Here is a 144,179-nt window from a genome sequence, read left to right as displayed (position 1 = left end):
TATTCTGAGACAGAGTTTCTCTGTGTACCCCTGGCTGTCCTGGAACATACTCTGTAGAGCAGGCTGACCTTGAACTCAGAGATCCAAATGCCTCTGCCTCCTGAGTGCTGGGATTAAAGATGTGGGCCATCACCATCCTGCTCTGATCAGCTTTTTATTAGTAGCATATATGGCATAAAACCCAAGAGCCCAGGATGGAATCTCTGTTTCCTGGTCATCAAGAGAATGAATGATTGTAGACTGACTTCCTTCTCAACTCACAGTAATACCTAGGAACACAGGCATGATGGCCAGTAGTGGCCCCGTCATAAAGCTGAGTCACATGTTGACATTTTTTGTTTCAGGAGTATTGTGCAACAGCATTTAGGGGCAACGAGGTCTGGTCAGACAATAGCCATTGCCTGGCATTTGTTGTCAGTGGGGGGAGGGTGTGACTAAGAAGGTCAGGCCATCCAGGCCCAGCCTGCTATAATTTTTTTTTGTCTTAAATGAACGATTCACATACTTCCTGCAGTGCATAGACTTCTTCATCACTGATGGAGAAACAGAAGCCCAGTAAAGAAACAATATCATATTACCCAAGGGTGAAAGACCACCAGTCTTTAGCTTGTGACACTGTATCATCCATTGATTAACCAAAGTGTAAAAGTTCATTCTGGAACTCTCGGGGAGAGGAGAAAGCCAGCAATGAATTCCACTCAGCTCCTTTCCCTAAAGGGAGCTTTGATAAAGCCCTACAGTGATCCTTCCCCTGTTACTATAAGTAATGATGTATTTTCTTATGTGTTGCCCATTAGAATCCAAAAAAGTCAAGATGGCCTTTTGCAAGAGAGGAGTGGTGTCACATATTGTCAGTTTGTTTTTAATTAAACATCTTGTAACTAAGAAAGTAAGAGCAAGGGAGCCTCTTCACTCCTTTGTATGAAGGCAGATGGCAGGGGAAATAGAGATGAGATCATTCTATCCATAGCATCAGCTCCAGAACAGGATGGATAATGCCATTTCACGAAGCAAAACAGGGCTAATTGCCAGTGGGTGATGAGTTCTGAAAAAAAAAAAAAAAAAGAAGAAGAAGAAGAAGCAATTTTAACAGAGTGACATTTTGCAACGTGAATTTTATAACTTGATTTTTAAAAGGCTTAGAAAGAGCTCACTTGACCTGAATTTGCACAAGTGTATACAGCCCAGGTTGCAATCAGCCCCATGCATGTTGTGAACATTAAAAAATTAATGAGGTATTACAAAAGCAGGTTCCACAAGTGCATGTCTATCTCTCAGACCATCAGATCGGTCCTGGTGGATGTTCTGATTCTTTCATGCTGCTGTCATTTATTGAAGAGTAATCAACCTACATCATCGTAGGCCCCAGGTCTTTATGACTTAAGACAAGGAGGTCCTCAGACAAGCCAAACATTTCCTTCTTGTCTGCTGTGGGCAGAGAAAGGGAGCTGGACTCCACCCTATTGTTTTCTGGAGACAAGAGAAGGGCTGGTGCTGCATTCCCCTGCAAGTAGCATTTGCAGTACATACACAGTAGGGCCTTATAGGAAGGTACTGTACCCCATTTTGTTAATTAATTCAAAAGAAGAAATAAACATTTGTTGTAGCAAAAAAGGGGGGGCTAAAGTTTATTATTAAACGTTTATAATTATTATAGCAGTATTATTAAACCCACTATCAAATCAATAAAAAATATAGACAGACACCTGATAGAATTTTAGATAAGCCATATTTTACCTGGGGCTGGGCAGATATTTCCACCTAAGCTATCTTGTTATCTCTCTCAGTCCTCACCCCATGCCATCTGCTTTAGTCATTTCTGTCTGTGCTGCTTCCCATCCATAATCTCCAAATACTTGCTTCTGTTCTACATCTGGGCCACTACTGTCCATGCAGAACTTCAGGGTTCCTCCTCCCAGCGAACTAGGTTGTTTACCTATCCCATGGCAACTCTGTTTCTCCTTTCCCCTCCCCCAGTCTCTTTCCCATGAGCCTTCTGTCCTCCAAGCCGGAGAACCTTAGCTCTGCCCCTCACTCTGTCTTGCCCCTCATGTCTCTCCTGCCCAGGGTATGTGGGTGTCGGCAACATAGTTAACAATCAAATACAAAGCACCAGAACAAGCTGCTACAAACACCTGGGGTTCTGTGCCCAGCTGCTTTACCCCTTGTTCCAGGACCTTGGCCACCCAAACTCCCAGCTTCCCAACTCCCAGCTTCCAGCCTTTTCCTCCGAAGCGGGGTGAAGTCATCATGTCTAATCTACACTGTCTGTGATAAGGGAGCTGTTCCCAGAGCTGGGTGCTTGCAACAATTTATCAGTATTAGTCATATTGATACCAATAATGGTAGTTTTGATTAGAACTTGGAAAACTGCTTGTTCTTTTAGCCAGGAGTATGAATGACTTTCTCCTCTTCTTCTCCTCCTCCTCCTCCTTCTTCTTCTCCTTCAGCATGTATGGGACAGGGTCTATTACTATGAGCTACAAATGTAAAGTGATGATAATATGGCAACTCCATGGTCACTGGGGCTGCTGTTCATCACTCATTCACAGACACGTGATTTTTTTTCCTGCCAGCTCTGACATAGGGTGGTCTCTCCCAGTGTCTTCTCATATAAAAACAGGATGAGCATAAAGAGGAGGTCATTTCTACCCCAGACATCCTGAGGCTTCTCCAGAGCAGCAAGCTCTCAGGGATGCATTGAGCTAGATGCATTGAGCTTCCTGTGTTATCAGGAAGAAAGGACCTTTACTAAGAAAAATGGCACCCTGCTAATTGTTGGGGTTGATTGCTCCCTTCCATCAAGCCCATACAAAGTGTGTGCTGAATACTGTATGTAGGAGCGCTGGGCTTTATCACGGTGCTGAGTGAAAAGGTCAGACTGGTGTGTAAATGGCAGGGAGGATGCTAAGTTGTTTGTATTCTAGGGTGAAGGTGTAGTGATACACAAAGGAAGAAAGATGAAATCCCTTACATAAAATGGTATCAAGCACACACAGAGGGCTGACTGTAATAAAACTGTCAAGTGTTCTGAGCAAAGAAGAAAACATCATGTCTTGGTGCTTCCATTTTTAAATATTAAGGTGTACTTCCTTTCTTTGTCTAAATTATTTATTTAAATTATTTAAACAATTTCTATTTATCTAAGTGATAATCTCATCAATTCCCATATATCTAATAATATATATAGTATACTCCATTATACATTTTTATTTTTTCCTTTCTTTCCAATATCAATAATAATATTAGTAATAAAATTAATATTATGCTATTATACAAATAGGAAATTGCTGTAGGTGCTATTTCTTAACTCCATTTTATTTGGGGTTCCTTAATGCCTCTACCTCCCTTCCAATTCCCTGACCCTAGGTAGGAGTGAAAGAAAGTTAAAAGGGACAGGGGAGGTAGATCTCTTTAGACTTAGCTCCTGCTGATTAGGGTCGTGAGGTTCTTTGGATCAAAACAGTCTCATAGTCAGGATATCTAGCAGTCTTGGTAACCAGCAAACCAGCAAATTCAGCAGCTTCTCTTCTCAGAGAAGCATTGTCCTCTCTCTCTGAGTTCTGGAGTTTATATCCTCTCAGAGTCCTCAGGATTAAACTAACCGCAGCTGGCAAAGACCATACTCCCCTCTGAGCCACATGAGGAGATTATCAGCTGTGGACAAACTAAGGCAGTTCCATATCCCACACTTGGGATTAAAACATAAATCTGCTTACATAACATAACTGAGTTTTTTAAGGAACCAAAACTTCCACTGCACATTGCTTCTGGTCACACGTGTCCTTACTTATGTATGTCATAATTTAAGTGCATGGACTCATAAATTCTCACCATAGTTTTTCAATCACCACAGAAGTTCACATTCAGCCTTCATCTTCTGGTTCACTCCACTTTTGTGTCACCACTGCCTACTGCAAGGTCAATACCACCTTACTCTTAGATGTTGAACTCAAACCCCAGAATCAACGTTCCTTCTTCCTCTGTGTCTTTGCAAATGTCCAGCAAATTCTTCCCATTACCTCTCCTAACTAAAACCATCACTGTGGAAGCAACAGGCACTAGTTGGGTCTGTGACTTTAAAAGTTAATGTGATCCCTGGGGACATCTATCCCTCTTCTTCCTGGAACATCCACCTTTCAGATGAGGAGGTTGATCAACCAGCAGAGGCCACAGTGGGCACACTTCAGGTTGCAAATTTGGCACACATTTTTCTCCCAAACTTCTGCGCTGCCTCCACTGCTTTATTCTCTTCTGCAGCTGGCTGCTGATTATTTTCCTCACAGTATGCAGTCGCTGTGATTTCAGTCATAAACAAAAGGCCTAAGTCCCAATTTCTGTAGGAGGTCCCCAACTGGCTCCAAGATTCCTTTGTTATTGTGAAAGCTGCTGTCAACAATAGGCTTCCTCTGTGAGTCCTTCAATCCCACCAGGGAGGCCCACAACAACCCCTCTGTACACTGGAGACTGTTAAAGGATCCTCTCCTCAGAGGACCCCTTACCCGTGACAGAAGATGGTCTGGGAATTTCTGTTTATCTTCACAACAATGATTAACTTGCTCCAAACCATTCAGATCTATGTCAGCGTCGTGTGTCCTGAAAACAACAGAACAAGTTGGGCTATTATGATAAACATTCAACTGAAATACTGCCAAGGTAATTTGCAAAGCTTTCCACACTGTTATTTGATGGCTCCTTCCTGGTACAGTTGGTAATATGTACTCTTTAAGTGGGTAGTTCAGACTGTTGGAATAGAATACTAAATACATTTGTAAACTACTAACAATATGTTGTTTAAAGAGCAAATTACAGAAGGCCATGTAAACATAGCATTTAAAAATTATGAATTATGTCACAAAAATGTGTCAATGATTAAATGGCTGGGATATTTAAGTTTTGCTGTATTTCTTTCTTGCTTCTCACATTTTCTGCAATATTTTCCGGCAATCAGATATCTTAAAGATTTTTTTAAAAAGATATGCTACGGGTTTATGTATATGTGTGTGGATACATATTTGTGAGTACAAGTACTCACAGGCCAGAGACATCTGGTCACCTGGGAATCACAGGTGGTTGTGAACTATTTGGCATTCAATGCTGGATTAAACTCAGGTTCTCTGCAAGAGCAGTACATAATGTTAACTGTTGAGTCATCTCTCTAGCCCCAAATAAAAAGCCTTAAACAAGTATTATTAATAATATTACAACAACAATAAGTGGTGGTCCTATACTTGGTTTTCTTTCATGAGTAAAATGGAAGATTCACAGTACACATTTTCACCAGCTTCTGCCTTTCAGCTATCGCACTTTGAGGTTCTACGTGTGAGACTATAGCTTCAGAGATGGCTGGGAACTGTTTGTGGCTTCAAGTGCCAGGTCTGTTAGAAGTTCAGTTCATTCTGGTGGAAGCCAGAGATGAACATAAGATGAACGCTCCAGAGTCCATGTCTGAAAATCCTGCTTCGAACAGTCTTTAAGCAGAGCAAAGACAGACAGAACCAGCCCATGTCTGGCCTGGAGAGTGGCCTGTTTTCCCTGATGATTACAGGCTAGGTATGAACTCTAGAGCCTTGAGTTACTTTATTTTTTCTACCTCTACTTTACTTAATTAACAACAACAAAATAAAAAACAGTGTGTGTGTGTGTGTGTGTGTGTGTGTGTGTGTGTGTGTATGGGTTGGTGGGTGCTGAAGAGATGGCTCAGTGGTTAAAAGCACTGGCTATTCTTCCAGAGGACCTGGATTCAATTCCCAACACCCACATGGCAGCTTACAACTGTCTGTAACTTCAGTTCCAGAGATTCTGACTCCTTGTAAATACATACATGCACACAAATACACACACACACACAGGCAAAAAAACAGCAATGAACATAAAATTTAAAAAATAATAAAAAATGTAAAATGTGGTCATTGTTGTTAGATTCTTGCTTCGCTGATTATGATAGCCAAGAGCAGGAAGGAGCCCAGGCCTGGCAGGACACAGGGGTCTGGGGAAAGGTGCCCTGTCTGAAGTGTGGTTCTCCTTCTTCCGGGGGGGTTGTTGGCCACTAGCCCACAAAGGCAGGAGGAGCAGAAGTTGAGGCTCAGAGCTTAGAAGGCCAAGAGTACAATGGAAAGGAACCACTTCAAGGAGCTAGTTCAACTTTAATTCCAGAGAACAAAGGCTATATTCCCCTTTGGGAGTCGGAGGTGTGTGTGCCCAGGATATGTACATAATTGGTTAGAACTACAAGGATGTTTGATTTGCATTAAATAGCAAGTTTCTCTCACATGAACCAGAGCACAGTACCTAATTTTCCTATAGGTGTAGGGAAGGGAGAGCTGACAGGGAGTTGTGTCAAATGTGGTTAGGGGTATCTGTGTCTAAAGACACTATTCAGATGAAGTCATGCAGAGAGTAGGAGGCCTTGCTGGGGCGAGGAAGTCCCGCACCTTAATGCCAACCTCAGAATGGCTGTCCGGACTATGAAGACTGCAACCTCAAACAGCAGGGTCCTTCCAACACTGAAGAGCTACAGACATGTCAGGTCACAGGATGGCATTTTGCTTAATCACAGAGCACATCTATGGCGGCTCAGAAGATGAGACGGTCTGGTGACAACAAAGTCATTTATCTTTCTGTAAATCCCTTTCTCAGAGCTTACTGCATCGCTAATCAATGAATGACTGTGTCTGTTACTGCTGTTTCCTCTCTGGGCCTTGATCCTTAGTTTGAAAAGTAAACTGTTAGGAGCAAGAAGACTTTGACATTTTTCTTCAAGTTCTACATGTCTATCATGGTTTTTGAGCAGTTAATTTCAACAAGCCTTTGCCAGTGAGATCAGATCTCTTGCTAGGTTTAAGTTCTTTAAAGCTTGAAACAAACTGTAGAGCACTCACAAAATCTATAAGCACAATTCCAAACATCAGCCCAAGTTTCTTTTCCTGATACACTCAAAGGCTTTGCATCAGTAAGGAGTAGCTGTCATCCTCCAACCTCAGGGAGAAGCTATGGGTGTGGATAACATGAGGAGGTCCTGCCTACAGGGACTAGAAACCTGCAGAAGGACTCACTGCACTGTCAGCCAAAGCCAACAGCAGATAGGACAACTGCCCTGTGCGGGGCAAGACCTGGAGGAAGTGAAGTCATGGAAATCCAGCAGCAACCACCCCCCTACCCCCGATCAAAAGGCATTGAGAAAGCAGCAAGAAACCATGTGGAAAATTTTCACTAGTGAACGCACTGCACTTATTTTTGGGCAGCTTATGGGTTCTTAAAGTGGTAGTGTTGTTTTTAATTTAATTGTAGTTTATGGAGAATATGAATAGAGTTCCTTAGGACCTTGATTTTTCTCTTCCATGCAAACAAAAGGAAATTGAGAGACCTATGCTTGTTCAAAGCTTTTGGAGGAAATTTAGTGATTATTTTTATTTAGGCAACAAACTCTGTTGTTTATTTGCCTGTCTGTCTGAGGCAGGGCTTCACTCTGTAGGATTGGTTGGCCTTTAACTCTGGAGCCTCAGGCCTCAGACTCCTGAGTGCTAAGATTACTCATGCCCAGTTCCCAGTTCTCTTCCTTAAACAGCCTCCCAGAATTGGCTAGAACCCTCAGCTTCCTGGCTGCTATGTGCTTCTCTTCTCTCCCATTCTCTCCTGCAGTGACACATTCCTGGACCAAGAAGCTCACAGCCACCATCATGGAAATACAACATCCTTCCTCTGATTCCTCTATGCTTTTGCTTCTGTATGAATAGTACTTCAGCTATAGGGTCTCAGGCACAGATTTCTGGCACAATGTCACATACTGTATGGAGTGATCAGATGACACGGGACAGGCACAATGTTGTGTAGAAATAAGGCTTGGGGGTTTGGCCAGGGCTACAAACTCTGGAGAGGAGGAAATGAACTTCTCAGAAGATGCATACAGCAACAGAGAGAAGGGAGCCACTTCCTCAGGACTACACTGTTGTGGAATATGGATATTAGACTCTAGAGGGCTTCTCTCCCCCAACTATTTCCTAAATAATTGACACGGAGAGACTATGATTTATTTATAAGTTTTAAAGCACCATAACTGGGCAGATATCAACCCTCTAAGCTATTTTGCTATTTCCCAGCTACATGCCCCAAGTTACTTGCCATAATTGTTCCGGCCTTTGCTGCTTCCGTTCAGTCAGGCCAGACCTCATGGTCACGTGCTCATGGTCCATCCTGCTCCATGACAACTTCCTTCTCTCTGGTTTCCTCTTCTCCTGATATATCTTCTGCTTCCCTCTCTCTCTCTCTCCTTGAGATCCCAAGGTTCCTTTGAGACTCCAAGCCCAGCACCTGAACTCTGCCTACTTCTTTTCTGCCCAACTATAGACTGTCAGGTACTTTATTTAACCAGTCAGAGAATGTTGGAGAGCAAAGTTTACACAACATCACTTTGTGCTCATCTGGATGGCAACCATATCTTGGAGATCAGTATTTAGCATTAGAATACAAAACGCCAGACCAATTGCCAATACTCCAGAGTAGTCTGGGCCACGTGGTATCCTCATTTCCCTCTGTCTGTAGTGCTTTTAAACTCCGAAGACTTCCAGGATTTAAAATATAATTAAAAAAAAAAATCAGTTAGGTAAACCTCTGTTCAAGCCCTGTAGCTAACTCTGACTTAAGGAACTTACAGGCCTCCGTGTTTAAAGTTGGTTTTAAAAAGTATTTTTTTTTTTTTTTTGTAATGGTCTTTGTCTCTTTCATGCTGCTATAATGGGATATCACAATGAGTATGTATAAAGGAAATAAATTTATTTGGCTTATGATTCTGGAGGCTGAGAAGTCCAAGATAGAGGGTCTTCATCAGGCAAGCATCTTCTTGATATATTCCAACAAAGCAGGTGGTATTTCATGGAGAGGTCAGATAAATCAAGAGAGAAGCAATTTCATTTTTTGTTTTAGATTTATTTTTTAAATGTATATACCACATGTGTGCATGTCCTGTGAAGTATAGAAGAGGGTGTCAGAGTCCCTGAAATTAAAGATACAGGTGATTGTGAGCCTGCTGGTAACTGAACCCAGGTCCTTTGCAAGAGCAGCAAATGCTCTTAAACTGCTGAGCCATCCCTCCAGCCTTCAATCTTGCTTTTCTAATCTCACCTTTGTTGTTGTTGTTTGTTTTCTCTTGCTGTTTGTTTTGAGACAATGTCTTATTATATAACACTGCCTTACCCAGTACCCCCTATGTAAACCAGTCTGGCCTCAAACTTAGAAAAAATTGAATTTATTTCCATATGTTCTAGTTGATTTAAGTCCATGTCTTAGTTTGGGTTTTATTGCTGTGAAGAGACACCATGACTAGGACAACTCTTATAAAAGAAAACATTTAATTGGAGCTGTTTTATAGTTTCAGGGGTGTGGTCGATTATCATCATGGTGGGAAGCATGGCAGCATGCAGGCAGACATGGTCTTGGAGAAGGAGCTGAGAGTTCTACATCTTGATCCCCAGATAGCAGGAAGAAATAGTGATGTACACTGAGCCCTGGAGACCACAAAGCCAGGCCCCACGGTGATACACTTCTTCCAACAAGGCCACACCTCCTAATAGTGCCACTTCCAGTGGGCCAAGCATTCAAACACATGAGTCTATGGGGGCCATGCCTAGTCACACTACCACAGCACATATGTACTTCTGTTTTGGTCCCAGGTGTGGGATGTGGGACTGACTCAGATGGTTCACAGCAGCAGACTATTTGCCTTATGCCAGCTCTGACAGGAGCTCCTTGCCAGCTGCAGATAGTTTAAATCTGAGGACTCTGGAAAAAGAATAAATGCCAGAGCCCAGAGAGTGTGGGAACCAGTGAGAGAAAAAACAAGGCTGCTCCTACTTCCTGTTGTGAGACAGGAAGTTGAGATCTCCCTAAAATGAGGACTGGACTGGCTCCAAGGAATCTGATGACCCTGACCAGCAGGAAGCAGCCAAGAAAGAACTGTGTCCTCTCTCCCATTAAGCCTTTCTCTCTTCTACCTGGTGTTGGGGTATTGGAAGGGGTTGGGGTGGAGTAGGGAGAAAAAGACAAAAGAAACATAAACAAGAGTTTCAAAAACTAACACCAACATACTTCCCTTTGCACAAACAATGTGAGTTTTCTAGAGTTGCTTGTGAATTGAAAACTCAATTCAAATTGTAAAATAACTATGCTGGAGAACTTGGTATCTTTAAAAATGGCAAATATTTCTATAAAGGAAGACAGTTATGGTGATAAGAGTATCTATTCTAAATTGTTGCAGGGGAGTTGTAATCACGAGCCTCCCGGGTTTGCTGCTTTGTTTTACTGTTGCTCTTTTGTCTGTGGTCACTGCTGTTGTTTTACAACAAGCTGTTTGATGTGTTTGGATACTATAGATTCCTGCACACCAGTGCTAGCTCCCAGCTTTGGGAAGCTCCGAGGCAGTAGTTCTCAGCACAGGGCCTTTAGAGCAGCTGCATCTGAACCTCTGGGAACTTCTAAGACTGGCATCCCAGACCCCATCCTGGACCTACTGAAAGTGCAGCTCCAGGGTGGGGGTTGGTAGACTCCAGTTTAACAAGCCTCCAGGCAATCTGAGGCCTGTTCAAGGCCTGTCTGCTCTGTGCACTCAGTCCATTCTGTGGGGATGGGAAGAGGAGAAAGCTTGACTCTTGAAGTCCAGTCTTTTCACACCTTGACTTCTAGGAGGAGTCGGCCTCCTTGTCCGTTTTTCACAGTTGGTTAATACTCTCTTCAGTTCATAGATTGAGGAGCAGGAGGCCCAGTGAGATGGTAGTTTTCTTAATTCACAGTCTAGCTCCCGTGATGTGTGAAAGCAATGACACCAAGCCCAACAGCCAAGACTCCCTTCTGCCTTCATGACTTGTGAACACCTTTACACACAACACAACACATGAGCACTTATAAGTTATTAACTTACTAACTCTTTGTTTGAAACTCTCTAGAGGTAAAGGGCTCGGGGGATCCTGGCAGAGGAAGGCAGAAATGAGAACACAGCATGAGTGCTATTTTGTTCTCAAGTTAGTGCAGTTGGCAGACAAGAACCGTTGGGATTTCTCTGGCACCTGGAAGCACAGAAGTCACATTTAGAAGGAATATTTGAGAAAAATGCTGTTAGGATTCACATAAGCGGCAGCCACCTCATGCTGAGGAGTTCATTTCCAGTGTGTGTTATGAAGCTTAAATGTCACAAATATAATAAGTAAGATGCTTAAACCCCGGGAATGCTGATTCCTATGTTGTCTGGTAAAATTATTCCCAGAAGGTTTATGTTTAATATTTTTGCAAAGGGCAAGCTTCAATATTTAAAACCAAAACTAATGTGCATTTGTTATGTTTTTTTAAAAAATATTTTTATAAATACACTAAAATACCTGTAAATTCATGACATTGGATGTGAATTTTTGGAGGCTGTTTGCAAACCTTGAGGAGTTTTAATTCAGGTAAGCCAAAGTCAGCTGATACAACAGTAATGTGTCAAAAAGTCATTAGGCAAGCACAGACCTTCATGGGGTTGGAAACTAGCCTAGTTTACATAGCATGACTCATCTTAAAATAAAGTAAAATAAAACAATAACTAAAAACAAAACAAAAACTGAGCTGGGCGTGGTGGCCCATGCCTTTAATCCCAGCACTTGGGAAGCAGAGGCAGGTGGATCTCTGTGAGGTTGGCCTGATCTACAAAGTGAGTCCAAAACAGTCAAGGCTACAGAAAAACCCTGTCTTGAAACATCAAAAACAAAACAAAACAAGCAACCAACCAACCAACCAACCAAACAAACAAACCAAAAGCTGGGCTGGGCTAACTGGTAGGCCACTTTCCTAATATGCATGAGGCCTTAGGATGGACCTCAGACAGCATTAAAAAAGAAGAAAAATCATTCTTTTGTGGTGGGGGAGAGCTTAGAAAAAATTAACATTAGAGAGGAAGTAAAACATCTTTGTATTCTACTTGGAGATAGATTTGAAATAAGAACCTTCTGCTGGAGGCAGGTTTGCAGCTTATCTCATCACTTTCAGCTCTTTATAGTCCAGACAATAGCATTGTCATTATCAGAAAGCCTCTTCTGTCTCAGTGCTATGTAAAATTGTTCTCCATCACTTCTGGTTGGTTAATAAAGAGCAGAACAGCCAGTAGCTGGGTAGAAGAGGATAAAGCCCAGGGGAGGGGGTACCAGGGAGTCACCATGAGAGTCACCATGAGGACATGGATGAACAAGGAGGTGCCAGAGTGAGACTAAGATAATCGCAAATAATGGACCACATGGCTGGGGAGTAGGCCAGGCCAGCATAGTTGGTTTAGGATACATCAATATTTGCCCAGCTATAGTGCCTGAAGCAATTAATAAATATAATGGGTGTTATATGTGAGGAATTGCACGCCATGCAACAGGTCTGGTACGAGGTTTATTTGGGGGGGGGGGGAGAAGGAAAGAGCAAGGAGTGAGCCATGAAGGCAGAGAGAGAAAAGGCAGAAAGATGGAGAGACAGACAGACAGACAGACAGAGACAGGGGAGTGAGGTGACTGGGGGGATCATTTTTTACTGGAATTGCCAGGCTCCTGAAGGCAGGCCAGCTCAGTCACCTGTTACACTAACTTTAGGTCTCCGTGTCATTGTTAGGGAGCTAGGACGGGAACAGGAAAAAACCCTAATTTTACAACCTCTGGATTGGGTATGGCTACTTGACTTCCTTTGTTACTCTGATTCCGGGGAAGTTTCTGCTCTCACCTTCTCATACAGAAATCACATCTTTCCCTGCTAATCAATGTTTTCAAGAATAACCTGCAAATTCTGTTACCCTGTTGTTGCATCTCCCGTACTTTTAAAACTTACATTTTTACTTCCTTATTTGGGAGAAGATGTCCACATTCCATGGTCCTGTGTGTGGAGGCCAAAGGACAATTTTCAGGAGTCATTTCTCTCTCTCCACATGTGGACCCTGGGATTGGATTCCTGTCATCTGGGGGTTGGTGACAGGTTGGACTCCGGTCATCGGGTTTGGCAACAGTTGTGATTATGCTCTAAGGCGTCACAGGCTTCGGGTTTTTATTAACACAAAGCCCTGCATTTGTGGAGAAATCATTTCCAAGTCTGTTTTCGATTTCAAGCAGTTTTTGTAGTTTCAAGTGTGCCAATTACATGGTTCAGTGCTTCTTTTAGAAAAAGGTGCAGGCTCAGAAAGACTCAAAACTTTCAAACCCACCAACACTCTTGACAATACCTCTGCAGATAGAATGAAGAGAAAAGGAGGAAAATGTGCAGCCCTGGTTTATGAACACTATTTATTCTCGGGGAGCTATCGGCACCTCCTCCCTCATTGCCTTTACTGTGATCTTTATAACCCAGTCTCTATCTGTTCTCATTTGACAGTGAATTAAAACACACATACACACACACACACACACACACACACACACACACACACACACACATTTTGAGCTTTCCTGAGCACTTACTAAGTGCTACACGTGAGGATGATACACAACGTACAAACTTAGGCCAGACCCCTCCCTTGAGGAATACAGCCTTTCCTGTGGAGTCTGCAGACTGAGACTAATGATTATATGATCAAATTGAGATAGGATCTTCAGGTAAAACAGGAATGAAGATACCATGACATCTTAAAACAGAACCTTTCTCTGTGGGGTGGGAGGAGGCACACTGACTGCTGGCATACGCTTTCTGGTAAAATGATTGGGACCGGAAGGTATGAAGAAGAGGAGGCACTTACAAGGCCCACCTATGAAGAAAACCAGGAAGAAAATGGCGAGGTTCCATGCTGTCACAGATGTACAAAGATAATTTATGAAAACTTCCCCAAGATTTAAGCGGTTCTGCAACATTTCTTACTGCACGTCAAAATATGGGTAGGACAGAAATTAATGTTTATGTTCTTTTGCAAACTTAAAATCAAAACAGCCACTCACTTGAGGGGATTATTTTCTCTTTTCCAGTTTCTAATTAAAATTTCAAAATGATCTGAGAACTTGTGATTGACTTTTATCATTTTAATAAAAAAACAAATTTAATTAAACTTTTAGAAATGCAATAAAGTTGATTGTTATTGTTCATTTGGTCAGGTGTGAGGGGCAGATAAAAGAGAGTTCTCAGGAGACTGCTCAATGAAAGATCCCCATTGCTGAAGGGTAAGCTCTGGGTGGCCTACTTTAAGTCCATGGTCTTAAAGGGAACTGACTCATTGTGAAGGCTTCCATTGCCCATGGGATTCTACAGATTGATGGTTTACACCTGTGTTTTCCTGAATCAAACCTCAAAGCAACATTCTCTTAGAAAGTTTTGGGAAAATTACTGGAAAGTTTGAGTTCTTGCCAAAAAAGAGCTCATCACCTTCATCATAAAGGGAATGAGTCTTCAAGGCTAGGAAAGAATGTCGTATTTGTCTCTCTTAGTCCATTTTTTAAAAATTCCGCCTTACAGCTGTTTGTGTTGTGGAATATAAAGACACCAATAAAGTGCTATTGGTATCACTTTTCTCCAAAGAAGCTGGTTTTACCTCAGTAAGTTTCCTAAGAAATGTAAGCAACAAGCTAATGAACTTAAATTATGGTTTGTCTCTGGGGGCAGGCAGTACTTCTAAATAATGACTGTGCATGTGTGTTAAAATTTATGTTCTGATGTTACATGCATTTAAAATATACATTGGGTATGTCTTGTCCTTCGGGGGATCTTGAAAGAAAAATGAAGTGGCTTAACTGTTGGCATTATTTTTTTTTTTTAACACTACTTCATTTGGTTACTTACATGTGCTCCCTTCTTTACCCCAATCCCTTCCAATACCCCAAAACCAGGTAGGAGCAACAGAAGGTTAGTGGGGAGAGGTGGCATCTAGACCTTTTTAGACGACTTCCTGTTGAGTTCCTTAGGGCAAGTCCAATCTTCGGGTATCTCCAATTTTTTCTTATTGTCTGGTTTCTCACTTGCAAATCAGAAACAGCAGAAGCAGAAAACTGCAGGAACAATCATGCTTCCTCCCTTGGGGCTCTGTTTTTTTTTATCCCTTCTCTGGAGTCCCCAAAATTAAACTCTCTTCAGCTGGCAGAATTACACCCCTGCCAGAACACTCATGAGGCAAAGAGTCTGCTGCTGTGGACAATTCTGAAGCGGCCCCATATCTCACACTTGCGATTAAAACAAAAACATGTTTACATGACATAACTGGGTTTTTTTAAACCACCAAAATTCTTACTACACTTGAAAATTTCCAAAAATTTAGACATCTACAGGAGATTATAGTATGAGCTCCACTTTGGGACAAGGATAAAAGGTTTTTCATTCCAGAGGTACAGAAAGGATCAGTTTCCTGTCCTTCTTCCAAAGTCTGTCATCTAGGGGGGAATATAATAGGCTTTGAAAGTCCTCAGCTGTCTACCTGAAGAACAGTTGGGTTTAACCAAAGTTAACGTCTAGAGGTATTAGATGTAGAGACAGTGATGTCATCATGCAGTTCTTGGGAGGGACCTTCTGAGAGGTTCCCATTCTTCCCCATTCCCATGTCCACCTACCAGAATATCCAAGTATATTGGACCTTCTTAGTAAATTCCAGTGTAGAGTTCACTGGCCCAGCTCTTGAACATGTTCATTTCCTTTGAAAGCAATCTGAGCAATCTCATTTTCTAAATATGCATTTCCTGAAAACAAACAAACAAACAACTTTTATTTTCTCCCTTGTTTTGCCAGGGGTTGAAGCACATTATTAAAGAATACCCAACAGAAAACCTCTTGTCATTAACCAATGGGCACCTTATCTATGAAGAAAAATTAACTCTCCCAAGTAAATAAATGGCTTTATTTGTTTGTTTTTCAAGACAGAGTTTCTTTGTGTAGCCTTGCCTGTCCTGAACTTGATTTGTAGACCAGGCTGGCCTCGAACTCACAGAGATCTGCCTGCCTCTGCCTCCCCGGGTGCTAGGATGGTGTGTGCCACTGCACCTGGCTATACACATGGCTTATTTTAAAACCCACCATCTTTTAGCTTAGGCTGTAAGTTAGTGGGCAAGAGAAATTGCACCTACACCTGTTCCAAAGCGATAGAGGGCATGAATCAGACAGAATCCAGATGGAAAAGACTTCTCACTGTAGTAGCAAAGTAGCACACTCTACTTTGCCCTGTAAAGCAAGACCGTTATATTTAGTTTGTTAAATCATTGCCGAAAGAAAATGACGTTCATAAAGAACTCACCTCAAGGTGTGACTTGTAGTAAGTGACACAGACAATCACGCCACTGAGGGTTTGTTGAGGGTCCATTAAATACCACACACTGGACTGAGTAAAAACCTTGAAAAATATAAAATAATGAGTCTATGTGATCCTTTTCCACTAGTAGGGAAGCCAGTCCTAATTATCAGACCGCAGTCTGAGTTCACTAGTCTTTACTCTAGAATGCCTGGCAAAGGCTTCAAGCTAAAACATGGGCTGAGGTGAATTTTGAGTACTAGAAAGCATGGGGATAGTAGAAAGAAAAAAAAAAAAAAAGAAGACAGGGATATGAGGAATGCAGCAGGAGATGCTAGGCAGATGGAAACTAAGAACTATGGACGGACTATCGACATGCCAGCTGCTCAAGTAATGACATGGGACCCTTTTATTAGTACATGAAACCTTAGGCTTGTTTCCAACCAGCTCATATAACTTAAATTAACCTGTTTATACCGATCTCCATTCTGCCAAGTGGCTCATTAACTCTCCTCAGTACGGGCACATATTTCTTCCACCACCTCCAGCTAGCAATTTCCGTCTCAGAGTTTTCCCCAGAGTTCTTATGTCTGCCCGGAAGTCCCTACTATCCTCTCATGCCTAGCTATTGGCCATTCGGCTCTTTATTAAACCAATAAGAAAGTGCCTTAGGCAGGCAAGGAAGGACAGAGACACTTCTTCACAGTGTACGATAAAATTATCCCAATAAAGAGCAGACTCTTAACAGAGGGCCTTAAACAGGAATCCGCAGTTCATGCCCAGCCCACTCACACCTCAGCCTTTCTTCCGGCCTAACCTTGTGCCCGTTACAGGGCCCATCCCCACTTCAGTGGTCTCTCTTGGTTGTGAGGATGAACAATTTCATACAAGTATAAACACTTCAAAGAATTCTGCACATGAAGTTTGTGTTCCATAACTAGAATGATGATGACAGTGGGCTGCCTGTCAGAAACACACACAGTTTCTATTTCTTCATCTGTACACAATCTTGATTGGGCACCTGCTGTGTCTGTGAAGCCCCTGGGGACACAATCGTGCCTGTTGTCTGTGATGTCCAATGAGAAGACTCTAGGAGTAATTCCTTCTTCCGTGTTGTACTTTGGGGAGAGAGAGCCTAAGTTAGTGTCAGGACTTACAAGGAGTCAAATACGAAGGACAGATAGGTTCAGTGTCTTATATCAAAGAAGTTTCTATACCTTGTCTCCCTCCTGGGAGGTGCAGGTGTAGAACTTTAGCTTCAGGAGACTTCATTTCATGTTCAAAGTCACCTGGCAGGTGACAGCAGAGTTCTGGCTCAAACACGAGACTTAGGTCATGATTCCAACTTTGTTTCAGTCTTTTTAAAAAAGTAATAGTGCGGGTTTTGTGCCTAGAAGACTGGCCTAGCAGGCTGTACTGGTCAATCGCCACTGAGTTTCCCTCTTTCCCCGTGTTTTGTTGTTGTTTGTTTGTTTGTTTTCGGCTTCACTCCCCAGCTCAGGAGCTAACCGGATTTATTACTTCTCTGCCAATGTGCACCAGGCTCCAATGTTGGGATTTGTAAGGTTTGGTATTTCTGATTTCTAAGAAAGTTGATACTTTGAGGAGAGAGGCAAGAAGACAACTTATAGTCTTTTTTTTTTATTTTAAAAGATTTTATTTATTTTATGTATGTGTTGTATCTGCATGTGAATTTCCATACCAGAACAGGGCATCAGAGTCCAGAATAGATGATTATAAGCTATCATGTGGTTGCTGGGACTTGAACTCGGGACCTCTGGAGGAGCACATTGCTCTTACCTGCTATGCCATCTCTCCAGCCCCCCATATTACAATGTTAAGTGCTGGAAGATTGCTGCCCCATATAGCTTTGACAAATAAAGCAGAAAGGCATTTTAGAGAGAGAGAGAAAAGTAATATTGCCCTCAAATATGGTTTCCCTAACTTTTGGAACGTGATCACGTACAGGTCACATGTACTGCTCCCGACAGAATGACTGGGATTCAGCAGAGGTTAAGTGCAGACACACTCAATAGCTGTAGCACCTGGGGAGGCCCCGCCATTCAGGCTGCTCCAGAGCCAGAATAGAAGAAGGGTGCTCCAGGAGCACAGCCCTCACTGGGACTCTGCGGGCCAGTGCTTGGCTCGGGAATTGCTCAGCCTCCAGAACTGTGGGAAATAAGTTTCTGTTGTTTGAATTTAGGACATTTCATTATGTCAGCCCAAACTAAGACAAATATTTAGTGCTGCCTAGAGTCAGCCACCAGAGACAGACATAATCATTTAAAGTGGTGGTTCTCAAACTTCCTAATGCTCTGACCCTTTAATAGAGTTCCTCATGCTGTGGTGACCCCCGGCAGTAAAATTACTCTGTTGCTACTTTGTAACTGTAATTTTGCTACTGTTATGAATCATAATATAAATATCTGATATGCAGGATATCTGATTTGGGACCCTCAGAGGGGTCATGACTCACAGGTTGAGAACCACTAACTTAAAGGTTAGGAGTATTTTTTTCCCCTTGGGTTAAATTCTAAGCCAAATGTTTGATCCATTTTATGAAGTGGACCAAGATTTCCTTTGCTTTGTTGCATCTTCTGTGTGGTCCAAGATGACTAAATTTTATGTCTACAGTCAACCCAGGAAGAAGGAAAGAAATGATAGAAGCACTTAGCCCAGTGTTTCAGGAAGATGACAGAAGTTAAGGACATTTTGTTCACATCCCATTGGTCAGAATTTAGCTGCAAGGGAAGCTGGCATATGTTCTCCATGAATATGTGCCCACAAAAACTCAAAAATGTCACTACTATCAAGGGGAGAATGGTTTTTGAGGAGTGATCAGTAGTTTTTGCCATCATCTGATTTATGAAAAGGGAAGTATCTAATAATGATAATGAAATAAAATTCTTTTTTTAAATTCTAGGATGTTTTAAGTCTAAATAAAACATCTGTTTCCTAGTAACTAGGCTTTCCTCTAATCTGAAAGGGATATAACTGAGTCCCAAATGTCTGTATATTATTAGTTTAACCGTTGTCTTTTCATTTCTGGGAATAAGGCATTTAAACCCTCACTTCTAGAATAACACATTCACATATAACAAGTATAATAAAAATTTCCCTATATTTTCTCTGATTATTTCACATCCTGCTTCTAATCAGAATATTCTTCCTGTTAAATCACCCAAGTTTATGCAGTTTCCTTCCCAATTCCTACTAGTTTACAATAGCCAACTCCTCTTCTCCCACTGTTTCAGTCTTTGGGAAAAGTACAAAGGCCTATCTGCCTTCAGTGACTACCAAAAGTAGTATCAGAAGATGAAAAAAGTAAATAAATAAAATTAAGCGGACTGGAGAATATTTAGATATTCAAAAGACACTGTAGAACACGAGACCTAGTCATGTAGTCAGTGAGGGCTATTGTACAAACCAGCAGAAGACAGTACTTTAAAGACAGATTTTTCTGGCAATTTGGAGGCAAGTCTGGGCACCTGCTCCTCTCACTGGTGGCTCATGGGGAGGGCATTCTTCCTGGCTTGCAGGCATCTCCATCTTCCTGTGTCCTTACAAGGGACAGGGAGCTCTCCAGTGACTCCCCGTGAAGACACTAATCAGTGGGATCAAGCCCCTCCCCTGTGTGACCCATTTTACCATGACTATTTCCTTACTCCAAATACAGCTATACTGAGGGAAGGAGCTTCAAGATACAAATGGAGATACAAGTCTGGTACATAGAAATGACAAACAAACAAACAGAAAACACTTGCTTTTGTTGTTGTTGTTGGTGGTGGTGGTGGTGGTGGTGGTGGTGTGTGTGTGTGTGTGCGCGCGCAATGACTCCCAGACAGACACTTAAAGAGGCTAAATGCTGCCAGGTTCATTCTGCTGATGGATTTGTCCTGAGCTTAGTGAAAGCCACTTCAAAAACTATCTAAGCTATCTTAGACCCACTAGAAATGCGCCAGATATATAGCATCTTTCAAGTTGAAAGCTGTGCTTTAGGAAGAAATCAATTCAAAATTGACAGGCTGTTTTCTGCCAACAGGAACCTCACTGAGCCTCTAGCCTTCCCTGTCTTGTTTTATGAAAGATTCTTTAATTAAAAAAAAAAATGAGTTCTGTCTACTGTTTCAAGCCTCATTTTCTTTTTTCTTTCTTCAGAAGGCATAAGATTCCTCAATGTCTATCTGTTCCTCTTTGATGATTTCTTAATTACAAAAATTGAGCACAACAAAAAGTTACGTGGTGTGACTCCTAAATAAGCTTCTGACTGAGGCCAGAGATAGTTCCACATGGGTTCTGTCAAAGCTGCATGGTATTCTCACACATCAAGTTTGATTCCGTGCAATACAAAACAAGTACTAAATAGCAAGTTACATTTCTCAAGCATAGCAAGGTGTAGGTACATCTTGAGAACAACTTAGTTCGTATACTTTTAAAGGTAAGTCCCTTAAACCCTGGGACTTCATGCCTGGCCTGCCAATGCAGAGGAACCTGTGGGGCACGTGGACCTTGCCACCAGGGGATCTGGTATGGGACTGGTGAGGAGGAGCATGTTCAAGCCCCAGAAATCTCAAACTTGAGATTTAAAATCTCACCCTGAGGCGGCAGGAGTGGGACAAGCTTCCTCCCTGTTTCTCTGCCTGCCTCTGGGCATGTAGCATGGAGACTCCCAAGACAGTCAGCTAGTCACATGGCTGGTACCTAGATGCAAATAGATCATTGCCAGCATCTTAGCCACCACCAATTAAATGCATTTGCCCCCAAATTCCTCCCTACTGCCCAAGGCTCATATAACATTGAGACACATGTACACATTGGCTCTCTCTCTCTCTCTTTCTCTCTCTCTCTCTCTCACACACACACACACACACACACACACACGGGAACTGGAGCTCTTTCACCAATAAAGGTGCTTATAAGCGTTTTCTCTAAATATCTAGGAGTTGCCGGTTTACTCACAAAGGAAGTCTAGCCATTACTGTCCCTGTCCCAGCGTCATGTCTCCGGCACCGCCAGCTGGCCTGGAATCCCACAGAGCCCACCCCCTCCAGACGCTGAGCACTCCCTCCCTGCTGGGACCCCCAGGCACCCATGGTATCTCTGTCCATATTGGCCACTGCAGGAAGCCTACCAGAGTAGGGATAAGGCTGTAAGCCTCGAGCAGGACATGGAGCACCCAGCGCTCACAGCATTTTTGAGAAATGATGATTTCGAGCAGGACGCTGGGATGGCAGGGAGCCTTTATGTCTTGGTGCCTACTTTCATGAGAAATGCAGAAGCCATCCTGGTGCACTGCTGGGCCATGGACAAAATGCATCACAGACAAAACTAGGAACTAGAGTCATAAAACGTGTGGAGAGTGAGCATTTGTTTCCTGTTTCTCAATGTCAGTGTTAGGATTACTGTGATGATACAATTGCTTTTGCTGTTCCTTAAGCCAGCAGTCCGATGTTCTGAGTCGCTATCACCTCGTTTCGCAGTCTGCTTCCCAAGTGCTGTGTGTGAATAGCATCAGGAGCGGCAGCTGCTCTCCAGTGCTCAGACACGCGCCCTGAAGAGGTCGGAGGAACTGCACTAGTCTTCAGCTCTCAGGGATAGCTCATGCTTAGGCCACTTATTTCATGACAGGCTATAGACACTAGTATCACTAAGTATCTCATAACTTTTAATAAACTAAGCCTGAAGATGGCATGCTGGTTAGATGAACAGAATCTTTAACCATAAGTCAATCTAGTACTAAGTGATGGGTTAGAGCTGGAAAATACTGAAAAGTGATGTTGGGCATTTATATGGCTTCCTGTGTTGCTTATTTTTGTTGTCTGTTTGACTTTTGAATCAGGGTCTCACTATGTAGCCTTGGTTGCCCTGGAACTTACTATGTAGAGCAAGCTAGCCTTGAACTCAGAGATCCACCTGGCTCTGCCTCCTGAGTACTGGGACTGAAGGTGTGCGCCATCAAGCCCAGCTGGCCTCCTATTTCGTGTGACTCTGACTTGCATGACTGAGCAATCCAAGTTCGGGAAAGTCTGTTCACCCCCTTCAGAAACCTTGATGTCAGCACAGCCTTCACTCAGAGTGGCACAGATCAGAGCACACGAGTTGGCGGCAGTGCACTGGCCACACCCCCAGATAATGTGCTCAGCTGACAGCAGCTCTTCGCAACAAACCTTCAAAATAAGGAACGCTATCCATCCTATCCCTCTTGGCTATTTGTGTTCAACAGATGTCACGCAAAACACAATCTTCATACCTTGTTAAAAATTAGTATTGTATGTATTCAAGACTCCTTGAATTACTTAAAATCTCTAGGGCATGAAGTCTACTTATAATCTCATTATTAGATCCATACATATGTATAGGAGATTCCTCTACCTCATTCCTCTGAGGCAGATTAAAGTCCTGGAAATAAAAACCATATAAATGATGTGATGCCAAAGACAGTGTTTCTCAGCTCTGCATGCCAATCATTATTTAGGCAAGTAAATAACCTAGATGTTGGAAGCACTTTGCTTTAAATCTCCAAGCGTTGAGAAAGTTCTTTTCAAGATCTAGTAAGAATACTAAGCTAGATGTCAACGGATTTGCTTCTCAGCATCAAGTGCTGTGCGTAAATCTTAGGCTTTGGCGCTGATATTTGTTCCTGATACGTTGCACTCTTTTCCTTTTGATTTTTAGAAACTCAGAGGCTTGGACACAAGATTAACATGTCCTTCACTGACTCAGAGCTGCAAGCCATAATAAAAGAGGGTGGGTTGTGTACAAGGCTGGATCAGTCCATCAGCCCATCCCACTAGACAGACTGGTAGGCAAAAGCATTGTCCCTACCCACACCAGGTATGTGTGCATTCCCATTATCCAGCAACGTTTGCCACTAATCTCATATTAAGTGGTTTTGTTGTTGTTGTTTTGTTTTTAGCAGGAGGGCATGAATTCCTGACCATGAGAAGGAAGCAAAAATCCATCAATTTTCACTCTTGTGGCCAAGTACAGAACATCAATCAGCAGCAGTGAACTAGCCCGGGTATAGCAGAGCAGCCTTGAACAGTGAATGAATGACTGCTCAAATACATAGCAAGCACATTTAGTTATGGTCTGTACCTGGGCAGTATGGTCAAATGTCCCCCATATGCTAATTCCTGACGGGACGCCACCTCTCCAACCTCTCTACCCCAGAGAGGGTCCACAACAGGAAGCTCATAGCCTGTGGCATGCTTCCAATAGGACAGAAAGAAAGGCGACACTAAGGGGCATAAGACCATTTGTGTTTGATTGGTCTGAAACCAATGATGGTCAACTAGACTAGTTAGCTTTCCAGACATGTGGTGGGGCAGACACCATGGCCAGAGCATGCGGCAATGAAAAACCATTCACCTCATGGAAGGAGGAGAGGAGACTAAATTATGCATTAATCAGGGTCCCACAATCCCCTTCCAGCAAACCTCAATCTAAAGACCTTGCACCAAGCCCCACCTCTTAAAGGGTCAACTGCCCCCCCCCAGTATTGTCATTCTGGGGACCACGTCTTCGACATGTGAGCAATGTCACATGTCAAAGGGGGCAGCCAGCATCCAAATACAGTACAGGACACAGCCACGGCATTTTAGAAGCAGTGTTGGAAAGGATGTTGCTTGATGTGTGCCCCCTTGGGCAAGCTGTGTCCCTACTCAAGGGGTCAGGATGTATAGGACACCAGATAATTCTCACCACAGCACCTATCATGAACAATTCTGGAGTAACCACCAATGGGAAGCTTCTTGGCTGAGTGTCCAATTCAGTCACAGCCTTGCCAGGGTTAAGAACTAAACTTTAGGAGAAATTTTCCATCAGTGGGTTATCCTGGGAGATGTTTTTCCTCACCTTACTTTTATAAAACTTACTGATAATACGAAAAGAACCACAGTCACCTGTTTTAGTGTGCATGTCTTGGTCCTTTTAAAATTCTGATGTATTACTGTGATTGTTCGAATGAGGCAGAGTAGCTTTAGAGTGGGAAAGAATATGGGCGCTGGAGGGACAGACAGCTGATTCCAAACTACAATTGTATCACATATAAGATTGTGACTTGGGAAAAAGTAGCCAACATTTCCATTTCCAGTTGCTCATTTCTAAGGAGAAATTAGGTGATCCACGATTGTTCCTTTAAATGACACACTCAGTAGATGTCTAAAAATCGATCTAGTTCTGATGTTAAAATGTTAGAAAGTAGCTTCTGTCCATATTAAAACTACCTCATTACTGAACCTTGTAAAAGTGCCTAGACCAGGTCCTATTGCTTATGAAGTCTCCTATGTCCATATTATCCCCAAACATGAGTGTCAACTGGAACTGCAGTTTTCAGTTTTTGAGGTTGGTAGATTCCAAACACCAGCCAAGAGCAACATGATGTCTGAAGGTCCACTTGCCGCAAGGGGCTCTTGAGTAAAACACAGCCAGACTGTTCCCCCCCCCCCGCCCCCAGGAAGCCATTTAATATGTTCAAATCATCTCATCAGGCCATTTCCCACCCCCACCCCCCAGAAGCCATTTAATATGTTCAAATCGTCTCATCCTAGGGAAACTGGACTTCTGACCTGACATCAGCAGACTTTGTTGCAGACTGAGGCAGTTGTGAGATTTGGAACACTGCCAGTGTGTGATGCTGGAATGGTTCCTACTAGTAAGAAAAGTCATTTTGGTGCAGAAACAAAGCCCAATCTACCTCAGTAGATCTGAGGTAAATTTACAAACGTAAGGCAGTCCTGCCCCTGAAGAGAGCCAACAATGTGTCATTTGCTGTTTCTTGCTATGACCAAGAAACAGCCCTGCTGTGGTTTTTTGAATCTCGGTAAATATGTATAAAGAATGTAGAAGCTGCAGGATTTTACCTCTTGTGTCTTAATAATAATTCAAGGACCAGACTTCCACCACTTTTGGGAGACGCTGCTTTAAAGGGAAGGTTCTGTTCTGCTGTCTCCGTACCCTCTGTCTTCTCGAGATCACTTAGAGAATGTCAGACCCAACTGCCTTTGAAACACAAAACTGCTTTTCTTTTCATTTTCACATTTCATGTAATTTTATAGATAATACATTTCACTTGAATCAAGTGATTTTGTATTTATTTTGTTTTGTTTTTCTTGACTCATTGGGAAGCATCTGGGTGGTTTTATGTTTTGTTGTTTTTTTTTCCAGCATCGTATTCATAAACCTTGTTTGAGTATGATTTCTCTTTAAAGAATAACATTTGGGGACAGGGATAAGAAATCACACTTCTTATGTTTTTATTATATAAATTTACACATGCAAACAGGAAATTCCCTGATCATGCTTGGCTTGTTCTGAGACCATTTTCCATCACTGAATTCAGCTGCATTGCTTTATCAACTATTATTCTCATTAAAGCAAACACCAAACCTCATCATATCCTACATAAGCCTCCTGCTCTCAAAACAGACCCAAATAAAAGGGAAACCCCAGGTTCCTGTACTAAGAAACTGTTTAGAGCTCACAGTAAATGATTTGCTTGCCTTTGTTAATACCTTGCTCTAGTCTTTGGGCTGAGGAATGCTTTTCTTATACAACATGAAAATAGATTCTGACAATGTATAGCAGCATTCTCATTACAAGCCCAAGCAGAAAACAGCCAAGTATGTATCTTCATTTTGCAAGTTTTTGATTCTTAAAGGTGAACTGGGATATCTTGTGTTTCTGCCCCAGCTCTGGAGAGGGCAGATGTTGGGAGGGGCAGAGAAAGAAATGTGGTCCATATTCTCATCAGAAACTTCACTTGCAAGTCAGTACTGAGGCCTTGCTGCTCTTGCTGCTCTTTCTCTCCCAGCCGGAAATAAAGCTTTTTTTCCTTTACTTTATAAAAAAAAACGAAAGAAAAGAAAGAAAGAAGCCTCACCCTCACTTGAAGAGCATGCAAGCCTCTTTACCTTCTCCTGCCACACAACCTAAATGCTTTGGATCACATAATTCACCTTTTAGGTGCTACAATCTATTGCTAAATGAAAACAGTGTGAGGCTCCAAGGCAGCAATGAGCTGGGCTAAGACTGTTCTTCAGTCTTGAAACTAGACTATTGTTTTTACAGCTATGGAGAAAAATGAGCTCTTGCCTGACCCTGACATGGGGTTCCTGTCATTGTCGTTCTTGTTAAATTTTCCATAAAGGCAACAATATGGCCAGATAATAAGAGCAAATTATTATTATTATTATATTATTATTATTATTAGTTGTTTTTTTTTTTTAAGACCTAGTCTCACCAAGTAGCCCAGGTAATCTGAAACTTGCTATATTGCCTAAGCTGGCATCAAATCATGACCCTCCAGCCTCAGACTCCCAAGTGCTAAAATTACAGATGTGCCCTACCATTCCCCGCATGTATTATTCCTAAGAACTCAATCTACTAGTTCACCATTTGTAACATTAATTAACAAACTATCTTCTCATTGGCATTCAAGAAATTCAGCTTTCCAATGATTTATGTTCTCAGTGCCAATTTTTCTACTGACTCATCTCTGAATGCTGCAGCTCCTATCTTATTGCCCAAGTCTATCCAACTTGAACACTAAACTAGTTTACTCCATTTGCAATTTCCTGTCTACTCAGAAGTGTGTATAGTAGATGTCAGAAAGAAAGCCAACAATTACAAGGAGACTATTAACACAAATATGTGAGAATTTTTCAGTTAAAATGCAAATCTGTGTTTATACACTTTTTCCCACTTTTCTACAGAAAACACAATGGCACAAGAACAGGAGCAACCTCTGGGTGTACCAAGAGTCAGGAAGCCATGGAAACCTCCTTCTTTATATCACTTTCAGAATCCCTGAAATTTAGGTCCTGAAATATGTGCTGACTTTCTTATAGGCTAGGGATTAAGGTATTTGTTCATTTAAACGTGAAAAAAAAATGTTATCTCACGATGACAATAAAAAGCATGCACTCTAAATACACTCCACAATTTCAGAGTTTGAGCCAGGAGAGTCCTAAGTCTAGAGGAATAAGAACTGCAACAGAACTCTGCAGTGAGTCTCTTAACAAAGGCATATTGGTACCCAGCCTGTCCAAAGCTTCAGTCTGTTTTGGCTTAAGAGGCAAGAGTGGAGTGGTGCTACAACAGGCAAAGGTGAACAATGAATAAAGTAGCAGAAAGACACCTGTGCCCACTGTGTGTCCACTGCAGACTCCAGCATCTTCCTCGGCAGATGGATTCTAACAATGTCAGTTTTCCTGCATCACTTGTAAATTGCTTGCTTTATAACTCTGCCACAAACAATGGTGATGTTTGGTACAATGTTTCATTTCTTTTAATATATCAAGAAATAAATGTATAGAGTTTAATATCAACCTTTAAATTTCTATTCTCCAGGTCAGTTTAATTATCTTAGGTATATTTAAAATGTTCTAACTTGGAAGTAGAGAACAGCAAGGGAAAACTAAACTGCTTTAAGAAAGAAAATAAGTATTTGTTTTCCATTTACCAGTTAGCACTTTCCCATGAGAGTTGAAACAGTGAGGTAATGTTATACCTTCATGATTATGTTTGTTAGAAAGTTATTTTCTGGATTTGAGTGGCATGTGTGTTAGTATTTAGACGGCCAGCTTCTGGGTTGCCTAGCAACCTATGATGTCATCATGTGTCGCCTGCCAGGTAGTCACTTGGTTCAGTTGCTCCATAAAAGGACCAACCTGCCACTTTGTCTCTCTCTTGCCTTCTTGCTCTCTCTCTCTGTCAGGGCACTCTTTCCCCCTACCATGTCTCTCTCCTGCCCTCTCTCCATCTCTACCCAATAAATCTCATTGGATTTAAGATTGGTTGTGTGCATGATATTTTTATATGAATATGAATATTAACACTGCAGTCACTTAATTGCATCTGAAAGGGTTTACAATGTCACTAGAATTATCAAGAAAAACAACTTGAACTAATACATTTACCATGACAGAATATACTACTAATTTCATTCAACAGAGTAGGGTCAGAATATACCAATAAAAGTCTAAATTTCAATTGCAGGCATGGTAACTTCTGTAATTTACAGAGTGGAAATAACAAATGTATCAAATTTGCCTACAGACAGCCAAAGCCTTAGTTGATTTCCTTAATTAAGCTGAAGTGAAGGATAGAGTGGTTTTGCTAGAGGAAGCTGTATGCAGTTATTCACTAGATCAAGTGCAGCAGAAAGGCCACTGTGCAAGGGCCAGGCACTATTACAGTGGAGAACGTGTCTCTACAGGGGTGCAACACAGTCCTGAGGAGTCCATGAAAAAGGAACACAAAGAAACAGTAATTTGTTAGAGTGAGTAAGGAGAGGGGAGTGAAAGGGATGGGTAAGAACAAAGTGTAATGAGTGTGTATGAAAACACCATCATGAAACCCATTAATTTCCATGCTAGCTTAGAAGAATCAAAAAGAAAAAAAATGAGGGGAGGAAAGGGAAAGAGGAAAATATACATCTAGTAAGTTCCTAGAGATGGCATCTGGATGGAACTGAAGTAATCATGTCCAAAAACAAACAAACAAAAAAAAAAGCTAAACAGATTTTTGTAAGTTAAGATTTATAAAGAAATTTCTGGCTATATAAATTGTTTTTAGGAAGGAAGTTTGATATTTACTTTTCAGGAAGTTTTAACAATAAACTAGATGAGGTAACCTCATGGATTCCTTTAGTCCAAAAACTACACACTTATATATGTAAGAACTAGTTTTTTCTGTAAATATCCTTAGGGGAAAGGTTAGCATAAAAGTTAAGAGAAAAGATACAAAAAAGATTTAGAATAGGTTACATGGAACTATGAATTCAATACAGCCCATAAAATAATATCTAACATGATATATCACATGCTTTAGAATGTGCATTTTAAATTACTCATTTTAATGAATATTTGAATTAAATAGGGAAATAAATAATTCATTCTAGAACAGTAGGATGTAGAAGAAAAGGTAACAAAAACCAACTGGGTATTGTATCTTCACAAAAGTATCTTTAAATAGCCATATGGGTATTAAATATACATGTATATATGTGTGTATACACACACACAATGAAAGGAGGGATTGATTACATTTTTTAATATTTCTTTTTAGCTTTCATTTTCCACAAACTTATTCTGAAGAATGAAGAGGGAACATCTCAGTCAAAATGGCATGAATGAATTCTCTTGAGATCAGGAACTTAATTATTATCTTAAGTTATACAATATGGCCACTATCTGTATCTAAGTGAAAAGTCCTAATATTTGGTGAACTTGTAAAGAACAACTAATAGCATGTTCTCTTTTAAAGGAAGCAAAGCAACCAGTCACAGAATAACATCTACTAGAAAGAAATGGTCTTTAATATCATCTTTAACATTTAAAAAAAAAAAACAGAAGTGGCAATTCAATAAGGATCCTTCCATTGTTCCTTATACAGATTTATATGCTGTCTTGTATTTATCAGTTATATTTATAATCAGTAACTTTCTAATCACTGGGACTAGAAATTACAGTATTTACTGAGCTAAACTCTTTCACAAAATAAGGCACAAATACATGATCACAAGTAGTAAACACAATATAAATAATGAACCCAAAAACTAAAGGAGAAAATGTTCATGCAAAATTCTGTACAGAGGCTATGGATATATGATCCAATTCAGAGAAGCATAGAATGTCAGACTTGTGGCTGGACCATGTTACAGTAAGTTCATTACTTCTTACAGAAAGAACACAAGTGGTTTCTCAATTCTATTTTATACAATGTTACATAAATGCAGGAATTTTAAACACAGTATTCACATGTGCAACAATAACAACTTGATCATTAAAATTCAGGCAAAGGGCAATTAAGACATGGCAATATGTGGCACATTATAATCAGAAGATCATTCATCAAGCTTATATCTAGGAGTACTAAATTGATGGCACATTTAAATCTTATAGATCAAGTTCTCCATGGTTTTTATAGCCAAAGTGCATTAAAAAAAAAAAAACTGCTATAGTTAAACAGGTCACAAATATCAAAATATACGACTGTCATTTGCCTTCCACTTAGAGGCTAAACATCTTATGCAAATGCAAGAGTAAAAAAGTAGCCATAAAGACCTCAAAACTATATAAAATAATCATAAAGACTTTTTAAGAGGGATGGGAACATAAATTTGGCAGTTGCTATTTAATATTACAATAAGGTAACTATTAAACTAGTTAAATTCCACTTTAAGAGGTAGTTGAACAAAATGTTTATTTGTACACTGCACTGAGGTTTTTGTGTTTTGTTTCCTTCTTTTCTTTCCTCAGAAGGAGTAAGTCCTATATCAGCAGCTTTGCCTGCTGTGTATTACAATTCTGTACATAGTTTACTGTTCACAAACCCAGTACAACTTGATTTTAACTCACATTTCTGTGCCGGGGTTTGCAGCTTGCCAACACCTGATGCCAGTATATTTGGAACTCTGTATGTGCCAGCTCTAACCCACGGACAGCACACCACTTCTAGCAAACGTCTAAAATGTACAGCCGAAAAGAACTCAGAAGAGGGCTTTTTAATTGAACTACAAAAGCATCTTAAATTTTGTTTCCAATACACACTAGAGTGGTAATATTTACGAAGTAAAAACGGTTTGGCTTCCTTTGTGTCAGCAGTATAATCGCATGTGGGAGGGAAATTATTGGAACCTATGACATAGGATTAGTTGGGGAGAACAAGAAAACTACCTAAAAACATATGGTTTTGTTTGTTGCCACCCCCTATTTTTTGCAGAGTGGAGGTGAACAAAGGGACTGTGTTCAGTGTCTTCAATTGAAGGATGAAATGAACAAGCATTTTAACCCAAATGGTCATGACGTGGTGCTGTGAATACCTGCATTTTTCTAACATCCTTCACAGTATTTATATGCAAAACCAAAAAGTGTAGAATTAGGACTACTGGAAAGGATTCACAATGATAGAAAATGCTTGAATAGCTCAGTTTATAGTACCCAACTATTATTTTTAATATAGAGCCATTATATCACTTCATTCATATAAGCTCAAGGATAAATATTTATCCAAGTCCTGGAACTTAATCAGTGTCCTTAGTAATTACTGACAGCAGGGTTTAATTTTGCTTAATAATTAAAAAATACATGTCAGTCTCTTGTTTGTGTATGTTTTAAGTATGTCGTAAACATAAAGACTACAGCATAATTCTGACAGCAAGTGTGTTGTAAATTCTTTCTTGAAAATGAAATATGCGCTCTTATTTCTCTGCTATTATTATTAAATTACTGCAATGATTCAATGTGTAACTGTATACTTTTCTTCAGAGACAGTTAAAAACTAATATACAGCAAGCTCAATCTTCAGATGCTTTCCTAATTCGCAGCTTACAGGACTGTGGGAACTTAACGCTCAGTCCTATCACTTGGCAGACAAATGACCCTGAAGGGATCTAGCAGCCATGTTTCCATTTTTATCATAATTTAGGAGTTCCTAAGTATATTTTGGGGGAGCTACACCACTCTATTTTTTTTTAGCTGTTATGTAATTTCATAGCACTATTTTTGCAAAGTTAAAAGATTTCCCAGTTAACATGGACCCCTCATCAGAAACATGAAGTCAACTTTCAAACTTTCAAAGCATTCTTTCTTACTAGGTTAGAGAAATTATGAAGTAGAATTTTATTATTTTCTTACCATTTTATATTGTCTTCACAGATAGGACAATAGCAGTATCAGTTCCTAGCTTTAAAATGACTAAGCTGCAAGCACAATTACAGTGAAGCTGAGCTATGTTTACAAAGAATGAGCCAGATAAGGGACAGAAGATTCATTTAGAAAGCAAACTTCCTTAAGATGATGGAAGGACAAAGTAAGGCTATAGTGTGAGCTAATTGCAGAAGATTTTCTACCAGCCAAAAAACAAGACCAGGCCACCACACAGTTCTGTTACTCACCCTCCAGCTTAGGGTGAGAAGTTTCATATAATTTTTAAGGGGAACAGTATGTGAGTGTCTGAAATATGATAGAGAAAAACAAATTAACTCTACTTTTATAAATACAATCTCAAAGTACCATAAAGTAAACCCTTAATTTTATGTAAGAGTTCATCAACTCTACTTTAGAATTTAATTGATACTGCCCAAACAAAAACCATGCTTGAATTCATGATTAACACATGATTTTAGCATAGACTGCATTTATAATACTCAAGTAAGAACTGTATAACATAACAACATAACTGAGCTACAGAATTATATAGGAGAAAGTCAGAAAGTTACATTCCTGTGCATGACTCCACCAAGATAACACGTAACACAGTCACTGTTACTGTGCAACAGAAACCGCAACAAGTGATAACATCCATCCATACATTTTCACATAGAACTTGTGAGAAAGAAGCTAAAGAATTATATTCATCATTTGTGAATAATTAAATTATATTTAAAAAAATACATTGCTATTTTCTGTCCAAAGATTATTTACATTTCATTGGCTAATTCTGACCTTGGCATGAAAGTTTTTTTAGGGGTTAAATGGAAAAAAGTAATCAAAGATGAACCCAAGTCTCACAAAAATAGAAGAGTTTTACTTGATACTGGTAACATTCCAAAATATACGAATTCCAATTTGGCCTAGTATGCAACCAGAGTCCAAATCAAATTTATTAAAAGTCTAATGTTAGTGTGATACTACTCTGCAGTTGTGACAACCCGTTATCCTTGCAAATCATTGAAACATGCATCACAGACACGAACAGGCTTCTTTGAAGAAGGAGTTAAGGCGTTTTTGGCTGAACACTCTGCACAGAAGATATTTCCACACTGTCGGCAATGATGCTGGCAAGACAAAAGTTAAACAGTTTCAAGCACCAAACCTATAGCAAGAGCTTTATAAAACTAACAACTGTTACAACCACACCATGACGGTGGGATGTTATCTCAACATGTGAATTTATTCCCTATGTAATTTCACTCCTTACACTGATCCAGCATCATGGTAACATTTTAGATGGCCTTTGCCTTTATTTGAAAATGCTAAAGTGCTCCTATCAAATGAAGTACTATTCCTGCTCACCAAAAGCCTCAGGAACACTATCTTCACTTGGAATTTAAATGTAGCAGAATTACCTATTTCTTTAAGTCTCTCTACTTTTACATCTTTTAAAAGAACTCAAATATAACTGACACACACAAGTTAAATATCTACACAGTACTTCAGAAAACAACTGTCTCAGAGAATAGCTGGTAGAAAAAGTGATTGACTTTAAAACTAAAATTTAAGCACATATGATAACCAGAAACTCACATGTGTGGATTGATGCTTAAAACACCTGTCACCCAGAAATCCACAAATGTAGCTCCATAAAGAAACCACTCACCCGTCTCACTGTGACTGAAAAGCATTTTCCACAGGCCATACAGTTCTGCACTTCATTGTCTTCTGCCCACTTTCTGTTCAAGGCTTGCGTATGTTTGATCTGTTTTTAATAAGTTATGGTAAATTAGATGATATAACATTCTACAGAATGATTAATTATTTCTTATTTGTTGCCATAAATTTACAAAATTTTGATTTTATGCCATATGAAACAAAATGTTAAAAGTTAGAAATACTTTAGTCAATTTATACTTGCCAGAATATACCTTCATATATCTGAATGACAAAACAAAATTAAGTAGATTTTTATTCTTCAGAGGCACTGGCAATTATAAAGTTCTAGAAATTTCATGTTCATTACATTACAACAATCAATTTTTCCTCATGATTGTGACAGCATACCTAACTCACTTCTTTTTCTGTTCACTGTTGCTTTTGCTTTTCTTCCACATAAGACAAGGTCTTGATAACGTCATCCAGGCTGACTTCAACTTGAAGTGATCTCCCTGCCTCTTTCTTCCTAGTGCTAGATTTAAAAGTCAGAACCGCCATGCCTGGCTTAAGATCATTTGTTTATTTAAACCATGTATTTATTCCTCTGTATTCATGAATTTTAAAAATTTGTCTCTGTGACAATCCTAGAATGATGTCACTCTCAAGTGAGAGGTCTTTGAAACAACTACCTTTTTATCTTTTGCGCAATTACTCATAAAATCTATAAAATATCTCTACATGGACAGTAGTTATCTGAAAACATTTGTTAAACATGGGTCTTATTGTCATTTTGGTTTTCTCTGTGTTGTAGAGTACTGGAATTGAACCCAGGTCCTTGCATATGATATGCAAGTTTTCTACCAGTGAGCTTCATTCTCATCCCTGCAGGCATCTTCTAAAGGTGGCAAGCTGCTGTTCACTAAGAGAGAACCTGGAGAGTACGGAAGTACCAACATCCCAAGGCGCCGTACCTGAAGGGTCTGGTTCTCCCTGCCCAGCTCCTGCACAGCCGCAGTGGTGTTGTCCAGCTTCCTTTGCAGCTCTAGTACTTTGGTCTGAAGCTTTTCTATCTCACCTTCGCCTTTAAGACACCTTATGGAATAGATGGCCAAGAAAAAATTAATATTAAAAAAATCATTAAGGAGCTTTCTGGAATAGAGGCAATAGAATACTTTGGTAATTTTAAATATAATACATTAATTTCGCTATTTAATTTCTTTTAAAGTCTGATTTTCTTTTTTCATTTTTTATTATACTTTATTCACTTTGTATCCCACCTGTAGCACCCTCCCCCTTCTCCACGAATGCCCCTCCCCAAGTCCACTGATAGGGGAGGTCCTCCTCTCCTTTCTGATTCTAGTCTATCAGGTCTCATCAGGAATGGCTGCATTGTCTTTCTCTGTGGCCTGGTAAGGCTGCTCCCCCCTCATGGGGAGGTGATCAAAGAGCACGCCAATCAGTGTATGTCAGAGGCAGTCCCTGTTCCCATTACTATGGAACCCACTTGGACACTGAGCTGCATGAGCTATATCTGTGCAGGGGTTCTAGGTTATCTCCATGAATGGCTCTTGGTTGGAATATGAGTCTCAGAAAAGACCCCTGTGCCCAGTTTTTTTGGTTCTATTGCTCTCCTTGTGGAGCTCCTATCCCCTCCAGGTCTTTCTATCTCCCCCTTCTTTCATAAGATTCTCTGCACTCTGCCCAAAGGTTTGCCATAAGTCTCAGCATCTGCTTTGATACCCTGCAGGGTAGAGCTTTTCAGAGGCCCTCTGTGGCAGGCTCCTGTCCTGTCCCCTGTTTTCTCCTTCTTCTCATGTCCATCCTCTTTGCCTTTCTGAATGGGGATTGAGCATTTTAGCCAGAGTCCTCCTTCTTGATTAGTTTCTTTAGGTGTATAGATTTTAGTAGTTTTATCCTATATTACATGTTTAACATCCACTTATGAGTGAGTATATACCCTGTATGTCTTTCTGCTTCTGGGATACCTCACTCAGGAAGGTCTGATTTTCTTAATGGCTGCTTACATACCAGCAGGAGTTACACACTTTCCTCAATTCTTTGTCTAGTGAAAAAATATGGAATATGACAACATTTCTATTACTTGTAATAGCTACAAACCATTTTTTTGTCTTTTATTTTTATTTATTTATTTTTTTGAGACAAGGTTTCCGTGTGTAGCCCCGGCTGTCCTGGAACTCACTCTGTAGACCAGGCTGGCCTCCAACTCAGACACCTGCCTCTGCCTCCCGAGTGCTGGCATGCACTGTTGCCAACACCACATCCAGCAAGTACAAACTAATTTCTTCAGACATCAATCACCTTTCTAGCAGTGCTCTTCTTTCATCTTGGTTATTTTGAACCGTTGCTTCTAAGACAGCAATTTCACCCCGCAAATCATCCGTTTGCTTCTCAAGCTCACTAACTCTCCGTTGACTAGACTGCCACTCCTTTTTCACAGTACCCAAGTTTTCATTTAATGTTGTGACCTGCATGGTAAGCTTAGCTTCATTTTCTTCATGTTTCTTCATTTCTGCTTCCTTTTCTTTTATTTCAGAATGCTGAGAAAAAAATAGGGAAGGGGGAAGATATTACATAAGTAGTACAAAATAAACTTTCCACTTATTGAAATTAAAATACCCAAGATATAAATCATATTGCTTCTCCTGGAAAGATTTTCTCCTGGAAAGAAGGCAAGAGAACATATTTTATTTTACACTAAAATCCTGATTCTGCACACATGTATAATTTAAATAGACTTGCTTAAAGGATAATACAGAAATGCTGGTCAGCAACATTCTCAGTAGAGACAGAGTGATGCACTTTGAGACTCTACTGTGTACCAGGACAGGGAAGATGCTCATGGTAAGAGGATGAGGACATCCTGTCAACAAAGCTAGACCCTCTCCCTGCCTCTTATCATCACACCAAAGCTGTAATGCAAACTTCCAAATTGATGAGGACATTTGGCAAAGCTTTCTGGTGAGATCTTGGGAGTCAGTTCAATAAAGAATAGCCAGATGTTTCCTATGAGGTAAATACAGTGCAGGAAAAGAAAAGCGGACTTCAGTTATCATAATTCCAACCCAATGTTTCTGTTCCCAGTTTTCAAAATTCACCTTGGCCAAATGAATGTGTTTAATATGGCTAGTTTCATTCACCATACACTTTTATGTGTTTGGTTGTGTGTTCACTTATTTGTTTCTACACTAAAAAATATTTTACTATAACACCTAGTTGGATTTTCATTTATCTAAACTAAAATGTGATTGCAGAATAAGATATTTCCTATTCACCAGTTATTTAGGTAATTTGATGTCTTTTCTAATTTTAATATAAAAAAAAAACACTTCAATCATACTCTCTAGGTAGAAAATCTTCCTGAACTGATTCAAAGCTCTACTTTAAGCACGTTTTTTGCTATGATGTTAATTTCACTGACCAGCTTCGCCTCCTTCTCAGAAAACTCCTCCTTCTGCTTCTCTTCCTCCTTCTTCGCCTGCTCTCGCAGCAGCTGCTGACCTTCCCTCTCCTGCTCAAGAGTTGCCTTCAGTGAGTCCACTTTGCCTTGAAGTTCTAATTTCTGCTGAATCAAAAGTTGTTTGGCATCCTTGAGATTTGTTACTTCCTGTTGAAAAAAAGCCAGAAACAAATCACCCCTATTTATAGCCTAATTTTCAGTTAATTCAACACAAGCTAAAATTATGTGTGAAGAAGAAATCTCAAGGGAGAAAATGCCACCACCAGATGGCCTGTAGGAAACCTGTAAAGTATCTTCCTGATGGATGTGGATGTGGGTGGGCCCAGCTGCCTGGTAGCACCCCTTGGCTAGTGGTCCTGGGTGCTGTAAGAAGACGAGTCTTTGAGTTCAACCTTTCAAGCCGCTGACTTAAAGTACAAGGTATTTACTTCCTAGTCATTAATCATTTCATTCAGGTGATACTCTACAGACATGTGTTTAACTACCCTATCAAACAAAGATCTCTACACATTTCTTTCAGTTGGTTCACTTACCATGTGTTTACTGAGTAACCAGTTAGTCATCATACATAGTATTATGTTCTGAGTACACACTCAATTACAAAGTCACATACATATCGGAAGGCCTCAGAGAGAACACCTAAGCTTTCTCATGAATATGCACAACACTTTACAAAGCAAATGGTAGAGTTTCTACAACCAACAGAAACTCTATCTATGCTTCTAAGGCATAAAATGTTAAACCATAAGATTATAAAGGGATTTAAAGAAGAAGAATAATTGAAAAACCAAACTCCCTTAAATTCAAAATCTTACATGTTTGTAAATTTATTACTTATAAACAAATTTATTTAATTTTCTACTTCATCATTTCAAATCTAAGCTTATCCTGTAGCTGCTTTGCTTTATTCCATAATTAGAGAATAAAGTATATTTAATATGGATATCATGCAATAAATATGGACAAAATTCATGCCCTCTGTCCCCGGTATTCACCAAAAACAGTAAAATAGTTTGTCTAGCACATGGTAGGCTCTTTCTCAGCTTCTCTAATCTAGTGCACATGAATGTCAAGGGCAAAAATACAATGGTCGAGAGGGAAGCGTATTATCTTAACTTACCTTTAGGCTTTCTTGTTTGTGAGACTTGAGTTCTTCACTGAGTTTAGTAATTTCTTTTTCTTGTCTACACTTAATTTCCTCCATCTCTGCCAGTTTAGACTTTTCATTTGCTAGTTCTTTTTCCTTCACCGACTGTGAAGAAATCATAGATAAATTTGAAGAGTCTACTTTGTTGAAAATTAGTAAGCTAAAATTTTTGTATTTATGACCCTGCTTATACCTCTTTACTGAGGCTAACTGGAGCAGATTATGCACCTTCCCTTCCTGTTTAACTTGATAATGTCACCAATGAGATTAAATAGTTACAGTGAATATTAAAAGGTAATGGTACCTAGGCAGAGTAAAATACAGCAGTACTATTCATTCTTACAAGTTCTAGTATTATCACTGCTTTAAATAAGGTTTTTCTGGGTAGACTTTTCAATCAATAGCTTATAAATAAATAAATATTTTTAAAAAATTAAAAATTCTCTACTAGGGATAGTTAACACTAAAAGATGTGTCTGAGCTAAAATCATTACAGTTAAGCACCAATTAAATACCATCTGTCAAACCTATCTAAACTTGACATTTAAATCATGAATGCCATTCCAGCTTTACAACCCTCCTTCCTAAAAACACTCAATTTTTATAATTAAAGGGAATTTCTATTTCAAATATACCAAAAATTTCTATTGTGTGAAAAACATGCTTATAAAACCACAAAAAGTATAAGAAAACTGAGTTGACATCACAAGGAAGTGGTGAGGAAACACGTCATAGCACAGAGCCTCCAGCGACTGTGTACTCTCACACACTCTCAGGTCCTGTGAGAGCCACTGAGTTGGACCGGGGGTTGGCCTGCAGGTCTTCAAGACTTGTGCAAGTCTAGAGTCTGGGTTAAGCAGAGAAGCAGGTACCTTTTCTCTCTGAGCATCCTGCAGTGCTCTACTCTGCTCCTTTAATAGCTGTTCTTTCTTCGCCGAGTCCTGCTCCAAAGTAGCTTTGGCAGCCTGCAGTTCTTGAATTGATTTATTTTGGTTTCCAATTTGATTTCTGTTTGAAATCAAGTCTTCTTGTGCCAGAGAGAGCTTCTCTTCTACAGACTTATAAAAAATTATTTTCTCAAGTTATTATGATTAATAAATTTCAACAAGCATAACAGTTAATAAAAGCAAATAGTAGATAATCACACATCAATGATGAGAACATGTTCTGGACATCTTTGTTACAAGATCTGTACATGAACAGATTTACACAAACCTACATGGTAGCCTACTCCATACCTGGGCTATCTGGAATAACCTAATGCTCTCAAGCTACAAACCTGTACAGTAAATTAAAGCAGTAAATACTGTAAGCAGGTATAACACTAGGAAGAGTAAACTTAGATAAACTAAGTACATAAACTTAGATAATTGTAGAAATAATCAGAAAAGATACTAGGCAATAGGACTTTTCAGCACCATTAGGATCTTAAGAGGCCAAAGCTGGGCCTGGTGGCTTAAACTGTTAGTCCCTGCACTTTTGAGCCAGAGGCATGTGGCTCTCTGTGAGTTGGATGTCAGCCTGGTCTACATAACACATTCCAAACCAGCCAAAGCTGCTTAGTGAAACCTTGTATCAGGAGAGGGAGGCAGGGGAGAAAAGAAAAGAGAAAAGAGGAAGGGGGAGAGGGAGGGAAGACAAAAGTGAAGGTTTATTCTGAAACCCCTACAAATAATCTAAAACCATTTACTGAATACTTATAATAGGAAGGAATATTGGATGAGAAACAACCATATCAAATACATTAGAGAACATATATATGGTTGGATAAAAGACCAGTGGAAATATGAAAGAGAACAATTTAAAAAGAAATACAGCCAGGTGGTGGTGGCACACACTTTTAATCCCAGGACTTGGGAGGCAGAGCCAGTCGGATCTTTGTGAATTCAAGGCCAGCATGGTCTACAAAGCAAGTCCAGAGCAGCCAAGGCTACACAGAGGAACCCTGTCTTGAAAAACCACCCCCCCAAAAAAAAAGGAAAGAAATACAGTTGAATGCTAAATATGGATACACATACAAATACATTTTCTAGGATCTACACCCCCTGACCTGGTAAACACTAATAAACAGGACAAAATTTTATGATAGGGGGACATTTCACAGCTATCAATCTGATTCAACAAATTTAGCTTTATATTTAACACTGTATTCTAGTCAGCCATCAGTCCATTATCTGAGTGCCTGTCTCAGTGGTACAGCAAGTGATGTCGCTAATATCATAGTTCCTGACACCTCATGTGGGCATGAATACTGTCCTGCTAATAGACTTTGAATCACTATGGAAACCAACCTTTGAGTATATTGTGAAGGAGCTGCTAGACTAGGTTAATTAAGCAGAGAGACCCACCCTAAGTGGGGCAGTGTCATTCCTTGGTCTGGGGTCCTGGCTGAATGAAGAGAAAAGAAGGAAGGCAGGGCAGCAGCACTCATCTCTGTCCCTACAGATACAATGTGACCTCTTGTTGCCTTGAGCTCCTGCTTCCATGACTTCCCATCATGGTGGACACTGTATTCAAACTGTGAATCAAAAAAATCCTTCTTCTTCAAGTTGGTTTTGTCAGATTTTTGTCACGATAATGAAGAAAATAACTAATACAAAGTGAGGTGAGTTATTATCACAGTTACTGACTACTCTAAGGCTCACCAGTTTTGGGAAACTGAAGTGGAAAAAAGAGCTGCGTTTCTGCCTGTTAGGTTACAGTTGAGGGATATGGTCCTAGCTAAAGGAACTGCCATTCTCAGCTACTCTTGCTAAGGGTCTGCAGGGAGTGAGGACTAGCTAACACTCTTCACCAGACCTCATAGAAGCACATGATTCTGACCAGAGAGGCACTTGCCCTGAAAATGAGGCAGATAATGCAACTCAACAAAGGACCTCTGCCAGCCAAGAGTGCACAGAAAACATATTTAATAAAAGAGAAGCTAGGCATAAATGCCTATAATCTCAGTGCCTGAAAGGCTAAGGCAGGAGGATTGCGCATGAGTTTGAGTGCAGCCTAGAAAACAAAAGTGAAACACTGCCTCAAAAATAAATAATGAGGGCTGGAGAGATGGCTCAGCGGTTAAGAGCACTTGGCTACTCTTCCAGAGGTCCTGAGTTCAATTCCCAGCAACCACATGGTGGCTCACAACCATCTATATTGAGATCTGATGCCCTCTTCTGGCATGTATGTGTACATGAAGATAGAGCATTCATATACATAAAATAAATAAAAAAATATTCAAAAAAATAAATAATGAAACAAACAAATATGATTTAATTTTAAGATTATGCTTCCTGAAAAAGGAAGGTTTCCACTTCCCAGTAACTCACTCGGTTCAGAATCTTTTAGATATAAAGCTCAAATTTTAAATTCTAAACCCTTTCAGACTTTTTTGTCAGTTATACCCAGAGTGACCTTGTTTTCTACTAGTCAGGCTTCCATTATTAACTGAGTACCCTGCATAAAATGATCCTCATTACAGAAGAGCAGTGTGTAAGCAGAAACTTCACAGGGAAGCCAAGTAAATGGTTACCACCAAGTACCCAGGAAAACAGTGTGAGATCCTTGGAAAATGAGGCATGTGCTAACTGGCCCAGATATCATCAAGGAAAAACTGACTTTTCAAATAATAAAATACCTGGGCTGGGGTGGGGAGTGTGTAGGTCAGTGTGGAGTACTGGCTGGCTTGCATAACAGCATGGATTTGTGTTCAGCGCTGAAACGGCTGAATTTCAAAGCCTATTATATAAATCTACTATAATTGGATAATGGAGATTCTGGTTCAACAGGCTTACTAATAAAATCAAGAAAGCAGTAGTACCTCTAAGAATTTCTGTAAGAATTTCAAAATGCCCACAAAACCTCCAACTATCATTGGTTTATAAGATTTTTACATGCATGGACGCTAAGAATTTAAACGTTTGAAGCCCTTTAATTAGCTCTTTAAAGGCAAGAAATCTTTTTAAAGATGCCAAGGGCTACTGCTCTACCCTGTCTTTGAACATGCAGTGCTATACTCCTACAAAGCATGGCATGGTAAGTTCCCACACGGTTCTGCCATGCATGTTTCATTTGCTCAGCACTGCTTACCTCAGGATGCTCCTCCCAGTCCATTTCTTTGCTCTTTAACTATCTTTACCCTACTCTCACCCATGGCAACAGGCAAATCACTGAGTAGATCACCCTCCAACCTTGACAGTGATTACAATGATTATAGCATCCTAGTGAAAAAAAAATTGCTATGGTCCCTTGTGTTTCCAATGTTGTTTTTTTAAATTAAGCCTGCCTTCCCATACTTCTTTCAAATAAAACCTTGATGTTAGTTCTTACTTTTTCTGATGTCTGGTAAAATGGCATGAGAAAGTACTGAAATAAGATTTAGGTTTAATTCTGTATAACCCTATAATTTTCATTTCACATGGGCATAAATTTATATTATGAATTTATATTGTATAATGAATTCCATTTCTATTCTTCCTGGACAAATAAAAGCACTGATGATAGCCAATAGAAATACCCAGTAAGCAAACTGTTTCATAAACGATCCAGCAGATGGGGCTAACAACACAGATAAGACCAGGCTTGTTCGCCCCTACTGGTGTCCAAGCACATACTGTTAGCCTGAGGTATACACTGAGCTACGACAGAAAGCCTTCCCACAGCTAAATGTCATGACACAGAATGTTCTCTCTTCTCCCTTCTCTCTCACATGTGAGATTGGCTCACTAAAGCAAAAAGAAAAAGTGGTTGACAACCATCTCTCTTCCTGATCTACTAATACTTGTGCTTCCTTAGAAACTTGTTCATTAAAAAGGTAGTTTATACACATCTCATTTTAGAATCATTAAAACAGATTTTACAAACTTTTATAAAAAAAATCTAGTGAATTGGTGGTAAAAGGGGGCTTTGAGTAAAGCAAACAGCTCCAACTACCTTCTGTCCTGTTGCATTACTAGTCTTGCCTTCCCTGCAAAAGAAACTTCAAAAGAGTCTCCATCGTACCTTGTAAAACCTCTTGGGCCTGCCCTTCTGCTTTCTTTTATTCAGATTACATGCAAGTCCCCCAGTGGAGCCTCACTGCCTTTAGGTTAAATCCAAACTTCTCCTCAAACTTTCTCTACCTTTCAATATATTGTAAAACAAACACAACAATTTAACAGTAATAAAATGACCAGCTCTAATTTTTCTTTTTTTAAAGATTTAATTTTATTTTTTATATGTATGTATGTTTTGCCTGTATGTATATCTGTGCATCAAATGTTCGAGTTGCCCACAGATGTCAGAGCATCAGATCCTCTGGAAGAGTAAGTATTCTTAACTACTAAGCCAGCCCTCCCTTGCCTTCAGTGTGTGTGGTGGGGGAGGGAAGAGGGCTAACTCTCCTTTACCCTTCTTTCTTTCTTTCCCCACTTTCCTGTTTCTGTGTCAAGTCCTTATGACTGATCCCTTGCCCTCCACTTGGCTTGCTATGAACTCTGTCCTTTATCCTTTCTATTCTCTTAACTCTAATCCCAATTCTGACTAACTCACATCTTTATACCAGACTTCATGAAGAAAGATTTTTAAAATTTATTTTTATTTATGTGTGTGTGAATGTGCCTGCTTGAATAAATAGGCATCACATTCGTACATCAGATCCCCTGAAGGACAGAAAAATCTTAACTGATCTCCCCACTAGGTGACCCATGCTCCTCACTTGACTCCTTGTTTTTCTTTCTTTTTTCACTCAAGTAAAAAATTAAATTGTTTTCTGCTAAGCATTTAATATACTTTACAATGAGAAGCCTACTTTTTAAACCTAAAAATATAAATCCCAAACATAAATCAGCACTCCAGGTTGCTCTGCTCACTTTCTCCATCTTTGTCAAGACTGTATTTCCAAGTGCTACCTGTAATTCAGGACCTGCTCATATATCTAAGTGGCTTAGTTCTCCTCATGAACTCTTCCCTACAAGAGCCCATGAATAAAACACAAAATATATACAATATGTATAAATAAAATGTTTTAATGTTTGGTGATTCTCAACAAAATTTTACACTAGTGCACTTTAAACAAAAGAAAGATTTACTATTATAAAAGGAAAAAGAAGGACAAGAAACAAACAGGGACAGAGACCGTATCTGAGGGAAGGAGCAAGGGTGCTGGCTCAAGGTCCTGTGTGTAAGAGCAAACTTTCCTTCATAGAGGTACCATGCTGCATAAAATTTGATTACCTTTTTATTTATACTTTTCATATTAATAAACATGACGCTTTATTTAATCATATAGTATTATTAATTAAGGCTATATTTAATTGGCCTAATTTTAATCATTAGGCATTCCTGTAAGCTTAGAAAATTGACAAATACATAACACTAAAAGTCAGTTTTGCTTGATAACAATAGAACCATTTGTATTTTTTTTACAACGGGCGTATAGCCAGCCAATCTCTGTAGTTATTCTCAGATAAGGCTTCAAAATCAGAAAAGCTAACAGTGTAATAACATATGCCCAAAATATTTTTCTATAACTCATTTAAAAATAAGTTTTTATTTTTTAATTATGTATATTATGATTTTTGTCATAAAATAAGTTGATTCAAAAAACATTAAAGGAGTAGTTGAATAAAAAAAATGTGGTACTTTGCAAATATTAATTTCCCTTGCCCATTAGGCAACTGTTTACTGGGCTTTGTAACATACTGTAGTTTACTATACCTTTAGGTCTTGCCGTGTGGCTAGAAGTTCAGACTCTTTGCCGTAGAGATCAGACTGAAGCTGCTTCAGGTTTGCCTGGCACTTTTCATAGGTGCTCTGCAGCGCTGACAGTTTCTCTCTCTCTGCTGCACGTTCCTGGGCTGCCTGTGATGACTGCTGCTGCAATGTAGTCTCCAGCTCTGTCTGAAACATGCAGGAGCGATTTCAAAAAGAATGCAGTTAAAAGCCCGTCAAATAGAAAACAGAATTTATACAAGTAAATCCTGTGATAACCAGCTAAAGTGCATTTTGCTCTAAGCTCATATTTGAATAAAGAACAACCTACTTTAAATGTAAAGTCAGAGAACTACAGAACGAGCAAGTCCCTATTTAAGTGCAAACATCATCAGAGGGAAAGAGAGACCATCTACTATAAAGTAGTAGGCACTTGCTCTCAGGAGCCAAGCAACACTGGTGCTATGAGAAGGCACAGTCCTGGATTTCTTGAATGACATTTTAAAGCTAAACTAAGAAAAAATACTACATGAAAAAATTAAGAAGCCATTACTGTGCTGAACAGAATATGTAGTTCCTACTCTTGAAAACTCAAGAGTAACTCTGGGAACTTCTGTAAATCATCTTTATTAATATCAAGACAGAAAATGATTTCATGAAGTTCAAATTACTCTAAAACCAAGACTATTTGGGAGAGATATAAACATATGACATATTTAAAATTTGTCTGCATGATGGTAAATAAAATATGCTTGGCTTTTAAAATAAGTAACTACCTCTCATTGAGTGAAACAGTTCTGGCAGAGGCTTAGAAGGACAAAGTCATTGAAAGAATAAAGAGACTGAAGAGTAGGTACTGAGTAGTACTTACTAGGAGAATTAGGCTCCTTGGACTGTGACTTATGGTGATTTATTGTATGTTTTACAAAGAACTAGAAGATAAGAAAGAGTCTGAGGGTTCTCAACAGGAAGAAATGATTAAAAGAAAGAGAAATGCTAATTCCTCTAATTTTATCATTAAAAATTATACACAAGTTTTCATCTTATTATACTACTATTCCTTAGAAGACTATTTGTTTTGAGAAGCAGAAAGGGGTGGATCCTGATGGGAGGAGAGGTGGGGAGGAACTGGGAAGAGTAGAGGGCAGGGAAACCATAGTCAGGATATATTATGTGGGAAAAAAAAACACAACTCTTTCAATAAAACAAAAAGTAAACAAGTATAACAAGTATAGAATTATCCCTACATCTATTCTATGAATATATATAGTCATGATGGTCAGTTAAACTTTCATAAAGATAAAATGATATATTAGTTTAGTGAATCTGAGGCTGATGCCATCCGTATCCCTCATGTTTCAAAACCATCACTTAGAGCCACTTGATACTTAACTGTGTTTCCTAACGCATTTTCCTGCCCTGGTTTCCAAAACATTCATTCATGTTTCAGGCTCTCTTGCAATTTTGCTGGTCATTTCTCCTCAGATTATTTTACTGGTTTCTTTTCTTCAACTATAGCTCTCAATACTGTAGAACTCCAAACTTCTGGCGTTGCCCCACTTTTATTTTATGGATTTTTTTTAAAAAGATCTCTTCTAAAACTATAGTTTTAAACACCCTTCTTAAACAAGTATTTTTATCCTCTCCACCTGAACTTTGAGCTCTTATTATCTAGGAACCTTCATGATGTCTCTTGAACAATCCACAGATAACTTTCTCAACCTGAACTCTGGATTTTGCCCATCAAAAACAAACAAAAAAACAAACAAAAAAAACTTTACTACGTCACTCAAATAAATACCCATGTGCACAAATTCAAAGTTATCCTTGATTCTCCCAATATCTCTCAACTTGTAGTGTATCATAAAGGCTCAATAACTATACTTCCAAGCCACACTTTGTAGCCCATTCTCCATACTTTGTGCCTCCACAGAACTGCCTCGTCACTGCAGCATCTTCTGGGTGCCTTTCCTTCTTGCTCCTTCATTTCTAGTTAGTCATATATTATAACTGGGTGTGTCAAATCTGATGAAAATAAATCCCTCAAGAGACTAAAAATATCCATAGGTCAAAAACTATCATTCTGTAATCTTGTAAGTCCAACAATTTGCCTGTAAATGATGGAGTACCTGTCTATTTCTCTTTTGTTACTCTTCCTCAAGCTTGCTCTAAGATATCTGTATTAATTAGCCCCAAATCATGGCATGGATAGAGTTTTTGTTGTTACTGTTTTATTTTTATTTTTATTTCTGAGACAAGGTGTCACTATGTAGCCATGCCCACCCCAGAATTCACAAGCTGCCCTCAAATTACAGATATCTGCTTGGTTCTGCCTCCTGATTGCTGAAATAAAGGTATGTGTCACCAGTCCCAGACTTGTCACTGGTGGCTTTTATAATTCATGTGCAACATACATCTCTCCAGGAAGGCTTTTATAATCATTTAGGTTTTAGTAAGACTCTGCCCCATCATTCTTTCAAACCACTCGGCTGGTGTGTTTGGCCCTAAAGTATAACCTCCACAAGCACAGGCACTTGTCTGTTTTGTTAATAGCTGTATCTCTAGCACCCAGAATTATAACATGGCATTAAACATCAAGAAGATTTCATGAGTTCTAATGGATACGAGATGCAAAAGCCTGAGACATCTGTTGCTTATCTATCAAAATGATCCAGATAAGAAAAACATATTACACTGGACAAGGCTATTGACAGTGGAACATGAGAAGAGAAAGGCAGAGCTAGGAGGTGGACTGACAGGAATTGATGTTAACTGCCTGAGGACTGAGAGAGAGAGTTAACTATTCTCTACTACACACTATCCACCCAATTCCCTTTCACAGAGTTCTTAGAATTAATGGTTGGGAATCAAGACATCCGTTACATCATAGGTCATACATTACTATATATGTTCTTCTCTAGAAGCTCACTTCTTTTCTTCGATGTTTTTACCACAATCTAATTTTAGGTATCATCTAGTGAAGCTGTACAAATCATATGAAATAGATATTAATCTAAAACCTTTAAAAATCATAATAATTTAATGAAAACAAAACATGTAAAATTTATTTTCAACTCACTAAATTATAGTGATATAAAAATAAAGTTTCAGAAATACCTGGATTTGATACTGAATTCTGGGAGTTGGGGAGAGGGAGGCTCAAATATCAATATGTATAAATTAGGAATGATGACATATAGCTATAATTCCAGATATTTGAAGGGCTGCGATAGGAAGATGGAGACTTCCTGCCCAAACTTGTTATCACAGCAAAATTCGCCTCAAAAATAAATCACACACACACACACAAAAAAAGACATTAAAATGTGTAACTAACAAGGCCTATACAAGATGGAGTTCTTCAACGTACCGTCACAGATAGGAGAGGCTCATGAGGTCCTGGTCCTAGCTGAAGAGCCACTAGCAGATAACGGCTGCTAGAGGAGCCATTTGTTTTCAGTGGAATAGCCACTGGTGTGTTGTTTATATTCTAGTAAGTAATGCCACGCTAATGTTTGTACCAGGAACCCAATTATAACTCAGTGGCCACTTTTTTAAAAAGGACATAGTTTCTCTTTTCATTAATTGTTATTACACATTTAGATATGTATAATGAAAATAAGAAGCCTTTAATTTGAAAAAGAGCAAGGAGGTATGGGAGGGTTTAGGGGAGGAAATAGAGGGAATAGATGACGTAGTTATAATCTCAAAAATAAAAGAAATAATTTAAAAAAGGAAAGAGAGTTAAGTGGTGCAGGAGCTTCTTAGGATGAAGTAGTCCAGAGGTGAGAGGGAGGAAAAAAAATGAGAGCAATAAGCATGGTATATAGCATAAACTACATACAGGGACTTATTGAAGACTAAAAAGGATTTTGAAAAAATGTGCAACAAATTCACTACGACAACTATAATCCAGTTTCTGATTACATATGAAAGCACAAAAAGACAAATGTTTCTATACTGCCTATATTTTTAGAAAATTACTTTTATGTTATGTGGCATAACCGAAAACTGTTAAATATCAGCTTCATATGCATTATCTCTGGTTTTTACTCTAGTAGCACAGCAGCCAACTCTTAATGACATGGCCATTTTGTTTACCTACAGACTAAGGACTGTACCCTCTTCTTTAAAGACCAACTCTTTTTTATTTTAAAATTGATTTATTATTTTTAGTTTTCAAATTTAAATATAATCACATCATTTTCTATTTCCCTTTCTTCCTTCCAACCCCTCAAGTAAAGAGTTTTTTCTAAAGATTGACATTTTCTTTTTTTTAATTAAATTTTTATTTTTTATATTAATTAGTTTATTCACTTTGTATCCCAGCTGTAGACCCCTCTCTCATCCCCTCCCAATCCCACCTTCCCTCCTTCATCTCCTCTTAGGCCCCACTCCAAGTTCACTGTTGGGGAGGTACTCCTCCCCTTCTATCTGACCCTCCTTTGTCAGGTCTCATCAGAACTGGCTGCATTGTCCTCCTCTGTGGCCTGGTAAGGCTGCTCCCCCTTCAGGGGGAGGCGGTCAAAGAGCCAGCCACTGAGTTCATGTCAGAGACAGTCCCTGTTCCCCTTACTACAGAACCCACTTGGACACTGAGCTGCCATGGGCTACATCTGAGATATTCTAGGTTATCTCCATGAATGGTCCTTGGTTGGAGTATCAGTCTCAGAAAAGACCCCTGTGCCCAGATTTTTTGGTTCTGTTGCTCTCCTTGTGGAGCTCCTGTCCTTTCCAGGTCTTTCTATCTCCCCATTCTTTCCTAAGATTCCCTGAACTCTACCTAAAGTTTGTTTGTGACACATGGCCATTTCGGTTACCCTACAGAGTAAGGACTATACCCTCTTCTCTAAAGACCAGCTAACATACAAAACTAACAGTAAGAACGACCTTCCTTTGCTCTACGTGTTTAATACTGAATCCATCTTCTTTCACTAGCTCATTTTGGACAAGATGAGAACAGATTTAAGAATGAAACTGGTTAACAATAAATTGTTGCTTTCTTCTTGAAAATAAAAACATCTGCTATAATATAAAAATGTCAAGAAAATCTGACATTGCTGAGTTTTTAAATATATTACACTTTATGATTTTTGTCATTTTTCCATTGTAAGAATGATTTATTATAAATTTATTTAAACTTTTCTAAGACAATAGAAATGCTACATAAGTAATTGCCCCAATGTCAAACATTACTTCTATGTATTTTCATGATTATTAGACAAAGGATTATAAAAAATTTAAATAATAAATTATCTGACATTACAATGAACACTCAGACTTAAATCAGATATCAAATATAACCTATATTTTACAAAATTTTAAATATATATATCTATAACGAAACTCTCATTTTATCTTAACTTCCGCTTTTTTCTTCCTATAAAAAGTAATTCTTTTATCAGTACCTTTTGTGAAACAGCGTTTTTAACTTCTCCTTTAAGTACTTCAATTTGTTTTCTCTTTTCTTCAGCTGCTTGCTTTAGCTGATTGATGCTTCCCTGAAGCTGCTGTTCTTCTTTTTCCTTTTGTTTTAATGTATTTTGAGCCTGTGCGACTTCTCCCTTGACTGAACTGAGTTCTACCTTCAACTGTTGAGAAGTCTAAAAGAAATTGAAACTTGTTTGACTCATTTATTCATTCAGAACACATTTCCTGTGTATCTGCTGCAAGCAACACACTACTTTTGGCAGAGATTCGAACCTGCTGGCCACTTTGTAAATATGACTTATTTCAGAGACATTAATGATGTGAAATATTTGGTTACTGTGTAGTAGTCCAGAAACATCTTTTTGTCACTATACAGTCATCATCAAATATTATCACTAGGTGGTGGTGAAGGTTTGTCAATTTGACCGAAACTGGAGTCATGTGGGAAGAGTTTCAGCTGAGGAACTGTCTCCAGACTGAACTGTGAGCAAATCTGTGGGGCACTGTCTTGATTGTTGATGGACATGAGTGGGCCCAGCCCACAGCAGGTGCTGCTACCTCTGGACAGGTGGACATGGATAGATAAGAAACTAAGTGAGCAAACTTTGGGGAACAAACTAGTAAAGAGCATTTCTCCACAGTCTCTTGGTCTCTTCTGGAGTCCCCGCCTTGCTGGAGTCCCTGCCTTGGCTTCCCTGAATGATGGGCTGTGATCTGATTATGTAAGCCAAATAAATCTTTCCCAACCTGTTTTTGGTCAGTGTTTTATCAAAATAAACTAGGACAAGCTATGAAATAAGTCATGTTTAGGAATCTATTAATTTTTCAGCTTTAATGGTCTTTAACCCTATATAATTAAGATTCTCATGGTCAATTGATTTAATTTTCTGCTTTTCTTAATTATATTTCTTTATTTGTCCTTTACATTTTAAATTAGTTTAAATTTTGTTATGATGAGTAAAACACAAGCAATTTTAAAATAAACACATGAGCCATCACATTTTAGAGAAAAAAATTTGCTTGATTTCTGTATCAGGGTGAAAACACCTGGAAAATTCAAAGGCCTATTATATTTTACATATTTATATTAGAAGAAAACTGTACCTCTTTCTCTTTCTCGAGTGACTTTTTCAGTTCCTTCTGCTCCTTGAGCGCACTTTCTGTCTGTACTTGAAGCTGATGCTTTAATTCTTTACAAGTTTTTTCCTAATAAAGAAATGTAACACAGAAAAATGTCTGTAATAACTTACACGTTGTTTATCATTTATAAAGAAAAACAGAAGAAAATAAACCAGAACCCAACACACATACTCAGTTAGGGCATTTTGACTACGATGACATCTACTAAGAAAGTCAACGTAAACAGCTTACCAAATCTAATATAGCAGCTTTTCCTTTCTGATTCTCCTTCTCAAAATCACTTTTGGAGTTTTTTAAAGAAGCAGAAACTTGTGACAGTTTATCTTTTGTTGTAGACAGCTCCGCCATCAAGGCCTCCTTCTGTGCTGTCGCTGCTCTCAGGTCTGTGGCTGCCGCTTGGAGCCTGTCACTCAGCTCCTTGTGTTGTGTCTTTGCATCCTCACTTAATTTTTCAAATTCCTGCTTCAAGACAACTTTTTCTTCTTCTTTCTTACTGAGAGTTTGTGTAATATTTTCAAGAGCTTCAGATTTATTCTGCAGATCCAATTTTGTACGAGATACTCTGGATTAAAAAGAATTTTTAAAATTAATGTAAAATTTATCATTCAAAATTACTCATAAAAGACTACTAAGTCTTGAACTTTTTATATGGATCAGAAAAAATAATTTTAAGAACCTTAAAACAGCTCATCAGATGCGCATGATTTCCTTAGAAAGAGTGAAGTTATTTATACTTCCTAACTTAATTCAGTTCTCTATACCACAATAAGTGATCAGAGAAAGTCAGACACTGAGAGGGTCTACAACAAGCAGCAAAAGTTTCCCAGGATCCCTACAGTACAGAGTTAGAGTGTTATTCCCTAAACAAACACAGATCTCTCTCTTTCCTTAGAAATATGTCATATGTTGATGAATCTGAATATCAAAACATTTAACATAATATAGTAGGATATTTTTAAAGGAATCATTTTACTTCAAAAGTAAAGACAAATGGTTTATCTAACTTCAATAAAACATATTATAAAGTGATCCATTACCATGGATCCTTAGTACAAGTTTTCTTTTTTAATTAAACTTTTATTTTTTATATTAATTAGTTTATATACTTTGTATCCCAGCTGTAGCCCCTCCCTCATTCCCTTCCAATCCCATCCTCTCTCTCTCATTTCCTTCCTGCTCCTTTCTAAGTCCACTGCTAGGGGAGGTCCTCCTCCCCTTCCATCTGACCCTAGCTTATCAGGTATCTCCAGGACCAGCTGCAATATTAGCAAGGCTGCTCCTCCCTTAGGGGGGGAGGGGAGGAATACAAGTTTTCTTAATGCAGAATGAATAAGCTATAAGAATGAGAAGTGAAAAATATAGTTTTAAGAATGTACACTAATTCTTCTGTTTTCGTAACACTCAATGTGCTGATTATTTTTCTGTCAACTTGATACAAGCTAACTGAGAAAACACTCTCAATCAGACTGACTATTGGGTAACTCTGTGGTTCATTTTTTTAATTGATGATTTGTAGTGAGAATTCTGAAATTTTGGTTTCTTTAAAAACACAGAAATATTTTAAGAATATGTTTTTGTTTTAATCCTAGGTGTGGATATGGGCCTGCTTTGAACTATCCTCAGTAGCTGACTATCATTTGCCTCATGGTCTACCAGAGTGGTTTTCCTAACTGCAAAGTTTCTGCAATTGTGTGATGTATGAAATTCTGGGAACTTTATATAAATTTATATAGATTCAAGGATCTCTCTCCCTATATCCTTTTTTCTCTCCTATCTAGTGATAGGCAGTAAAAGGGCAGGAGGGGGATAAAAGGTGGAAAATGAACCCACAAAGTAGCAAAGACCAGCTATAAGCAAAGAAGAAACAAGAAAGAAATCATATTCAAGGATCTCTATCTCTCCCCTCTACCCTTCTTTATCTCCTATCTAGTGATAGGGGGTGAGACCAGAGGGATAAAGGGTGAGAAAAAAAGAATCCCAAAAGTAGCTAAGACCAGCTACTTCCAAGGCCCATTATGGGTAGTGCTAGCCCTGGACAGGTGGTCCTAAGTGTATGAGAAAGCAGGCTGAGTAAGTCACAAGGAGCAAACCAATAAGCAGCACTCCTCCATGGCCTCTGCTTCAGTTCGTGCCTCCAGGTTCCTGCCTTGATCTCTAAGTCCTGGCTTCCTTTGATGATGGACTCTTAACTCATAAAATGTAGTAAACCTTTTCCTCTCCAGATTTCTTTTGGTATTTCATCACAGCAAGAGAAAGCAAATGAAGTACTCAGAAGCATCAAAGCTACAAAATCCATACAAAGTTGAAAAAAAAAATACATTCCTAATGAGTAAAACTCCATTTTGTACTTAGTACTGTACCTCAGAGTAGACACTTAATGGTTCTTAGGTGATACATACACACATTCCAATATTTAAATTTCTTATATTAACTATTTCAAACTGGTGAACAACTCAAAATGAATGCTCAAGAGAACAGGTACCACATCACTGCTGAAAAGTGACTAAAATTATAGAACAACAGAAAATGAAGTTCACTTTAACCAAGTAATAGTGGCATTAATGTTACTGGCATAAGAAACCACACGCGCGCGCACACACACACACACCCCAAAACAAAGCAATACTACGTGAATCTCTAAGAACAGGCGAACAATCAAAACCTTAGGGCTATAAAGCAGGTCAGCTTACACTTCCTTCTCCTCGTCAAGCTGTTTCCTCAGCTCTTCAGTTCTGAGCTGTAGGTCTGCACTCAGCTGCCTCTGCTGGTGGAGACTCTGCAAAGCTTGCTCCTTGCCTGCTTTAACTTCAAGAGCATCAGCTTCTAGTTTCTGTGGGTGAAGTATAGCATCCATTTGAATTTTGACAAGAACTACTCTATTATTACATATTATAACATTTGGTTTGCATTCAAACCATTATTGACAAAATATACAAAATAGCTCTAATATATTTATAAAAACCCATTCTGAAACCACTGAATGAGGAAGTTGTTCTGCTTAGAGTCTGTCAGATATTCTAGAATAGGCTTTTTACATAAATCAGTGGTTATTTTAAAAGTTAATTATAAGAACATACTAAAATCTACAGAGCTAAAGAAGCTAAAAACAAGGAGGACCCTAGGGAAGATGCTTAATTCTCATTCAGAAGGGAAAACAGTACAAGAGAGGGAACAGAATGGGAGCCTACTATAGATGTCCTCTAAAAGAATCCACCCAGCAGGGGATCAAAGCAGATGCAGAGACTCACAGCCAAAGTTTGGACAGAGTGCAAGAGTCTAATGGAAGAAGGGGGATATAGAAGGACCTGGAGGGTACAGGAGCCCCACAAAAAGACCAACAAAGCCTAAAAAAGCTGTGCCACAGGGACTGCAAAGACTAATGTATCAACCAAAGGCCATGCACAGAGAGTACCTAGACCCCTCCCTGCTCAGATGTAGCCTGCAGACAGCTCAGTCTCCATGTGGGTACCCTACTAAAGGGAGAAGAGACAGTCTTTGACATGAACTTGGTTGCCTGCTTCTTGATTGCTTCTCCCTGGTGGGGTGACCTAGGCAGCCCACAAAGAAAGAGGATTCAGGCAGTCCTGATAGGATGTGATAGACTAGGAAGTCCTCCAATAGGGGAGGAGGACTTCCCCTATCAATAGGCTAGGGAAGAGGGATAGGGGAGGAAAAGGGAGGGAGGGTGGAACTGGGAGGAGATGAGGGAGGGGGCTACAACCGGGAGACAAAGTAAATAAATTGTAAATAACAACAATAATAATAAATTATAAGAAAATCAACTTAAACATAAATGTTTATTAAAAATGCAAACGTTTGTTAATTCAAGTTTGGAAAAAAAACTAAGTACCCACATGTATGTAGTTAACAGCCATAAAATAACAACATAAAAAAGAATGGATGTGTCACATAGTCTTCAAATTGACACATAACGACCCTAAACATACAGCACTTAAAATTTCCAACTTTGCTTATTTAGTGTCTTGGTTATAGTGTACTAGGCATCTCATAGATATTATTATGTATCATATTTTTTTCAAATTTATAAAATCAAACTACTACACATAGGTTTAAATAGAAGCAATGTGCTTTCTATTATCATTTGTGTGTGTGTTTGTGTGTTCATGTGTGTGCTTCTGGGGAGTTTGTGCATTTTGGGGACAAATGTCAAAACTGAATGTCTTTACCAATCACTCTCCATCTTATTTTGTAAGGCAGGGTCCCTCACTGAACCTGAAGCTTGAAGACACAGCCAGGGTGTGCAAGCCCAGGTCCCAAGGACCCTCCTTCCTCTGCCTACCTAGTACAAACATCACGGACCCTGCCATCGTGTCTGACCTTTACGTGGGTACTAAGTCTCCAAACTCAGGTTCTCATGCTCACAAGACAGGATTTACTGACGGGACAATCTCCCTAGTCTTCATTTAACTACTTTTTAATAAAACGTGAAAACATAGACATTATACATGCCAATAAAGAGCCTAATAATATTACACTTAAATTAGACATAACTCATTTGCCTCTTATCTGTGCAGAAAACTTTCAAAGAATCATTTTTTCTGACTTTCTGAAATGTACAGTATAAGGTGTTATCTAGAATCAATTATTGTGAGACAGCACCCCAGATACTCTTGTTCCAATTACAACTACTTTAGAAAGATTCCCAGATAAGAATTTTCTGTTTACGTTTCTGTAATACATCATTACCTGTCTTTTCAACCATCTCTACTTTGTCATTACTACTACTGTTGGCATTCAAAAAGAACAGCCCATAAACAGAACTGCAAAAGCCATTTTTTTATTATGCTGGTCTGGATGTCCATATAGAACAGTCATGTCCTAATACTGTAATCACAAATCAACTTCAACTGATTATGAAAGTGTAAGGAACATAGAAACCTAAGAATTTTTTTGTTTAACTGTTAGTAATTCCAGAAAGTTTTCCCTGATATGTCGAATTATTTCATCTTTTTAGTAAATCAACACTTCACTTAGAAGTATCTTAAAATAAGGCTCAGCTACCTTATAATGGTTTAAATGCATTACTAAATTAGAATCAAAATACAAAGGGGATATAAAAGTTTTAAAAAGAAAAAAATTCCACCATAGATGAGATATTATATTGAAAGAAGTTGTAGGGAAATGGAAAAATCAAAGAGGAGAAGAGATTTTGTAGCAGACTTATACTGTTCGGTGTCTCCTGGATATATTTTACACTTTACAATAAAGCAACGCTAATTAATTGTTATATATAAAAGCCACCCATTAATGAAGGAATTAAAAATAAAGATGGAATTCAAAATTAATTAACAGAGTAATTTTTAAAATTTTGTACCCCTTCACCTTTCTCTGTTACTTAATAGTTTTGACTCTGTTGAAGGTCATCAGACTCCAACACTGCAGAGTAAAAATATGACAAAATCAACGGCTTTTATACAAACCTTCATTTGACCTTCTAAATCTTCCACTTTTTGTTCTAGAGAGAGCTGCTTCTCCTTGTGCTCCTTGAGATGGCTCTCCAGCTGGCCGCAGTGCTCCTGCTTCTCCTGTAGCTTCCTGGTGACCTGATCGAGCTGCACACTCATCTTATTTAACTCCTGAAGAAAACATTTGAAGAAACACATTGGGAGCACCCAGATAGTCAGTGAAAGTATAACTGAAAATATAATTTTATATAAGAAAATATCTGGAAAAAGACTTCAGATACATTCAGTGACTTATCAGAGGTTATCTTTATCCATTAACAAGGAAAATTAAGTTGTACACAACATAAGACACCAAGCTTATTTATGTAACAGTGAAATAACTTAAAATTTAGATTATTTTATGCATATGAGTGTTTTTTTTCTTTCTTAATTATACTTTATTCACTTTGTATCCCTCCCGTGGTGCCCTCCCTCCTCCCATCCCAATCCCTCCCTTCCTCCACCCTGTGCATGCATGTCCCTCCCCAAGTCCACTGATAGGGGAGGACTTCTTTTCCTTCCTTATGATCCTAGTCAATTAGGTCTCATCAAGAGTGGCTGAGTTGTCTTCTTCTGTGGCCTGGTAATGCTGCTTCCCCCTCAGGGGGAGGTAATTAAAGAGCAAGCCAATCAGTTCATGTCAGAGACAGTCCCTGTTCCTATTACAATGGAACCCACTTGGATACTGAACTGCCTTGGGCTACATCTGTGCAGTGGTCTTAGGTTATCTCCATGCATAATCCTTGGTTGGAATAGCAGTCTCAGGAAAGACCCCTGTGCTCAGATTTTTTGGTTCTGTTGCTCTCCTTGTGGAGTTCCTGTCCTTTCCAGATCTTACTGTTCCCCACTTCTTTCCTAAGATTCCCTGCACTCTGCCCAAAGGTTGCCCATAAGTCTCAGCATCTACATTGATAGTCTGCAGGGCAGAGCTTTTCAGAGGTCCTCTGTGTCAGGCTCCTGACTTGTTCCCTCTTTTCTCCTTCTTCTGATGTCCAGCCTCTTTGCCTTTCTGGATAGGAATTGAGCATTTTAGCAAGAGTCCTCTCTCTTAATTAGTTTTTTAGGTGTACAGATTTTAGTAAGTTTATCCTATATTATATGTCTATATGAGTGAGTATATACCGTGTGCATCTTTCTGCTTCTGGGATAGCTCACTTAGGATGATCTTTTCCAGATCCCACCATTTACCTGCAAATTTCATGATTTCCTTGTTTTTTACTGCTGATTAATATTCCATTGTGTAGATATACCACAATTTGTGCATCCATTCCTCCACTGAGGGGCATCTGGGCTGTTTCCAGCTTCTGGCTATTACAAATAAGGCTGCTACAAACATGGTTGAGCAAATGTCCTTATTGTGTACTTGAGAATCTTTTGGATATATGCCTAGGAGGGGTATAGCTGGATCTTGAGGAAGCACTATTCCTAGTTGTCGGAGAAAGCGCCAGATTGCTTTCCAGAGTGGTTGTACAAGTTTACATTCCCACCAGCAGTGGAGGAGGGTTCCCCTTTCTCCACAACCTCTCCAGCATGTGTTGTCTCTTGAGTTTTTGATCTTAGCCATTCTGATGGGTGTAAGGTGAAATCTCAGGGTTGTTTTGATTTACATCTCCATGATGACTAAGGACGTTGAACATTTCTTTAAGTGTTTCTCTGCCATTCAATATTCCTCTGCAGAGAATTCTCTGTTTAGCTCTGTACCCTATTTTTTAATTGGATTACTTGGTTTTTGCTGTTTAACTTCTTTAGTTCTTTAAATATACTGGATATTAGCCCTCTGTCAGATATAGGATTGGTGAAGATCTTTTCCCAATTAGTAGGCTGTTGTTTTGTTCTGAGGACAGTGTCCTTTGCTTTACAGCTTTTCAGTTTCATGAGGTCCCATTTATTGATTGTTGCTCTTAGATCCTGTGCTGTTGGTGTTCTGTTAAGGAAGTTGTCTCCTGTGCCAATGAGTTCAAGGGTATTCCCCACTTTTTCTTCTAAGCTGTTTAGTGTGTCTGGTTTTATGTTGAGGTCTTTGATCACTTGGACTTTAGTTTTGTGCGGGTGATAAGTATGGATCTAACACCCTTCACAATAGCCACAAAGGACATAAAGTACCTTGGTGTGAACCTAACCAAGCAAGTCAAAGACTTGTATGAAAAAAATTTCCAGTCTCTGAAGAAAGAATTAGAAGATATCAGAAGATGGAAAAATCTCTACCATGCTCATGGCTTGGCAGGATTAACATAGTAAAAATGGCCATCTTACCAAAAGCAATCTACAGATTCAATGCAATTCCCATCAGATTACCAACACAATTCTTTACAGACCTTGAAAGAAAAATTCTCACTTTCATATGGAACAACAAGAAACCCAGAATTGCTAAAACAATTCTCTACAGTAAAAGATCTTCAGGAGGTATCTCCATCCCTGATCTCAAGCTGTACTATATAGCAACAATACTAAAAACTACATGGTACTGGCATGGTACTGGAAACAGACTGGTGGATCAATGGAATCGAATAGAAGACCCTGACATAAATCCACACACTTATGGACACCTGATTTTTGACAAAGATGCCAAAACCATACAGTGGAAAAAAGACAGCATCTTCAACAAATGGTGCTGGTCCAACTGGATGTCTACATTTAGAAAAATGCATGAGTGTTTTATGCCTACGTGCCAGTAGAGATCAGAGAAGGACATCAAATCTCCTGACATGGAAGTTACAGACAGTTGTGAGCTGCCATGTGGGCACTGGGAACTGAACCCAGGTCCTCTACCAGAGCAACGAGGCCCTGAACCAACTCTCTAGCCTTAAATAACTAAATCAAAACCAGGCCCTCATACATGGTAGGTAAAAACTATGCCACTGAGCTACTTCCACAGCGCATTAATGTTTTAATAATTTGCTAGAAATATTATCTAAAAGCTAAAAAATATGACAGATCATTAAGTTAAGAAAAGTAATTATTACATTATAGTTGAATGTTTTTGATTTTCAAAGCACTATTTAAAAATTATATTCCAAAAATATTGTAGATGTTACATCTGTAACACTTGCTTAAGTAAGTTCTTAGATTACCCAGTTTCAGGCTGGAGAGATGGCTCAGTGATTAAGAGCACTGACTGCTCTTCCAGAGGACCCAAGTTTAATTCCCAGCACCCACATGGCAGCTCACAACTACAATGCCTATTCGAAGGGATCCCACATCCTTACATAAACATACATGTAATCAAACACTAATATACATAAAATAAAAATAAAAGTTAAAAAAAGAATATCCAGTTTCTCAGAAAGAAAACAATAAATATTACTAGTAAGTCTGTTACCCATGGGTGATCAGTGTTAAATGTTTTGATAACTTTCTTTCTAATCTTCTCTGCATGTTAATTTCTTTTCTACTTATTTTATGTACTGATAACAGGCTGCAGTGGTAGTTCAATGGGAGATAACATTCCTAGAATGTGTGAGGCTCTGTATTTTATCTTTAGCACTACAATAAATGAATAAATAACTGGGTAAATAAAATTAAAATAGGATCCCACCTGCATACTAATTTATTTTATCACAATTTACCATGAAACTTGCTGATAGTTTTCTAGATTACATTCAATTGCAAGAATTCCCATCTTATTGGTATGACTCATTTTTTAAGCCAATCTACTTATTACTAATCTACTTTAAATTCTTAGATCACTAGTATACTTTCTGCATTTAGTACCAGAGATGCAAATACAATCCTTATAGCTATTTTTCCTTAGCATAAAACACTATAAAATATGAAAATTCTAAATTTTAAAATATTATTTTATTTTTAATTAGCAAACAGAGTAGCAGTTTGATTATGGCATTTTCTTAAATACTTTGATTATCCTCTCAGACTCTTGACCTCATCTCCCAACCAATTCTTGAGTTTCTGACACACATACATGCAAAGATACCAGAGATACACACACACACACACACACACACACACACACACACACACACACACATATTCAGGCAGACAGTCACTCTGTTTCCCTCCACAGTGGCAAATGTCTGTCATTATTGTCTCAATTTATAACTGATTCTTAAGGAACCAAAATGTTTTCTAGTACAGTTTTATATTTATGTACAAGTAGAATATTCCCTATATATGAAATTCCCTCCCCTATCAGTGGACTTGGAAAGAGGCTGGGAGGAGATGAGGGAGGATGGGTTTAGGAGGGAAAAAGGAAATGGGATACAGCTGGGATACAAAGTTAATAAACTATAACTAATATTAAAAAAAAAAGAAAGAGAGAGAGAAAATAAAGAATAAAATAAATGCTTAGTACCAGAAATTTTGAGACTTCAGGTTTTGGAATATGGACTTCACAGGTTAAGAACTCTTCATAAGAAACTTAACATGCAATGTGCTCCAAATCTATCATGGTTGCTCAAAAAGTTTTATATTGGGGATATTTTCAATATCAGCTTTTTAGGTTAAGTAATGGTCAACCTCAATTTCCTTAGAAATTTACTTCCTTCCTACAATGTTTTAAAAAACACCTCATCAAACAAATGTAAGATAAAAGAAACATGCAAGGTACCATAATTGCTTATGTGATTTCATGTGTATGGAAAAAAAGTTAGCGTGTCTATACCAACCAAAACATTATCAGGTTTCCTACCTGTTGTTTATCTTGTAATGCATTTTGAGCTGTGTCCAAATGATTCTGAAGATCAGCTCTTTGAGCAGTTTTTGCTGCTTCTGCTGATAATAATAATTCAGTTTTGGCTTTAATCTGTAACAAAATTTACATATTTAAATTTAAATATTCACATATTTAACTATTGACTTTCCCTTTCTTAAGACACAAAACTTACTATTCAAAGAATCAATGAAACAAAAAGCTGGTTCTTTGAGAAAATCAACAAAATAGACAAACCCTTACCAAACTAACTAAAGAGCAGAGAGAATCTATCCAAATCAGCAAAATCAGAACTGAAAAGGGTGACATAACTACAGATGCTGAGGAAATTCAAACAATCATTAGGTCACACTACAAAAGCCTATATGCCACAAAATTTGAAAACCTAAATGAAATAGACAATATTCTTGATAGATTCCATCTTCCAACATTAAGTCAAGATCAGGTAGAAAGACTGAATAGCCCTATATCCCCCAAGGAAATTGAAGCAGTCATTCACAGTCTCCCCTCCAAAAAAAGCCCTGGGCCAGATGGTTTCAGCGCGGAATTCTACCAGACCTTCAAAGAAGTGCTCACACCAATTCTCCTCAAACTATTCCACAAAATAGAAACAGAAGGTACATTACCAAACTCATTCTATGAAGCAACAGTCACCCTGATACCTAAACCACACAAAGACCCAACAAAAAAAGAAAACTTCAGACCTATCTCTCTTATGAACATTGACACAAAAATACTCAAAAAAAAAAAAAATACTTGCAAACCAAATCCAAGAACACATCAAAGATATCATCCACCACGACCAAGTAGGCTTCATCTCAGGCATGCAAGGGTGGTTCAACATATGGAAATCCATCAATATAATCCACCACATAAACAAACTGAAGGAGAAAAACCACATGATCATCTCCTTAGATGCTGAAAAAGCATTTGACAAAGTCCAACACCCATTCATGTTTAAAGTCTTGGAGAGATCAGGGATACAAGGCACATATCTAAACATAGTAAAGGCAATATACAGCAAGCCTATAGCCAACATCAAACTCAATGGAGAGAAACTTAAAGCAATCCCACTGAAATAAAGGACAAGACAAGGCTGCCTACTCTCTCCATACCTCTTCAACATAGTTCTTGAAGTCCTAGCCAGAGCAATAAGACAACTAAAGGAGATCAAGGGGATACAAATCAGAAAGGAAGAGTTCAAAGTGTCACTCTTTGCAGATGATATGATAGTATACATGAGTGACCCCAAAAATTCAACCAGAGAACTCCTTCAGCTGATAAACACCTTCAGCAAAGTGGCCGGATACAAAATCAACTCAAAAAAATAAGAAGCCCTCCTGTATACCAAAGACAAAAGGGCCGAGAAAGAAATTAGGGAAACAACACCCTTCACAATAGCCATTAATAACATAAAGTACATTGGGGTGACACTAACCAAGCAAGTGAAAGACCTGTTTGAGAAAAACTTCAAGTCTCTGAAGAAAGAAATTGAAGAAGCTCTCAGAAGATGGAAAGATCTCCCGTGCTCATGGATTGGTAGGATTAGCATTGAGAAAATGGCCATCCTGCCAAAAGCAATCTACAGATTCAATGCAATCCCCATCAAAATACCAACTCAATTCTTTACAGACCTTGAAAAAAAGATTCTCAGCTTCATATGGAGAAACAAAAAACCCAGAATCTCCAAAACAATCCTGTACAACAACAGATCATCTGGAGGTATCTCCATCCCCGATCTCAAGTTGTACTACAGAGCAATAGTAATAAAAACTGCATGGTATTGGCATAAAAACAGAAAGGAGGATCAATGGAACCGCATAGAAGACCCAGAAATAAACCCACACACCTATGAATACAAAGAAGCCAAAACCATTCAATGGAAAAAAGACAGCATCTTCAACAAATGGTGCTGGTCCAACTGGATGTCTACATGCAGAAAAATGAAAATAGATCCATATTTATCACCCTGCATAAAACTAAAGTCCAAGTGGATCAAAGACCTCAACATAAAACCAGATACTCTAAATATGTTAGAAGAAAAAGTGGGGAACAGCCTAGAACTCATTGGTACAGGAGACAACTTCCTGAACAGAACACCAACAGCACAGGATCTAAGATCAACAATCAATAAATGGGACCTCATGAAACTGAAAAGCTTCTGTAAAGCAAAGGACACCGTCATCAAAACAAAACGACTGCCTACAGATTGGGAAAGGATCTTCACTAACCCTTTATCTGACAGAGGACTCATATCCAGTATATACAAAGAACTAAAGAAGCTGAAAAGCAGTAAACCAAGTAATCCAATTAAAAAATGGGGTACTGAGCTAAACAGAGAATTTTCGACAGAGGAATATCGAATGGCAGAGAAACACTTAAAGAAATGCGCAACCTCATTAGCCATCAGGGAAATGCAAATCAAAACGACCCTGAGCTTTTACCTTACACCCATCAGAATGGCCAAGATGAAAAACTCAAGGGACAACACATGCTGGAGAGGTTGTGGAGAAAGGGGAACCCTCCTCCACTGCTGGTGGGAATGTAAACTGGTACAACCACTCTGGAAATCTATTTGGCACTTTCTAAGACAATTAGGAATAGTGCTTCCTCAAGACCCAGCTATACCACTGCTAGGTATATACCCAAACTTTGCTCAAGTACACAAAAGGGATACTTGCTCAACCATGTTTGTAGCAGCTTTATTCATAATAGTCAGAACCTGGAAACAACCCAGATGTCCATCAACGGAGGAATGGGTACAGAAATTGTGGTATTTTTACACAATGGAATACTACTCAGCAATCAAAAAGGAGGAAATCATGAAATTTGCAGGCAAATGGTGGGATCTAGAAAAGATCATTCTGAGTGAAATATCCCAGAAGGAGAAAGACAAACACGGTATATACTCACTTATATAGACCTGTAAGATATGACAAACATAATGAAATCTATACACCTAAAAAAGATTATCAAGAGAGCGGACATGGGGTAAGATGATCAATGCTCGTTTAGAAAGACAGATGGGATGCACATTGAACAGATGACAGGAGTCTACTGAGTGCATCTGAAAGACTCTAACTAGCAGTGTTTCCAAAGCAGATACAAAGACTCATGACCAAACCTTCGGCAGAGTACAGGGACTCATATGAAAGAAGGGGAGTTAGTATGATGGGGAAAGGATAGGAGCTCCACAAGGACCAAACATATCTGGGCACAGGGTCTTCTCAGAGACTGTCATTCAACCAAGGACCATGTATGGATATAACCTAGAACCTCTGCTCAGATGTAGCCTGTGGTAGCTCAGTAACCAATTGGTTTCCCATAGTGAGGGGAACAAGGACTATTTCTAACAGGAACTCAATGACTGGCTCTTTGACCTCCCCACCCCCCAAGGGAGGAGCAGTCCTGTTAGGCCACAGACGAGGGCTTTGCAGCCAGTCCTGAAGATACCTGATAAAACAGGATTGGATGAATGGGGAGGAGATCCCCCCCATCAGTGGACTTGGAAAGGGGCAAGGTGGAGATGAGGGAGGGAGGGTGGGATTAGGAGGAAATGAGGGAGCGGGACACGGCTGGGATACAGAGTTAATAAAATGTACCTGATAAGAAAAAAATAAAATTGAATTAAAAAAAAACCACAAAACTTAAGTTCTTAGGTATGAAGTAATAATCGAGACACTGAAATACACACAAATCTCCCAATAGAAGTGGGGAAGAGCAAAGACTCCAGTCAGGGTTAAACAACAACAGAAGGATGTCTTTCTGTGAAGGAAATGGTTCCAGGAGTGGAGACAGAGGTCTGTGATCTGAGCATATAATAGGCAAAGGTAAAAGAATTACAAATTCCAGACCAGTCTATTCTGCATGCTTAGACCCTATCTTATAAAGGCAGATAACTTGTATACATTTTTTTTTTTTTTCTGGGAAGGCCACTGTAGTTTTCAGAAGGAAATGCCCAAAGTCTACCAGTATCACAGTAAACTGGTGTAGTAAAGTAAGCTGGGCAGTGATGTCACACACCTTTAATCCAGTCAGATCTCTGTGAGTTCAAGACCAGCTTGGTCTACAGAATGAGTTCTAGGTACAGCCACCGGTACACAGAGAAACCCTGTCTTGAACTCCCCCCCCCAAAAAAAACCCCCACAAAACAAACAAACAACAATAACAAAAAATACCCAACCAACCAACAATCTAAAATATCCAATAAACTGAACTATGCCATTGAAAATGATAGTTCCAAAGATGAAGGATTTCAGAAGGGAGTCCAAACAATAAAACAAACTATAAATATGTTTAAAATTCACTTTCCAGATTCATTCTTCTCATGTAAAGAGTTTACTTTTGATTCTCGTTAAAAGCCAGACATTACACATTTAAAAACCTCAGGCTTTCTACAATACACTTTGAAAAAAATCAAATGAGTTAGGCTTTCTTTATCAAAAATAACAAGTATTGAAATAACTTTAATACAACTCATTTTTAGTAAGAAAAGCAAAGAGTAGAAAAATATAAATACATTTGAAATTGAAATATATTTAGAAGCGTTAAAATGATACTCCATTAGCTAAATGAAGAGAAAATCAGTAAACACAAAAAAATCTAAAACACACAGGATACTGTTAATTTTAAGCAGAAAGGTAAAGTTCCAAATAATTATTTCTCAATAACTCAATAATTAATCTTGGCAGAAATAATGCTAAATAATTCATATCTCTATCTGAGTTCAAAGTGAGAACTAGAGAAATCTATACTATAAATAACTGATTGACAAATGTGTATCAGACTGTGAATAACTTATTTTTGGGCAAATCAGTTTCATTTACATATAGCAATATATCTATCTGAGGAGCTAAAAATCATGAAATACTTTAAAATATATGTGACATATTTTCCAAAGTCATGTAATATGTTAAGATTTGAGGTTATGAGTAATAGGTCCACTATAGTCTCAGAAGGGTCCAATGGCAAAAAAAAAAAAAAAGATGAGGAGCAGTGGCATCTTTAGTCCCTTTATGTGCATGAAGATCAGAGACCCTGCCATTGGTGCAAATCCACACTGCTAGAACACAGGCACTACTGCCCTTATAGCAGTAAAGCACTAAGAACAGGCTCATGATGTACTCAGCGGACACTGAATGTGCTAATTTACTTTCACAATGTGCTGACTACCCTACTAGGAAGTACTTTGGAAACAGGAATCAAAGGTTACATTACACCAATCACCTTTGCATAGGAAGAAAGACACAGGAAACCTCAAGAAACTACGTGATTTAATTTGTATCTTCATTTTCCACTAATATGTAAAGCAAAACAAATGTCCAACATGTATAATCTAAAACTGATGCTTTATGCATACAAACTCATTAAATAGCATATTACCTGTATGTCAAGCTGAGACACCTTCTCCTTGCTTTCGTTTAACTGACTGCTTAGTTCAGTCACACTGGTTTCCAGGGACAGAACACGGTCTTGTGCAGCACGAAGATGTGCCTTCTGTTCCTGTACCTGGTCGTGCAAATTCTCTTCAGCTTGCTTATGGCTTTCCGACTGATTCTTCAGCTTCTCCATCAGCTGAGTTAGCTATTATATTATACATGCAAGAGTCTAATTACAAAGTTTGCAAATCACAAAAATGAAGAAACACATTTAAGTACCATCAGAGTACTGACCTGCTCTATCTATAACAGCTAATTTCAAGGTTCTTCAAGTAAAAATACTCACACCTCTCATTACTAACAAGTCAAATATATAGTATCCCAAACACTAAGAACATCAAATTCAGATATATTATTTCTAAATCATCTCATTCAACTAGAATTGATATTCAGTAAAATTCATCTAGCAATTATAAAATGTGAGATTCGATAAAGGTGTACACTCAGTTAACTACTGATGAAATCAAGGGATAGAGTAGTTTCACTATACAAAACTATTTTCGAATGCATCTCATAGTCATTCTTGCATTCTCCCTTCCCAGCTCTCCCCACTGATTGGAGTTCCTGCATACTGTAGGTATCGCTAGGCTGTAAGAGATTAATTATTATTATTATTATTATTATTATGGGAGTTCTCTTTAAATGTACAGATTTATATTTTGATAAGTCCTCCTCCTCTGATACTCATTACACTTTGCTAGCCTATGACATGCTGCCCATGGAGGCATGATTCTCTCTGCTTTATTCAGAATGGTTTCAACTATTGTTTTTATGTTCACTGATACTTTTTCTTCTGGCAATTTTCTACTCAAGTGTTTTACTTTTTTATCTTTAGCAGCTCTATATGGAGTTTTCGCATCATTCCCACATCTAGTCCCATTATTATGGTTTGCCCTTTACAGCCATAAACACTAGGGAGTATTTTAAAGTTTTTGTCTGATGATTCCATCATCTTTCATTTCAGGGCCCATTTCCACCAAGATTTTTTTTTTTAAGTGCAAGGCTAATTTTATTAGCATTTAAGAGAAAAATATAATACAAGTTAGGTGAAAATTTCAGCAACCCCCAGAAGACAAAAAGTCCTCATGAACAGAAACAGATCCTGAGGCAAATATGTATGATCAGTCACATCTCTACCTTTCCAGTAGTAGAGAGGAAGTGGTTTACTTGTCAGATAGGTAATAAGTCCTTCTGGAACACGAACTAAGGACATCTTTCATCAAAGCACTGCACATGCCTTCACTACACAGTGATCATGATAAATATTATCATATAAAAATAACATTTTAGAACAAGTAAGAAATCCAGGGTCACGAATTGTTTTTTATAAAACATTTCATAAAACCACAGGGACTTAGGGAAAGGTTAGAACAGTACAGTTTACAAGCATACTTGCTGTTGTAGTGTATGGTTTTTCTCTTGCAACTGGTTAAGAACAGCAGTCTCTCCTTCACCAGCTTGAATTTTCGCATAAAGGTCTTCTCTTTCCTTTTCTAATAAGGAAATATTTTCTTTACTCTTCTGCAGTAAGGCTTCAAGGTTCTGGATCTTCTGGTCCTTATCGCCAATCTGACGTAACACTTGTTCCAAATCATTCTGTAAAGAAAAACTACTATTTTAAGGATGGAAAATTTAAAAAGTTGTTCCTTACACATGAAATGACTAATAATTATTTTGATCATCCAAAATATTTGTCCTACATCTTAAAAACTACCATATTTCATTGTGAAAAATTAATTAAAACCACATGTTTAATAACATAAATTTGTATTATTTATAAGCACAAATTTAATTTAAAAAAAAGGTTACACTTTACTTTTTCTAATATTCTGACTTGACTTCCTACATTTCTGACCCTTTACAGGTATATGGAACTCACTCAGTGATTGCACCAAGCACACTCCTACCTCACAGCTTTTGCTCTAATGACCTTGCTGCCTTAAATGTTTCCCTAACAGTAAAGTGATTCCCTCCCTCCTCTTCAAATGTTTGCTCAAATATCACCTCTAGATAGAGCTGCCCTGAGCATTACATTTACTACTGTGGCATTTTGCAATATTCTATACACTGTTTTTTTCCACTGCCCTGCACTTATTTCAACATCCCATAGCTTGCTTATTTCTCTCATGTTTATTTACCTCCTTCCATCTCTCATTAGAACATATGCTACATAAAGCTGAGTCTGTTATCTTTCTTATTCATTGATATATATCCAAGATACAATACACCAAACACTTAAAGAAATGCTCAACATCTTTAGTCATCAGGGAAATGCAAATCAAAACGATCCTGAGATCTCATCTTACACCCATCAGGATGGTTAAGATCAAAAACTCAAGTGACAATACATGCTGGAGAGAATGTGGAGAAAGGGGAACCCTCCTCCATTGCTGGTGGGAATGTAAACTTATACAACTACTTTGGAAATCAATTTTCTGCTTTCTTAGACAATTAGGAACAGTGCTCCCTTGAGATCCAGCTATACCACTCCTAGGCATATATCAAAAAGATGCTCAAGCACACAACAAGGACATTTGCTCAACCATGTTCGTAGCAGCTTTTTTTGTAATAGCCAGAACCTGGCTTCCCTCAAGGGAAGAATGGATACAGAAATTGTGGTACATTTGCACAATGGAATACTACCCAGCAATTAAAAACAAGGAAATCGTGAAATTTGCAGACAAATGGTGGGATCTAGAAAAGATCATCCTGAGTGAGGTATCCCAGAAGCAGAAAGACACACATGGTATATACTCACTTTTAAGTGGATACTAGACCTATAATATAGAATAAACATACTAAAATCTGTACACCTAAAGAAGCTAAAGAAGAAGGAGGACCCTGGGTAAGAAGACCAATCCTCACTTAGAAAGACAGATGGGATGAACAGTAGAAAAAGGAAAAGAACAAGAAACAGGACAGGAGCCTACCACAGTGCAGCTCTGAAAGACTCTACGCTGCAGGGTATCAAAGCAGATACTGAGACTCATAGCCAGACTTTGGGAACAGTGCAGGGAATCTTATGAAATAAGGGGGAGTTCATAAGACCTGGAGAGGACAGGAGCTCCACAAGGATAGCAACAAAACCTAAATATCTGGGCATAGGGATCTTTTCTGAGACTGATACTCCAACCAAGGTCCATTCATGGATATAACCTCGAACCCCTGCTCAGATGTAGCCCATGGCAGCTCAGTATCCAAGTGGGTTCCTTAGTTAAGGGAACAGGGGACTGTCTCTGACAGGAACTCAGTGGCTGGCTCTTTGATCACTTTCCCCTGAGGGAAGAGCAGCCTTGCCAGGCCACAGAGGAGGACAATGCAGCCAGTCCTGATGAGACCTGATGAGCTAGGGTTAGATGGAAGGGGAGGAGGACCTTCCCTATCAGTGGACTTGGAGACACATGGGAGGAGATAAAGGAGAGAGGGTAGGATTGGGAGGGGAAAAGGGAGGGGGCTAAAGCTGGGATACAAAGTAAATAAAATGTAATTTTAAAAAAAAAAAAAAACGGAAAAAAAGAAAACAGCCAGTGCAGCTAGGTATGTTGGTGCACACCTTTAATCCCAGCACTCAGGAGGCAGAGGCAGGCGGATCTCTAAGTTTGAGGCCAGCCTGATCTACATAGTGAATACCAGGCCAGCCAGGACTACACAGAAAAACCTTGTCTTGAACCACCCCTCCCCCCAAATCACTGCACTCTCACACATGGGCACTTGCAAGCTCATTTCTATACCCAGCAGGACTACTCTAAATCAGCAAAGCCCTCTTCTTCCTAAATATTATACACAGAATGCTGTAATAAGTTACATCCAGAGTATCTACTTTCTTTATGTCAGTCAGTTTCTACTGAGAATAAAGACCCAGCTTTACAGTCTACCATGCAATGTTAATGGCAAGTAGACGCCCAGCATCCTTAATGATTTGTGTCAGAATTAAAACATTTACGACTCAGTCATTTTTCAAGCATGCTTCTCATGCCTCTAGGCTTCAGTTATGAAAAACCACATTACCTACTTGCTCTCAGCTTTTATTTCTGCCACCAAGAACCCCTCTCAGCACAATTTCCTACTCTGGAATCCAAGTTCCAGGACAAAGCTTTCTGCAGAAGTCACGCTTTCATTGTGCACTGGAATCTGGTCTTCACTATGCAGACATTATTCCACAAAGGCCCAGGAGGCTACCTTTCCCTGCTTTTTTCACTGCCATCATCCTCTTATAAAAACCTTGTGCTTGTTTGGAAGTATGCTAGTCTCATATGTTCTACTTTCTACAGTTTACTGCTATCTATAAATCCCTACCTCATTCACTGAAGAACTGAGACCTGATTTAGTCTTTGTCTTAATCTCTATTTCTGCAAACTTCCTACAAAACATAAAATATATCCAGAGTTAAGAGTACATCCTCAACATTCACATCACCTTAACCCCTGGACTGAACTCATTCCATATTGCAAGTACTCACAGGTAGGATTTTGTAATAACCAGAAATTATAAAAGCTAAAAAGTATGGCATCTTAATCTGTGACCACAACTTCCTATCTTCCAATTTCATCAGCTCATCTTCTATGCCAGTCACTCCACTTTCCTTCTAACTGGTTCACTTTAGCTTAGCATTTCTTTCTAAACCTCACACATGGGAAAAAACTATTCTTTCAGCCACATCCCTCATTTTCTGTCACCTCAAAATATCCCAGGCAACCACCCCACAAAATACCATCCCCATATCAGTACCGCAATGTTTCTTCCCTCCTGTACTTCTAAACATTTCTAGAATAAAAGCAAAAATACCCACAGATTGTAGAGTTCCAGTCTCCATTAAATACTCAGAATCACCTTTTCAATCTTTTTCATTGGAATAAGGTCCTCAAGATCAATGTTCTCAGTAACTACCTAAAGCTTCAATATTTGCCCCAAATTCGCAATCTCTGCTAGGCTGATTCTGAGCTATTGCTATATACAATTCATTATACCCTGATATGTAAGGTTTTTTTTCATAAATGATCTACCTTGATTTTCTATTCTTTTTCCTACTATATTGTATCTGTATGTGCCCATATTTACTTTCTTTCTCTGAATGTGCCCTTTTTTAGTCCCTCCCTTCAAGCTTTAGGAGATAAGCCCAAATATATTCCCGTGTGTGTGGTAACATCTAATTCCTTTAGTCAATCCTCTGCCAGTGTTTTTAAAACTTTTTTTATTAATTACAGTTTATTCACTTTGTATCCCAACTGTAGGCCCCTCTCTTATACACTCCTAATTTCACCCTCCCTGCCTTTTCCCCACCCATGCCCCTCCCCCAGTCCACTGATATGAGAGGTCCTCCTCCCCTTCCATCTGCACCTAGACTATCAGGTCTCATCAGGAGTGGCTGCAATGTCTTCCTCAGTGGCTGGTAAGGCTGCACCTCCCTCAGAGAGAGGTGATCAAAGAGCAGGCCACTGAGTTCATGTCAGAGACAGTCCCTGTTCCCATTATTAGGGAACCCACTTGGACACTGAGCTGCCATGGGCTACATCTGAGTAGGGATTCTAGGTTATATCCATGAATGGACCTTGGTTGGAGTATCAGTCTCAGAAAAGATCCCTGTGCCAAATTATTTTCTCTCTCTCCTTGTGGAGCTCCTGTCATCTCCAGGTCTTTCTATCTCCCCCTTCTTTCATAAGATTCCCTGCACTCTGCCCAAAGTCTGGCTATGAGTCTCAGCCTCTGCTTTGATACCCTGCAGCGTAGAGTCTTTCAGAGTCCCTCTATGGTAGGCTCCTGTCCTATTCCGTTTTCTTCCTCTTCCAATATCCATCCCATTTGCCTTTCTGAATGAGGACTGATCATCTTATCCAGGGTTCTCCTCCTTGGTTAACTTCTTTAGGTGTACAGATTTTAGTAGGATTATCCTATATTATATGTGATATACCCTGTATGTGTTTCTGCTTCTGGGATACCTCATTCAGGATGAGCTTTTCTAATTCCCACCATTTACATGCAAATTTCATGATTTCCTAGTTTTTATTTGTTGAGTAGTATTCCACTGTGTAAATGTACCACAATTTCTGTATCTATTCCTCAAGTGAGGGACATCTGGGTTGTTTCCAGGTTCTGGCTATTACAAATAAAGCTGCTATGAACATGGTTGAGCAAATGTCCTTGTTGTATACTTGAGTATCTTTTTAATATATGCCTAGGAGTGATATAGCAGGATCTTGAGGTAGCACCATTTCTAATCGTCTGAGAAAGCAGAAATTTTGATTTCCAAGATGGTTGTACAAATTTACATTCCCACCAGCAATGGAGGAGGGTTCCCCTTTCTCCACATTCTCTCCAGCATGTATTGTCACTTGAGTTTTTTATCTTAGCCATTCTGGTGAGCGTAAGGTAAAATTTCAGGGGCATTTTGATTTGCATCTCCCTGATGACTAAGGACATTGAGCATTTCTTTAAGTGTTTCTCTGCCATTTGATATTCCTCTATTGAGAATTCTGTTTAGCTCTGTACCCCATTTTTTAATTGGATTACTTGATTTATTGTTTTTTAACTTCTTTAGTTCTTTATATATTCTAGATATTAGTTCTCTGTCAGATATTGGGTTAATGAGGATCCTTTCCCAGTCTGTACGCTGTCGTTTTGTTCTGATGACAGTGTCTTTTGCTTTACAGAAGCTTTTCAGTTTCATGAGGTCCCATTTATTGATTGTTGATCTTAGAGTCTGTGCTGTTAGTGTTCTGTTTAGGAAGTTGTATCCTGTGCCAATGAGGTCAAGGCTCTTTCCCACATTTTCTTCTGACAGGTTTCGTGGGTCTGGTTTTATATTGAGGTCTTTGATCCACTTGGACTTCAGTTTTGTGCAGGATGATAAGTATGGATCAATTTGCAGTTAGACCAGCACCATTTGTTGAAGATGCTATCTTTTTTCCATTGTATGGTATTGGCATCTTTGTCAAAAATCAGGTGTCCATAAGTGTGTGGGTTTATTTCTGGGTCTTCTGTTCAGTTACACTGATCCACCCTTCTGTTTCTATGCCGGTACCATGCAGTTTTTACTATTGCTGTTCTGTAGTATAGCTTGAGATCAGGGATGGAGATAACTCCAGTAGACCTTTTATTGTATAGGATTATTTTAGCGGTTCTGGGTTTCTTGTTATTCCATAAGAAGTTGAGAATTTTTCAGTCAAGGTCTGTAAAGAATTGTGTTGGTAATTTAATGGAAATTACATTGAATCTGTAGATTGCTTTTGGTAAGTTGGCCATTTTTACTATGTTAATCCTGCCAAGCCATGAGCATGGTAGATCTTTCCATCTTCTGATATCTTCTTCTATTTCTTTCTTAAGAGACTGGAAGTTTTGGGTTTTTTTTTTGTTTGTTTGTTTATTTTGTTTTGTTTTGATACAGGTCTTTGACTTGCTTGGTTAGAGTCACACCAATGTACTTTACATCCTTTTTGGCTATTGTGAACAGTGTTGTTTCCCTAATTTCTTTTTTTTTTTCTTCGTGTTTTAATCTTATTATTATTTTTTCTTTTTTAATTTTTTATATTAATCACAGTTTATTCACTTTGTATCCCAGCTGTAGCCCCCTCCCTCATTCCTTCCCAATCCCACCTTCCCTCCCTCAAGGACCATTCATGGATATAACCTAGAAACCCTGCTTAGATGTAGCCCATAGCTCAGTATCCAAGTGAGTGCCCTAGTAATGGGTATCAGGAACTGTCTCTGACATGAACTCAGTGGCTAGCTCTTTGACCACCTCCCCCTAAGGGAGGTGCAGCCTTGCCAGGCCACACAGGAGGACAATGCAGCCACTCCTGAAGAAACCTGATAAGCTAGGGTCAGATGGAAGGGGAGGAGGACCTCCTGTAATTTCTTTCTCAGCCCATTTGTCTTTTGTATACAGGAAAGCTAATGTTGTTTGTTTGTTTGTTTGTTTGTTTTAGTTAATTTGTATCCAGCCACTTGACTGAAGGTGTTTATCAGCTGTAGGAGTTCCCTGGTAGATTTTTTGGGGGTCACTCAGGTATACTATCATCTGCAAATAGTGATATTTTGACTTCTTCCTTTCCAATTTGTATCCCCTTGATTTCCTTTAATTGTCTTATTGCTCTAGCAAGGACTTCAAGAACTATGTTGAGATATGGAGAGAGTGGGCAGACTTGCCTTGTCCCTGATTTCAGTGGGATTGCTTTAAGTTTCTCTCCATTTAGTTGATTTTGGCTATAGGCTTGCTGTATATTGCCTTTACTATGTTTAGATAAGTGCCTTGGATCCCTGATCTCTCCAAGACTTTAAACATGAATGGATGTCGGATATTGTCAAATGCTTTTTCAGGATCTAAGGAGATTATCATGTGGTTTTTTTTTTTTCTTTCAGTTTGTTAATATGGTGGATCACATTGATAGATTACCAAATATTGAACCACCCCTGCACACCTGGGATGAATCCTACTTGGTCATAGTGGATGATATCTTTGATGTATTCTTGGATTTGGTTTGCAAGTATTTTGTTGAGTATTTTTGCATCAATGTTCATAAGGGAGATTGGCCTGAAATTCTCTTTGTTGGGTCTTTGTGAGGTTTAGGTACCAAGATGACTGTGGCTTCATAGAATGAGTTTGGTAATGTTCCTTCTGTTTCTATTTTGCAGAATAGTTTAAAGTGTATTGGTATCATTTCTTCTTTGAAGGTCTGGTAGAATTCTGTGCTGCGATCATCTGGCCCTGGACTTTTTTTTGGATGGGAGACTTTTGATGACAGCTTCTATTTCCTTAGGGGATATATGACCATTTATTTGCCTGGTCTTGATTCAGCTTTGGTAAGTAGAATTGATCAAGAAAATTGTTCACTTCATTTAGATCTTGAATTTTTGTGTCATATAGGCTTTTGAAGTAGGACCTAATGATTGTTTGGATTTCCTCAGTGTCTGTTATATCTCCCTTTTCATTTCTGATTTTGTTGTTTTGTCTAGTGTCTTTCTGCCTTTTAGTTAGTTTGGCTAAGGGTTTGTCTATCTTGTTGATTTTCTCAAAGAAGCAGCTCTTCTGCCAGTATTTTTAGTAACTCTATATATCAGTCTCTTTCATGACAAGAAACCTATTCAGATCTCTTTGTTTCTCAAAAATTCTCCCTAAACCAAGTTTCTCTCTGGTTTCTACCCACTCTTCATATAATTCACATTTAAGTTTCAAAACTAATTTATGTTTATTTTCCAAGCTCCCACATTTTTCATTTACTCAATCAGTTATTTATATTTTATTTCTGTAACTTTATTGAAGTTATATTGAGCAAAGTTATCAGTTTATTTTAAATGTTTATCTATCTTATATCTCTATTCAACCACATTATTTTTAGATTTTAAGCTTCAGCAAGCCCTATCAGTTTAACTCATACTAGCTTCAGTACCCTTGTCCACCCAATTTTTACCTGTAATGTACTTCTCTCTATTAGCATCCCTGTACCTATCCCACAAATAGATACTCAGTAACTCAGGCTGCCATTCCTAGGAAGCCTCCCATAACCTTTCTTTTCTAAACCTGCCTGGGCACTGCAACTCTCACCTATGCTGTGCATGTACTGTGAGGAGAGAGTAAGGAAGCAAGCATGTACAGCTGAGCCCCTCGCTCTCCCTCAGAACAGACTGTCTAAAGAGTGAAAGGTTGCCCTTTACTTCTGTCTATGCCTAGATGGATACTAGGAAGCCCTCTTAGCTGCTGACCTGTACCAAAATGTTCACGCTTCATTTCTTTCCTGCTCGTAACATTAAAGCCCCAGAGTAGCCTGCAGTCACATATTCGGGTTTCTTCTCTCTCTTTTGAAATCTCCCATCAGGTGTTCTTCTCATCTTCTCTGTCCAAATTGCTCTTACTGAGCTCAAAGACCTCCATGATGACAAATCCAACAAGATTCTCAGGTTTCATTTGGTCTGGTACCCAGGCAAAAATCCTTAGCCATCCTTAACTGCGCTCTCAAGATTCTACATCAGTCTATCAGCAAAGCAGTCAGCTTCACCTCTGAAATGTATCTACAATCTGACTACTTTTCACTACCTGCATTGTTTCCACTCAAATCTAAATAACATTACTTGTCTGAATTACTGTAATCTCCCAGCTAATTTCTATGCTTCTCTTGTTATCCTCCTCAGTCTACTCAAAACACAACAGCTACAGAAATCCTGAGAAGTCAGTTACAGTGAGTCATTCCTTTGCTTAGACCCCCAAAATTTCTAATTTTACTCAAAGACACAAAAATAATTAAGAACTTAAAATCACCTATGCCAGTTCTCCATGTTCTGAGTCATGGCATCTCTGTGATCATGTCCATTTCAACAATTATTGCTCACCCCTCTCCAACCAGCTCCTCCTCTTCCTGAGACAGACTCCTATCACAGGAGTTTTTGTTGTTCTTTATTTTTGTTTGTTTGTTTTATCATTTGTTACAATTTATTCAATTTGTATCCTGGCCATGGCCCCCTCCCTCCTCTCCTCACAAACCCACCCTCCTTCCCTCTTCTTCCCCTATTCCCCTCCCCTAGTCCACTGATAGGGGAGGTCCTCCTCCTCTTCTATCTGACCCTAGCCTATCAGGTCTCACCAGGATTGGTTGCATTGTCTTCCTTTGTGGCCTGGCAAGGCTGAACCCCCCCCCCCCACCCAGGGGGAGGTGATCAGAGAGCCTGCCACTGAGTTCATGCCAGAGAAAGTCCCTGCTTCACTTACTAGGGATCCCACTTAGAGATCCCACTATGGACTACATCTGAGCCACCGTTTTAGGTCCTCTCCATACATTGTCCTTGGTTGGGGTCACTCTCTAGGGTTCCCAGGGCTCAGTTTTTTTGGATCTGTTGGTCTCCTTTTGGAGCTCGTGTCATCTCCAGGTCTTTGTATCTCCCTCTTCTTTCATAAAATTACATGCATTCTGCCCAAAGTTTGGCTGTGAGTCTCAGCCTCTGCTTCGATACCTCAATCAGTAGAGTCTTTCAGAGGCCTTCTGTGCTAGGCTCCTGTCCTGTTCCATCCTCTCATGCTACTGAAGTCTATACCGTTTACCCTTCTGAATGAGGATTGAGCATCTTCTCTAAGGTCTTCCTAGTTTGTTGGCTTCTTTGGAGTATAGATTTTAGTATGTTTATCCTATATTATATGTCTAATAACTTCTTATGAGTGAGTATATACATGTGTGTCTTTCTGTTTCTGGGTTACCTCACTAAAGATGATCTTTTCTAGTTCCCAGCATTTGCTTGCAAATTTCATAACTTCCCTGTTTTTAATAGCTGAGTAGTATTCCACTGTGTAAATGTACTATAATATCTGTATCCATTCTTCCATTGAGGGACATCTGGGTTGTTTCCAGATTCTAGCTATTAATAAAGCTGCTACAAACATGTCCTTGTTGTATAGTTGAGCATATTTCAGATATATGCCTAGGAGTGATATGGATGGATCTTGAGGTGGCACTATTCCTAACTTTCTGAGAAAGCATCAGATTGATTTCCAAAGTTGTTGTACAAGTCTCCCTGATGCCCCCATAACACATACTCTCCCTTGCTTCAGGTCTTTCACATCACAGAAGCTTCCTCAAGTGTACTGCCTGGTGTTGTGTCAACTTGACACAAGCTAGAGTCATCAGAGAGGAAAAAGCCACAGTTGAGAAAATTCCTCCATGAGACCCAGATGTAAGGAATTTTCCCAATTAGTGATCAATGAGGGAAGGTCCAGTCCATGGTGAGTGATGCCATTCCTAGGCTAGTCGTCCTGGGTTCGACAAGAAAGCAGGCTGAGCAAGCCACAAGAAGCAAGCCAGTAAGCAGCACCCCTCCTTGGTCTCTGCATCAGCTCCTGCCTCCAGGTTTCTGCCCTGCTTGATTTCCTGTCCTGACTTCCATTGGTGATGAACAGCAATATTAAAGTATAAACTGAATAAACCCTTTCCTTCCCAAACTTGTTTTTTTGGTTATGGTAAGGTTTTTTGTTTGTTTGTTTGTTTGTTTTTGTTTGAGAAATAAAAAGCCTAAGACACCTGGCAACCCTCCCTAGCACTGTAACCCTAACACTTATAGCACTGTACATGCTTTTTAGCCTCACCCTTCTTTTGTCCATGACTACAGCACTTATCATTATATATCCTGCTTATTTACCATGATATATCCTGCTTATTGACCATGGTTATTGTTGGCCTCAATCACTAAGCACTCCATGAGAGCAGCCATTTTTTTTATACTTTACTCAGTGCCATAAATAGATACAAAATCAGTTCCTTGGCTGAGAATAGTCAAAAGATACTGTTCTCTGATTAAACAAAAGATGTGATAAATGACTCCGGTATTTTTATCCCTCTTTGTTGGACTCCTGTGTCATTCATTCTTCAACTTCAGAAAAAAAAAAAAAAAGGTTTCTTACTGCAGAAATGTCTTACTGTTCCCAGAGACACACAATTATTCCTATGTACACACCTAGACTGCTTTCCCAGAGGGTAGGTGCTGTGCCTCCTTATGTTCAGCACTGAGCAGTGTCTGACATCCAGTGCTCAAATACTCAGTAAATCAAAGGAGCCAATGAATACAAACGACAAATTCCCTCCAAACATGTATCCCGCTCGCACATAACAAAACCAAACTTCTTTTACTTTCTAAGCCATGTAATAACAGAATGTGTATTAATTTAACCCAATCGATTATATTTTTCTATACATATAGTTCTGGTGTCCAGGTATGCTAAGAAGAAAAAGCTCTAATAACACACACTACATTCCACTGTAGAAGTAAAAACTTGTGTGAAGGGTCTATATGTGCATGTGTTCACACACGCGTGCGGAGGCCAGAAATCAGCACTGGCTGCCTTCCTCCATTGCTTCTCCACTGGCTGCACTTGTTCTGACATGCTCTCTCCTGACTAATGATTGCCTAGACCGGCAGGCCAGCAAGCCCTCCGCCTTTTCAGCACTGCGACTACAGGTGATTGCATGCTACCATGCACAGTTTTTCACTTGGGTAGCAGGAATATGAACTCAAGTTTCATGAGTTGCTTCATGCTTGCACAGCTAGCACTTGACCAGCTGAGCTCTATCTCTGAATCTTTATATCTGATGAGGTGATTTAATAAATAAATTATCTAATAAGTTTAATATATTTGAAGACTTTATGAATTAAGTATTAAACAAATGGGTTTATAATAAAATACTTTATTTTTTTCTCATAGAAATTAAAAGAAGTATGATTTTCTGACCATCACTTAAAACTATCCAAAGTACCCATCAAGTGTTTGCATTATGCAGTTCTATCACTACAAAAGGAAAATGACTGTTCCACTTTGCTCAGAAAGTTAATAGTGAGAATACACTTACCTGAGCTTCTCGGAGCTTGGCTGTAGTGCTTTGCTGAAGAGCTTGCTGTTCTTGATGCTGTTGCTTTGATTTTTCTAACTGATGTTGCAATTCAGTGGAATTTGTTACTTTTTCCTTCAACTTAAAAAAAATGTATACTGTTAGCTGAGAACTTAGGACATAATGTGATCATATTAAGCATAAATATCTGGCATTATGTCAATTCTCAAGTTGGAAAAGAAAATGAAATTCAAGCCATATAAAAAAAATCAGCTTTAAAGCAGTTCCTCATTAATTATAAAATTATAATTTCATGATTAAGAATCCATCCTCTAACCATTAAATCTCATCCTAAAAAGAAAACAAATCTTTCTCCAGATTGTCATCAGTTCATCACTGTCTTTGTATACATATATGCTAAAGTAGTTAATATACAATTTATACACACACACACACACACCAATAACCTAAACCACAGTATCTGCATTTCTTTTACTTTTTAATAGTTACACTTATGGTATACTAGGAAGGAATATGAGCTGCTACCACATCTAATACACTACCTCTAAAGAAAATCTATTGCTGAATTAACAGATTTTAACCTGAGTATCTGTTCAATTCAAATAAAAGTCATAATTCAATCATAAAATTTTCTTTAACCACATAAGGGTGCCATTTGAGCAACTACAACTTTTTCTGGGTTAACATTCAAACAGGTGATTTGGAGGCAGTTCTTGGGGTGTTAGGACTTGCACATAGGACCTGAAGCTACAGCAGTGAGCTCTATTACACCTGAGATGGTTAATTATTAAAAATGAAATCAAGTAAATGTGAACTCAGTGTTTACATGCTGCTAATGATCCACACCAGGTATCTGATGGTCTTATTAGGAAATGGCTCTTCCTAGGTAGGAAGAACACAGCAGCCCAAGGGCCAGCTTCCTGGAGAAAGCTAAAATGTAGTTAGTATATTTCTGCTAAGAACTTTGAGGATAACAGTAACAAGACAATGTAGTAACTTTAAAATGTAGCAAACAAGTAGGAAATGCTGCAATGTGAAATAAAAATAATTACAATTAAAGTTCTTGACACAAAGGTGAGCCTTGGCATGTTTAAGACACTTCAAGTCTAAAGTCATCTGGTAGTATCAATCAGGTTCAGATGCTAGCTTACCTGCTCTTCCAAACGAGAGAGCTTGAGCTGTAAGTCAGCCACTTGCTGCTCCTTCTCCATCAGCTTCTCACTGGAGAGCTGCCTCTGCTCCTTCAGCCTGCCGTGCGCTTCCCCCAGCTGACGCTCAGTCTCCAGAAGTTTGCTATGTAACTTTAAAACAGAAATCAAAGTGTGCATGTGTATGTAAATGGGAACATACCAACTACTTTAGTAAACTGCACTTTCACCAGTTAACTGTGTGCCACCTTTTCACTGTATATCCCTTCACACCTGATACTAGAGAATAACTTAGACTACAACTGAATTTTAATCACATGTATTATAACAAGTCACATAAAATTATGAAGAAGCATTGCATATTTTGTACCTATTTTCTTTTTCTCTTTAAAAAATACAGATGAGGTTTGGAGAGGTGGCTCAGCAGTTTAAGAGCTCTGGCTGTTCTTCCAAAGAACCTGGGTTTGAGTCCCAGCACCTACATGGCAGCTCACAACCATCTGTAACTCCAGTTCTCCTATATATGACTCCCTCTTCTGGGTTCTGAAGGTACCAGGCATGCAAAACACCCATACACAAAATAATAATAAAATTTTTAAAATACAGGAGACCAAGGTGCTGCCAGCCATCCAAATCCCTGCCTAAGTGCTACCAGCTGCCAAGAATGCACAGCTTTCCTTTCCTTTGTTCTGTGGTGTAGGCGGAGTTGGGGGACGAAGGGCAGATGGAATTTCTGAGCTTATGCAGGGGTGAGCAAGGGTTGTAGCTGAACATAAGGTAAAGGATGTAAAATAAAATGAAACTTAAAAATTGTGATACTCAAGGCACATTCAGACACATTCTTTTGTCTTCCCACAGTGATTTTTGTTAGTTTTCCATAGTTAAGAACTACTACACTTGACTTAAATTTTTTAATTATACTTTAAAAATTATTATTATTAAAAGTTTTATTTCATTTGTATGGGTGATTTCCTTGCATGTATATCTGTGTATCCTGTGTGTGCCTGGTGCCCAAGAGGCCAGAAAAGGTATCAGATCTCCTGGAACTGGTGTTACAGTAGTTGTGAGCTGCAAGAATATTTAACTAAAGAATGGTGAGCATCTGAATTAACACAACAGCTAAAACCTACTACATACCCGGTAGCGGGCAGCACTCTAAGCGACTTTTGTTAATTCATGAATGTTTCACAATGGTGTCATTGAAGGGCGCTCACCTGGCTTACTTCCCCCTGCAGCTGTAGCCCATGCTGCTCCTTCTCTTCACGCTGCTGCTGCAGCTGCTTGAACTCCACTCTGAGGTGCTGGTGCTTGGTCTCCACTTCCCGCAGCTCTTCTTTGAGCTTCTGAGCAGCCTCTCCCTTCTCACTGAGTTCTGCTTGGACCCTCTGCAGTGAACCTTCTGACGCGGCTAACCTTGCCTGGAGCTGCTGACAATCCAGGTCCCTTTGATGGAGGGCTGCCTGTATATTCTTTCTACTCACTGACTCTTCGTTATGCTTGTCCTCTAAGTGGGTGTAGTCCAGTTCTTTTTTCAGCAACTTTTCAGTCAAGTTCTGAAATAGCAATTTAAATGCTTAATACTTTTTCACTATTCCAGTTTCTCAAACTATCTTTTAAGTACTTAATATTATAGTATAAAAGTGTAGAAAATACTTTAGGAAAGAATTATGACATACCAACTTACAATTTTATTATTGGTCATCATGACTGTACTGATACAAAATAAAAGCTACCAAGAAAATATTGCCACAACCTGAAAACACATATATGTCTGTGTGTGTGTATATATATGTATATGTATATACATATATATTGAATTATTTGGTAGTATGCCGCATATTTATGTTTCTACTTCAGTTAAAAAGTTAAAGTGACCTTTCATTCAATAAAAGTTATTCTGACTACTTATATGCTGTAAGCCTCTGACTTGGGTCTACCAGCTTCCCAAGTATAACAGCTTAGCACAGCGTGTCACCTGCCTCTTTCGTATCTGATCCTACTATATGCATTTTTATCTTCCCTTCCGGATAAAGACTATTTTTTTTACAGTTACAAGCTAAAATGAATTCAAAAATCTTTCTGGGTATATAAAGAAATGATGTAAAGATAATATTTATTTATTTACTTCATAATTTTATTTTACTCAAACTAGCAAAAAAAAAAAAAAAAAAAGAAAAGAAAAGAAAAACACCACACACACAAATAACACCATTAATCATACATCTGTATAAATCAACTTAAGTTCAAAGGCTGGTCTCAGTACTGTTGTTACAACTGACAATGAACATTTTTAAAATCACATAAAATACAAGCAAAACTTTAACTTCCCAAGAAAGCTGCACATGTCAAGAAGGTACTGCAGAGGGGACCTGGTCTGTCTGTGGACATTCCTTATGAACTGCACAAGAAGCGATGGTGCAGAGGAAGACCAGACCCTCCATGTGAAAAAGACTATTGCATATGTAAAACAGGTATGTTTAAAATAGCCTTTCTAAAAGAGCTAAAATAATTTATAAACAGAAACATTTAAGAGGGCTGGGAGGTCATCAATAGTGGTTAAACACCTTTTAAGCATGAAGAAAACAGAGTTCAGTTGCCAGGGGAAGGAAAAGGGAAGAGAACAACTTTTTGTTTTTACAACTTTTGAAAATTTAATACACGAGTACTGTATTTACATTATTTGTTTCCATCCCACATTCTTCTTCTTCCAACTCCTCCTGTGTCCTCCCTGACTCCTTTTCAAATTCATGTCCTCTTATTCATTACTGTTATATACCCCACACACACACACAGGCACACACATAACCCCACTGAAAGCAGTCAGTGTTGTTTGGAAGCACATGTGTTTAGGGCTGACTACTTGGGATTAGGTGGCCGATCAGGGGCTGAACCCTAGAGAAGATTGGTTTTTCCTTTCTCAGCAGCCATTCATTATTGGTTGTAGCTCTTCTACTGCCAGTTGAGACCTTGTGACATTTCCCCATCCATGATTGTTGTCATTATGCAGATCTTGTTTAGGTGACCAAGTTGTTAAGATTTCATGGACACAATCATTGTTATATATGATGCTACCTTGCAGCAGATATCCTGGTACACAGGATCTTACAATCTCTCTGCCATTCTTTCATGATGTTCTCTGAGCCTTAGGTATAGAGGGCCTGTTGTAAATATATCAATTGGGGATTACCAAGTAATAATTTTAAAAAATGAGCTAAATCAGGTAAATCTAAAAGTAAGAAAATAACAGTTTGAATTTATTTTCAAAAGTGGTAACAGGAATTAAGAAAATATGCAAGTATGTTATTAGACACAAGGAAGGGAAAACAAGTACAAGTAGGGTAACAGCAAAACTTAAAATCTTAATAGGGAAAAGCCTAGATGCCAACTCGCAGTGAAGGTTCTTGAACATTTACCTGAGAAAAGGGAAGTTAAGATGATTATCAGAAAAATGTATTATAAAAAAGCAGCATCCAGAAAAGTGTATGTAAGAGAAGAGAAAAAAAAGAGTTGTGCTGGATAACTTTGTCAACTTGACACAAGCTAAAGTCATCTCAGAGGAGGGAACCTCAATTAAGAAAATGTCACCATACTGTTGAGCTATAGACACACCTGTAAGGCATTTTCTTAATTAATGATTGGTGGGTGGTGCTATTCCCTAAGCTGGTGGTCCTGGGTTCTGTAGGAAAGCAGACTAAACAAGCCATGTTGAGCAAGCCAGTAAGCAGGACCCCTTCCATGGCCTTTGCATCAGATCCTGCCTCCAGGATCCTGCCCTGTTCCTGTTGTGGCTTCCATCAATGATGAAGTACAATGCTGAAGTATAAGCCAAATAAACCCTTTCCTCCTCAACTTACTTCACAGCAGTGGAAACTCTAACTAAGACAAGGATAAACAATAAACCCAGAAGAAGGTAAACCCAAAAGAAGGTAAATTTTCAACAGTCAGTCAGCACGTACATGCTTTAACAAAGCAACAAAAACATTCCAAAGCGGCAGACAAAAGACTAGAGGAGAAAAGATACTTGATTCAACAGCATATTAGGCCTTTTTTTTTTTTTTATTGCATGTGTCTTACTAATTAGTAACTTCAAATAGTCTCCATATAAAGACACATATAGAGCTCACATTTAGAAAAATAACTTTTTTGATTCATATGCTAAAGTAAATCTGCTTATTGATCCATAAAAATCATTCCTAAAGACTGTAAGCTGCTGAACTCAGAATATAACCATGCTTGATGACACTGAGCACTGGGTAGCATGTAAGTTGTAAATGTGCTATAAGATTAAGGATATTTGTCGGCATGGTGGTGCACACGTATAATTCCAGCACTCAGGGACACAAAAGCAGGCCCATTTCTTTGAGTTTGAGGCCAGCCTAGTCCACAAAGCGAGTCCAGGACAGCCAAGTCTACACAGAGAAACTCACTCGAAAAAAACAAGAAAAAAAAAAAAGATTAGGGCTATTTGTAAGTTAATCTCTTTCCCACAGACTTATATATAATATATAGTCACTGAAAAATCTACCCTTTCCACACATCTTCCAGACACTTTGACTCTCTAGAAAGCAAAAGTGCCTGATAAGCAATGACTAATAAAAATTCACTTGTCCTAAAATATTAATCAAATTCTATCAAGCTGAGGTGATAGCACATGCCTATAACCCCAGCACTCAACTTTTAACATTGACTGTTTAAAAATACAGTAAAATCAATTAAAGAAAACAGTGCAGGGGTTCTAGCTTATCTCTATGCATGGTCCTTGGTTGGAATATCAGTGTTAGAAAAGATCCCTGTGCCCAGATTTTTTTTTTTTCTCTCCTTGTGGAGCTCCTGTCCCCTCCGGGTCTTTCTATCCCCCTTTCTTTCATAAGTATCCCTGCACTCTGCCCAAAGTCTGGCTATGAGTCTCAGCATCTTCTTTGATACCCTGCTGGGTAGAGTTTTTCAGAGGCCCTCTGTGGTAGGCTCCTGTCCTGTTTCTTGTTTTCTCCCTCTTCCAATGTCCATTCTCTTTGCCTTTCTGAATAAGGATTGATCATCTTACCCAGGGTCCTCCTTGATTAGCTTCCTTAGGTGTACAGATTTTAGTATGTTTATCCTATAGTATATGTCTAATGTCCACTTATGAGTATATAACCCCTGCACACATGTAGCCCATGACAGCTCAGTGTCCAAGTGGGTTTACTAGTAATGGGAACAGGGACTGTCTCTGACATGAACTCAGTGGCTGGCTCTTTGATCAGCTCCCCCTGAGGGAGGTGCAGCCTTACCAGGCCACAGAGGAGGCCATTGCAGCCACTCCTGATGAGACCTGACAGGGTAAGGTCAGATGGAAGGGGAGGAGGACCTCCCCTATCAGTGGACTGGGGGAGGGGCATGTGTGGAGAAGAGAGAGGAAGGGTGAGATTGGGAGGGCACACGGGAGGGGGCTACAGTTGGGATACAAAGTGAATAAAGTGTAATTAATAAAAAAAATAAATTTAAAAAAAGAAAACAGTGACTTCTTTCAATTCTCCATATCTATCCTTACAATGAATTTTGAGATATTATTCCTATTTATTACCAAGAAGTCTGAAGCTGATCCTTATACGATTTAACTAAGAAGCAGTCATTAATGATTTTAATCAAATTAATTTCTTAAAACACATTAATTTAGAAAGTAAATTAATTCATTATCCCTAAAATTTTCCCTACTCAAGTTTAAATTACAAAGTACATATGAGGCCTAGATAGTAATCATTTATATAATGAAAGCTTCCTTTTTAATTTTTAAATTAAAATTTTTAATTTAATTTTTAATTGTTTTTCCATATTTTATGAAAATAACAATTTCCTTATGTTTCATTTGTTATCCAAATGTTACTTGCCCATGGAAAAGGACTGAATGAAAAAGAATGATGTTTCAATGCTTTATAGATAACTATCTGGCATCTTTCATTTTATGAACTGCATTTCCTCTTACATGGTTCCATACCTTTTTACATCTACCTTTCAACATGAGGTTCTATTAATCCCTTTACCATTATGAAATCCTCCTTAGCATCCTTAACAACTCAGTTAAAAATTTATGTTTCTGTAATGGTCTTTTCTGATTTAGTAGGCTGTACATTAGGAAAACACTGACCATGGCCATAACCCAACCCTGTTATTACAACACTTGCCAAACAAACAATAAAATCGATATTCACTGATGTGTTTACTGAAAGCTCATGAAATCCTTACCACCTTAGTTTGTTTACTATCCATGTTCATTCCAAGAAACAGAAAATACTATCTCTAGCAGACAAACCTGGTCAATACGTAGAAATCTGAGACAGAAACATGGCTTTGGCTACTGCACTATACTGCTCATAAAATACATCTCTTGGCATTAGTACCAACATGTTGCAAATATGGCAGAAATCTATGGGCACTCAAGTCCATATATAAGATGTGCTGTATGCAATAGCCTAGGCACAGTCTCCCATTGACTTTAAATCATGCCTACATTGTTTAAACAACATAAATGTTTCATACAGAACTGCAGACATGGGTCAGCTGTAAAGAGCACTTGTTCTTGTAGATGACCCAGCGTTTGCATCTTAGCACCATTAGGGTAACTCAGAACTACCTGTAACTTCAGTTCTAGAGAATGCAATACTCTCCCCTGGCTTTCAAGAGCACCAGGAACACATGTGGTACACTGGTACATACATACATACATACATACATACATACATACATACATACATACATACACATTAAAGATTAAAAATCCAATCCACAGCTGCTTGAATTTGTGGCTCTGAAATCTGCAGACACATGGACCAAAAGTATCACACAATAGAATACATAGCAGTATTTTAAGTATTTGCCTTATTGGTCCTTGCTTTGACTTATGTATATCTTAAAAGCCAAGACTACTAAAAGGGAAAGCAGTACAGATAAAAAGAGATGACAGGTGAGACTCTCCAAAATATCTCAGTCTTTTACAACCACCCGCTATATAAGTAATCTTGGATAAACAATGATTTTTTTAATTTATATGAAAATTCAAATTTATATGAAAAATGTATATGAAATTTAGAATTTATATGAAAAATAATTAATCTGAGGTTTAGAATTTTGTTTAATACAATTTTTATTAAAAAATAAAACAGTTTCTTCCATTTATCACTTTGATTTTTAAGAGCAATACTTTATATACACTGGATTAAAACTGAATACTTTAACAACACAAATTAATATTTTCTATTTATTTATACATTTTATCTATTTTATGGGGCCAATGGCCCATAAAAAAATAAAATAAATTATTTTACATAGCATCCATCAAAAGATAATGTACAAGTCAGGATGTGTGGCATAGGCCTGCAATCCTGGATACTCAGAAGGCTGAGGCAGGGGGATATAAATTTCATGGCCAGCATGAGCACCTTAGCAACCCTATTTCAAAGAAAGAAATTAAAAACAGAAAGTACTGGGATATAATTCAGTGCAGCAAAGTTGAATAGGATGCACAAGGCCCTAGGCTTTAATCTCTAGGACCACCAAAAAAGATTATATGCAGAGATTTACAAATTTAAAATATTTTAATTGAATTAAACTGAACTGAATTGAATCATTGCCAGTAATTATGGTTTGAGTGAGGACTGGATAGCAAGGACAATAAGGGAAGGCAGATAAATAAAAGACAGACAAATGAATCTTCAGTTTATTCATTTATTTTTAACTAGATACATTATGTGAGCTTTACAGTTTCCTCACACTTCAAATCTATTCTAATATTAAAAGTAAAGTTGGTGAATGGATACTGTACAATGAAATATGTCAATACTTGAAAAATCAAACTCACGTGGTGAGCCAGTATTTTCAACATGATAAATGAATGATGCAATGTAATCACATACATGAGAAGGAAAGAAAGCCTAGTGGATTTTAATGTTACATATACAGAAAGTTCACTGATGTAGTTTAAGATTCTACATAGTGACCAACTCCTGAGAAGCTATTATTTACCAAGTATTACTATAAGAAAAAAAACATCTATCAGAAAGGCTAGGCACTTATGTACATATTATTGTTTCAATGAACAATCATGTTATCAAACAACATTCTATTTATGTTTATACCCATAGTTTTATGCTTCTTTCAACTTTAGTCAGAGAAGTTTCTTTTCACTTCCTACCTACCGTCTAAGGATTAGGGAACCTTAAAAGAAGAGCAGAAGAACGTAGGGGCTAGCAGATGGGAAGTAGAGCTGTGAAAGGCTGACTTCTAGATGCAACCTAGCTTAATGTAGGCATCAGCTCACAGCAGCTTCGGGTACCAGCACACAGCCTGCACAAGACCAGGTCAGTCAACATTCCAGCACAGACTGATACCCTCCCCCCAGTGGCACACCCCTATCAGAGGAGGAGTTACTGCAGTTAACAGCTGCTGAGAGCCACTCTCCCTTTGGGTTCCTGGCTGCTGGTAGACTACCCTTGTCCCAGCAGACAGCCACACGCCCCTGTACATATGAGCAGCACTAATTAGACTCAGGAAATCATTAATAACATTTTTTATGGGAATATAAGCTTGGACGGAGAAAAGGTGGCAAGCACTAGAGGGACAGGAAAGTAGGTAGTGTGGATGGATATCATTCATATTCAGTGTATAAATATATACAACTTTTAAAAATAAAAATGCATACTTAAAGAGAACTACCAGTAATAAACACCCAAATACACAATAAATAAAAGGTGGACAACAGTGAGGAAGACATGTCACCCTCTGGCCTCAGTCCATACCTCAAAGGCTTACATACCCATACACACATGTGCGACCCCACAGCATTAATACCAATGCTTTCTTAGTCAGAAATTGAATATTACTATAGCTCATTTACAAAGAATAAGGCAGAGACCACTGGCAGTGAAATACACATGTGTGCACACACAGATGCTTGGTGCAGTGGTACATGTCTATAATAGCACTTGAGAGGCTAAGGCAGAAGTTTATGAGTTTGAGCAAATCTGGGCTATGTAGCATATCCTGGGACAGTATCAGCCACATAACAAGACCCTGTCTCAAAAAATAAAATAAAATAAAATAAAATAAAATAAAATAAAATAAACACACAATAAAAATCCTAAAAGAAAAAAACCTGAAGTTTCACACTTTCCAATGTCAAAACTTACTACAAAACTAATAATTACACTGTGGTACTGGCATAAAGAGAAACAAAGATGAGTGGAACAGATTACCTAGAAATAAACATTCATATATGTGGTTGCTATGGTCACAAGCTTTGTATCACCCATGACTCCAAAATCGTAACTGCAAATCCTACACCCCCAAGGCAAAAGTATTAGGAGATTTCACCGTTGAGAAGCTACTAGAGTTTAGACCAAAGCCTCATAAACGAGATTAGTGTTCTTATTAAAAAGAAAAAGTAAAATGCCTCAGAGAGATCCCTCAGATCCCTCATTCCTTCTCATGCAAGGATCAAGAAGGCACCATCTATAGACCCGACAACACACTATAACAAGAAAGAAATTCTACCTAAATTTGGATGTCCTAGTCTAAATAACAACAAGAAACAATTTTCTGCTATTTGTAAGCTGCTCTGTTTATGGTGTTTTGTTACAGGGGCTGAAACAGACTAAAGCAATAGTCAAATAATTTTTAAAAAGAGTTCCATGACCATACAACAAGGGAAGGACAGTCTTCAACAAATGATATCAGGAAAAGTAAAAGCCCACATGCAGCAGAATGAAACTGGGTTTTTGTCTTAGGCATATAAAAAAATTAACCCAAAGTGAATCTAACATAAACCTAACGCCTAAGATGACAAAACTCTTAAAGAAAATAGAGAAAAAAAATATATGACATTGAATTAACAATAATTTCTTCATTTGTTACCTAAAGCACAGGCAAGGAAACTAAAAGTGCAAAATCTAGACAAGTGTTGGTGAGGCTGTGGTGAAACTGTGTAATCTGTAGAGGGGAACATAAAAAGATGTATGTAATGTCAACTGAAATCAGTAAGTAGTTATTAAAAAAAACACAATAAGGCTAGAACACAGCTCTGTGGTCAAAATACTTCTTGGCACTGCATTCATGAGGACCTGGATTGGATCCCTGTCATTACAAATGTACCTGTAGCTGCACTAAGTCTCTGATCCTCATACATTTAACCTTTCTAGCTTTCTTCATCTTACACTGTACCTCATAAACATGAGCACATGTGCACATAAATAAACATCACTGGCTAGATTCAACGTATGAAAGAGAACACAAGTTATGAAAGAGGATATAAAGCTAATTGTTTCTCTAGTTCTAATTCTGCATGGATTTTTTTTTTTTTTTTTTTTTTTTTGGTGGTGCATAAGCACGTAAGATATAATTGATACTGAATGTGTAAAATTTAATGTGAAGCTCCACAGCTTCCATTCTGAATACCTATTCTGATTGTATAGTAGTTCACTGAGCTGGTTGATTTTGGTGTGTCATGTTTATATTCATTTCTAAGGTTTTTAAATAATAAATCTTATAAATGTATATATGTAAGTATAAACATATAATAGAATTACCATATGATCCAGTAACTTGACTCTTGGATATATAAACAAAAGAATTAAAAAACAGGGTCACTTATGGCCAACTGTTGGGCAGAGTGCATGGAATCTTATGTAAGAAGTGGGAAATAGTAAGAGCTGGAGAGGACGGGAACCACACAAGGAGAACAGAACCAGAAAACTTGAACACAGGGAACTTCCCAGAGACTCATACTCCAACCAAGGACTATTCATGGAGATAACCTAGCACCCCTTCACAGATGTAGCCCATGGCAGGTCAATGTCCAAGTGGGTTACCTAGTAATGGGAACAGGGACTGCCTCTGACATAATCTGATTGGCCTGCTCTTTGATCACCTCCCCCTGAGGGGGGAGCAGCCTTACCAGGCCACAGAAGAAGACAATGCAGCCACTCCTGAGGTGATCTGATAGACTAAGATCAGAAGGAAGGAGAAGAGGACCAGAGGGGCATGCATGAGGAAGGGGGAGGGAGGGTGAGATTGGGAGGGGAGGAGGGAGGGGCTTATGGGGAATGCAAAATGAAAAAAGTGTAATTAATAGTAAAAAAATAAAAAAATTATAAAAAATAAAACAAAATAATCTAAAAATGAAATCCTAAAAAAAAAAAAAAAAAACAGGGTCACAAAGATATCGATATACTCAAGTTTTGAGCAGTATTATTTATAATAACCAGAAAGAAGAAAGCAACCCAAGTATTTACTGACAGATGGGTGTATAATGTCACAAACTTAAAATGCAGTATCATTCATCTGTAAAGAGAAATTTCAGCTATAATGTACAAGGATGAATCTTTCAGGATAATATCCTAAACATGTCAGTTACAAAACCACAAAGACTTTGACTACACTTATATAAGCGACTTAGGTGTATAAACGACATATAAATATAAGAGAAAATAGTGGTTGCCTGAAGTTAAGGGAAGGGACAATGGGGAGCATTGTTTTTTTGGTATAGAAGCAGTTTTGCAATATAAAGAGTTTTTGGAAACTGGTTTATGCAACCATGTGAATATATATAACATTAAACACATACACACACAGAGAGTCCCCTTGTCCTATTGTATGAATAAAATTAAATTAATTTGATTAATCTTATAGATTAAATTTAATGATTAAATTAAAATCTATTTACCACTATGAGTAGCTTTAAAATTCGTACCTGGTTTTTGTGTGTTAATTCGTTAATTGAACCTTTAAGGTCTTGTATTTCCTGCACATACACTGCAATTTCCTGGGGTCCTTTGGCAAGTTCACTCCTCAGTTGGCTTATTGTAGCCTGAAAAATAAAATAAAATAAAAGCAAATGAAATGGAGGTACACAAAGATTTGAAGATATGACATTTTCTGCTACTGGTGCAGTTAAATTGAATACTTGAAACTTCTCAACTTGATCTTTATTCTAATACCATAATACACCTAATTTTTTGTTTAAAATTAATTTTTAAAATACATCTGAGATGCATAATTCATATATTTAATAGTATATCAACTGAAATGCTGACATTGTCATCTATCTGAGGTAAAATCAAACTACAACTTTTATTTCATGGTTTTAAAACTGTATTTAGAGCCTCCTGAATTTAAAAAGGAAAACCAAGTTATGTCTAGAGATTCTCCAAGCTTCCATAGCAAAAGCCTTTCCTTTCATGTTAACACATGCAGATTAAACATACAATATGACTTGACCTGGCTGAATCATTTTTCTGATTATAATACAAGTATATTTATCCAAAAAATTTACCAATTTAAGTCCTACGTAGTTTTATTAACCCAAGCCACTCTGGGGTCAAGTGTTAACAGTTGAACTGAAACTTGTCTTAGTGAATTTAAACATTTTTAAAAACAAAAAAAGTTTATTGTTAAGATAATTTGATTGCATAAAACAAAAAGGAAAAACAGATGGGCAAATATCTTGAAAAGCCACACCTCTGATACATGAAAGCTCAAACATTAGAAAGCTACTGCAAATGATACTAACAAATGAAATTTGTATTATTAATATTTCTTGCTGGCTCTACTTTTTAATATAGAGTTAGTAATTTCCAGTACATATATTCCTTATAATGAATAAATTTTACAAGATGGATAATCATAAATTTAAAACTCTACTCTTAGAATACCAACAGAGTGTGTGTGTGTGTGTGTGTGTGTGTGTGTGTGTGTGTGCGCGCGCGCGCATTACAAATTAGTCTTTGCATCATAAACAAGAAATCTTGGAGGGATCTGTTTTGCTGTGACAATAGCACTGCTCAGACATTTTCACTGCTCTCTTATGAACTTGGAGTACTCAGAACTTATTTTTGAAGTATTTTCAGTGGTACTGTAGCTTTATCCATTTAGGAAAACAATGGTTTCAAATTTCAGAAACCAGTTAAACATATTAAGGACTGAATTGGATGATCAAGCACTTGGCTTTATTTCATTTTAGTAACAATAAACTAAGAAAACAATTTGGTTTAGATGAATGTGGGCACTTAACATTTTAAGTTTGATCACTAGGAAAAGAGGCGGGGGAAGAGGGTGCACCAGTGGTAGACATTAGTTGTAAGGAAACTGAGGGAAAGAGGATTAGATGAGATCTGCCCTTTCTGTATTGCACATTATCAACCAATCACTTCTATCTTTTAAAATGATAATCAAGGAAAATAATAATAATAAATAATAAAATAATTTTAAGGAAAAAATTAAAGGACATAAAATATACTTTCTCTTCAGATAGCACCACGCTGACACCCCTAGTCTTTCTCTTTCTGTAGTGACTTTCCTTGCCATGACCAGCACAAACTCATCTATGGCTTGTAGTTCAGCACTTGCTATAATCACTTTCCAGGATTCCTCTTTACAGACCTTCATGCTTTTTCTCACTTACTATATTCTCCTTGGTCAGATCCTCAAGATCTTCCTCACACATGCTAACTAAAATTGTCCCACATTATTCCTGCCTCTACCACAGCACACACCCTGCCTTTTTTTTCTTCCTTCTGCCTTCTTTCCTTCCTCTTCCTCCTCCCTCCTCTTTCTTCTTTACAGAACTTATTATCACTTCACTTCCTACCATGGTATGTTTTAGTTATAAAAAAACATCTCAAAAGGCTCATGTGTTCCATTAGATCTAATCATTTATCAAAAGGTCATGGATTGGACCATGAGAACTCTGACTTAATCAAATGATTAACCCACTGATTAATGCATAAACTGATCCTGTTAATAGGAGGTGATGCAAATGTTCAGAGGTGAGGCATAGTTGGAAGAAGTAGTCATCAAGAGCATCTTGACCCAGTACACAGGCTCTGTGCTTCCTGGCTCCAGAAGCAAGCAGCCTTTGCCAAGTCCCTAGCTGCCATGATATTCTGAAGCAAAGAATCCAGCTAGCCAAACCTGGACTGAGGCCATAAGCCAACATGAATCTTTCCACCTTTGAAATTATTTCTCTCAGGCAACTTTCACATCAATAAAGGGCTAACTAACAGAAATCAAGATTGGCTTTGTTACACAGTATTCAATTCTCACAAAGAAAGATGAGTCTTACATGAGCAGGCATGGACATAGTGATATATTCATAACACCTAGAATTGTTTCTGCTGTTTAGTATTTATTCAAAATATACTCTCTAATGAATATATACTGTAAATCCCCTCAAAGATTTAAGAGCTATGTACTCCCATTAGAACAGTATGAGGCCTTAACAAAAATTTTCCTTAGTGCTATGTCATTGAACTTAGCATTTAGTTTTTAGTAGGACCTTTAAGTTACAAAAAAACTAAGAAACAGTATTTTGACTAGACATATTGTTTGAATATTCTACTACTATTAAGAAATAATTATTTATAATGGATGAAAACTTGTTTGATTAACAAAACAAAAATGAGCATGTCTGTGAAGTTCTAAGACTGTCTTAAAACACAAAACAGCACATGACAATAGGTGGTAGAAAAGGATATCACCAAAACTAACAAGTCTCCCAAAGCACATTACCTCAAATTTAAGCATCTCCATTAGAAAGCAGAAAAAAAATAATAAAATGATGGATGAAAGGTGAGACACAGTACTGACAAGGTGCACACTGAGAACACAATAAAAAATGTTCAAGCACACTTACAAATATGAGCTCTAAAAGTAGCACATTCAATACTGACATGTACTCTTAAATACTATGCATGACTATAATCATTCTCATTCCATACTTGCAAACGTTTTTTTCTTAAACTTAAGATGCAAATAAGATTTTTTAAAATCATCTCCAGTAAATATCATACCATATCTAAGTTCACTGTAGTGTTCTCTGATATTTACCTTCATGAAGGTTTTAGAAATAATTTTAAATGTTTAAACCTTCGTTCTATAAAATCTCCAACTACTTACTAAGCATTTCAAATGCTTTAGAATAAAAATAATTTTATAAGTATACAGACAAATATATGAACTCCAAGGTATATAAGTTTTTATGAATAAACCAAAAGTATATTTAATAATGTAGTCCAGATTACATATAATCAACCCCAACTATAGAACATTTGATAAATATACTTGTACTTCTAGCTTCCTTAATGGCCTTTAATGTGTTTTGATTCTGATTAAATAAAGTTAACCACATCAAGAATAATTTGTTTCTAGTAAATTTTTAAATGCCATAATTCACTGATATACTTAGCTATAAATAAATAGAACTGAATTTTAACAAAACATATTTGTACTAAGTAGGAACCAAAAGGCAAATGAAGATACAAATACAGGAGATGAAACAATTATACAATTTTTTTAATATGGGAACAGTATTAGATACAACTAAAAATACTTTCAGCTATTATTCAATACACAACAACATACAATTCTGGTAAACACTAAAGTAATAATAAACATCAGGACAAGATTGGTAGCACAGAAAGCTTGGCATGGTGTCTCCCTCTCTTACTTCCATTTTAGGAGGCTGAGGCAGGGAGAGTGAGAGCGGCACCTGACAGACTGAGGGCAGCCAGTGCTACATAGTAAGTTAGAAGTTAGCCTGGCCTCCAGGGAGATCCTGTTTCAGAACAAAAACCAAGCAAACAACTACATTAGCCGCACAAAGTCACTCATGAGGCAATTATGAGAGCACTTACAGGATGTTAAGGGAGAAATGCTGGGCCTGAGTAAGACCTAGGTTCTTTATTTTAGATGTGTGACCTCGGATTCCTAATGTTTACAACAGATCTAATAACTTTACAGGATCAAATGAGACATCTTTAAAGCTAACACAGTATGCTAAATGACATGGTGGAACATCTGCAATCTAACGGTGTCCAAGAAAATCCATGTCTAATGACATTATTAGTCTGACTCTTTTGCAACTTCTTTTATGGAGGGTGGGGAGGGGGTTGTTTTGTTTGTTGTTTTTTTCATTTTGTTTTGTTTTTTTAAGACAGGGTTTCTCTGTGTAGCCCTGGCTGTCCTGGAAGTTGCCCTGTATGCCAGGCTGGCCTCAAACTCAGAAATCTACCTACCTTTGCCTCCATAGTTATGGGACTAAAGTAACCACCTGTGGGCCTTAAGCTACTTTTTAAAAATTTATAACTATTTAACATATCTGGGAGTCCTATCCATTGCTGCATATCTACTAACCACGCAGAGATTAATATTATCCTTGACTCTCTAAGACTATAGTTTAAGTAGAAAATAACTTACTTATTAATAAATAGGAATAAATGTTCTTCTAAATTTATTTCAAAATCCCTGTAGAAGTAATTTTTTGTGGAAACTTGAGCAAATTTGAGTACAATGAACTGAATTATAAGTCATTTTCTTCCCCTTCCTCCTCATTATTTTAATTTTTTATTTTTATTGAGATGGAGTCTCACATTGAAGCCCTTACCTGATCGGGAACTCTATGTAGACCAGGCTAGCCTGGAAATTAGAGCTCTGCCTAACCCTGAGTTCTAGGGTTAAAGGCATATGCCAGCACACATGTCCTCAGACCGACTTTCCTTTCATCCCAGGCAGATCTTTTCTAAAAAACGAAATCATTGCTTCCTACAGTTATCCCTATTTACTTAAGGACAAAAGTGTGAAACACTGAATTCCTTTACTCTGAATCTTTTACCTTAAGTTATAACATTTTCACTTTGAGTCTCTCCTCCTCCGTTACAGATTATTTTAATCTAAATTAATAAAAGTACAAATTTATAAAAACCCTTTAAATTCAGTTCACAGTAATTCCTAAGTATTATTCAGAAATATTTTCTATTATCAAACTGTATGTTTCCACATGTATTTTTCAAATATAAATAAAATAAAGGTTTTGTTATTATTGTTTTGTTTTATTTTGGTTTGCTTTTATTTTTTGACACAGGGTTTCTGTGTGTAGTCCTGCTGTCTCTCTGTAGACCAGGCTGGCCTTGAACTCAGAGATCTACCTGCCTCTGCCTCCTGAGTGCTGGGATTAAATGTGTGCACCACCACTGCCCAGCTTTTTGCTAATTTCTTAATTAACAAGTATGACTCCATAATGTTCAACTGGAAAAGTCAGAGGGTATTATACTTTAAAGTATGTATGTTCTAAAACCATCATTAATTTCATTAAAATGTTCAAATGTCAAATAACATCCAATGGCATTTTTAAAGCAAGAGAGTACTTTTTTAGTTTGACAAGTTATATGTCAGCAGTGAGATCTAATCAATAGCAGTCTTTACTAAGTACAGAAATAAATAACTGGATACACTCAAGTCAAAGTTGTCTAAAACACACTTTTCCTCATCAGACTTTGATTCAGCATCTTATTTTTTTAATAGTTACTTATTTTAATTTTATGTATATGGGAGTTTTGCCTGCATGGATGTCTAGGCATCATATATGTTCGATGCCCATAGAATTTAAGAAGACAATGTCAGATCCCCAGAAACAGGAGGTATAGAAGGTTTTTAGCCTTTTATGAACCCCCTTTAATTATTGAGACATTTGTGAAAGTATGTCATTAGGGTTATGAAGTGCCATTTGGGGGAAATCTGCATGAAAACATCATAAGTTAGTGTCAAGCATCAAAGAGCCTCATAGTGTCATGCATATTAAAACAAAATACTTTGTAAGTCCCCCACTAATGAAATAGAGATAAGGGGAAAATAGGATGAATCAGACATAGGGTATCTGCAATAATTTTACCCCACAATTTAGTGGCATATTAGTATTTATTAACAGAGTGGTATTTTGATCACCAGCTAAAAAATTGAAACATAATGAAATGTCACTACAACAAATTTTTTTTCTTTTTGTTTCTGGTTTTTATTTCTTCAAACAGGTCTCTCACCATGTAGTCAAGACTGGTCTCAAACTCATACTCCTCCTCTCTCAGCCTCCAGACACTGGAATTCTAGATGTGTGTGACCACCTATGGTTAAGTAGATCATTATGGTGGTAGATGGGAGCATTTTTAAAGATTTATATACTCTTATTTTTCATGTATAAGTGTTTTGCCTACTATGTCTGTGTACCACATGTGTGCCAGATGCCCTCAGAGGCTAGGAAGAGAGCATCAGATCCCTAGAAGTGAAGTTAAAAATGGCTGTGAATTGCCATGTGGGTTCTGGGAACCAAATCCTGGTCCTCTGCAAAAGCAGTAAGTGCTTTAACTGCTGAGCCATCTCTCCACAGTCCAATCAAAACACTACAAAGACTATTTTCATCTATATAACTCAATGTCTATACACTAGAAATAAGCCTATTAAAAAGTAATCTGCTGCCAGGTTCTGTGACACACTTCTGTCATCTCAGCTACTCAGGAGACTGAGGTTGACTTGTGTCTAGAAGCATAAAAAGAGCCTGGGCAATACAGTGAGATTGCATGTCATAAAAAATAAATAAATAAAAGAACAAAAAAGAAAGAAGAAATTGGTTTTGAATATTTCAACTTTGTTAATGGAACTGTAGGAAATAAAATCATACTTTATTTACTCCTGCCAAAGTAAGTTAAAGTCAATCAACACAGACTAGCCTTAATTCTCTAACTACATGGATCATTTATTAGAAAAATAGTAATCTATCCTGTAAACATTCCCAGGTGTCTCCATTACCTCTGAATTAGCATACTCTGATTGTAACTTTTTGCATTCATCTTTGAGTTTTTCAGATTCTCTCTCACGTTCCAAAGTCATATTATCCATTAGTGTTTGAACTTGGACCAGTTCTTTCTTTAGTACAGCAACATCTTCTATACCAGGTCTCTGAAGCTATAAAACCACACATTTTAATTAAATATTACACTTCAAAAATCTAAAATAATATACATTTTAGAGTAAGTCACTAAGAGAGATCAAATAAAAACAATCATTATTACCAATTTTTAGACTCCCAATATGGAACACTGATATTCTCCCCCAATAAAGCCAACCCCCTCTTTACATTCTACTTAACAGTATCATCAAGCTGCACTCTAGCACAGTCACATTTACCCTGAGCACGTCATCTGCTTTGCTTCCCTTGAAGAACTGTGCATATTAATGACGACAACGACCCCTATCCTAGGAAGAACAGCTCTGAGTGGAGCTTTGCCTAGCATGGAGCCGTGGGGTCAATCCCTTGCAATGCTACAACAACAAAATTTAAATTAAGAAGAAAAATGTAAGCTTGTTTAGGGTTTTCAATAGGTTGTTTGCAGTTCAATAATTCATTCATGGATTTATTGAGGGCTACATAAAGATGTCCAAGATAGGTCTAAGGTTGTAATGCCTAAAGAGAACACTGAACCATAGTACCCAATGACAGATTCAGTCATGGAGTATGACTAGAATTTTATACTTGTAGAATGTGAAATAAACTTTTATCCCAGTTGGAAATAATCCTAACACTAGATGGCTTTATAAACTGAAGTGTGAGGAAATGTCTGGCATGGTGGCGTATGCCCTCAGTCTCTGAGTCAGAGAGCAGTCTTGTCGACATAGCAAGTTCCAGGCCAGCCAAGGCTACATAGTGAGGTCCTGCCTCAAAAGAACAAATAGTGTGAGGAAATGACAGCACCAGAGAGGCGGATATAGGAAATACTTAAACATATAAAACAAAAAATTACGTTTAGATAGAAACAATAATGTTAAACAGGAGTTGATGATACAATCTATATAATCTTTTTTATTTTTAAAAGTCAAAGAGTATATATGTAGGTGAAGAGATATAAAAAAAATTTTTGTTGCCTCCAGTTCATTAAATATTTTTAAATATTTATTTCTTCAGCTGGATATTCAACTTAAAACTTCATACATTCTAGGCAAGCACTCTAACACTTAACTATATGGCTGCTACATATATTTTATTTTAATTAGGAAGCTATAAATTAACATCATGATAAATGTTCCTAAATTACCAGTTCAGTTTTCAGATCTTGAATTACAGTTGTCTGCTTGTTTAATTCTTCTGTCAAATATGTCACTTTTTGTTCAGCAGCTTCTCGGAGACTCTTTTCCTCATCATATTTTGACTTTATATCTAATTAAAGATAGCAATACAAGCATTAGTTTTATAATATTAATCCTGAAGTTACGTTTCATAAATCCCCATATATTAATCTGCAAGCTTATACACACTTAAGTCCAATTCACATTCCTCAACTACCCATAAATATAACCAATAAAATTATGTTAAATTCCATCGAAAAGTATGCTACTTAGCATTTTATTGTACATACATAGAATATTTTACCAAAAGCACATAATTTTTAAAATATATGCTATGAAAAAATGGAGAGCATAACCAAGTATTAAGTCTCTAATATACTATATAATTTATTTATTTAAATTATTTAAATTTATTTAAAATGCTACTTTTTAATCATTGAGCATATCAAAAAAATTTACCTTTAAATTTCAAAAAGAATCTACTAAGGAGAAAACACTTAAGGAAAAACAAAATAATTTACACAGTGACTCTTATTATTAAACTCCATTAATTACTTCCATAGTCTACAACAAATGTTTTATCACACTTCAAATATTAGATAGTTATCTATGGCTTACAATGATGAAAAGGTTGTAAGAATTATTTACTGACTAAAAAAGTTCATATTCAATATACCTGCAATTTCAGTAGCAAGTTGGGCTGCTTTCTGTTCAAACAGATCTTTCATCTGCTTAATATTAAAATTTTCTGTCTGGGCTTCTTCTAATTGTTGCTCTAAAGACTGTAACTCTAGAAGAGAACACAGCAATGTGTCTAATATAATGTCAGTTACATACACTAAATTTTTATTATTTATATCACACTCACGTAGTAGTAAGTACAATCAATGTAAATCCATTCTATATAAGGAGAATATATTCACATTTCAAAATATTCAGCATATGTGATTTATTTAGGGTACAAGTCACAATTTATAAACATAACTTATAAATAAAAATAATTAGAATAGCCTCCAAATATCTATACATGTTTGTTTAGAAGTCCGGTTTTTCTTTCTTAAATATTAAGATCTTTCTTTACAGCTGAGGATAGATTGGAATTTGCCTTGGCCTCCTGAGTGCTAGGATTACAGACATATACCATCAAACCCACTTTAAAATGTATTATATTCTTCAGAAAAAGTTATAAAGTGAACTTAGAAGTAACTAAGGACAACAATGATCTTAGAACACATTAATCAAAATGTGCAACCAATGCCTATTACTGCCACTTCACTCTTAGAGAAAGTCCTTAAATACAGCACCTAAGCTCAGAGTCTAATCTGGACTATTCACTGAGCACCCATTCACTTAAAAGCATCTATAAAGATGCTAGTCTCATCATGTACTTCAAAAGGTACAGACATATAACTCCCTAATACAGACCGGAACTTCTTTAAGCAATCATATTGTGGTAATCTTAGAAGTTTATTAATAACTTCAGAATATAATGAACTAGATAACTGACTAAACTGTGTCACAGCTAACTATCTAAACCTAACACATAATATTTTTACTGTTTTACAAAGATTAACTGTAATAAATAAAACACAATAAATAAACATAAATAAAATTACTTTATCAGGCATTAAATTTTAAGAAGGATGAGAAAGAAAAACTTTTTAAATCTGTTTTTAATTACCTGCTGATGAATCAGTCATCAATCCATCAGGTTTAGCCTCCTTAATTAGAACAGAACACATAAATAAATGTGGTAAAAGAAGAAAACACTATACAATTGCCATGTCTACCAAGTTAAGTACCAGAATTTGGATAAAAATCAGAATCTGGTGAATCTCATACTTTCAGATCTGGAAGGTGTCATTAGATGGCTAGCAAAATCAATACATGACATCCAAGATTCCATATTTTCTGTAATAAATAATAGGACTTCCTTCCACCTCCAGAATGCAACATCGGCTCTTATCACATTCCACGTATAAGCTACTGGCAACAATTGCTAGACTGCAGATATACAAGGCTAACACTGTGACAGATTTAGTCATGGCAGGCAGCATTCAGCTGACTATTTCTCCAAGACCAATTGCTAAAGCTATGACTGGGCCACACGCCTTTAGCCTTTGAACTTTCAAGTCTTGCCCACCAACACCTGCACCATTCTCTATCAATAAGGGATTCTTGTTACCAGCTAGCAGTCTTTGGAAAGTGTCACTCTCAAAAAACCACTCATGAAGGCAACCTCATATTTTAATGAGACCTGCTTAACATGGGAGCCTGATTCTACAACCTTGAGAAATTAATGGACTTTAATAACTGGCATCCACTAAGCGGTTAAAATAAGTCATTTACTGAGTGTACACCCTCTGAGATTTGTTCATAGTATTCTCAGCACTGAACTTAAAGGGGAATATATGTAGCAATAAATATGTGATTTAAGAAATCACTACCTTGATTATACCCTTCATATAAGTATGAAAACACCTACAATATTTGAAAATTAAATAAGCTCATATATGCCATCAACTATCATCACCAAAAAGGGAACTGTGTCTGGGTGGGGCCATGGTTAGACACCTATATAGGTCAGTATTAGAGCAACTTGTCCAGCACACAAGCCACTGAGTTCCATTCCCAACACTGCAAAATGTTTGATTAATTAAAGGTAATTTTTAAATTAAGGGTCATCATCTCTAAAAGAGAACTAAAGGGCTGACAAGATGGCTCAGTGGGTAAAAAGAAACCTACTCTCACAAGTTGTTGACTGACCTCCACATGCAAGAAGGCACCCACATATATGTATGTATTCTCATTCATTCTCTCTCTCTCTCTCTCTCACACACACATACACACACACTAAATGTAAAACATAGAAATACTTTATCGCTTAAAAAACCAGGCGTGGTGGTACATGCCTTTAATCTTAGCAGAGGCAGAGGCAAAGGAAGGCAGACCTCTGAGAGTTTGAGGCTAGCTTGGTCTGCATGTGAGAGTCAGGACAGTCAGGGCTATACAGAGAGATGCTGTCTCAAAAAAAAAAAAAGGAGGAGGAAGAAAGAGGAAAAGGAGAAGAAAGATGACAACTGTATCTCTTAAGGTTAAAGTCATCCAGGCAGTAGGAACAAAAATTAGTATCTCTTTCACATTATTTTTATATGTTAAAGAGTTAAACCCAGGTCATATAGTAAAGGATTTCCTAATAAACCATATTTTTAAAATTTCAATACACACTGGACTTAGACCGCTAGAAATAATCAATATTTAGAATGTATTTCCAAGGGCTGGAGTGATAGCTCAGGGGTTAAGAGCACTGGCTGCCTCTCCAGAGGTCCAAAGTTCAATTCCCAGCAACTACATGGTGGCTCCCAACCATCTATAATAAAATGTATTTTCTTCTAACAGAAATTTACCACAAAGTTACAACTTACACTAGAGAGAATTTATTTATAAAATATGACACACTAGCACACACCTATAATCCCAGAACTCTGAAGATGGAAGCAGAAGAATGAGGAATTTCAGGTTAACCTCAGCTACATTGGCAAATTTGAAACCAGATTGGACTAAATGAGACCTTGTTTTAACACACACACACACACACACACACACACACACACACACGATCTCAAATGCAGTAAGCAGTTTCCATGTTAGATAAGCAAATGAACTATAAAAACTGACTAAGACTAAGCCCTCTTTAAATAGTATTAAGACTGGTATCTTTTTATTCACTGACTTTTTTCTCCCTTTTTTAATCCAGAAAGTAATTCTCAGTACAAAGATTGAAATGCAAAAGAAAAAAAGAAGAAATATAACTGAAAGTTACAATGTGCTAAGATAGTGTGTAAGCAGATTGCTAATTATAAAAGCTGTTAGAGGTATTTTTAAAATCAAGACTATCTTCTCTGGACTTACCAAAATTCATTATTTCTTTTTTTCTATGATATAGCTGATATAATTTTACATAAAATTACTTTTTGATAAAGTAGCTAGAACCCACAGATAATCATTTTATCAGTATCAGTATTTTACACAAGTAAATATATACATAATCCAAGAGTCACATACCACAGAGCATTTCAGTCAATAACTGAACACATGGAAGATAATAAAGCTGAAACTTTTCTAGGACCAAGTGACAAAATAAGATGATTGTGACATGCAATGCCCATGCTTGTTTATGATCCTGGTAACAAGCAGACTATGTTCCAGTCATATACAATATGTGTAGTACTTAAAATTTGATAATTATAATAAGTATTACATCGGTATTTCAGAATATACTATCTAATAAATAAATAAAAAGAAGTTTACAGTAAAAAACCAACAGGCAGGTCTTGAAGGACAGTTTCCAGAAATCGTAATCACCAGAAATGACAACTCCACTGCCCTTAAGCACTTCCAGTAAGATGAATTGAGGAAGTAAAGGCCTATATTTTGGGTTGAGCCTCAATGTTTTTAGCCATTTATGTATACTGTCAGAAAAATACAATAACAAAACTGGTAACTGAATCTTTTTTAAAGTAATTCATATAGGGATAGATTAGACAGACAGACAGATAGAATCAGAATCAGAAAACTAGAATAACAAAACTGGTAACTGATTCTTTTTTAAAGTAATGTATACAGAGAGAAATACATAGGAAGAGACAGGAAAGAAGGGAGAAAGGGAGGAAGGGAAGAAGGAAAAAGGAAGGAAGGAAGGAAGGAAGGAAGGGAGGGAGGGAGGGAGGGAGGGAGGGAGGGAGGAAGGAAGGATGTATTGATGATTTTTAATTGTGTGTATGCACAAGCACATGTGTGCAGGCACGAGATTCCCTGGAACTGAAGTTACAAACAGTTGTGAGCTGTCTTACGTGGGTCCTCTGCAAATGCAGCAAGAACCATGTAATTACTGAGGCACCCTCTACCCCATCCTTTACTGAGATAGGGTCTTGCTAGGTATCCTAGGCTGTCCTTAAACTCACATTTTCTGCCCTCAGTCTTCCAAGTGCTGGGATTACAAACACGTACTACCATACCTGATATGGTATCTGCTTCCATCACTAGAATTATATAGACTATCTAATAGGCTATTAAACAAAAATAAATTAGGAAGTTATTTATATCAAACTGTTCACAAAAGAGTGTAATGCTGAATTTTCAACAATGAAAATAAACAACTAATAAACATGCTTCAAGAATTTAAAATGCAATTACTTGCTGCTGTAGCCCTTGGTATTTTTCTAATTCTTTCTTTAATTCTTCTGAGTACCATTTTTCTTCCTGACAAAAAAGATTTTAATTAGTAAATTTTTAAAGATTTTAATCTGAAACTCTGAAAATAAACAAGCATTATCATGTTTATTCTTACCTTAAGTGAGGCCTGTAGATCTTGGACCTCTTGTCTGAGTAGTGTTACATCATCTCTAAAGATGCATGGGCAGAGAGGAGATGGCTTTTAATTTACAAGCTTAGCAAGTGATAATTAGTAACTATTAATGTTATAGCTTTCTCAGTTATTTTAAAGACACTGATGTCTTGTGTATAAAAGCCCTTAGAAAAATAATTTTACTCTTAAAGCACATAGTTTACAAATAAAAACAATTCTTACGAAAATAATCAGATAACTGATTGTCATGTGCCTGGAGCAGAAAAAAATACCCTCTATTATTTACCAACAATAAGCATGACTAACTTTCTAATGCCGTTAGCATAAAATCTCGAGCTGTCAGTAGGACTCTTAACATGTGCATAGCCTAGCCCGCCTGGTCACCTCCCTTCACCATGTTGGTGTGGTAACACTGGTGTGTTTCTGTTCCTTGGGTGTGATATGGAGAACCTTCTCCATTCTGGTACTCTCACCTAAGACTCACCCTGACAACAAGGTACACAGACAGGCTAGACAAGGAAAGAAGAACATGATAAATGAGCAGAGATTTAAATTAAGTAATATGAAATATTACAATTTTCAGAAAGGAATTAATGTTAACATAGCAATTACATCAAACGCACATTCCACGACGATATCTCAGTTTAAAACTAGCACACTGTACCGTGTCAAAGCAAGATTGGCCTCTCCACCAAGACCCGAATCATTGCCAGCATCATGAACTGCCTGGTAGTGTTTGAAAAGTTCATCAGCAGAGCCAAGAGACTTCATACACTGGGGACATATAAAACCCTGTAGAAAGGGCATAAAAAGATTTTAAAATACTTAATTTTGAAGAATAACTTTGTATTTATGAAATATGGTCAAATTCATATTCGTATCATTAAATAAACTTAAATTTAAACTGAAATTGGTAGGCCCCAATTCTGATATCAAGCAAAGGTATTTCACTATCTATTCTGCTTAAAGTATACAAAAACATAAAGAAAACACAGACATCTTTTAGGCCGCATCAATTAATAGCTAAAGAAATGAATTCTAGTATGAGATATCAGTTCATTCTTTCTATCTTTTTTTTCTTTTCTTTTCTTTTTTTTTTTTTTTTTTTTTGAGACAGGGTCTCACTATGCAAGCTTGACTGTCCTAGTACTCATTATGTAAATCGGGATGGCCTTGAACTCACAGAGCTCCACTTGCCTCTGATTTCTGAGTACTAGGGAGGCATGTGCCACTACACCCAGCTATTCCAGATTACTTGAGAACATTTCCCATTAAAATCCTTCTCACTGTTATATATTCCCATTAGTAAAGTAAGATTTGTTTGAATTTATTTTCTAAGAATATAAAAAGGTAAGATGGTGAAATAATCTTGTCACCAAAGGAAAAGCTCAAAACTCTGTGTCTCACACAAAGCTCTATTAGAGAAGTGTTGAAATCAGACTAAGATGGCACACACCTAGAATCTCAGCAACTGGGAAACAGAGGCAGAGGATGAAGTTTAAAGTCATTCTCAGCCACAGAGTAAGTTTCAGACCAGCACTGCCAATAAATAAGTAAATAAATGCTAACCGAGGGCTAACATAATAGACAGATAGTCAGATAGAGAGATAATGTCTGCCTAAGGCTAACATATAAAAGCTCAAAGCTAATGTAAAGCCTAACATAAAGACCTGACAATTCCAGAATTAATATATGATTAAGGCTATCATCGATACTGCTGTAAAGGATGCTGTCTTATTGCGCTAGCAAGGATTTCCAGAACTATGTTGAAGAGATATGGAGAGAGTAGGCAGCCTTGCCTTGTCCCTGATTTCAGTGGGATTGCTTTAAGTTTCTCTCCGTTTAGTTTGATGTTGGCTATAGGCTTACTGTATATTGTCTTTACTATGTTTAGGTATGTGCCTTGTATCCCTGATCTCTCCAAGACTTTAAACATGAATGGATGTCGCATTTTGTCAAATGCTTTTTCAGCATCTAGGGAGATGACCATGTGGGTTTTTTTTTTCTTTCAGTTTGTTAATATGGTGGATCACATTGATGGATTTCCATATATTGAACCACCCCTGCATACCTAGGATGAAGCCTACTTGGTCATAATGGATGATATCTTTGCTGTGTTCTTGTATTCAGTTTGCAAGTATTTTGTTCAGTATTTTTGCATCAATGTTCATAAGGGAGATTGGCCTGAAATTCTCTTTCTTTGTTGGGTCTTTGTGAGGTTTAGGTACCAAGGTGACTGTGGCTTCATCGAATGAGTTTGGTAATGTTCCTTCTGTTTCTATTTTGTGGAATAGTTTGAAGAGAACTGGAGTTAGCTCTTCTTTGAAGGTCTGGTAGAATTCTGCGCTGAAACCATCTGGCCCTGGGCTTTTTTTGGATGGAGACTTTTGATGACAGCTTCTATTTCCATAGGGGATATAGGACTGTTTAATTGATTTACCTGGTCTTGATTCAGCTTTGGTAACTGGAATCGATCCAGAAAATTATCCATTTCATTTAGATTTTCAAATTTTGTGGCATATAGACTTTTGTGAAATTTGCAGGTAAATGGTGGGAACTGGAAAGGATCATCCTGAGTGAGCTATCCCAGAAGCAGAAAGACACACATGGTATATACTCATATATATAACATAGGATAAACCTAGTAAAATCTGTACACCTAAAGAAACTAATCTAGAGGGAGGACTCTGGCTAAAATGCTCAATCCCCATCCCGAAAGGCAAAGAGGATGGAAATCAGAAGAAGGAGAAAAGAGGGAACAAGTCAGGAGCCTGACATAGAGGACCTCTGAAAGGCTCTGCCCTGCAGACTATCAAAGTAGATGTTGAGACTTATGGCCAAACTTTGGGCAGAATGCAGGGAATCTTACGAAAGAAGTGGGAAACAGTAAGATCTGGAGAGGACAGGAGGTCCACAAGGAGAGCAACAGAACCAAAAAATTTGAGTACAGGGGTCTTTCCTGAGACTCATACTCCAACCAAGTACCATGCATAGAGATGGCCTACAACCTCTGCACAGATGTAGCCCATGGCAGTTCAGTGTCCAAGTGGGTTCCATAGTAACGGGAACAGGGACTGTCTCTGACATGAACTGACTGGCCTGCTCTTTGATCACCTCCCTCTGAGGAGGGAGCAGCCTTACCAAGCCACAGAGGAAGACGATGCAGACACTCCTGATGAGCCCTAACAGACTAGGATCAGAAGGAAGAAAAGGAAACCCTCCCCTACCAGTGGACTTGGGGAAGGGCATATAATATATGGAGAAGGGGAAGAAAGGGGAGGGAGTTGGGAGGGGAGGAGGGAGGGAACTGGAGGGGGATACAAAGTAAATAAAGTGTAATTAAAAATAAATAAATAAATTGTAATAAATAAAAATTATATTTAAAAAAAAAAGGATGCTGTCATAGCTGCTCGAATCATATGCTGAGACAGCCAAGCATCCAGGGGGCGCTCAGGGAGTCCTGTGGAAGAGAGGGAAGGAAGGTTAGAAGGACCTGGACAGGACAACACTGCAAGACCAACAGAGTCAACTAAATTAGACCCATGGCAGCTTACAAAGAAGGAAGCACCAACCAAAGAGCATGCATGGACTGGACCTAGGCTCCCTATCCACATGTACCCAGTGGACATTTTTATTTTCATGTGGGTCACCTAGTGAGTTGGGTAGGTGCTGTCTATGACATGGACTCCGTTGCCTGTTTTCAATCACTTTGCTCTACCAGGCTGCCTTGCCTGGCCTTAGTGGAAGAGGGGAGCTCAGTCCTGATGCAACTTGATGTGCTGGGGTGGGTTATAGGTGGGGGAGCTCCCCTTTTCTGAAGACAAGAGGCGGGATAGAGTGAAGAGGATGGGAAGGAGGGACCAGGAGGAGAGGAGAGAGGGGGCTATGATCAGGATATAATGTAAATATATAAATTAAACATAAATTTTTTAAAAGGATGCTGCTATAATTCCATGTTTACTGGACTGAATCATGAAATCAGAGTATTAGGTTATAACTTTAATATTCAACAGTAGATAGACTAAAGGTTATTTTACTAACAGTAAACAAAGTTTTATTAAATTTTTTGAGCAATGACAAAAATATTTATTACAGTGGATGTCATCAAAAACATTTGAGAAGCACCCTTCCTGATTATCTGCTAGAGGTAGCTAGAAAAAGCAAAAAATCTCTTGAACTCCCTGACTTAAACCTTAAAAGTGACTTTCTTAAGACAGGTCTTTTTAATATGCTAACTTCCCAGTGACTTTATTCAACAGATATATACTGTCATTTTGAGAACAATAATAATAATAACAATAATAGTGATAATAGCTCTGTGAAAAACACAAATTGTTAAAATACAGTTCCAGGCCAACAAAGAAAGGAGAAGATTGATGATACATGGAAAAGTATATTCTTATGGAACAGAATCAATGATTAACCAAATGGCATTAAATTTACCACCATATGGTTATCTAACTACAAACTGTATTAGCAAGCCAAAGGCTGCAAGAAAAACTCTCTCATTAACAATCTAGTAGTCCTCTAAATATTATTTAAGAGGTTTATTTATATACCTCTCAAATGTTAATGGCATTCAACATATTATATTTTATTTCAGCATAATTAATCAACATAGAAAACAAATACCACTCAACTTTTACTCTCTTAAATTTTTGCATTCAATAATAAAGAAATAAGCTTCCCACATTTTGGACACCCACACACTCCCATGAGCTCCAAAAACTCCTTACTCCAAGTCCTTACTTTTACAAATACCAAAGCATGTCAATTCTGAAAACACTCCCAGCCTCTACTAACCCAACCTATTCTTCCCTCTAACCTAAGAATTTCACCCATGCAACCTACTTTGCAAGGGTGTGTCACACACCCAAAATGTTCAAGTTCACTGATTCAGAGATAAAATATCAGTCATAACTTCATGAAGCTTTGTGTATAATTCTGTTAATTTGGTTGCTAGAAATAAATTTGTATTGCGTTTAGCAAGTGCATGGCAATTCTACAATGTTCCTCTTCTTCAGATACAAAGGTGAAACAAGGCCTATGAGGGTGGTGTTTCAATGTACACCTGCACCATCAGCAACAAGTAAGCACATTCTTACTTTGGGGTCCGTGAAAGCTCAGGTTTGTACATGGAAGTATAGGACGGTCATCTTTCCTCATTCTATAAAAACTAAAGCAGTTCCCTATAAAGGTAACTGTTGTCCATGAGTATGTTCATTCAAGCAGTGCACGGCTCTCTTGCACAATATCTAACGGGAACTTTGCTTTTAAAGAAAAAGTTCTTGTAATATTACAAAAAATTAAAATTAAAAAATGATGTTCCAAAATGCTCTCCTTGACCCTCCCACCACAGTTTTTTTTTCCCCCACTATATAATGCAAGTGGTTTCAGTTATCACTTACACACTAATCCAAATACACAGGGCAGTTCTGGATCTATACATACAGCGATATATATCCCTACCTGCATCTAATAGGCATGTCACATAAAGTAAATCCAATCCTTGATTTATTTCTCAAACTTCTTTTTTTTTAAACTAACTTTCACCTTTCAACATGAACAACAAACTAAAGAATTATGAATGACTCTTCTACCTCATTGGTAGTAAGATAGCGCACCTAAGCATTCTTCCTTTTTTTCCTCTTCCTCACTGCAGCTTCTCTTGTTCAGTTACTGTCTACTGAATGGATGAAGGTAGTACTATTCCAGACAGCATTCCTATACCTAGCCTGCTTTCTTCTAACAACCCAGCTGCCAGAAGCATCTTCTTAAACAGATTCTCCAATATTCTTCACTTATCTTTATCATCCGCATGACACACACGTTCCTCCATGGCCATTCTCCTAATGACCCAGATAATCTGATGATCAAGCCTCTCTCAATCAGTACCACGACCTTCAACAACAGTAACATGACTGTGTCTCTGAGAACAACATGCTATCTCAAATCTCTGTGCCTTTACATATCCTGCTTTGTGTCCTCCAACACCAACACTAATTTGTCAAGTTCCTTGACTCCAACTAACAATAGATTAGAGCTTTTCACCTCTATATGGGCAATGTGGTACTTTCATCACATATATATACACATATATAGCATGTATATATATTGTACATTATACATTTAATTACTAAAATATAAAGTTGGCAAAAAAGAACTTAGTTGAACAGTAGGCCACTAACAGACTACAAATAATAAAACCTTCAAAAAACAAAATGAGTTAAATAATAAGCACTCTGAACACGTGAAAACAAGAGTTTAAAAACTTCTACTCTTTTCCCTGTGCACTGATACAAAAACAATGTTATCTCCTGGTCAAGAATGGTAGCACATGCCTATTATCTTAGCACTCAAGAAGCAGATGCAGGAGAACTGTGAGTTCAAGCCCAGTTTACAAGATCCTGTCATCTCTGTCTGTCCTCTCAAATGACCCTTCCACAGGGGTGTCACCTATGACCATCAGAAAACACTGATGTTTATATTACAATTCCTAACTGTAGCAGAATTACAGTTACAAAATAGCAATGAAAATAATTTTATGGTTGGGGGTCACAACATGAGGAGCTGAATTAGGAATGTTGAGAACTGCTGCGCTACAGAAATGTTTCACACTTCACAATGGGTGATGACGTGCACTTCATCACCTCCTGTGGATCTTGAGAGTGAAAACAAAGATGGAACTTTAGATTCAGGTTCTAATGCTGTTCAGACACAAAATCTTTCTATGCAAGAATCATTTTAACCTGAATGCATTAATGATTCATTAATATAGAATAAATAACATATAATCCTACAAATAGTGAAATACCACTTTATATTTCGAATTTCATTGCAAATTTTATGTAACCATATATAGCATTTATTTACAAGTTCACAAAAGAGAGAAGGAAACAATAGCAGAGACCAAGCAGACTACCCAAGAGACTTTTTCCTCACCGATTCTTCCCTTAGGCATGCACAGTAAAAGCAATCCATATTCCCTTGTAGCCTAAAAGGGAACCAACACCGAGACAGGGGAAGAAAGCTATTTTGAGCAACCCGTAACCAAGCTGCTAAAACAAAAGGCAGAGGACCCACAGTCACACTGGAGTCACTAAGAAGCTCCTGTCCTCTTGTCTCATGTTCAGTGTGCACCTCCTGGTAATGTTCCGACAAGTCAATAGCAGTTACACATCTTTTCATACACAATGGGCAGATGAAACCCTGTGAAATAACAACTTTTAGTTTTTAGGATTATTTTAATAATAAAACAAAACATGAGCATGCAAATATATATAAGAATAAATCTTATAAATCTCTTTTTTCTACAGGTCAGGGAAGTTTCAAGGTGTATCTGCAAAAGGTGAAAGCAGTTATCTGAAGTAGAACTTTAAAAATTAGTTCCCTTCTTCATATTATAAATTTTCTTTGATTCATTTGTTCAGTATGGTATACAGCTGCTTTGGCTCAAATACTCTTTGGTTTATGCATTTTAAATTATTTTTTGTTTGTGGTACTTTGTCCATAGTTTCATCAGGGAGTGGCACTATTTGAGGATTAGAATGACTAAGAGGTATGGCCTTGTTGAAGGAAGTTTGTTGTAGGTTGTGGGCTTTGAGGTTTCAAAAGCCAGTCTCTCTCTCTCTCTCTCTCTCTCTCTCTCTCTCTCTCCTCTCCTCTCTTCTCTTTCTCTCTACAGTTTGTTGTAGGTTGTGGGCTTTGAGGTTTCAAAAGCCAGTCTCTCTCTCTCTCTCTCTCTCTCTCTCTCTCTCCTCTCTCTCTTTCTACATATATCAGAATGTAGCTCTCAGCTACTGTGCCAGTGCCTGCCTGCATGCTGCCATGTTCCCCACCATAATGGACTGAAACTCTGAAATTGTAAGCAAGCCCCCCCGCCCAATTAAATGCTTTCCTTTGTTAAGAGTTGCCTTGATTATGGTGTCTTTTCACAGCAGTAGAACAGTGACAAGACAAAAACTAAACCTATCTATATTTTAAAATGCAGGCCATTATACTGATGGCCTTGAGATTGAGATTGAGATATGGCTTGAGATTATGTCAGATAAGAATGGATGGATAAGAACATAAAGAAGTTGAAAATATGATGGACTAAATAAATAAATATAACAGTAGAGACACAGGTTTGTAACTTGGAAGTTTTTTGTGTAAAAACAAGTGTAGACTTAGATCCCTAAGTAGTAGTCGGAGACTGAGGGCATATCTTAGAGGAACATTTTATCGTTGGCACCTTCCTGTTTCTCTGTCTTTGTCTCTGTTTCTAAATGCCATGAGATAATCACTTTGCTCAGTAATGCCCTCTCTGACTCAGTGTCCTACCCAATACAAGCCCCAATAAAGAGCTAAGCAATCATGGACTGACACTACTAAGTCAAAATAAACCCTTCTTCCTTGTGGTAGTTTGAACAAGAATGCCTCCCACAGACTCATAGAATGTTTGGTCATCTGGGAGTGTCACTATTTGAGAGGACTTGGGAGGTGTGGCCTTGTTAGAGTAGGTGTGGCCTTGTTGAAAGAAGTACATTATTAGGGGTGAGATTTGAGGTTTCAAGCGTCCATCCCAGGCCAGAATTTCTTTCTCTTTCTGCTGCTGTGGATCTGGATGTAGAACTCTGAGCTACCATGTCTGTCTGCATGTCATCCTGCTCCCTGCCATGAAGACAATGGCATAAACTGTTGAAACTGTAAGCAAGCCCCAATTAAATGCTTTCTTTTGTAAGTTTCCTTGATCATGGTGTCTCTTTACAGCAACAGAACACTGACTATGACATCCCTCTTCTGTTGTTTAAGTTCAGGAGATGAAAAGCTGTCTACCACAATATATAAAGCACACATATTACCCAGGACAAAGGCATTCAGTAAACATTACCTAGTATCATCATCATTATATTCTCCCCCTGTCCTCTGTGTGTGTGTGTGTGTGTGTGTGTGTGTGTGTGTGTGTGTGTGCGCGTGTGTGTGTGTGTGTGTGTGTGTGTGCTATGAGCACAAGTGTACGTGTAAGGGTGCATGTGTGGTACATGTGTGGGTACACATACATATATGTATGAGTGCATGTGGAAGTCAGAAGAGAACCTCATTTGTCATTCCTCTTTGAGACAAGGTCTCTCACTAGTCCAACTTGCCATGTAGATTCAGACAATGCTAGCCATCCAGCACACGCCGGGGATCTTCCTGTCTCTACCTCTCTAATGCTGGAATTACAAGCACATATCACTACCATTATATTTAATATTCTGGTGATAGAACTCAGTTCCTCCTGGCAACAACTTTACCAACAGAGCTATCTCTCCAAATTCCATTATTCCTTTGTTCATACCCCTTAAAAAGGAAATTATCCTGGGGACACGTGCAAGAACTACAAATTCACCTTTAAAAAATAAAAAAGCTAGTCAAAGAGTTGCCTTCCAGACACCTACATCCCAAGTACTAAAACTACAGAACAGCACTTTAATAGATGACTGTTGTCAGTTTGCCTTCTTTTCGCCACTAAGGGTTTAGAGTATGTTTTACTCTAGTCATTACTGTTGATGGAAAATATTCACACCCAGTCATCCAATCATTTACTATATGATTACTTTGCTCTAGCTATTAGATATCGTGCTGAAAACAAAGTAAAAAAGGCAACCTCCCCTTCCTCAAGAAGCTCAAGAACTTACCAAGAAATTATTTTAGACTTTACAAAACCAAAAACATTCTACTGGAACAATCTATATTCAGAACATACCCAGAGTCTCAGCCCTTCCACTATCATACCCTGAAGCCAGCTCCAATCATACTGTACATCAATGGCCCCATTCACCCACCCTTTACTCACTAAGTTTATTTTCAAAACAGCAGCTAAATGGAATATTCCATGGCAGGCACATTATCAAATCTTGTCATTTCCCCGCTCAAGAGTCTACAGTGGCTTTTATACCTCAGAGACTTAACTAATAAGTGAATATAACATCTACAAGGCCTGATTACCTCACTGAGCCAGTCTGTGATCACTCAGTATTCTAGAGCTACACTAGTCTCCTGGCTTGTTACCACCACACCAGAAATGCTCTTAGCTCAAAAAATTCCAGTGCATTCTCCATCCCTTGCCCCAAATGGAGCTTATTTCCTTAGCTTATTTCTTCACCTTCTTCAGTTCTAAGATATGCCTCCACCACCCTTTCCACTGGAGAAATCTTCAGTGATAACTACATAAAACTACAGCCATATACATACATGTACTATACCTTCTTTACTGCTTATTTTTCTTAGTAACACCAATATCTACCCTGGCACATTTTTACAATGTTTTGGTTTTCTGACTGCCTACATAGCAAATACCAGGCCAACAAGGGGAACAAAATGAGATCTGTCTCAAAAAAGAAAAGAAGTGAATCAGTATCATGAACATATGTAAACATCCTCAAAAAAAAAAAAAAATCAACAAGTAAAATCCAACAATATATTAAAATAGTGGTAATAGCACATCATTCTCAAATGAATTTACTCTAAGAACACAAAGGTACAGCAGTATTATTTAAAGTGCATGTAATTACCACAGAGTAAAGGAGAAAAATCCTATTAACATGTCAATGCATGTAGACAAAGCATTCTGCAATAGCTAAGAGCCATTCAAAAGAAAAAGGGAAGAACAAAGGGGACAGCAAGGCAGTATATGCACGATTGTGGTATGTAGGATTATTGTGGACAGCAGGCACCTTGCATTCTTCCTGGACTTGGAAGTTAGCCTAACATTTAACGCTTTTACCACTCATATTGACTATGGCCATAGTTTTTTTTTTTTTTTCTATAATGAACAAATATTACTTGCTTCTTAAAAATAAAAGTAGTAATACAACATAAAGGCTTTGTCATTGAAATTTTTATTCTTTTTTACATTTCCACTAGTTTTTAATAAGTTAACAAAGATAAAGCAAAAGTTAACAGGTCACAAGTGAAAACAGAAAATACTGCAAAAGTGTGAGCCATAACCTAAAGCTGAGTTAACAGTTTATAACAGTACACACATACACATGAAGTGTGAGTTCTTTTTAAAGAGACTAAAATATTCATTAAATTGAGGTGACAACATACAAGACAAGTTGGTAATATTAGTTTTCAATCTTAATAGGCAGGTTTTCAATCTTACAATCATACAGTGGAAGACTTGTATAAATACCTCAAAAGTCACCTATAAAAACACAATTTTGAAAAATTTCCCTGTGAACATAATTAAGTTTCCAATCATGACTGTATTTGCTAATTTTCCCTTAAATAATAGTAAATTTTATTCTCTATTAAATTTTCATACCTCTGAAGAACTTTCATTATTGACATCCACCGTATTTATAGGAGTTGCTGATGAATCTAAATCAGAACCTTGAGAGCCAACTCTCCCAGGAGTCTGAAACAGAGGGGGGAAAAATCAAAGTTAATATATTAACATAATGTATTAATATATTCATAAGCTGTGTCACAACATAAACAATGTCACACAAAGAAAACCAGCAGTATCAACCCTAACCCTTATAGAATACTGGCCTTCATTCTGTGTGTATCAGGATCTCTCTATGGCATTTTCAATTTTTATTTTGTTTAAATAAAACTAATAAATACAATGTTTATAAGCTTCAATCCACTTTAATAAAACATATTTAATCACAATGATATCTCTAAGACAGGTAAGGCATTTTGCTCCTATAGAGAAAACATTTAATGTAGCTAAATGACATACTGTTAACAACCACCACCAAAAAATAACAAAAAAAAAAAAAACAAGGAAATACAGAAAAAGGCAGAAGCAGAACGAAAATGATGATCTTATGATTCCTCTTTCATTGTTCGCTTTACTGCATAAACTCAAAAGGTATAAGAGTGCAGGAGGGCCTCTGCAGTGTATCAAAGTAGATGCTGAGGCTCACTGCCAAACTTTGGCAGAGTGCAGGGAATCTTATGAAAGAAGGGGGGAGATAGAAAGACCTGAAAGGGACAGGAGCTCCACAGAGAGAGCAATAGAATTAAGAAATCTGGGCTCAGGGTTTTTTCTGAAACTGATACTCCAACCAAGGACCATTCATGGAGATAACCTAGAACCCCTGCTCAGATGTAGGCCATGGCAGTTCAGTATCAAAGTGGGTTCCCTAGTAAGGAGAACAGGGACTGTTTCTGACATGAACTCAGTGGCTGGCTCGTAGATCACCTCCCCCTGAGGGGGTGAGCAGCTTACCAGGCCACAGACGAAGACAATACAGCCAGTCCTGACTAGACCTTATAGGCTAGGGTAAGATGGAAGGGGAGGAGGATCTCCTCTATCAGTGGACTTGGAGAGGGTCATGGGAGGAGATGAGGGAGGGAGGGTAGGATTAATAGGGAATGAGGAAGGGGGCTACAGCTGGGATACAAAGTGAATAAACTGTAATTAATAATAAAAAATTAAAATTAAAAAAAGAGTGGAAGAAAATGTTACCAAAATCATTTCGTCACCCACTCCATCTATCATTCAGGGCAACTGTTATCAGTGTATCTCTGATACTTACTATGATCCACCAAGCACCCATTTCATAGGTTTAACGTCTTTTTGTCCCCAGCAGCATTTATTCTCAAACATTATTGTTTATTAATACCTACATGTTATAATAAATGAATTTGAAATCTAGTAAAACTATGAAAAGAGATTCAAAGCACAAGAGCTACCTTGATAATTATCCATATATACAAATATGTGTGTGTAGATAGATAGATAGATAGATATAAAGAGAGAGAAAGAGAGTGACTACAAGCTTCCCACTTTACCCAAAACAGAAGGAAGGCACACAGACTAAGAAACCTGCCAAGGCCACATGACTAATAAATAGAGGAAAAGGTTTTAATTAGAACTATGTGGTTCTGAATCACTGATTAATATTGATTCTTTGTTAGAAATCTCTATAGAAATGTACAAGTACCCAAGATTGAAAATAGTTTAATACAAGTTTACTTTACCACACAAAGATACTTTTATATTTAAAAATAGTTATACTTACAATAAGACAAATCAAATAGTCCACATTCCTTTTTATTTCCTTATTTCTATACTACACATGATCAGTATATATTTGATCTAAATACCAAATAAAAAATGAACTCCTGCTAATCTGAATTTACCAGTTAAAACATTAAAATTATATTAAAAAGTATAAAATAGCTAGGTATGGGGGCACATACCTGAAATCACAGCACACAAGAGGCGTAGCTGAAAGGGTTAGACTAACTTTGTAACCTGTATGTCTTTTAAAGCCTATAGTTTTGAGTTTTAGGTTCAGGTTAAGCAAAAGCCTCTTAGTGCCTTTTCAGAGAATGGAAAAATGTGACCCTATCTATGAGGACAGATAGAAAAAAAGGCAAGCAAGCAAGCAAAAAGAAAAACTCCTGTCTTTGAAATAGCATTTCTTAGCAACGAACCCAGACTTCTTCTGAGTAGCTTTTGACCTGCAGCCAAAAGTCCGCAGCCCCTAATCTTCAAGGATGAGCTAACCACCCCCACCTTAAATTGCAGCTGCATCCACACTTGGCAGGACTGGCCAAGCTTGAGCACCTAAGACTAACCAATTATCTTACTTTATAGCTTCCTCATCCAATCCTAAATTGCCAAGACTGCAACTTCAAATCTTCCGCAATTTTTTCTTTTAAAAACCTAAAGGCCTTTGTCTCCCAGGGCCACTCTTTGCTGACCGGCAGGGGTGACCCCATTGCGCAATGGTTAATAAACCTCTTGCTTTTGCAATGAGTTGTGGTCTGGGGGAATTTCTGGAAAGGGCACGATCTTAAACTCCTGAGCTGTGAGACCCCACGTCTTACATAGCCGGGATTACTGCAACTTATGGCCTTGGTTACATATTGAGATCTCTGTATGTGTGCTCATGTGTGTTGCACATATATATTCTTCCCGTATAAATACACATATGAATTACAATTATATAAGCTGTATGTAACAACATTAAAAAGAAATATTTCAACATGCAAATGATGATTACTATAGCAAGACACAACTACAAAAGGTTTGGGTTTTAGTTTTCCTCAATTTTTGCTTTTGCTATTTTTTCTCACAATTTTAATCATACTTACATTACTTTTATATTTAAGAATATATTTACTTAAAATAAAACTAATCAGATAGTCTAGATTCCTTTTTATTTCATTTATATACTTTAAACATTTATTTATGGGTTTGTTCTTATATAAATTGGGACAAGCAGGAAATGACAACAGGTAATTAAAGTCTCAAGGAAATTCACACACTGTTCTTAAACACAGTTACTCAAAGTAGGATATAAGTTTAAATTTTTATTTCCTATGCTGGGAAGAGATTAAACAAGCCCACCTGGATAATAATAAGGAAACTGGGATTGGAGAGATGGTTCAGCTGGTAAGAGCACTTGCTACTCTTGCACAGCTCTAGGGTTCAGTTCCTGGCACCTACATGGTAGCTCACAGCCATGTGTAACTCCATGGACATCAGGCACACATGTGGTGCACACCTATACATGCACTCATATACATAAATAAACATAATAAAGACATTTGAAATGTAACAAGCTGAACACCCCAAACGTAAAATCTGGCACATTCTAAAATCTTACACTTTTTGACGACCAACATGATACCACCAGTAAACAATTCACCAATCTTGGTGGCACAAGCAGCAATGGGAAGGCTGAGGTACAACAGGCGTGAGTTTGAGGCCTGTTTAGGCTATATAAGATCCTGTCTAACGAGAGACTTAAAAGAAAGGGATAAAGAAAAGTATAAAATTTCACAACAAATTATTACATGCACAAAATTATTTTTAAAACTATATAAAATACCTTTAGTTTAAATGTATAATATGTATATGAAATATGAATTAATTTCATGTTTAGGCTTTGTTCTCCTCTCCAAGATACTTCATTTGCATACAAGCAAATCTGAAACCTGAAACATTTTCAGTCCCAACCATTTCCAAAATAAGATATTCAACCTGTCAACCTGTACTTATCTTTGTTAGTATTCAAGGGTCTGTGATAGTCTGGCTAAAGAATGACAAGAAGAAAACATCATCTTGTGTAACTATTGTTTGGACACAGAGAGCCAGAGGATACCAGAGCACAATTCAGAAGAATGTCCTATCTGTGACATAAAGATGATACCAGAATTCTTTCCAATGGAGGGAGCAGTAGTGGGCCATACAAGAACAGCTGATACTGAACCCTGAGGCCTGTCCAACCAATTGAGGAAAACATAATTTTTTTAAAAATGCTAAAGATGAAATATGTAAAAGCTAATCCCTGGTCGGATATAAAAGAAAATGAAAGGGGCTAGACATAACGAGAACATGTTTCGCCATTAGTACCAGGACATGCTACCCAAGATGACGGCGCTGTAGCTTCCAGCTTCAGATAAATCAGGCAAACAGCAAATACAACATACACAGAAGGAGGTGGAGAGCTCTACCATAGGAGAGGGCAGTTAACAGCTTCGACCTTACTGTGCTTTCACTTTCTCTTCAGGCTTATTTCTCAGAACAAAAATAGCTGTCAAGATCTTTGACAGAAAACAACTCAACTAGTAGAAACAGTAACATACTGAAAAAAACTACAGAACTAAACACAAAGGACATCTATATCTGCTCCGTTTGAAATCTAGTTTTTCTCCTGCCCACGTGGCTCAGCAGGCCAGATCTTAGAAGCTGAGCATCATTTTCTGTTATCAGTGTGCTGGCTGTCTTCTCTACTGGGAAGTACCCTAAGAAAGTCAGCTAAATCTAGGTTAGGAAATGACCAAAGTAGAGTGGTACTGATGGCAGTGATGTCACTTCCACAAAGAGGGCCTACAACTCTTGAAAGCCCACAGGGTTCAAGCTGATATTTCTGATGACTCACACTGACACTTCATCATGATGGCTCTGTCACCTGTCCTTGGGCAAAACTTGGGATCATCTTCATGAGTATGGAGTGGGATCACACTTGAATCTACAGTCTTCATTTTACAGAATGTTGGAGTAGTGGCAGAAAGGGTGGTTATAGGTCTGCATTTGTTCCCTCTTAACATTCCTTTTGTCCTTACAACCTGTCTGAAATGCCTGTGTTTCTAGAGGGATAGGTCATTTTATTGTTCGGTTTTGTTTGTTTTGTTTTGTTTGGGTCTGAACTGAGGCACAATAGATTCTTCTGAAACCTCAGACCCATGACAGTCAGGTGATTTTTCCAAATGGCTATAATGATGATCCTAACCTTCTCTTCAGAGGATTGTTCATCCATTGATAAAATTTGCCCTCTATGTTTTGAGTATTTGACGACAGGCTCAAGTCTTCAGTGACATGTAAGGGAAAAAGATTGGTGATACCTAGTCTTTTTCACTGAGGGATTGTTTTGTGTTTGGATTTTTATTGTTATCTACTACACTGATCCCAAACAGCTTTATAGAAACAGAATGTTTTGGGGGGAAAGGATCAAAAGTTAAGCACTACCCTAACTCCTTTCCAATGACCCTATGTCCTAGTCTTAATTATTATGAACACAATGGTATATTGATGTTGATATCAATATCTTATACTGATATAAGATTTCTTCTACTCTGTACTTATTGTAAAGGAGTTGCATGTTTTTCAGAAGTACAATCCTCAGATTTCTCTTCTTGCATGATAGCTAAAGTTTATTTTAAGTTTAAATTACTATATTGAAGAGATCTATAAAACAAAAATGCTTCTAACCTGTAAGCCCCCTTTGCCAAGGACAGATAATTTCCTGCAATGCTAGGGGCTATTGATCATACAAGATAACAAGCCATATGATTTCACTTCTGTAAACAAGGCTGGCTGCCCAAACTGCAGAGAATGTGCCTGGTCACACACAGGCCAGAGGTATGTAGGTAGGAAGTATATCAGATGTATGCTTGTCCCCAGTTGAACAAAGTCAGGACTTTACAAGCACTGGACTATTGTTTTTCAGTCATTTTCTGGGAATCCTTGATATGGACTTGAACAATGTCCATGATCCTGGCCAGTATTTAATAGAGCTTGCTTCCAATTTGACTCCAGAATTTTGGTAGTGGTCTTATCTCACCTAACAGGACTTGCTCTTGGGGATCTCTGATTTTCTGGTACTATGAAGGAATTGCCTTGATTTCCATAGTCTCTTTAAAATTTCCACAACCTAACTTTCCAAAGCTTTCTAAACTTTGGGAGGGGAGAAGAGGGAGGGCAGGAGAGAGAGGGAAGGGGAGCAGAGGGAGAGATGGGAGGGGAGGGGAAGGGAGGAAGGGGAGGAGACTCATTTTTTATTTAAAATGAATAAATAACTTCAACCACTAGTGTGAAGGCTCAGCACTCAGAAATCTGAGCCAAGAGGATTGCTAGGAGTTTGAAGCTACCTTGGACAACAGTGAGTTCCAAGCCACCTTAGGCTACAAAGTCAGATTCTGTTTAAAAAATAATTAATAATAGGACCTACTACTTAAATGTATTTTGGCATAAAACGGTGCTGTACCAAAACACCATAACCAAAAGGCAAGTTGGGGAGAAAAGGACTTATTTGGCTTACATTTCCATTGAAGGAAATCAGGACAGAAACTCAGATAGCGCAGGATCCTGGAGACAGGAGCTGATTAAAAAACCATGGAGGAGTGCTGCTTACTGGCTTGCTCTCCATGGCTCACCCTGCTTCCTTATAGAACCCAGGACCACCAGCCCAGAGATGGCACCTCTCACCATGGGCCCTCCCCCACTGATGACTAATTGAGAAAATGCCATACAGTTGGATCTCATGGAGGCATTTCCTCAACTGAGGCTCCTTCATCTCTGATGACTCTAGCTTATGTCAACTTGACATACAAAACCAGCCAGTACAATGGTATAAAGCTGTAAATCCTTAAAATATTTTAAACTATTTACCTATGAAAGTTCAAATAAGGTACCACTGACACCCTGAAAAACTGACACATTTTCCTACTTACATATAATGGTCTGATATTAAAAACTGAGATGAGAAAAGTATGTGACTTTTACTGAATTGCATCTACTGGTATGGATCATATAATAATCATATCCAACTGCCCTCTTCATTTATTACAGTCCAGGATCCACTACCCAGAATGGTCCCACCCACAATTAAAATGGGTCTTTCTGAATCAGTTAACTTAAGATAACTCCTTCTAGACATTCTCAAAGGTCAATCTTAACCCAAACAATTCCTCAACACTGTGCTGGAAGGCTTGAACCTACCTGTATAATTGACAATAGTTATTATCAGAGTTAATAATCTTTTAAAACAACAAGGTGGGCCAGAAGTATTGGGTAGACACATGCCACCAAGCCTGCTGACCTGAATAGGTTAGAAGAAGATAACTGACTCCAGGTTGTCCTCTAACCTCCATATGCATACCATAGCGCACACAAACACACACATGCATGCACGCACTCTCCCTCTATCTCAATAAATTAATAAATTAATTTAAAAAATTTAAAAACCAAACAAAAAAGCTAATGAAATGGCTCAGCAGGTAGAGCACTAGCTGCTGAATCATGAAAACTAGAGTTTGCATCCCAGCACCCACACTGAGCAGCTCATAGATGTAACTGCAAGAGTTCCAACACCCTCTTCTGGATCCCACAGCCACACATACATAGAAGCCCATAAGCTCACATATACAAATACAGATACACACACACACACACACACACACACACACACACACACACAAACACACAAATTAATAAAACCTCTTTCTGAATTTCTTTGAAATAAAAATCACTTTATTGTAATGAGTTCACAAAATTAAAGTTGGGTTTTTTTGTTTTTATCTTTTGTTTGTTTTGTTTTTGTTTTCTTGTTTGTTTTTCAAGACAGGGTTCCCCTGTGTAGCCTTGACTGTCCAAAAGTCGATTTGTAGACCAGACGGGCCTCTAATTCACAGACATCCACCTGCCTCTCCCTCCCCAAGAGCTGAAATTACAGGCATGCACCATCACAACCAGCAAATTAAAACTTTTTAATAAATATCAAATAAAAGGTGCTAGAACATGCTAGAAGGATGACAGGTTAACTACTATGAATTTAATGCTTCATTACTCTGTATTTCCTTTCTTCCATATTTAGAGGATTATTAGTCTGTGCTGCTTGTTTCTATTTCCTTATTAACTCTCCTTAAGATTATTTTAAAAATGATGAGTATGATTTAATTATCTCAGTGACATTTCTCAGTTCTTATTGAACTTGACTTCCTATCAAAATTCATACATTTTTAATACTTGCCTCCATTTGTCTCCAAAATTCAATATATGTATCTCCAGCTGTCTACAGATCATCTTTCCACAAGTATATCTAGACCTATAATTTATACTCATCTTCCTCTCAAATCTGTTTCTACCTACTTTCTAACATTAACCTTTGCCTACTCAACCATTATCTCAGCTATTCAAACTACGTTCAAGTTAAGAAGGCTTATCAGGGCTGAAGAGATGGGTCAATGGTTAAAAAAAGCTTATACTACTCTTCCAGAAGACCTGAGATCAATTACAAACATCCATGTATGCTGGTCAAAACACTAGCTCCAGGGAGCGATCCAATGCTCCCTCTGGTTTCTGTGGCTACTGCACTCACAAAGCAACAACTCACAAGGACATACATATATAATTAAAGTAATAATATGTATTACAGCACCATCAAATACACTGCTTAATTTTCTTGAAAACTCAATCTTCTCTATCCCCAAAGCTACTACCTAAATTCAAACTCTCATTATTCACCAGATATAACAACCAGAAGCCCGTAAGTGCTTATTCAATGGAGAGATGCTAGAATCTTTGGGCATGTGTATAGCTCAGTAGCAGGCAAATACTTGCTTACCGTGAACAAAGCCTGGAATTTGATCATCAAATTACATAAACAGGAAGAGGGGAGAGAAAAGGAAAGGAAAGAGGGAAGGGAATGAAATTTCTTAAGAATCCCAATTGATTCCCATTTTAGGAAATAGTCTAACTTTCTAGCTGGTCCTTCCCTTAATGAAATCATCCTCTCTACACAACCAACAAATATTCACATTACATTACTAAATCACTAAGCACTAAAGTCCTGTGAGCAAGATTAGAAGTTTAGACATCTCCTACAGACATCCTTATGGGTCTGAATATGAAGTGTCTGCAAAAAGACTCATGTGTCGACAGTTTTGTCCCCAGCTGGAGGTGCTCTTTAGAGGTGAGTAGATCAAGCCACTCACTAAATTCATCAATGGATTAACTGGCAGCTGAATGATCTATCAGGAGGTCCACCTGGCTGAAGGAACTATGTTGCTGGGGATGTTCTTTGCTAGGTATGTCTTTTCCTGTCTCTATCATTCTCTTTGCATACTGGCCACTATGAAGTAAGCAGCTCTGCTCCAGTAAGCCATCTCTCAGCCATGATGCACAGAGATAGGGCCAACTGACAAGGCCTAAGCCTCCAAAACCATGGACTAAAATAAATCTCTCCTCCTTTATGTTGATTTCCTTAGGCATTTTGCCATCATTACAAAAGACTAACACAGATGCTGAGTAGTCACTATCAATTTGAAATACAAGAATAGAATTTGTTTTTGATAAATACTGGCTATGAAAAACATCTTGGAAAGTTTTCCTTATTGCAAATTTGATGCTTTAAATAACTTTCTGTGGTTCCTTACTGCCTAGTCTCACTCATGTTTCCAGGTTAAACTGTTGTAACTACTTCCATCGACATGCAGGAATAAAGTCCTTCTAGTCTGTGCTAGGCTATATTAGGCTCTTGGAAATTGCCTGATTCTATCTCCAAACTGCTCTTTTCTCCCTTTTCTAAGTCATTCAGTCACAGGGAAGACTCAACAACCTCCACTCCTCTCCCTGCCCCACCCTTAGCCCTGCACCACATAATTACTTTGCCTTTCGTGCTGCCAGTCCTTCCTCTGAGTATCCTCACTTATTGCTCACATATTGCTTTGTTACTACTAAACTGTCAACTCCATTAAAAATCAATTTCTTCATCTCAGGTTTTATCAGTAAGCCTTGGCATAGCTGTTAGCACCAAGAGTGAATGTTTAATAGTATGTTATAGAGATGCCAATGGTCTGAGTGCTTATCTTAAAAAAAAAAAAAAAAGTCTTAGTCTATGTTCTTGTTATTGTACGTGAGTATGAGTAATTTGTTCTTAAAGAAGTTTGGGTTGCAAAGAGATGTCTCCAAGGCTAGAGTAAGTTACCTGCTACCAAGCCTGATAACCCAAGTTCCATCATGGAACCCACATGGTAGAAAGAGAATCTACTACCAAAAGCTGTCCTCTGACCTCCATATGGGTGTTGTGGTACTTCAGTGAGCACAAGAGCAAGAGATCTTGCATGCCAGTGTGTGTTTGTATGTGGGGGGGAATCTCTCTTGAGATAATGGAAGTCTAATAACAAAATGTCAGGGCCCCTGCTGCCCCACATGTGGCAAAACAGCAGAAGGACCTATCTGGCTGTAGAAAGACCACACGAGAACACTACAGCCAGGGAAACTCCAGGCTCAGTGTAGGAAAACCCATTTTTTGTTTTTTGTTTTTTGTTTTTGTTTCTGATATAGGCTCTCACTATATAACACAGGGCTATCCTCTAACTCAGTATGTAGCCCAAGCTGAGCTGAAACTCAGTTCTCCTGCCTGGGCCTGCAAGCTTAGGCCAACCCAGCCTCTTGGGAAAGGCATTAAAGTATTCATGATGGCAGTGCTCCTCTGACCTATTCATCTCCCCAGCCCACATTTCCAACACCAACACAGTAAGAATCAAACTTCAAAATGAATTTTAGTAGGGGCAAGGCATATCCAAGCCACAGGATAGAACAATTGTTTAATGTGACCTTAAAAAAATTGGAGTGTATAATTATAACAACAAAATAATATTTTAGCAATAGCTAACATTTACAAAGAGCTTCAGAAAAGTCAAGTTAACCTGCCCAAAACCATGCAGGTAAGGTGTAGGGTGTAGACATCAACCAGGAAAGCTGACATCAGAGCTCATATTCAACCCTCCCTACCACCCAACACACACTTTTTTATTTTACTTTTGAGATGCTGTCTTTGTTGCCTAGACTGCACCCAAAATCCTCCATAAGAGTTCACATTCTTAGCCCTGAATCATACTATCTTTCATTCAAACAGACTACTGGGATTAAAAAAATATAAGAACCTGGTTCTTACATGTTAATATCTTTCGTATTCTACACATGCATAAGAAGAGGAGGAAGAACATATAAGAATGATTGAGACCAGCCTGAGCTACAAACCAAGATCCTGTCTCAAAAGAAAAAAAAAAAGTATACATACACAACCAAAAACTACAAAAAAACTACTTCAGAGTTACTGCTTTCTAAAATTCACTTCAATAAATTAGTAATAACCTCATTAACTTAAGCCCCCAACTAATCTAAGAAACTCCTCCTGGCATCTCACTTTATATTCTGTACCCTAAATGTGCACTGCTGTGGTTTCTATACTTTCCTTACTTATTCTTTTCCAAGAATGTAATGTCATCGTTAGCAACTCTTTAAGCAATCCTTCTCTCCTCCTCCAGTGCACAAGTTCCATAAGGGTTTGGATCTGTTTTAGTCATCACTAAAACATGGCAGCCCTACAGTAGCTGTAAAAGAGCAGCTTCATTTGAGTGAACCCCCTCCCAAATTCTTTTCTCCTCATACTGTGATCATCCTAAAGCCATGATAACTACATAGTGCCTAAAACACTAGCAACAACCCATCGTTTCTGCTTCTATTTCCCTATAGTTTACTGTGCACACAACACTGGCAAATTCATAATTCATGTTCCTAAAAGCATCCTTTCAGAGTTTATTCAACAAATATTAATTCTCTACTATACCCCAGGTATATTTTTCCCATTTAATAGGATATTGATTTCCTCTTCTTACAGAATTAAACTGATGCTTTCAGCTTTAACTGTACACTAGAACAAGCAAAGAAACTCAAGACCTTGGACTCAAAGAAAATTCCTCATTAAAACAAACAAGAATCCTCAGAGATATCACTAATTTCAGCACCAGGAAAGGATAGGTACAGGAACAGCTTGGAATACTCTTCTATGCCAGAAAGTAAACAAGTATTCAAAACCATGTGTTACGGGTGCACAGGAACCCCCCGGAGGTCGCCCCAAATGCTCACGTCTGCAGCAGGGTAAGCATCCAAGGATCTGTACACTGATGAGCTGTAAAGTGCCACAATATTAAGTTCAGTAGTTCATATCAGAAAGGAAGGAGGAGGGACGATGGAGACAGAGAAAGGAAAAGAAAAGAAGGCAGAAAGGGAGGACAAATGCAAGGAGAGCTGACAATGAGGGGAAAAGCTGGAGAGGAGATACTCATTATTTTGTAGCCATGATACTTGACTAGACTGTGCCAGAACCAACAATATATGCTAAGTCTATAGGAAATTTTTTTTGAGTAAAAGGAAAATATTTTCAAAGTCTTAAAGTATTTCCCACAAACTACCTATTGGTTGCAAAAGAAGAAAAAACAAAAATAATTAGTGTTGTACAGTGGAGGAGCTAAGCAACACTTTGGACAAGTAATCCAAATTAAAGGTCACTTGAGGCTTGAGATTAGCTCAATAGAACACTTGCCCCTAGGTTAGATCCTTAACACAAAATAAATACTTTAAAAAAAAAATTAGCATCACCTATGAGTGACAGAGACGTCAGGAACCTCCAAAAGTGATAAGCTGAGGAAACAACATTCCTGACCACAACAGTATCTTTGCCAAGAATGCACAATTTTAATCTAAGCACAACAAGCAGTAAACTCAGCATGAAAACATTCCAGACTAAAAAGAGGCGAAGAGAAAAGGCAAACATGTAGAAAGGTGCTCGGCTTGAATGTGTTCCCCAAAGGTCACAGAGAAACTGATTCCAAATACAATACTACTTGAAGGTGAGGCCAACAGGTCATCAGGGCTCTGTCCTCGTGAGTGGAATTATGTCACTACTGCAAGAGAACGGCTGTTATAAAATGTTTGGGCCCTCTTATTCCTTCGCTCTTCTCTCTCTCTTCCACTTCTGCCATGAGACAGCACAGAACTAAAGCCCTCACCTGATGTTGAGTCCCTCGATCCTAGATTCTCAGTCTATAGAACTGTAAGGATTTCTTTCAGTAAATTTCTCTTTATAAATTATTTTTGCTATAGCAATACAACTAAGATGGGGGAACACATTTTTTTTTTCAAACATGTAAACAGTGTAGTAATATCCCAGATTAAAAGATCAAAGTAGAAGCAGCAAAGTTGCTCAGTTGATAAAGACATGTTTCGCAAACCCTGATGACCTGAGTTCAATCCCTGGGATCCAAATGGGTGGAAGGGGAAAACCAATTCCCACAAGTTGTCCTCTGGCCTCCACATAAGGTACACTAAATACATAAGCATAAAAATTAAAGAAGTCAAAGTAATGTGACAAATCAATATTTTAACATAATCAAAACATTTAACATCTAGCTCCAGTTCCAGTAATAAGAGTGTAAGAATTACTACAAACGACAATATCAATATTGGGAAATTATTTCTTTTCTCATTGAAGAACAGTCAATAAGCCATGCCCCAAATGACTCAGAAAAAAAAAAAAAAAATAGAGTAAGAGAAAAATAAAGTAGTAAGAAAAGCAAGCAAATGTTAAAACAAATCAAGTAAAATGTTAGCAATAGTCAGATACGGGTTGTCTTAACTCTATTGCTGTGAAGAGACACCACAACCAAGGTAACTTTTTTTTTAAGCATTTAGTTGCAGACTTGCTTACAATTTCAAAGGATGAGTTTATCACCATCATAGTGGCGGCACAGGAGCAGGTAGATAGGTGTGTTGTCACTGGAACGGTAGCTGAGACTACATATGATCAGCAAGTTGGAAGCAGAGAGCAGTGAGACTAGGACTAGTGTTGGCTTCAGAAACCTCAAAGCCCACTCCCAATGGCATACCTTCTTGGAGGCCACACCTCCTAGTCCTTCCCAAATCGTCTACAAACTAGGAACAGAACATGCAAAACTATTAGCACATGGGAGTTATTCTCATTCAAACAACCACATGAATAAAGAATATAAGTGCTTTTTGCATTATTTAATTCTTGCAACTTTTTCTAAGTTCTAAATTATTCCAAGTAAGACATTAAAAATGTAGTATGCAGACATTCAACTACCCATTCTGTTCAAAATAGTTCCCCTAGCTACATGAGACCCTGAACAGCTGAAATGTGGTTAGCTCAAGTTAGGATGTGCAATTAGAGTTAAGTACACACCACATTCCAAAAACTTAAGAACAAAAAAATGCAGTCTTAATAATTTTATATGGCTCACACATAGAGATATTTCAAATATACTAGTTTAAAAGAACACTTTTAACTTTTTACTTCTGTTTTACTTTTTAAAAGTATGACTACTTCCAATCTTGGCTTACAAATGACTCATGTTTGCATTGGACAGAGCTAAACCAGACAGTCAACCCACAGTGTTGGGTTTCACATGACTTTACAGCTTTCTCTCTTAGTACCTTTCTGCTTTACATACACCTCTATCTCTAAGTCATATGGTTTTAAACAACTTATGTGCCTGTTCACCACTGTCTTGAGTATCCATTACATGGCAAGTACTGTTATAAGTGCATGCTATAAGTACTGCTACATACTGTTGTTGTGTTAAAAGGCATTGTTCTAAGGGAGAAACACCAGCAAAAGAGAGAGAAAGGTCACCCTTTCTAAATTTTTGCTTACATCATATCTCCTTTCCTGCCATAAAACTTTCCCTCCCTCGATCCTGAGCATTCTTCAAGACCCCCTCAAATGACAATAATTCTAGCGTGACCTTTCCTTTGTACTTCACTAGACTTTAATGACTCTATTATTTACTTTAGCATTTCATATAAACGGTCCCTGAAAGAGAAATTGGGACTCACATTTATCCTGCCTTTTCCACAGTGCTAACCACACCAAATACTCAGTAAGGAGAGGGAGGGAACAATGTTCCAGAAAAAGGGAACAGACTTGGAAATTCTTAAAAAAAAAAAAAAAAATGACTGTAGAAACTAGAGAGATGACTCAGTAGTTAAAAGCACTTGCTGATCTTGCAGAGGACCAGGGTTCAGTTACTATAGCTACATGGCAGTTTACACAGGTCTATAACTCTAGTTACGGGGATCTACCCCTTCCATTTGGCCTTCACTGGCAACACGTATGAACATGGTGCATAGATATACATGCAGGTAGAACACAAACAAAATAAACAACTACTTTTTTTTTTAATTTGGCTCTCGTCTCCAGTAGTTTTTGGAATCTACTAACTTTATTGATGTAGATAAATCAAGGAATCCCATTCACTTTCTATTCTCTGATGTGTAAAAACAAAGAGATAAACCAAATGATCAGAAAAACAACCCTTCCATTTCTACAATTCTGAATTAAATACATTCTTTCCTTAGGAATATTTTATATATTTATCAGCAAAAGAAAATCTAATCTCCACTACTAAATCAAAAAAAAATTTTTAAGAAACAGCACAAAGTCTGCAAACTGTCTGATGTAGTAAATGCAGATCATCTTTCTGGCCACTGAGAGGAAGCCTTAAATATTTCTCAAAGTGTCCATGAGAGTTTGAATAAGAATGTATTCCATATGGGGGAATACAAAGTGAATAAAGTGTAATTAATAAAAAAAATAAAATTATACACAAAAAAAGAATTTATTCCATAGATCATTGGTTTGAATACTTTGTCCCTGGCTGACGAAACTCTTTAGGAAGGCTTAGGAGTGTGGCCCTTTTGGAGGAAGTGTATCACTCCAGGCAGGCTTTCTCCCTAAATGCCTCAAAATTGTGCATCAAAATGTGAGCTCTCGGCTGTCCTGTCAGCCATGCCTTTCTCCACCTTCATGGACTCTAACTTCTAAAATCATAAGACATAAATTGAACACCTTCCTTTATAAGTTGCCTTGTTCATGTTTCTTAAAAAAAAAAAAAACTGCAATAGAAATTCAGCTAGGCTAGTACCATTAATCAAAATATTCCTTACATACATATTGGTGTACTGAGAACTTTGGTTTTTTTTTGAAAAACATAGAAACATTATGTGAATATGTTTTTGTTTTAATCCTAGGTGTCAGATATAGGGCTGCTTCAGACTGTCCACAGTAACTAACTATAGTTTGTCTCATGCTGCAGGAGGGTTGTGATTTTGCCAGCTGAAGATAATTTCTGCTTAGAATTCTGGGGAAACTGTAGAGGGGTGTGTGTGTGTGTGTGTGTGTGTGTGTGTGTATGTGTATGTGTATGTGTGTGTGTGTGTGTGTGTGTGTGTGTGTGTGTGTGTGTGTGTATAAAATGACAGAACTCCAAGAGAGGTGGTGGCTGCTGCTCCCCTGCTGCTGCTTGTCCCTGCTGCTCCTGGTTCCTGCTGCTGCTTTTGCTGGCCACTTGACTGTTCATTGCTGGTTGGAGATATTCTGACAAGGAAGATTGGACTTATCCCAAGGAACTCAATACCCCTAATTAGCAGGAAGTACTCTAAAGAAATTTACACCCTCTTTCCCCTCTATCCTTCCTTCTCTTCTACATAGCGTTGAGGGAGTTGGAAGGAATTGGGGTGAAGAAGGGTGGTAGGGAAAAGAACCCAATAAAGGAGCCAAAAGTCAGGCTACATATCTATATGCCTTCATCACCATTATCATTTTTCCAGATCTGTCTAAGCCTCAATAACACCTTTTCTTTAGTAAGCTAATTAAAGATACGGAAGAGAAGGAAGAAAATTTCTGTGAAGTGCCCTAAAGACTTATTAGTAATGTTCAAAGATTGAGTTACAACTGATTATACATGCAATGTCCTTTTCTTCTTTCAAAATATTATCTAAATGACACTAACCAGAAGAAAATTATAGTAATCCAAATTAAAGATCACCTAAAAACAGAATGTCAGAGACGCGAACTATAATTCAAAACATGTTTGAATTATATAGACTGTTTCAAACAAACCTCAAATCAGTAAGTGTAGTTTTAATCTTATATCTTAGTACCAATGTTGAGTAATAAGGTTGACAGGGTAAGGTTAAATAAAAGAATTGACATTTACATAATTTAAAGATTCGTGTTATACCTGTTAGCAAAAACCACCTGTAGAGTCAATAAAAAACACACACTCTAGGATCTAAATGAGTATAAATCACACGCATTAAGATTCATCAAAATACCCCTATTAAATGCTAAGCATTAAAACAAACACATCACAAGACAATCCTCAACACCTTCCAAGAGATGCAAGGTCTTCTCATAAATTGGTCACTACCCACTAGAGTAGCCTCATCCCCCACCCAACCCTGAATACCGTCTCACTTCTTAAACGTAACTGTTCATCTCCCCCTAGGATCACTTGCTCCTTTTATGATTCCATACTTTTATAAAGGCTACTCCCTCTGCCTGGTAGGTCCTTCCCTCTCAAGCTATAAATATGCCCTTCTTCCTGAAGCTTATCATAACCGCCTAATTCCCTCCTCCAAAAGTGGCTCCCAGAGCTCTCCTCATCCTTCTCATTCACAGTACTGTAATGACTTTTTAATGTTCACCAGGTTCTGAGTTCTAAAGGAAGAGTGAAATCTTATTAAACCATTTCTTAGCTCCTAGCATTGTGCCTGAATTCTACTGAAGCTCAACATATACACTGTAGAAGAGAAAGTTAACTATGACAGATATTACAAACCTTTCTATTGAAGAATATATACATTTAGCACAGTGGAACCCAACCAGGGGCAATTTAGCCCCTAGAGAACATTTGGGTAAAGTCTGAAGATATATTTGGTTGCAGGTACAATATTGGGGGAAAAAATGTGGCTGTCATTTACTCCATAAAAGCCAAAGATGATGTTAGCCAACTACAAATGCACAAGGCTACCCCTACAACAAAGAGCGACTCCCTCACAAGCATCTCTAGTTCCCTGGCTAGGAAGCCCAGTTGCCATCTGATTTATTCAAATACAATAATTCACTAACACATCTCAGCAATAAGCATAGTAAATACCATTTGTTTTAGCTTTGACAGAAGCTTCTTGAACAGTTAGACACACAACAACACTAAGAATGACCTTCACATAATCCCACTGGTTCACAGCTTCAAGAGTACTGGAAAGCATCCCATGTTTTTTGAAAGCCAAACTGTAGCTACCAGAAGCAACTCCCAAATCAGAAAACACATAAACTGTAAAGCAAACCACAGGCAAACTCCATTTCTCTTGGGTAACTATGACAAAAAAAGAAAATCTGAGGTGTGAGGTAATCAGTTCCTCCAGGACTGATAAAAGTCCCTTAAGTAAATCAAGTAATCAATCAGGCACTGAAACCTTTACTGTTGAACGAAGCAACTGATGGGCAGAGTAAAGGACATGCCCTTGCCTGCTGCCAAATCACTGCCTTATCAAAACCTCAAAAAAAAAAAAAAAAAAGAAATGCCAGAACAACTGCAAAAGAAAAAAGAAAACCAAATGTCAATACAGAGAGTCAGAGACAATAGTTAACTATTCCTCCTCTGATACATGACCAGATGACTTAAATTTTTCACAGAAACTGTCTAAGCATGAGGCTTCCCTTCCTGTGTACTGGCTGACTCAACCTCCTTGGCACATTACTTGACTAAATACTACACAGTAAGTTTTTGTCCTTTGAACTAATTCTCCTACTCTCTAGGTAACATCTCTTCATATTAACCATTCTCCGAGGGGAGCGAATTGAAGCTATCCAAAACAAAAACCTGAAGTTAGGCAACTCTTATTAGAAGAGATTTTAATTATGTTATTCTAGGAACTGGTACCTAAACAAAACACCTAGGGCTTCCTAACGCTCTTACCTTTTCACCCTCAAGATTTTCCAGATTTTAAATTGAGATAGCCCCGGTAGAGACTAAACTAGAGTGCATCTGCCTGCCGTTCGATCCACTTATTCCTGGGATAACTAAAATGAGGTTCTGGGGCTTGGAGAGGAAAATGCACTTGTAATTCTTTAAAAAGTTTCCACCAGTGAGTAACATCTTCCTTCTCCGCTGACTTTGCCAGTTAAGCGTCTTCCAGTCTCAGGACTCCAGCCAGCGCCAGGCCGGCTCTGCCATTACTCTCCTGTTCGGTGCAGATGAGTAAAGGGGCAAAGGCGGGTGACTGTCCTGGGGAGGTGGAGGCACGCTGGGGCAGGGGAGGGCCCCGCCGCCGCCGCCGCCGCCGCCGCCGCCGCCGCGCACTCGCGGGCGGGGAGCGGCAAGGGACGCGCGGGCACCACACCCTCCGGCCCGCAGTGACAGCCCGGCGCGGGAGCCGGCCCCGGGCCTCCGGGCTCCGGCCTGCGCCCCGCCCAGCCGCAGCCCGGCTCGGGCAGGACCAGCAGGCCTCGGCGGCCGCTGCTGCGGGGCCTAGTGGGGCCGGGAGCACCCCCGCCCCCCGCCCCGCCTGCCTCGGTGGCCCGCGGCCGGGCTCCGGCGCTCACGTGCTGCCGGAAGGACGGGTTCGCTCTTACCCTCTGCAGGATCCTCCGAAACATGGTTCGGCCGGCAGCCGCCGCCGCGGGGACTCTCCCGGCGCCCTACGCGGGTTGCTCGCGGCTGGACCGGCAGCCGAGGCGAGGAGGGCGGGCGAGACGCGGTGGGGGACGCTGCTCGGGCGGCCCCGACTTCCCCACGGGCGGCGAGGGGCAGCGAGCACGCGCCAGCGAGGAGGGAAGCCGCGAGCGCCCGCCTGGCCGGGCCGCCCCCGTAACTGACAGCTGGGCGGGCCCGCCCGCGGCCGAGGGGCGGAGTGGCTGCCGCCCCGCCTCCCTGGCCCGTCGGTCCGCGGGGGGCGGGGCCCGAGCGGAGCCGGCCCGAGGCTTTGACCAATCGGAAGCGAGGCTAGCGTGACAGACAGGCGGCAGGAAGCTGGTGCCTCGGCTTCTTCCGGCGAGCGCTTGGACTCTTGGGCCGCGGACCGCGCTTTGCTGCTGCGTCCCAGCAGAGAGGCTGGGTGGAGACTCCTGGGTCCCGTCTGGAAGTGTCCTTAACCCGGGGCACGAGGAAAGGGCACCAGAGCTACCTTCGGCCGAGCTCCAGCCTATGATGGAAGTTTGCTAGCGCTCTAGACACTTCGCCGATCCTCAGCCGGATCCTCATCTTGGCCAGAAAGTCAGAGTCGTTCGCCAAGCACCAGGCCAGCGTAGGCCGGAGAAACAGGGGCGTACTTAACTGTGTTAGGCTTCCCTCTGCTTTTCCAGTCCCCGGTGACCCGCTTCCTTCCTGCTTCTAATTGCAGCCAGAGCCACTGTAAAGCATGGGAGGAGGGCTGGGAAGAGGTTAGGTTATGAATAAAGTTTGGGTTTATCCTTTTGCAGCAGGGCAAAGGTTTTTTCATGTTTCAGCTGGAGACATCTTTGCGTTAAGCTGAAACTGCCCTCGGCCCTTTCTGCCCTCCTGTAGGAAGGCATCCAAACATGTTCTAGAAACTCAGGGTCGAAATGCCCACCCTACCTTCCCACCCCTGGCTAACTGCATGCTCTTAGCTTCTGGCTTGCTTCCTCCTGCAACTGACAACTGGGGTGTGTGTTTTGTGTGCCCTTTGTCTCTAAAAACCTCTCTGTAATCACAGATTTTAGGTTGCTTCCTGAGACGTTTCTCTCCAGACAGTCCCAGTGCTTGGGAGGCCTCCGGCTGCTTCTAGATACCTAGACTGCACGAGGGAAGCTAGGTACCCTTCAGAGTACCTGGCGACCTGGGAGCTGAGAGGAAAGTCAGATAGGTCTGGCGTTTGGGGATGCCCATAGCAGCTTGCAGTGCCTAGATTGCAAAAAGAGGCATCTGAACACCTCGGAGGTAAGGTTTCTCTGTAGCTCACAAGGCTGGGGATTTCTGGGAAACCTAAATACAGGGTTGATTTCTGACACAGTGGGGCTTCCAGGAAGCTGCCCTCTCTGTTAGATCAGGATTCTGGTGGGAGCTACCAGATTATAGAATTTTGTCTTTTTTGTTTTGTGTAAGATTGCTTGTTTATCGTTGTTGAGAAAAGTGAAACTCTTCTACCCAGGAAGCCCCCTGAACCTGAAGTCTTGTTTTAAGGATTGCTAGAGAAAAGCCCAGGAGTCCAGAGAACAGGTCTATACAGGAATATTAACTACTTTTTGTTCTCTTGATTGACCTTCATTTCAGGTAGGCCGGCAGGCTCAAGACTCCTCATCCTTTCTCTTATACACAAAGAGCAACACATGGTCTTCAATAAACCAGGACACCCGGACCAGCTCCCCTACATCGTGGCCTGGAGGTGTCTAGTGGAGCAGTCCCAATCCTGGATAAAAAAATTACTGACCCGACCTTTCTCCTAACACTACCGTTTTTCTTTCAGAGAAAGTGAGCGAAACTAAGGAGCGGTATAAGTCTTGGCCTCTGGTCCTGTCAGCCCCTCAGAGAAGTCATACTGCCACCCCATACATCTGGGGCACCAGCCAAGCAAAGATACATGTCAGTGGAGGCATTGTAAACCCAGCTCCCACCTGGCATAGATCCTCTTACCAACCCCAACCACCCGTCATTCTCCCTCTTCTGACTCTGACCCCAAGTCCCTTTCTGACTTCCTTTTGGGGGAGTATCCCCACCTGCTCCTCTTTTAAGGACACACCAGACCTCCCTCAGGCTGCCAGCTGCAAGACATCTTCCCCGGGCACCCCTTTCCTCATCAGGGGCCACCTTCTCGTTGAGGGAGGCCCCTGGTGTGGGGACTTCCCAGGGTAGGAAAGACAAAAGGCCCCTTCAGTCTGTGCTGATTTGTGTTCCATTCTCCACTAGTAGTCTGTATAACTGGAAACTACAGAACCTCTCTTTCTCAAAGAAGTCCCAGAGTTTAATCTCTCACTAGAAATAGTGTTTTCTCCACACCAGCCAATTTGGGCAGACTGCTAGTGGCTACTTCAGACCCTCTTCACTGTGAAAGAGAAGTGAGGAATCCTACAGGAAGCCCGCAAGCTGCTCTTGAGGGAAGACGAGACAGACCAGTGGCCCTATACTAGTTGAGAAGGTTTTTCCTTCCAGGCAATGGGATTGGAATCCCTTAACCTCTTCCAAGTCCCTGGGCTGCTGCTAAGTGCCCTACAGATTTGTCTCAGTAAGTTAAGTCAGGTAATCCAAGGCCCAAATGACTCCCAGCTACATTTCTGTCTGCCTTCAGGAAGCTAATCAGACTTACACTTCAATTGACGAGAGGCTCCAGAAAATCAGAAGGTTTTTGTTTCTTAGTCAGCATCAGACTTTGAGGAAAGATTAGGAGAACAGGAGGATTTGAAGTTGAAATTGCCTCCCAAGTGTACAACAATAGGGACACTCTGGAGGATAGGCAGACCAGGAAATTAGCTGAGAATATGGTGGCAGCCTTCCAGGAAGAGTGACCTGGGTGCACAGGATTTATTTTTTAAAAAAAAGAAGAAGAAGAAGCCAAAAGAGACAGATATCAAGAAAAGCACCCCCTTGAGAAAAGTTCAGTGTGCCCACTGTAAAGAGATTGGCCATTAGAGAGACAAATGCCCAAGATCAATGTGCCTACTCTGAAGGGAGCAGCCATTGGAAAGATGAATACCCAAACCAAAAAATGAGAGACTGTGTCATGGGATGCAGGTTTAGACAGCACAGAATTAGAATTTCCTTGTGGTTATAGGCCACTTACTCAGTTTTAAATCAGATAGATGGGCCACTGAGTAAGAAACAGCCTGTGGTTTGCTGAGTTGACCAAGCCCCTATACCTGGCTGCCTAGGGTACTGAACAGGACCTCCACACCAGAGAGAGGAGCATGCTTTTCAGGAGCTGAAGTAGGCCCTGGCCTCATCTCTGGCATTAGCCTTACCTGACATAACCAAGCCATTCCACTTGTTTGTGGGTGAGAAGAAAGGCATTTCGCAGGGAGTCCTAACACGAAGACAGGCCCTGGCAACAACCTGTTGCCTACCTCTCTTAAGAAGCTGGACCCTGGGACAGCTGGGTGGCCAGCATGCTTAAGGCTGTAGCAGCCTTAGCCCTCTTGACAAAGGAAGTTGATAAATTGATTCTGGGACTCACTTGAAGCTCTCTTGAGTACCACCCCAGATATATGGATGACTAATGGCCATAAAACCTATTACCATGCTTTGTTCTTAGACCAGCTGAGAGTTAAGTTTCCTCAAAGAGCTGCCCTATGTCCAGCCACTTTGCTACCAGAGACCAGTGAGTCCAACAGACTGCCTTGAATTACCATCACATTGTAAGGATTGAAGCTGGACCTGACAGATACCCCATGGGTGAAGCCAGACTTGATAATGTTCTCCGATGGCAGTTTTATCTAGGAAGACACCGGTATGCTGGAACAGGTGTTGTGACTGTGGAATGTGTCCTCTAGGCTGAACATATTCCCCAGGGACCTCATCTCAAGGAGCTGAACTAATTGCACTCACTGAGGCTCTCAAATTGGAGAAAGAAAAGGCTGTAAATGTATGTACTGACATTAGCTATGCCTTTGCCAGCATGCATTTGCACAGAGCCATGTATAGGAAGAGGGGCCTTCTGATCACAGAGGGAAAAGCTATTTAAAACAAGACTGAAATCCTGAACTTAAAAGCTGGAATCTGGGTACCAAAATGAGTGGCTATCATCCGCTGTTCCAGACATCAGAAAAGAGAGTCACTTAAGGGACTTGAAAGCATGAAGGCTTATAATACAGTCAAGGAGGCTGCTCTACAAGCAGTAAAATGCCTGCCTTTCATCCCAGAACCCATTTTACCTGACAGACCCCAATACTCAGAAAAAGATTTACGGGCAGCTGAAAAACTGGGCACCAAAGCATGGCTCAAACTAACTGATGAGGAAATTGTGCTCCATCAAGCACTAGGAAGACATTTGGCAAGTCAGCTCCATGAAGGGACTCACCTAGGAGTCCCTTCAGGTTAACTGGGCTTTTAAATAAGTTGTTAGTTCTCACAGGAATGGACCAGATAATACAGGAAAGTGTTGCCAGGTGTCAATCCTGTCAATATACAAACACTGTCTCCAATAAGGTGCCATCCCAGGCATCAAGGAATGAGGCCTAGGACCAGATAAATGAAGTAGGTTTTACACAGATCCAAGACCAGGACAGTATGGATATAGGTATTTACTTGTCTTTGTGGGTACACAGATGGGTACCCTTCTCCCACCAAGACTGCTCAGATCACAGCCAAGAAACTTGAAGAGATAATACCTAGATTTGGAATCCCACTATTCATAAGATCAAATATGGACCAGCCTTCATATCTAGAACTACTGAGAGCCTTTCTGGTATTCTGGGAATCAGCTGGAAGTTGCATTGTGTGTATCATCCCCAAAGTTCAAGGCAGGTAGAGAGGATAAATCAGACCTGGCAGAGACCTTGACTGAATTAACCTTGAAGTACTCCATAAGTAAAAGGTTTAACTGCATTTGAAATTTTTTTGGAAGACCTCCCATTTTCCCTTGAATAGGATTAGAACTAACCACTGAAATTAGTAAATCAACTACTTCAGGCTGTACAGACTCTACAGCTAACTCAGGAGGCCATGGCCTACTTTAAGGCTGCTTTCCAGACTCCACTGCCTCATCCACATCCCTTTTGGCCAGGAGATAAAGTGTAGATCAAGAGACATGGAGCTGAAGCATTGGGGTCCAGCCAGAAGGGACCATAGCTGATCATCCTGACTACCCCTTTGCTATCCAGGTAGACAGCATCCATACCTGACATCCAGGTCAGGCATGTCACAGAAAAATGAAGACAAGGCTCCAGAAAAATGGACATGACTGAGAAGACTTAGACTTTCAGGCTAATGTGGTTGTTCTATCTGACTACATACCCTCCTGATTTTTCCTGAGATCCAAATTGGATCCCCTCCTGCCAAATGCTCAGGTCCCTGTATCAACAATCTGAACCCTAGTGTGTGGAAGTTTCATCTAAATGCTCTAGGAAACCACAATAAGACTATAGTTGTGCCTTCTGCCTCATAGCAGGCTATGCAGAAATTGAACACCTCACTTTTGATGTCAGGGGCACCTACCCAGAAAGATTATCTGACCCCAAAACTTAAAATACTGAAACTTACATGCTAGGTTCATATATGAACAAACTCAGATTACAGGGACCATAATTACAGGTGGTGTCCACACTGGAGCTGCAAGTACCAGAGTACCTGCCCCCAACAGGGAGGAGAAAGCCCATCCTCACTTTTCTTGGTTTATGAGTAGGGTAGAGTTACCTGTGAAGTTCTTGACCACAGAGACAACAGATGGGAAACAAGTCATTAGTGCTTTCTATAGAGATGGGAATGGGTTGATGCCTGTGGAGGGATCCAAGATACTGATCTTTAGAATACTGGTTAAGTATACACCTTTCTTTGGTCCCACTCCCAAGCAAAAGACCTGAGGCCACTTGGTATTTGTGCCTTTTCCTCCCTGGCTCATCTTACCCGCAATTCCTCCTACCTGCACTCTTCTGCTTCCAGACCTACTTCCACCACTGCTATCATTTTCCCTGTCTCCCACCCCCATCAGCAGAACATACAAGGTCAAGCAACTTTCTGACACCACACCTTTTCTCCCTCTTTTCACTAATGCTGCTTTTCTGACCTTTCCAGAATCCCTAATGACCATGATAGAGTCAGTATACCAGCTCATAAATACTACTAACCTTAATACTGCACTTGGATGCTGATCCTGCATTCCTGCAAAACCCCAGCACTATGTAGGATTCAATGTACATCAGGACCCAGCCTCCATCATTTCGTCAGCCTGGGCAAATTACATATGGGGACTGGTTCGCTCAGCTATCAAGTTTCTTGACCCAGATCGGATCCACAGTGAAGGGACCTCTTTTTATTCCAAGAACTATGATATGTCTAGAACCCACTTTGAGAGTAAATGCAGGTCCACTATCATTGTTTCAAGCTTGCCAGGAGCCTCTCCATCAGTTAACAATTTTCTTCTTTACTGCGCAGCAGAAACTATTTGGCTTGCATGTGTTAACTGGTTGTCTCCTTGCCTATCTATATTGAATGTGCATAAAACCCTGAAGTTTTGCATCTTACTATCCATGTTTCCCCAGATGTGTGTTCAGGAAGACAGCACCTGTAGTCACAAACTTTCCAGACTCCCTGTTCAGAAGGAAGCATGCAGCCCCTCATACCTCTCATAAGCTTAGGGATCACTCTTGACACCACAGGTACAAAAGTGGCAGACATTAACTCAAAACCTAGGACATCAAGTAGACTGCGGCCTATCCATATTAGAAAGTTGATTCACAAAGTGGAAGAACAGTTTAAAATCATTAGCTGAAGTGGTTTTACAACATGACAAGGCACTCAACCTACTCTGTGCAGAACAAGAAGGTTCTTGTATGGCTTTAGGAGAAAATGGTTTCTATGCAAACCACTCAGAGATCATTAGAGATAATTTGACTACATTCCAAAAGAAAACGAAAAAGAAAGGACCCAGTGTGGAAAAAGAACGATTCCCC

At 38.7% G+C, this 144,179-nt stretch overlaps 1 protein-coding gene across 7 annotated transcripts; it reads right to left on the bottom strand.

Moving 5' to 3' along the window:
- Window positions 1–29,487: 29,487 nt before the first annotated feature.
- Eea1 (early endosome antigen 1) lies at window positions 29,488–137,416 on the bottom strand. 7 transcript variants are annotated; one of them, XM_055627852.1, is made up of 31 exons: window positions 137,196–137,416; window positions 117,989–118,081; window positions 113,779–113,904; window positions 107,360–107,487; window positions 106,678–106,732; window positions 106,524–106,589; window positions 103,009–103,048; window positions 102,004–102,117; window positions 101,297–101,418; window positions 100,014–100,169; window positions 95,949–95,963; window positions 93,133–93,249; window positions 82,628–82,966; window positions 81,417–81,566; window positions 80,266–80,385; window positions 68,339–68,542; window positions 66,891–67,091; window positions 61,488–61,601; window positions 56,819–56,974; window positions 54,068–54,207; window positions 51,609–51,939; window positions 51,342–51,443; window positions 50,216–50,410; window positions 44,814–44,996; window positions 39,005–39,190; window positions 38,106–38,237; window positions 36,947–37,132; window positions 35,827–36,065; window positions 34,479–34,599; window positions 33,515–33,613; window positions 29,488–32,972 (listed from the first exon to the last, which is right to left on the bottom strand). In XM_055627852.1, exons 1-31 carry the CDS (start codon window positions 137,217–137,219, stop codon window positions 32,850–32,852), a joined length of 4,377 nt encoding a protein of 1,458 aa, XP_055483827.1. In that variant the 5' UTR covers window positions 137,220–137,416; the 3' UTR covers window positions 29,488–32,849. The 7 variants fall into 7 exon arrangements, with proteins under 7 accessions (XP_055483827.1, XP_055483829.1, XP_055483828.1 ...); XM_055627854.1 differs by having other exon boundaries at window positions 36,947–37,087; XM_055627853.1 differs by lacking the exon at window positions 95,949–95,963.
- Window positions 137,417–144,179: the final 6,763 nt, after the last annotated feature.

The sequence above is a fragment of the Psammomys obesus genome, unplaced genomic scaffold (genome assembly GCF_907164565.1).
Source record: "Psammomys obesus unplaced genomic scaffold, mPsaObe1.curated_primary_1811, whole genome shotgun sequence".
NCBI lineage: Eukaryota > Metazoa > Chordata > Mammalia > Rodentia > Muridae > Psammomys > Psammomys obesus.
The sequence above is the reverse complement of the archived record's forward strand: the minus strand, read 5'-3'. Positions and strand labels throughout refer to the sequence as shown.

Excerpts from the sequence above, each read along its gene's own strand:
- Eea1 (XM_055627852.1), bottom strand. The coding sequence starts at position 137,219 with ATGTTTCGGAGGATCCTGCAGAGG. Across the intron at positions 107,488-113,778 it reads TTAGTGACTCCAGTGTGACT|GGTTTTATATGTCCCCAGTG; the intron begins GTGGGTCCTCTG and ends CCCTTTCTACAG. Across the intron at positions 56,975-61,487 it reads CATTACAAGATAAACAACAG|GAGTTAAATAAGATGAGTGT; the intron begins GTAGGAAACCTG and ends TGTTTTCTTCAG.